The sequence below is a fragment of the Esox lucius genome, chromosome 4 (assembly GCF_011004845.1).
Source record: "Esox lucius isolate fEsoLuc1 chromosome 4, fEsoLuc1.pri, whole genome shotgun sequence".
Classification (NCBI taxonomy): Eukaryota; Metazoa; Chordata; class Actinopteri; order Esociformes; family Esocidae; genus Esox; species Esox lucius.
This window is the reverse complement of record NC_047572.1, coordinates 3,150,456-3,294,634: the sequence shown is the minus strand read 5'-3', so window position 1 is coordinate 3,294,634 and position 144,179 is coordinate 3,150,456. Positions and strand designations below refer to the sequence as shown.

Sequence of the window (144,179 nt, the reverse complement as noted above, 5' to 3'; positions counted from 1 at the left end):
CAACCTGAAGTTGGCAAGCCACCCTTTATTGACTGAGGACCATGGCCTCGGATTTGGAGGTACTGATTTTCATCCCCACAGCTTTACACTCGGCTGCAAACCGTCCAAGTGCATGCTGAAGGTCCTGGCTGGTGCCAACACGACAACCTCATCCGCAAAGAGCAGAGACTAAATCGTGTGGTCCCCAAACCTGACACCCGGCTGCCCCTGGCTGCGCCTAGAATTTCTGTCCATAAAAATTACGAACAGAACCGGCGACAAAAGGGCAGCCCTGCCGGAGTCCAACATGCACAGGGAACAAGTCTGACTTACTGCCGGCAATGCGGACCAAGCTCCTGCTTCGGTCATACAGGGACCTGACAGCCCTTAGCAAAGGACCCAGGACCCCATATTCCCGAAGCACTCTCCACAGGACGCTGCGAGGGACACAGTCGAATGCCTTCTCCAAATCCACAAAACACATGTGGATTGGTTGAGCAAACTCCCATGAACCCTCCAACACCCCGTAGAGGGTATAGAGCTGGTCCAGTGTTCCACGGCCCGGACTAAAACCACACTGTTCCTCCTGAATCCGAGGTTCTACTATCGGCCGTATTCTCCTCTCCAGAACCCTGGCATAGACTTTCCCGGGGAGGCTGAGAAGTGTGATCCCCCTATAGTTGGAACACACCTTCCGGTCCCCCTTCTTAAAAAGAGGGACCACCACCCCAGTCTGCCATCCCAGAGGCACTGTCTCCGACTGCCACGCGATGTTGCACAGGCGTGTCAGCCAAGACAGCCCCACAACATCCAGAGACTTGAGGTACTCAGGGCGGATCTCATCCACCCCCGGTGCCTTGCCACCGAGGAGTTTCTTGACCACCTCTGACTTCAGCCCGGGTGATGGACGAGTCCACCTCTGAGCCCTCGTCCTCTGCTTCCTCAATGGTAGATGTGACGGCGGGATTGAGGAGATCCTCGAAGTACTCCTTCCACCGCCCAACGACATCCCCAGTTGAGGTCAACAGCTGCCCACCTCTACTGTAAACAGCGTTGGTAGGGCACTGTTTCCCTCTCCTGAGGTGCTGAATGGTTTGCCAGAAACTCTTCGAGGCCAGCCGATAATCCTTCTCCATGGCCTCACCAAACTCCTCCCAGGCCCAAGTTTCTGCCTCCACAACCACCCGGGCTGCAGTCCGCTTGGCCTGTCGGTACCCGTCAGCTGCCTCAGGAGTCCCACAAGCCAACCAGACCTGATAGGACTCCTTCTTCAGCTTGACGGCATCCCTTACTTCCTGTGTCCACCACCGGGTTCAGGGATTGCCGCCTCGACAGGCACCGGAGACCTTACGGCCACAGCTCAGAGCGGCCGCTTCGACAATGGTGGTGGAGAACATGGTCCACTCGGACTCAATATCTCCAGCCTCCCTCGGGATCCAGTCGAAGCTCTGCCGGAGGTGGGAGTTAAAAATCTCACTGACAGGAGACTCGGCCAGACGTTCCCAGCAGACCCTTACAGTACGCTTGGGCCTGCCGAGTCTGTCCAGCTTCCTCCCCCGCCATCGGATCCAACTCACCACCAGGTGATCAGTTGACAGCTCCGCCCCTCTCTTCACCCAAGTGTCCAAGACATACGGCCGCAGGTCAGATGAAACAACAACAATGTCGATCATCGACCTGCGGCCTAGGGTGTCTTGGTGCCACGTGCACTGATGGACACCCTTATGCTTGAACATGGTGTTCGTTATGGACAAACTGTGACTAGCACAGAAGTCCAATAACTGAACACAGCTCGGGTTCAGATCAGGGGGGCCATTCCTCCCAATCACGCCCCTCCAGGTGTCACTGTCGTTGCCCACGTGGGCGTTGAAGTCCCCCAGTAGAACGATAGAGTCCCCAGTCGGAGCACTTTCCAGCACCCCTCCCAGAGACTCCACGAAGGTCGGGTACTCTGCACTGCTGTTCGGCCCGTAGGCACAAACAACAGTGAGAGACCTATCCCCTTTAGGCGCAGGGAAACGATCCTCTCGTTCACCGGAGTAAACTCCAACACATGGCGGCAGAGCTGGGGAGCTATAAGCAAACCCACACCAGCCCGCCGCCTCTCACCATGGGCAACTCCAGAGTGGTGAAGAGTCCATCCTCTCTCAAGGAGTGTGGTTCCAGAGCCCAAGCCGTGCGTAGAGGTGATCCTGACTATCTCTAGTCGGAGCCTCTCAACCTCACGCACAATCTCAGGCTCCTTCCCCGCCAGCGAGGTGATGTTCCACGTCCCTAGAGCTAGTTTCCCTGTCCAGGGATCGGGTTGTCTAGGCCCCTGCCTTCGACTTCCGCACGATCCTCTCCGCACCGGCCCCTTATGGTCCCTCCTGTGGGTGGTGAGCCCACGGGAAGGCGGCCCCATGTCGCACCTTTGGGCTTAGCCCAAGCAACTTGTCACTGTGACAACCAAAGAAAACAGCAACTGATTTTTAACCCAAAGACTAACATCCCTCTTGGATTTTCCTTTGATTTTCCTTTGATCTTCGTGCCCTGGATGTGCACAAATCCCACAAATCTCCATCAACTGCAAGATGCTATCCTATCAATATGGGCCAACATTTCTAAAGAATGCTTTCAGCACCTTGTTGAATCAATGCCACGTAAAATTAAGGCAGTTCTGAAGGCGAAAGGGGGTCAAACACAGTATTAGTATGGTGTTCCTAATAATCCTTAAGGTGAGTGTATATTGTGTTGTCATTTCTAGTGAAAAAAATAGGTAACACTTCCCATAAGGGTACATTAACTACCATTAACGAATGCCGTAGTTAACATGAACAAAGGGGACACAAAATAAATACAGTGGATATAAGTCTACAAACCACTGTTAAAATGCTATGTTTTTAATTAATGGTGAAGTATCAGTTTTTAAGGGTTTATAGCTACCCATGTGTCATTAGTTAGTGATTGTTAAGGTAGGATAATTCATCACTTTAACTATGGGGACACAAAATAATTACCTAATAGTGAAGTATCTCTTATTAAGGCTTTATTCCACCTCAGTGGTTACTCAGTGGTCCAAAAGAGTATGAACTAATGATTTGGTGTTAGAATACTAGTGATAGCACATAATCCTCCCTTCATGAATGACAGGATTAATTAAAAGTGTAGGTTATGAAGCAAATTGTAAAACAACAACTCTGGAAACATGGACATCATGAAGGAAGAGATGAGTAGTCTTTTCAGTAGAATTGTAAACAGGCAAGTCATGTGAAAAAAATAAACAGTCACATCAATCAGTCAATCAAATAAAATGTTGTCAATCCCTTTTTACATCAGACATTTCAGTCAATCAGATCTTTGTGGTAGAGCGACAAAGACAAAAACCACTCCTGAGTAAAAAGTGTAAGACCTGCTTTCTGAAGAATTCTGAGAACCAAGATAAATATTATCTAGTCTGGTGAGATCAAAATGTAACTGTCCTGCCAGAATACCACGTGCTGCATCAGGAAAAAAAAAGGTTCTCTTCATTACCTGGCTAAAACCATCCCTATGGTGAACCATGCTGATGGGAGCATCATGCTATGGGAGTTCTTCTCAGCAGCAGGGACTGGGAGACTTGTCTGGATTAAGGGAAAGATGAACAGGGTATAATACAGGTCCTTGATGAAAACCTGATCCAAAGCACACAGGAATAATCTTTCAGCCAGACAACAACTCATAGATTATAGCCAAGACAACCCTGGAGTGGCTTCAAGACAAGTCAGTCAATGTCCTTGAGTGGTCCAGCCAAAGGCTGAACTTGGTCTTCCTATGGGACTTCTAAGGTAGTTCTGACATAGCCTGGAAGTATGTTTTGTGCCATTATCTTACTGCTATAGGATGTAAGATAATAGAACCCCTGATCAACTAAGCATTCACCAGAAGTTATTGCATGGCGCTGAAAATGCTCTGGTAGCCGTTTTGGTTCCGGGGGCTACTCAAAGGTATGTCACCGACTCTGGATCCAGCAAAATAGCCTCAGACCATCATGATTCCTTCTCCGTCTTTGGCAGTAGGTGTCATACACTGATGAAGCATCCTTTTGCCTACTCGACAGTGTACAAAAGCATGATGTGATGAACCAAAGATTTCTCATTTTGTTTAATGTGTGGAAGTGTATGAATGTATGCTTATTATGTTTAGATTACAAAAGATCTGTTTATCCGTACACAGGAAGTCATGTTCAGTCAAAGCGTGACAGTAATCACCCAATGGGCTTACAGTACTGTGATGTGTATTCTAGGTTGCAATGTCTTTATATCCCTTAAAAGTCGAGGGTGTTTCTTTGAGGGAAATTGAAAAGAAAGCCAGTATGTCAGTGAGTAGGCTACACCATCAAAAGGAACTTGGAACCTGGAGGAAACCTAGAGATCTCCCACACCCAAAGCCACAGCATAAACAGAAGACATGTTTTTGAGAACCAACAGTTTGTGTGATAGGTGGCTCATAGCATAACAGTTTCAAGCAGAGCTTAACACTGGTCAACTGTGAAGAGAAGACTTTGAGCTGCAGGTTTACATGTCGAGTGGCAGTAAGAAAGCCATTGCTAATGTTAGAAATCAGCTGTTTCGTATAGTGGTTGAAATAATAATTGCATACCCGGTCATCAAGGGAGATAGTAATTCAATTATTTTTTGCAGCATTTGATAGTCTATTGTTCATGATGTTACAGACTCGATACTCTGTCTTATAAACTCTATCTCATCCCACTCAATCTCAAAGAAACCTCTGGTCGTACCTACTTAAAATGGTCTGTCTGTCTTCCTGTGTTAATAGATTTTTTCTTGCCATTATAAGAGCAATGTACTTCCTGCAGTACAATACTGTCCAAATCATGCTTAAGAGGGTGTAGTAACAGTCTGTTCCAAAATGTCTTTCAAGATAGGTCGGTCAATGTCATCAAACGGCCTAACTTTTGTTTATTTCTTACAAACCCTCTACAGAGGGTTTGTAAGTTATTAACAAAATTTGGGACAACTGAATGAATTGTTAGCCTCAAATTTCAAGGCTTAATTTACTTCCATTGCTGCAGAATTTTATAAATTTGTTTACCTCTGGCAGTTTAGCGCTTACGTTTGTATCATTTCAGGTTATTCACTGGGCTTGGAACTGCTATATTTCAATAAAAACTGGAAAAATGGGGGTGTTCTAAAACATTTGACTAGTAGTGTGTATTATGGACATATATTATATTGCAAAATGTCTGCATAATGCCCCTTCAATTATAGTGCATAGAAAGTATACAGGTATTAAATATTTTACAATTATGAGCACACAATACATACACAGTGACACCACTCTCTTTGAGCTGCAGGTTTACCTTTATCTATAGATGTTGGTTATGTATGTATTGTAAAGCGTCTTTAGATCTTTGAAAAGCGCTATAAAAATGTATTGTACTATTATTATTATTATTATTATTATTATTATTATTATTATTACTCTCATTGTATATTTTTTTGTCTCTCTCACTCACACACACACACACACACATCCTCTGCTGTCCTGAGGGAGAAGGAATGAGAACGTGGCCTGTCATTCCATCTCTCTCACACTGGTGGTCCTTGGCAGCCCACTGTCAGAAAGTCCCTAGTGTGTAGCTGACCTCTTTCCCCACACTGTTCCACTCATCTGCTAGGAGGGAAGTAAGCCATGCTACCTAAGTTGGTCTCTCCAGCTGATGGAGCCCAAGCGAGTAGCTTTCATCTGTGGGGAGGAAGGAAGAGTGACTTCGTACATATGGTGAATCATTTTCAGTGTAGAGAAGGCAGCTTGCGGTATTACTGTATGGAAGCCTGTCAATGAGGGTTGACATTGGCTCAGTCTTACATATTGTGTCACAGTAATCTATCTCTTGAGAACTTCCCTGCAGATTTAGAAAAAAATGCATGGCATGTTTCAATGGATCAGATCTTGAAATATTTTGCATGTGTAGGTTATGGGCCTTTCATGCAAGTGTACTGTACTTTTGAGGAGGAAATATTGGAGAGTCATATAATTAGGTATTCATATTTTCTGTAGTTATTTTCTGTGGTGCTGTGCCAACAAAGTGTCCATGATTTTAAATTGAGCTGGTCTGGATGGATGTTGAGGTCTTTGGAAGCATATAAAACAACAGTCTTGTTCAAACATGACAGTATATTTAATGTCATGCATCTCTTTATATTTCAATGTTGTAACTGTACGAACAGGAAAGCAACCACAAGGCCTGGTGGATCATAACTGTATAATGCGTTTTTTTATAAATCTCCTTATGCTCCTAAGCACTGCAAAAACCTTCAACATGCATATGTGTGTTTTGTGTGTGTACATTCAAATTTTAGTAATTTAACAGATGCTCTTCTCCAAAACAACTTAAGATTAGCAAGCGTCTTTGGGTCCCTGAAAAGCGCTATGTAAATATAATGAATTATTATTATTATTAAGTGCATACACAGTATGTGTTTATGTAATATTGTGTGCATTTTTCTGTGTGTGTTATTGTGTCCATGTTTGTGTGAGTGTGTCATTGTGTGTTTGTAGAGCTATTTATATATTTGCCGTGATTTATAATGTTTGTTCACTGTTCAAGTTTTTGTGGTTTTGGGTGCTGGGTTTTAAAGCTGCCTTTTTTATATGTTGAGGTTGAAATTCAATGGAAAGTTTAACAACACTGCTTTGGCCAAAGTGCACACAGTCTCTTTCATGCTGCACATCTCCTCTTCTCCTGTGGTCAAGTACCTTGCAGTTATTATAGCTTATTTGTTCAAGTGGTGAGGAAATATTAAATATCACAAGTTCTCTGCAGAGACTGGGCAGTAATTATAAACAGATGGTTGCCAGTTGGGCAACGTGTGTCTGTGTTTCTGTGTGCGTGCATCTCTGTGTGTGTGTGTGTGTGTGTGTGTTTGTGCGTGTTTGCGTGCGTGTCTGCACGTGTGCATGTTTGTGTGTGAATATGTTTGAGTGTTGAAGATAAGAGGTTGAAAGAATGAGGTAAAAAGTGCAAGCCAACAACTCTTGCCGGTATCTTAAGTTGTTCTGCCAATTCTCACATATAAACTTCATCAGGAGAAAGGATGTTCAGAATATATTTTTTTAATTTTAATTTTAAATAATAAAATTAATTTGGATGAAAATGTTTAGACCTGTACATGACCCTGTGATCTGTGAACCGCAAATGGTACATGCAACATCTTGGTATTATCATACTTCTTATAGTAAGCTTAAACATGTGTCTACATTCTAAAGGGAAGAAATGTTTCCTTGATTTTATATAGAAATATATAACAGGGACACCTCAAAAGTATCCTGTTTGAATGTATTTTTTTTACCAAATCCTGTACATGTATATCATATTTCCGAAGTGGGTGCTACAATTTTAAAAGCATATGAAAGCTAATCAAACCCTAGTGACATGTCTTTGCTTGCATGAACAATCTGAAATACCCAAAACTTTTCTGTGAGTCCCTGGCGTGCACATGCACTTAAAACTTAAGAGAGCAGGAGAGAAAAATTAAGAGAAATACGAATGAAAGGCAAGGAATTAGACCTTAATGTTGGTTATCGCCCCAAGTGACCAATAGTTCGTAGTCGTGGTTAGGATCAGTCTGAAGTTAAATGTCCAATTTTTTCCACTTTGGATGTTATCTTAACCTTTCTTATGTACCTAGAATGACTAATGCAAACCGTCTGTGGGGATGACACAGATTTACCCCCTAAGGAAACAAGAGCAGCAAATTTCTGGTCCCATACTGTGATCCCAGTGATGGAAATGATGGGGTTAAGGGAATGTGGGTGGGGAGTGGGTCAGTGAAGGTCAACAGGGTTCAGTCAAATGAGCCATGAATGACAGGAGGATCCCCCAAACCTTCACCACACGTTCCACCCCAAACACTGACCTCACTGTTGTCCCCCAGCCACGATCCCCCACACATTAGGCACTTAAACGTAACCCGAAACCCGAAGAAGCGCAGCCCCCTGTGCCAAATTACATCGAGATGTGACACCGTCCCAAACAAGTCCCTCTTCATTCATTCTCTTTGCTTTTATCTCTTTGAGTTCAAATCAGGAGTGCTACATGCGCTAATCCCAATAATTGAATTAGTGGGTTCAAAGCTTCTGCCACAAATTGAGACCAGACATGGAGAACCGTGCAGTACAGTGGATACTTCTCACAGACACGTGCGACCACAGGTGATTAGCCAAGTTTTATTAATCTGGCACACGCTGGCAACTGAAACAAGGACTTGCATACAATAGACTTATAGTGCTACATGTCGCACCCCTTCAATAGTTTTCACATATTCACATTATTGCTGGGTATCATGGTTCTAAACATGGAATAGATCCAAACAATCATGGTGGTGGTTTATTTATTCAAAGTATGAAATAGCTTTTTTATCGATGCATGGAGAAAAAGTAGTTACAGAACACTCTTAATTATTTGCTACCTGTAGCTTGAAAATAAAAAAACATTTGAAATAATGTTTCACCGCCAAGCTTATTTTTACATTCAAATTTGGAAACCATTAATGAAAACCAGCAATGAATTGTGTGGTAAAAATGACTGCAAAATTGACTTCCCATACATAAACTTGCTAACAGCGGGCAGAGTGTAATAAATGAATGTAAGTTGACATTCATTATTTGGATTGACAGGATACCCGACCATTGAGTCACAAAATGCAGATTAGCATTTGTTTGAGTTTACACTCATAAAGATGAATTTGACCATTTTGTCATTGTTACTATTTACACAATTTCTACCTTATATTCATAACTGAGAGTTCCAAGAGCTTTACTTCTCTTAATACAACAGAGAGGATACAAAGTTAAAGCCCTGCTGTCTACTGAGAGACAGGGCTTGCTTTCTTAGCTGGTGAACATAAGTGTTGACCCCAGGATAGAACCCCTTTCACCCCTATTGTGAATGACAGGCCTATTGGATATGTGGCCAAAGATCCTTACTGCCCCCATTGAGAGCTGGGGCACGTTCACCAAAAACAGAGCATCCTGGGTGGCCGCAGTCGCAGTGACATCCTTCACTGGTCTCAGAGCCAAACACCTCAGGTCCAAGCCAAAATATTATTTTACACCCGAATATTTATCTGCTGTACTATATAACTCTCTGTCTATTCTACAGTGCTTTCCATTTTGTCTGCACGTTGCGCCATATGGGATTTTTTTTCTCCCTCCGTTCACTTATTTAAAATTAGCTCTGCCGGTCAAATTACTTGTTTCTTTGCTCTGCAGATGAAGACGTGGTTTGTAAAACAAGTACAAATTAAATAATCAACCATGGCGCTTGGTCAATGAAGAAGAGCGCTGCGCATGACCACCCCAATCCATAACATTGTATGAAACTCAAACTCACTGCCCGAATCACTGCCCTTTAAAACAAGCCGAGCCTGGGCCAAAATCATTAGTAAAGCAATCCATCAGTCCAACCCCAACTCCTAACTCACCGACCCTAACCACTATGTTAACTATTAAAGACAGAACTGTTCACTGTACAATACTCAAGACAGCCATTATCTGTTCTCAGATCAGTGAAAGACAGATCGATATAGTTGTGACAAATATGCTGGCACCCGTGCACTTTTCTTAGATTCACTTCCCAATGTTTCTAGAAATCTATGAAATATGATTTATAATTACTTACGGTATGAGTAAATAAGCTCCACATGAAAAAAGAAGAAAATAAGCTTTTCTGTGTTGAATTTAGGTTCACATACCTCAAAAACATAATGGTGTGTGCATATACTGATTGATTAGCTCAAACTCATCAAAAGGATCTTGGCATATTCCTATAATATTTTTCAAACAGTCTGATTCTAAATGGTGATGGAATTTTCAATTAGCAGTCATGTATATTGCTCTATTTAAGCAATCAGTTATGGAATTGAATGGAATATCAATCACAATAAACCATCACAATTAACGCTGCATGTTATACTGTATCGAAAAAAACTGATATGGCTGGTTTAAAGAAAATATATCTAGATCAATAGCTAGAACAATAACTAGCCAACTATGGATTCTGATTCACATATCTTGTTTGGAGAAATAAGAGAGATAGGTGCCTCGTCTAACCAGAAGTAACCAAAAATATATAAATGTTAAAAAAAAATGTAAAGTCTAATCTAACAATCACTCGTTGCCAAGGTTTCTGCTTAAAACTCTGCTACATTTCAGCACAGCTAGAATCCATCACCATACACTGAAGCTTTGGCTAACAACATTGTATATCTTGTTCAATCTCTCTTTTTTTTATCTCTGCGGTTTTGCAATGATGACAATGACAGAGTGACTATATTGCTTTGGCGCCATCTAGGCAATACCTGATACAGACAGCAACCTTCATGAATACATGGAGACACAGTTGTTCATTTCAACACCCCAAAGTGGTCCATTAACACTGTGCTGTTAATGTCATATGATGAAATAGTAGCACATTGGTGCAGCCCTCCCCATAGCCAAGCAATTGATATGCAATACCATAGTGCATTCTGCCCAACACTCAAAGCAGTAGTAGGTAACCTAAAAACTTGTTTTTTACAATAGATTTTGTTCAACAGTAAAATGTAAACACATTTACCACACCTTTATCAGAATTTTTTTATCATAATCCATTAAATGAGAAAATATAATTAAACTACTCTTACAATGTCAATGACAGGCCTATTGTTCTACTGGGGGACTTCAACGCCCACGTGGGCAACGACAGTGACACCTGGAGGGGCGTGATTGGGAGGAACGGCCCCCCGGATCTGAACCCGAGTGGTGTTCAATTATTGGACTTCTGTGCTAGTCACAGTTTGTCCATAACGAACACCATGTTCAAGCATAAGGGTGTCCATCAGTGCACGTGGCACCAGGACACCCTAGGCCGCAGGTCGATGATCGACTTTGTTGTCGTCTCATCTGACCTGCGGCCGTATGCCTTGGACACTCGGGTGAAGAGAGGGGCGGAGCTGTCAACTGATCACCACCTGGTGGTGAGTTGGATCCGATGGCGGGGGAGGAAGCTGGACAGACTCGGCAGGCCCAAGCGTACTGTAAGGGTCTGCTGGGAACGTCTGGCCGAGTCTCCTGTCAGAGAGATCTTTAACTCCCACCTCCGGCAGAGTTTCGACTGGATCCCGAGGGAGGTTGGAGATATTGAGTCCGAGTGGACCATGTTCTCCACCGCCATTGTCGAAGCAGCCGCTCGGAGCTGTGGCCGTAAGGTCTCCGGTGCCTGTCGAGGCGGCAATCCCCGAACCCGGTGGTGGACACCGGAAGTAAGGGATGCCGTCAAGCTGAAGAAGGAGTCCTATCAGGCCTGGTTGGCTTGTGGGACTCCTGAGGCAGCTGACGGGTACCGACAGGCCAAGCGGGCTTCTGGCAAACCATCCGGCGCCTCAGGAGAGGGAAACAGTGCCCTACCAACGCTGTTTACAGTAGAGGTGGGCAGCTGTTGACCTCAACTGAGGATGTCGTCGGGCGGTGGAAGGAGTACTTCGAGGATCTCCTCAATCCCGCTGACACGTCTTCCATTGAGGAAGCAGAGGATGAGGGCTCAGAGGTGGACTCGTCCATCACCCGGGCTGAAGTCACTGAGGTGGTCAAGAAACTCCTCGGTGGCAAGGCACCGGGGGTGGATGAGATCCGCCCTGAGTACCTCAAGTCTCTGGATGTTGTGGGGCTGTCTTGGTTGACACGCCTGTGCAACATCGCGTGGCGGTCGGGGACAGTGCCTCTGGGATGGCAGACCGGGGTGGTGGTCCCTCTTTTTAAGAAGGGGGACCGGAGGGTGTGTTCCAACTATAGGGGGATCTCACTTCTCAGCCTCCCCGGGAAAGTCTATGCCAGGGTTCTGGAGAGGAGAATACGGCCGATAGTAGAACCTCGGATTCAGGAGGAACAGTGTGGTTTTCGTCCGGGCCGTGGAACACTGGACCAGCTCTATACCCTCTACGGGGTGTTGGAGGGTTCATGGGAGTTTGCCCAACCAATCCACATGTGTTTTGTGGATTTGGAGAAAGCATTCGACTGTGTCCCTCGCGGCATCTTGTGGAGGGTGCTTGGGGAATATGGGGTCCTGGGTCCTTTGCTAAGGGCTGTCAGGTCCCTGTACAACCGAAGCAGGAGCTTGGTCCGCATTGCCGGCAGTAAGTCAGACTTGTTCCCAGTGCATGTTGGACTCCGGCAGGGCTGCCCTTTGTCACCGGTTCTGTTCGTAATTTTTATGGACAGAATTTCTAGGCGCAGCCAGGGGCCGGAGGGTGTCAGGTTTGGGGACCACACAATTTCGTCTCTGCTCTTTGCAGATGATGTTGTCGTGTTGGCCCCTTTTAACCAGGACCTTCAGCATGCACTGGGACGGTTTGCAGCCGAGTGTGAAGCGGTGGGGATGAAAATCAGTACCTCCAAATCTGAGGCCATGGTCCTCAGTCGGAAAAGGGTGGCTTGCCCACTTCAGGTTGGTGGAGAGTGCCTGCCTCAAGTGGAGGAGTTTAAGTATCTAGGGGTCTTGTTCACGAGTGAGGGAAGGATGGAACGGGAGATTGACAGACGGATCGGTGCAGCTTCTGCAGTAATGCAGTCGATGTATCGGTCTGTCGTGGTGAAGAAAGAGCTGAGCCGCAAGGCGAAGCTCTCGATTTACCAGTCAATCTACGTTCCTACTCTCACCTATGGTCATGAGCTTTGGGTCATGACCGAAAGGACAAGATCCCGGATACAGGCGGCCGAAATGAGCTTTCTCCGCAGGGTGGCCGGGCGATCCCTTAGAGATAGGGTGAGAAGCTCGGTCACCCGGGAGGAGCTCAGAGTAGAGCCGCTGCTCCTCCACATCGAGAGGGGTCAGCTGAGGTGGCTTGGGCATCTTTTTCGGATGCCTCCGGAACGCCTTCCTGGGAAGGTGTTCCGGTCCCGAACCACCGGGAAGAGACCCCGGGGAAGACCTAGGACACGCTGGAGGGACTATGTCTCCCGGCTGGCCTGGGAACGCCTCGGTGTCCCCCCGGAAGAGCTAGAGGAAGTGTCTGGGGAGAGGGAAGTCTGGGCATCCCTGCTTAGACTGCTGCCCCCGCGACCCGGCCCCGGATAAAGCGGTAGAAGATGGATGGATGGATTACAATGTCAACAAACACATCTAAATTTGCTAAAGTTAGCCTAACTGTTATCTGAAAGCTTAAGCTCAATAGCTCAATTGACTGCCATGTGTTAATATTGGGAAGTTCATAAAATGTAATGGAAGATCATCAATGTGTAACTGAATGTCTAAAAGAAGATGCATTGCTTTGAATAGTGATTTTGCTATAGTCTTTTTAATGTGTCCAACACTGCTTGTATCATAGAAAGAAACAGACAACACGCACATTTTCATGAGAGTCATACCATGTTGCTGAGTTATACTTTCGTTAAAGGTGTCCTAATAGCTAAGAGCTCAAACCGACTTGTGACTTTGGCCCTTATTTTCCCACGGTTTGAACTTTTAGGACTACTATCAGCTATTAGGACTACTTAAACAATGGCATCTCTCAGGAACATGTATGACACGTCTGGTCATACATGTCTGGTCAAAGTCGTAAGAGTGAAATAGAAAACATTGTATGTACCAACTGCTAATGGAAATAGGTTATATGAAAAAGTGTCAATGCAATCAGATTTTATTGAGGGATATGCCACAGATATACCAGTGCTGGTCTATAGACTTGGGTTTTAAAAAACATTGATTTATCGGATACTCTTATTGAGAGTAATTTCAAGTACTAAGCGCAGCTTTTTTTCACTTTTGGAAAAAACACTGGTATTGTAAGTGCCATGCACTAACAACTGAGTTACACAAGACAAAATATTACTTGTAGCCATCAATGAGTTTGCCAATCCTTTCTACTGGGAATCTGGGAACTCTTCAGCTGCAAGCTGCCCTAATTCTTCAATATTTGAGGTGTGCCCTAGCCTAACTTCTGTTTTCTCTGTATATGTACATTTAGGATGTGATTCGGATCTGAGTTCTTAACTGGCCACTCCAAAATATTCCAGTTGTTAAACTTAAAGGGTATTTTGTGCTGCTGGAACTCCCACATCCATGAATAGAGATTTTTTTTGGAAAGTGCACTCCTACACATCTAGATGATCTATACATTTCATATTGACTTGCACAAAACATAAAAAGAGCCCACTGCTAAATGAAACACAAGAAAGTCTGATAGGTCTTCTCAAAAACCCACCTGAACAGCCAAAATCTCAGGTGGATCGTCTGTGTACCAATGAAACGATATTAGAGCTCTTTGGCTTTACGGATTAGCGCTGTCCTTACCAATGTCCAAATAAAGCATTTCATAAAAAGAGCACTGAAGATATGGTGAATGTTATATAATGCTGTGGGGTTATTTGGCTGCCTCTGGTACTGGTTACCTTGAACATTTGCAAGGGATCATGAAATACACTGATACAATAGAAAGACAGTAGAAACACATAACCATCCCTGTGCTTTTAATGTGTATTATGTAGAGATGCTGGACTGTTCTGGAATGGCCAGGAAAGAATTCAGAAGGATATCTCTTCCAAAACCTGATAATGATTTTTCAATTTAGTAGAGAAGGACAACACTCAAACACTGAAGAATTAGAGCAGATTTCTATGAAAAAGTGGTAATTTGAATGGCGCACCAAACTCAATAGTGGCTACAGTACAAGACTTGTCAGCTGTTACCTTTGCCAAATACTTTTTAACCAACTACTAGGTCTGGGGTGTCTATGGTACTACTGAAGTCAATTGTTTGACTTCAAAATAAAAATGATGAAGTTAAGTTTACAAATATAAAATTGGTTCTGCAACAGAATCCACCTCTCCAACCCCTCAAATTCAAATGGGTAGTTATTTTTTTGCATACAGAATCTGACAACAAAATATTGAACAATTACCAAAATCTTAGTGCTGAACTTATAATTCAAAAGATACGAAATTGCTTTATGTAGATATAGTTACAAAATGTGTTTTTCTTCACTTAGGATGTTGTAAGGGCTTGCTAATGTTTTGTTTTGAATGTTTTGAAGCGTTACAATTATGGGTCAAACAATTTGGTCAAAATGTGAATGAGGAAAATGGCCCTTTGACTTTATGAATAAGAATCTTAGAGAGATTATGTAAAGAAAAAAGAAAGACATTTACATCTGAGAAATATAAGAAATTATAAAAAAAATGTGTGAGAGTGTCTATAAAGTGTGGACATCTTTGAGTGTGTTTAGGTTTTGGAGACAATATGAAGTAGAAGACATTGCAAAAGTAATCCCCTCACCATACACTCAAACCAATATCTGAAATGACCACATCTCCTTATTAAAGTTGTGCTTCCCATTCTCTGGATATCTTCTTTCTACTCTGTGTTTCTCTGGGAAACGGCGGTTACACTAAACTGGGTTTTCTTTGGCCCTTGGAGAACAGGCTCAGTGCACTCCAAGCACTTACAGCCCCAGGTGCCAGTCATGGCTGGCTGATGTTTTTGTAGAGAAGTTTGGTGAAATGTCTCTTCTCCCTGAACACAATATGACTCTCAAAATGGGCAACAGAAGGTGCCCTTTTCTCCTCACACATACTGTAAATTGAAATAACAACCGTAGCGATCAAATGCCCACATATTGTTAACACATCAACACATTGAAAAACTCAGATAGAGTAGCAGCTAGAGCTACGGTTGTAATCGTAGCTCTAATCCCCCAACCTGGCAAAGTGAAAAATATTCATTTTTATTAGTGAGCAATGAAGTTAACCCTAATTGCTCCGGTAAGCCACACTGAATGTAATGTTATGGTTTACTGCATGGCCACAATGGTGAATGGTCAAAGTGGATCACTAAGCCTAACATTTATAACGTGCCTTATAACTCAGGCATAACACTATGAATACTTACAGACATAGTAGACAATGTTAATAAATCATATGTAAGTATACATCATTTCTGTTTGGATTTATTAAATGTTAACCTAAAAACGGTCACTAGACTTCATACATTTCCCTCTGCATTCTGCATGCAAACTCAAAAAGAAAAAAAACAGAAATCTGCAAGTTGCCAAGTATGAAGTTGTGTGGTCAGCAAACAAATAAACGCAAACAAATCCAAATGAAGTTAAGTACTTTGGTTCCATTTATACAACTGGGGGCTCTTACAGTTGCATCAGCTTACTCCTTTGATGTGTCCACCTATGTAATGCCCTGAGCTCCATCAGACAGCCTTCCATAATGTAGATACAGTGCACCTGAGCTATAGGACATTACCACAGAAATGACTAGTGAGATGTTCTGGTATGCAGGAAAAACCAGCTCTATTTCAAGCACTTCAAAATCACTGACAGGGTCTCCTTGTGATCTTTATTCGTCCTATTTACTTCGGTTTGTAGAACGAACTTCCATGGACACCAAGCCCACCCCTTTTTCAAATAAAGTAGTGGCAGAGAAACAAACATTATCTCCATTAGGAAAAAAAGGAAAATGTTCAACCTCTGAGCAATATTCAGTTTTTTTCTCAAAAGTTCACCAGGGGGCAATTATACCCCAAACTAACCAATACAATCCTGGCATACGGCTCATCGAATATGGTGAATCACTTTGTTCAGAGCAGGAGGCTAGCCCCTGCCTCTACACCCATCTAGTCCAGCCTGCCAGCCTTGCAGCCTGTCAGCCAGTGAGACTCTTAAAGAGGTATTTAAATGTGCGCCTGCAGCAATATGCTCACTCAATGACCTCTTTATTTGTTAAAATAGATTATTTTAAATAAATTACAGAGCACTTTCACTGAATAAACAGAGACTTTGGGGCTGCGGCCTGCGTTACATACTTAGCATGGCCACAGAAATCCTAAATGAGTAGTGAGCTGTGTAATCGCCTTTGATTTCACTGATAGGACTCTGATTCTTTCTGGTAAAAAGACGGGGGCATTGAGGACTCTGAAACGCAACACCACCCTGAGGGGAACAAGAAAAAGTTTCATCTGGACTATGTACTGATGATGTTTCTTTCCTAAGCATGGCGATGGAGGACTCCATTAGCAGAACAGAGGGGAGCTTGAGGGAATCCTGTCATATTTTTTTCTCCTGCAGTCTGAGATGTTTAACACTCCTTTTCTGGGCTAATGCCACACTAGAAATGCCACCTTGACGGCGGCAGCAGAAGTAAAGGGGCTGGATTTCTTCTTTTCTTATTATAGCTAACCAATGAAACATAAATTATAGGAACAGCTGCTATACAATACTTTTTAAGATTATGGTAGTAGTGACACTAGTAGCAGTTGCACAATATCCCTTCATCAAATTCATAATCATTTGAAAGACGTTGCAGTGTATGTCAATATAGCCATTAATGTAGGCAGTATGGTCCATATACAGTACATAACAATGCATACTGGGTTAACTCTGGAAAATATTTATTTCCATTTAGAAAACCCATTTTGGTCCAAGAGCACCCCCAGAGGCAAAAGTTCTATGTAGATTCTGATGACTGTAATATTTCATTTTCATATCCCTTTCACCTCCATCAGCAATTAGTTAATTTCCCCTATACTGTTGTGGTGTAGACCAATCCTAAGAACCGCTTTGACATTATGTAAAAGGCGGGAATTAGACATACAGTCACACAATGCTACTTTGGTCCTAATTCAGTGTGGCAGGGCCTAGTTATGACTGGATTACCATTGCCCTGGAGAAAGCGAGTAGAATAATATGAAAGGAAAATTGCTGGCCAACCCTAGCACAAAGGCACAGTGAAATTAGGTTTGATTAACCTTACGGGTCCTTGTTTCAACTCTCGCGGGCCTCTTTACTTTTAAACATGTGTTTGACATTCTTTTAGCTATGCATTTCCCAGCATGTCTATTACATCCAATCTGTGGTTCAAAAATCTTAGCTCATATGTGTATTCATACGTCATGAAGGCATTTTTTCTATATATACACATCTGACATTTGAGTTCAAATGATGCCTGTTGATTCTATTACAACTGATGGCCATAACACTTCCACAATTCATTTTATCATATTTACTTATTTTCAACTAACAGGGATATCATTAGCATTGAATTTGTAACTATTAGAAGGACAATTTGAATAACATCATTCAATCCACAAATGTGTGAAATCAAGCTTTTATGATAGTATTTTACGATGCACACTACTATAAATTATAATGCTGGTGAGACCAGAAAGATGTTATGAATAATTTCCTTTAGGCAGCACTATGGTGTAAAGGTTTTGGATATTGAATTGAGAACAACTCACCATTTCTATTTTTCAGCAAGCGCGTGTCGTGTATGTGTGTGATTATGAATAATAAGAGGGAAAATGTAATTCATAAGCCATTAGGTGTTATGAACGGCAATTTCTGTGACTCTCTTAAACGGCCAATCTGAAAGGAGCTCACAGACCCGGCTCAGTTCTCCCTCTTTCTGGCAGCTATAATTGAGCCTAATAGCTCATGCACAGACATAGGGAACCTCTTTGACACCTAGACCAAATTTTCTAATGAAACGATCAAATAAGCATCATCCAGCCTTAGCATATCAAAGAGGGCGGCAGCTGGCAGCGTGTCATACTCTGACACTTGGGCTTTTAACCACTGCCAGGCCTGTTTCCCCGCATGTCCTGTGGCCTTGCACTCATGCTGAGAGAGGGGACAAGTATTTGGACCCGAGCGGATGGAGCTGTGAATAGAGGAGCATTCTGCCAGGTGCCGTGAAGACATTGGCTGACTGCTAACATGGGATATGACAAGTTGTAGGCCCGACAGCAGAGGTGCCCATGTCAGCTGAGGAACAATTCTGTGTTTGTGTATGTGCCGTGTCTGCTTTCTTACTCATTTATTGGATTAGTTATATGTTCTAGGAAAATAAATTGTTTATAATAATTTTTATATTCTTAGAAAAATTGCCTAAAATACTGCCCATTTTAAAGGTTTTCTGTTCTCCCGCCATCCAAATGTTTTGCATTAACAGTCATTCAGTAATGCCCAGTGGCGCTTGATGTCATCAGTATAGAGGTCGCTTATTTTTCAAGTCACTTTGGGGACTGAGCACGTGCAGACCCAGTGTTCACTTTTCCCTTGCACTTGTTTGATTACATTGACTTTACATGAGATAAGAACCAGGTTTAGCTTTCAGCTATGAGCAGCATTTGGACGACAGGACTCAGACAGAGAATGGCCAAAAAACAGCTTACGTATACGGGTAGTCTGCTGAATCTCTGCAAATGTGGCCTATTATGTTACCTTTCAAGTGCTTTGTCACTGGAGAGCATACTATTCTGGTTTTCTTCGCCTCTGGGTTCACTGAAACAGCGTCAGTGTTGTTATAAGAACCTAATTTAAAGGGTGTGTACACTGAATGTTTCGCTTTAGACATTCAGAGTTTATTTATGGAATATTCTTTGACACCTTAGACCATTATTGGCCCATTCTTGATAGACCCAAAGGTGCTGTCAAAGGTGTCTGAATAACCAAGAACATCCCACCTTTATATCATGCAAATATAGCATGGGCAATCAGCTAAACTGAACAATGGCAAAGCCCATAGAATTAATGATTCCAATTTATTTTTCATTCTCTTGGAAACATGCTTTGTATGATTAGAATTAACACCATTAATGCCATGCTAAATACAAAATCAGAGCCACTGTATTGTTTCTTTAAAATTAAATACCTTAAGACTTTAAGTGGTTCTGTTGTATTCTGTGAACAGTGCAACATAAATTAATTGATACTTAATTCACTTAAACTCTCATTGTCTTGCTTCAGATGCCCTTCTCCATTCAGAGCTGTGATGCAATAAATTTACTGGGAAAACTCAAGCCTATCCAGACAAGAATCAATTTCCTCTGGCAGTGGCCACAGTTGCCCTTAGAAAGGAATACAACACTAAGAGTGGTTGTGTTCCCCAGCTCAGATCCTGCATGCATTCACCAATGGTTGTGTGCCACCTAGGGTGGCCCAGTGTTCTAAGTTACTTCTTCTAGTGCACATTGGTCTGAATCTTGCCCAATGCTCTTTCAACAAGATACTCTCCTCTATCAAATAAAGCATTTAGGTTTTTCATGTAGTCAAGGGGGTGGAACTTCAAACACATTGCTTCAAACACTTCAAACACATTTGCTGATACGCCCTGATGACACGGTTGAACATTTAACCTTAACTGCTGTCAGGTTGGTATGACATTATTATTTTGTTTTAATTTTAATTAATTACATTTAGTGATGTTATTACTTTGTTTTGATGGCATAATTCTATCTATACTATGCCTTTTTGTTTTACCCAAAACTATTATAGTAAAAAAAGGTATCAATGAAAATTACCATTATATCAGGGAACTACTTTTTGAAATCCTGCTACGTTAGGTTAATGCTAGAACAGCCTTCTGTTCCGTTCACTAAAGGTCTCTATAATTCTTTAGGTTGTGGTTTTCAAGCCATATTACATGAAAGGTGATAGCCGATTAGAGACAATCACAGCTTTGTGATTTCATTGTGCTGTTCCCAGATAAATTAAAACTCTCAACAATATAAAAATATATAATTTGTCTTGGTTCTTGGTGCTTATAACTAATTTAGTCGAAATGAGTCTACAGACATTTGAAAATTGTATCTGCGTTATCTCAGAAGATGTTGGATAGAAGAATAATATGTGCCATTAGCTGTATGAAATGTTCAAATCTTTTACTCCCACAAAGTTCATGATAACAATGATCATATTTATTTTATGGTTATAATTATAGTGAAATCCTACAGTGGTAATTTGCAATCCTAGAGTAATTTATAATTTAATTCTTACTTTATTTTGAAAGCATTTCAATAATTTCAAGCCCATATTCCCCAACTGTTTTTAATAGGAAAAACTATACTGTAGATTTCATATTTAATTAATCTTTGTGTGTCCAATATTTTTAAATGTGTTGCTGTAAAACATTATGCCATACCTCATGAAATGCATCTAACAATAATAATAATAACAATAATAATAAAAATAATATAAGTTTTACAACAATTGGATTTTATTGAAGATCAATACCGGACCTGGAGGCAACACTGTTACCTGGCTAATCAAAGCAATCTAGACAGTTGTAGTTTGTAGGGGTAGAAACAGTTGAGCATTTCCTCAAGTACAACAGAAGCATTTATCTGTCAGATAGTCAAGTCAACCCAAATCATGTGGATGTTGAAAGTCAAGGCAGGGTGCAAACAACTGGCAATTCACTAAGTTTTGAATAGTCCTATGTCTTTCACAGGTCCCTTTGTCTGGCTTTCATCGTGTCTTTATCAACGTTTGCAGTCACCTCCTGTTCTTACCGAGCTGTCTGACAATAATTGTCTTTTTTCACCATGTTTGGATAATGTCTCATCCATAACACCCCCAGATTTAGCAAGGGCTGTCCTCAATTTGGAGTTCAAATACTTTGGAAACAGGTAGGGAGTTTTCTGCCTTTCTACTCAACCCCCTCTCCTTTCATTGCCTAAAGCTATTGGCTTGTCTGCAGTGTAGAGGACAGGTAGAGTTGAGGCAGCAAAATCACTCTAATTCTTAAATTGACCTTGAGAGAGTTCTTCTCTCTTTCCCCTCCCTCTGCTCTTTCTCTTTACCATCTGGATCAGCTGCCATGGCAGGGCTATGTCTGTTTGACCCTGTTGTCAAGGACACATGTGGGAATTAGGAAAAGTGGACTTGTTTCACACAATTATATAAATTACTTTAATATCTTAAAACAGAAAGGAGAAGAAATATATTTATTTGAAATGTTGACTGTCAGCTTAAATTTCCACTCAATAGTATGTGTGTGAGTTACAGACCAATGGGGGCGGGGGTTTGTAGATTGCGGCTGCCAGGTGTGTTTTGTATTGGAGGACTGAATCTTCATGTTTGGCTGTACTTTTTTAATCATGTCTAACAAGCAGCTGTCAGGGACCTACAGAAAAAGAGGTTATGACCCTTTGCTTCGAACCCTGAAATGAACACCCTCTAATAGAGCCCAGTCTGTTAAATTGTAATTGAATGTTACACAGAACTCTGAACTAAAATGGCCTCTTTTTTCCTTAAGTGTGTGGGATTTAGGCAGACGCTCCAATGACAGGTTAATTTCTTCACTGAGGAGTTGTACTATGAAGTGTTTTTGTTCTTAAGTCGGTCGCTCCAATAAAACGTCCTTATTAAGTATAATTGGGGAAATGGTGACACACGTCACACTCTCTGTTTATCCACAAGTTTTTAAGAACTCAAGAAACATACTTTTTTTTCAATAACAAATTGGTTATTATTTGCATTTATTTTTAATTCTAGTTAGCTTGATGTGTATAAATGTCAACTGAAAATATCTAGGGTCAGTTATTTTTATAGCTGTTTATTATAACAAAAGATGGGGATTGTCGGATGAGTTGATCATCTGTAAGGCTTAAACAGTTTTCAAAGTAATATAGCCCCCTATTAAAGAAGGTAAACTATTACAATAAAAGTCTGTAGTAGTGGTAGAGGACCCAGTGAAATTCAGAAGAAAATGTAATCAGGATACAAAATATACTTCTTCATCAAATATCTGTATAGCCAGAGGAAGAGCTATTAACATTCTCCTTCAAGTTCTAACTTCATAATACAACAATTCCAGTTTATGGTTCTCAAGCTCATTCATTAAACCACAAAGTAATAACGATGGAATGAACAAAACGACCACCAACCTATCATATGCTTTACAGTTTGAAATAACATCTTGTCCATCCAGAACTATGCTTTTCCAAAGGAGCCTGCAGCCCACCACCAACCTAATCATTCAGTGCCAAAATTGCTATTGCCAACAATGTTGTGAATTTTTTGTTTAAGAATCCCTTGGAGTAAATTGTGAGAGTGAAAACAATGGCAAGGGACATATACAGTAAATGCAATATCCAATTCCAGCTTCTGGGAAAATGCTGTATGGATGTCACAATGAATGGTTTGCAGATTCAAACTATGCAACACAATGAGATGGTAAGAAAATACTGCCCAGTGTTTCCAGATTACTATACATTATGACCCAGAATTACATACAATGCAAGAAAAGTAGTCTTCCATTTTTTTATTTCAATAGCTAAAAATAGGTGTTTCTGTGTGTGGGTGTATGCTAGCCACACAAAAAATAAGAGTGGACAGCTGATTGGCCAGCAAATCTTTCCTTAGATTGATGATTGGCCATGTTTACTCCTAAAGATGACAATGTTATCCTAAGTATTCTTGCGAATGGTCTTTTTGAGATCAAATACTGAGGTATTTTTAAAAAAGTTTTAAACGTTGGCCATAAATACTATTACTGGACAAGTCAACAACATCATTTGGGTTAGATTTTCACGGTGCAGTTATGTTAAGAGGCTTGTCAACAGTACTGACTTTTTGGACATGCAAGAATTGCTTTTAGAGGGCACAATGACAGTCAAAGGTCCATAACCAAGGGCCACAACAACAAGCTAGCAGTGATTATTGCATGTTAGGCAATGCTTTACTTTCACATGCTTCTTCTGTCTTCTCTGCAATGCGAAAACAATTCAGAAAGATGTGATACTGCAGCATTAAACTCATCATCTAATATGTATTAATTAGCCTTGCAAATGGATGAAGCCACAGACATGATCTGTCTTTATCAATTGTCAGGTATGTGGATGATCAAGGCATTATTCATCATAATTTCTTGGGCTACTTCGTGTAAAGTCGGCAACATGTCCTGTTTGCATTTGACTAGATGAATCTGGAGATGCCGGAATTTTACTTAATCGAATAAATGGAGGCTAATTTAAAGATGCAGAGTGTAACTTTTCTTATAATTATTCTAAATTAAAAACTTGCAATTGTAGTTAACACTAATGAAAAGAGTAACCTTGCTGCTGTCAGGGAGAGTGTAGGCTGTAAATTAGGCTACAAGTCATTTCCTGAGTAAATATAGAAAAATAAATTGGAGTCCGTTTAGAAGGGAATCTGTTGATAGCAGAGTGATAATAGCAACACAATGTTTTTGTTGCCTCACTGCTGGCCCAAGCTCGAGCTGGGTGTCTGCTGGGTGTCTGCTGTGTGTGCAGGGTACAGCTAAAGAACACATGATCTAACTTGATTATCAATTGTGCTATTGCTGGGCTGGAAGATAATCATATTAAAATAATTATAATATATGTAAAATATATGAAATAAAAATGTTGTGCTGCAAGGCCAGCCTTATATAAGGTTTTATAAACCATGAAGCTGTATGAACCATTTTTTATACACTGAAAAGTTTTCCCTAGTTGATTTTTAGTTCTTGCTCTGGGTACTGTAGTTCTTCTGTTGTTGATGTCCACAAGTGAAGGAGATCTGGATCTTACTTGTCATGGTTATTGGATAAGGACTGGTGCATCCCCAAATTTAGGAGCGCTTCTGTGGTATTAACATATTTGCAGTAGAATATATTTGTGGCTTTATTATTAATATAAGTTGCGCTTTTTGTTACTGCCTGAAAGCATTAGATTAGTTATTTGCAAATTTTCCTTCTATACCTCTGATTGGCTATGGTACACAGATCTGTGTAAGATAAAAAAATTGACATGTTTTTTCCTGTTTTAATTCATTAGTGTCCATAACTTCTCCAAACGCACTTCCATTTCCTGACTTGTTGCAATTGCCTTAATCTATGTTATTCCCCAACAATCTATAAAATTATAGAAATTGTAAAATTGCCACATCTATGTATTCTATATATGTCTTTAGGTAAAAAACATATTCAAGAAGGTCACTAGTCATCTTATGCTCTCAAGAAACAAAATGCTTAGAGAGAGTGCGATGTGTTTACAGCAGAGTAGCAGCAGAGGGAGTATTACCACTGTGTGTGGGGCTCAGAGGGAGGTCTGCTTTGCCATCCCTCCAACTGTCAGCCCCAAGTTTTTGTAATAACTTAACCCAGTCGACCTTTAAAACTAGTCATCAAATATCTATTTCTTTCGCATATTTAGAAATGTACAATGTTTCTCCCCGACATATCAACAACCTCAAAACCTCACTGCTAAACACACAAATGAGTTTTCTTCTATATTTATTGTTGATTCTATATTTTTTGTTTGTTCAGATTCTACATTCCTGCTTTATAGGGATTCGTTTTTTAAAAAGCAACATAGACTCAATCCTCGGTGTGAGCTAAAATCCTTCTGAAGGGAATGACAGTCCCATTGCCGAAAGTGAGGCTGCTCAAGATTTGAAAGAAAAGCTGGGATTGAGCATGGCTAATGTTTTCAAAATGGTTAACTGCAAACTGCTCCATAATTGATACATGGACCCCAGGGGGCATGACTCCTGTCAGATCAACCACAGAGAAGGACTGCCAGGGCTGTGCACTGCAGGGAATACTGGGTAATTAGCCATTTAACCATTTCCTGATTTGAAGAACTTAAGGAGTGCCTCCACAATCACATGAACAATAGACGCTCACTTAGCCCAAACCCCAGAGTAAGTATTCGACCGTTGGTAATATTTAAGTTAAAGTGCACAGGATCAAAACTGAACCATATGACTTGTGCCACACCTGCAGTCCAGTTCATGTGAACAGTGTCCTGTTCAGCTAGTTTCAACTGGTTAAAAAACAAGCTGCACTTCTGTGAAGAAAGATTTTTACACAGTGTGAGAAGTGTGATTTAGTTTTGTAAATGAAGCCCCTTTTCCCCACAAATGTAGTTGTATCCGAGTAATATCAAGGTTTAGTTATGTTTAGTGTATTAGGACCCCTTAAGTTATTGCATATGCAGCAGCTACTGTTCCTAGGGTCCAAAAACAACATTAATCACATGAAATAGTACAGAACAGTTCTAGACAACATATAATTGGTTATATTGCATTAAATATAACTACATTAAATAAAAAATATGACAAAAATATTTATAAATGGGCATTATAAAGTAACAGCAAAATTATTACCATACAATTCATATAAACATAGTCAAATTGTTCTATACAGTACAGCAACCTAAAAAATTTAATAAATGCAAAAAGAGAGGTGCTTTGACTATTTGACTTTCATTCTAAAAACAGTAACACTGCCTGGAGGATACACAAAAAAACATAGCCCCTTGGGACTCCCAGTCCCACAGAGGTATGTGGCACAACCAAGACGCGAACTCGGACTGTTGTGAACATTCATTAGACGCAGCGCCACTCAGGAGGTGTGTTCTTCTGGCACGATATACTGTATATCATGAAACAGTGACACAAAGTATTTGGACTAGGGATGTGCATTGGACCATATTTTACTATCCGAATAGCATGTGTTGTTACTCGAATAGTATTCGGTTAACCAAAATACATTTTATAATACTACCGATACCACATGAGCGCTACTACATAACAAGCAAAGGACAGGTTGTTCTCATTTAACATTGGCTCAATGACCGTTCGTGCGACAAAAAAGCGACTGTGTTTATGGAGGAAGCCGTGTGGTGGACACCCAAAACTACTGAACTAGAAGACAATATTAATCAACACACAACATTGAGATTATTGGATAGCTAACTAGTTTTCTAGAGAAACTAGTTAGCTAAGCTAGCCAGCCAGCTATATGCTTTGCTTTTCTGCACTCTCAACCGCCTTTCGATTCCACAGCTGAACTTTTCTTAGCGTTTTGTGGCCAAATATTAATTCAGTAAATATATTCCATATTCTTTTGAATTAGTTGACTTTCATCCACAATGGGACTTGTTCCCAGTGCATGTTGGACTCCAGCAGGGCTGCCCTTTGTCGCCGGTTCTGTTCGTAATTTTTATGGACAGAATTTCTAGGCGCAGCCAGGGGCCGGAGGGTGTCAGGTTTGGGGACCACACGATTTCGTCTCTGCTCTTTGCGGATGATGTTGTCGTGTTGGCCACTTCAAACCAGGACCTTCAGCATGCAATGGGACGGTTTGCAGCCGAGTGTGAAGCGGTTGAGATGAAAATCAGTACCTCCAAATCCAAGACCATGGTCCTCAGTCAATAAAGGGTGGCTTGCCAACTTCAGGTTGGTGGAGAGTTTCTGCCTCAATTGGAGGAGTTTAAGTATCTAGGGGTCTTGTTCACGAGTGAGGGAAGGATGGAACAGGAGATTGACAGACGGATCGGTGCAGCTTCTGCAGTAATGCAGTCGATGTATCGGTCTGTCGTGGTGAAGAAAGAGCTGAGCCGCAAGGTGAAGCTCTCTATTTACCGGTCAATCTACGTCCCTACTCTCACCTATGATCATGTGCTTTGGGTCATGACCGAAAGCACAAGATCCCGGATACAGGCGGCCGAAATGAGCTTTCTCCGCAGGGTGACTGGGCGATCCCTTAGAGATAGGGTGAGAAGCTTGGTCACCCGTGAGGAGCTCAGAGTAGTGCCGCTGCTCCTCCACATCGAGAGGGGTCAGCTGAGGTGGCTTGGGCATCTGTTCCGAAAGCCTCCGGAACGCCTTCCTGGGGAGGAGATCCCGGGGAAAACCTAGGACACGCTGGAGGGACTATGTCTCCCGGCTGGCCTGGGAACGCCTCGGTCCCCCCCCGGAAGAGCTGGAGGAAGTGTCCAGGGAGAGGGAAGTCTGGGCATCTCTGCTTAGACTGCTGCCCCCGCAACCTGGCCCTGGATAAGCGGAAGAAGATGGATGGATGGATGGATGGACTTTCATCCACTTGCAAACAGTTAGCTAAGAAGTATATATTGCTTCATTCTGAATGACTGGGCCCGACCACACTCTTACCACATTGATTGAAGAACGTAAATAACAAACACGTGTGAAGGAGCGCATGTTATAAAAACGAGTTAAAACGTTATGCTTTTTTTTAAATGTCATGGTATATCATAATATGTACACATTTTATATTGGAATTTTAAAAGTATTTAGAAAAATAACATTCAAGCCTATTTATTTAAACCAAAAAAATACATAGGGTTAATTGAATACACAAGTATTCGAATACTAAATAGATTTTGGGGTTTCGAATATTCGACTATCTGTGCCCATACCAAATTTGGACAGTGAAACCATTTTAAGTCTCTACACCAGCTGTTGAAATTATACTATAGACTGTCAGCTTGGTATGAGAGTATTTTTATCTGTATCAGATAGATATTTAGAAATTCCATCATGTTTTGTACATAGTCTCTCACTTTTGGGTGCCAACGGTATTTGGACAGTTGACTTCACAGAGATTTCTGGTTAGGCAGGTGTGTTTGTTTTCAGTGTTAGCACATTCACAAGAGAGTGTCAGCCACTACCATCTGTAGAAGACTTGACCAGCCAAAATATAAGCAGTGGACTAAAAGGCACAAAGAAATTGTTTGTGCCTTGGAGTCCAACAAGATGGCCTAAAAAGTACAAGAGCTTGTTAAATTAATATTCTGGACAAAGACTAACAAGGACCAGTTGATGGCAAGAAGAACATTGTGAGAATTTCTTTTGAGAAAAACCCCCAGCCATAACATCTTATGATGTGATGGTTGCTGTGAGAAACAGTGTTGCGATTTAAGCATGTATGGCAGCCACTGGAAATGTTTCATATGTCTTCACTGATGATGTAACTGCTGACTGCAATTCTGAAGTGTAAAGAAACGTTGTGTGCTCAGGTACAACCAAATGTCTCTTATTTGCTTTTGGCAGATGCTGTAGGACAATGACTCCAAACACAGCCATAGTTTTTCAAAGCGATATGTAAAAAGTTCTCCAGATTTGAATCCAATTGAAGATGCTTAATTTGCTGTAGCAAAAGGACTGAAAGCAAAAAAATTATGAAACTAGCAGAAACTGAAGATGACCGCAGTACAAGCATAGCCCAACACATTACACCCAGCGTCTTTGGATTGCAGACTTCAGTACAAACACACTAAAATGCACCCTAAAAGAAGGGGTGGGGGGTGGGTGGGGGTGTACAAAACAAAAATCGTACAACGTACTAAACGATTATTCCAAAATAGGTGAAAATGGCCTATAATTAAAGGTGACTGTCCAAAACCATTTGCAGTATCAAATATCTTACAATTTTGTAATGCTTTAGATTAAACCATAACATTTCACAGCGTTTTATGTCATATGGAGAATTGTCTTTCAGGTTCTTTCAGGTTTCGATCACATGATGAATCACCTACGCCAGTCCCTGAAATAAAAGCAAAGGAAAATGGCCAGATATCGAGAGTTGTTCGATGTAGGAGAGACATACATTATTAGAAAGATTCAGTTGATTTGGAGAAATGGAGGGAGCACAAAAAAGACCAAGATCCATTGTGTGGGAACATTTTCAAGTTGTTAAATGTAACCTTGTGAAATTAGAGCAATTACTGGGCAACTACAACTTGCATACACAACTTTCATACACAAATTAACATGTAAGCATATACATGTCCCCTTATATATGGAAGTCCACAAATACAACATCATTATTTTAAATGGCCTATACTATTGGGTACACATAATTTATACACAAATGACAATTATTAAAATATAACCATATAAATTTGTACTTATACTTTAATAGTCAAGCATCTGATGACATTATCCTTAACATCTTTGACAGTCATATTGTTGCATCATCAGTTTTCATTAACAGATAATTCCATACCTGTCCATGTAAACCCCACTCGCATGAAAGCGCTCAAAAGCTGTGCCCAAGTGATTCCGTTGCGTTAATTTTACCGTGGGAGTCCACCATGACAAAATCTTTCCCAGCATGTTAAGAAAAATCTATAATCAAAACGTTCTGTTTGACAAATCATTTGTCAGGGTACAACATTGTATGGGTATTTAGCTTGTTGTGCTATATTTTTGCATGTGATTTAAGGAACGCATAGTAATCGGAGTCACCAATATGCTCAATGCAGACGTGCTGTACGAGAAGAGTAGACGTCCTCACCACGTTCGTAAAGGGCACCGCTCGCAAAACAACTCTTGTTCTCCTGGTGCACAAAAACATTATTTTAGAGTATACGCCTCTGTAGAAGGAAGGAGATTACCATAGGAACGCATGTAGAAGGTACCAGCCATTTGTTTGCTTGACTACATTAATTAGCTAACTTTTCAATTAAAACACAAATTATTCTCACCTCATTTAGATGTAGCGATCAATATTGCTGCCACAAATGTATCCCAAGTTGCAGGGGCGAAAATCTGATATCAAGTTTGGAGGGTACAATTACATACAATTATCCCAAGAGCAATTTTTGAGGGGAAAACCAAAAATAGTGCTTTAATACTGTTTTAGTTTGCACCATCGGTTTGCTTGCTACTGTAGCTCTGCAAATTCAGCTATTGTGTGTGAACCCTACCAACATCAAACTAATTTACTGGATTAGCCTATGTTAGCTACGTGCATTGAGTGCCTTTCAGACGGTAGACACGAACACTGTCACCTTGCCAGCTAAGGAACAGTATATAAACTGCACTGCAAGATTCTCTCATTGACTCAAATTCAAACAGCTGCAAAAGCTAGTTGATGTTACTGTAGCTTGCTAGCAAACATCAGCTAACTGCTAGCTAACATAACGAGTGACCTGTAATTCAGTGCAGAGAAAATGAAGGCTGGTGACGGTTGGAAATGTTTTTTATTGTATTGAGTGATAAAAGTAAAAATGTTCTAACATATCCATTGTTTGAACTACTTAGTGAAAGTCAACCACCAACAACAGACTGTCAGATTCCCACACATGCACTGTACCTGCATGACATGCCTCTGCTGAGGGCTGGGGGGCAGTAGATCAAAACAATGTGAGGCAAAGGGCAGGGTTGTCACCGATTTTTAAAACTTAAACGCGCTATTAAGTGTCTATAATCAGCACAAGTCCTTTCATTGTGTCTCATTACCATTAATAAAATTACTTAGTTATGTTTACATTTATATATTGGGGGGACATTTTATTTTTCCCCAGGATGTGGGGGTATTGTGCCCCCTGTCCCCCCCACAGGATTTCCGCCTATGCCCAGTTATATTGAGAAACAATGATGTAAGGCAAAGCAAGTTTTGCTATATAACATTACTATTTTTCCATGCTAATTAGTTGTTCATCCAACATTATTTGTGATGTAAATAGATCCGTTTTTGATATGATGTTTCTTTCTTAGATTGTGTTTGTTGAGATATATTTTTTTTCATTGCAGTAAAAGAGAAAGGAGTGCAGGGACAATAGTGTTATGTAACTTCAGCTATTGTGATTAAAGTCTGATATTTTCTGAACCTAAAAAAACATATTAATTAGAGAAAAAAGATTAGTAGCCTACCAGGGCAGAGGAGAGGAAAAAATATATGAAGATAATGGAAGAGAAGTAAATGAGACAAAGAAAGTAAAGAAGAGATGGAGAGGAGGGAATAGGAAGAGTGAATAAATATAGAGGGTGGGACTGGAAGAGGAGAGAATAGATGGAAGAGGGAATAGAAAGAAATAATAGCTGGAGAGGTGGGAATAAGATGAAAAGTGAGAGGAAGAAAAATAAGAGACGAAGAAAACGGAGGAGGGCATCTAGTTACTTGTATCAGTGTGTGGTTGTCCAAAACTAGACATGGGGATATAGGATGAGTAACACCGAACTCCTATCCCACCACCACTGTCAAGTTCTAAAAAAAACATAGACTATTGGATTTTCAAAATATGATTAATTTGAAAATGGCCTGTCTGATATACAAGGTCCTTCACTCCCTCGCTCCGCCACCTCTGAAGGACTTTATTAAATCTAAAGAAAATTCTCTGAGGACCACGCAAGCCTCTACCAGAGGAGACTTGATAATATCTCACAGGTGTACCACCTTCGGTCAGACGGTCCTGTCTGTCCGGGGGGGGAACGTGTGGAATAGTCTTCCTCTAACACTAAGAGAATGTACTACAAATAGCTCGTTTAAAGTCCAGTTGAAGAAATGTCTATGGGCAAATCAAAGTTGCACACATTAGTAAGTATGTTTTATCCTTTTTTAAATTGTTTTACTTTGTAATGTGTATATGGATGAGTGTTTGTGAAGTTGAATGTAGTCTTGTGTGAATATTGTATATAGGATTTAGCTAATTAATGAATTGACTGTAGATGTACATTTTATTTTGCAATGTTTTTATGAGCTGTGTGATCCTAGCCCATGGGACTACAGATGGAAATTAGCCCATGGCTATAATCCGGCATGTTCACATGTATGTACTCCATGTCTTGTTCATTAACATGCATTGTCCCAATCAAATAAAACATTTTTAAAAATCACCCCCCTCCCACGTGGGCGTTGAAGTCCCCCAGTAGAACGATGGAGTCCCCAGTTGGAGCACTTTCCAGCACCCCTCCCAGAGACTCCACGAAGGTCGGGTACTCTGCACTGCCGTTCGGCCCGCCGTTTGGCCCGTAGGCACAAACAACAGTGAGAGACCTATCCCCGACCTGTAGGCGCAGGGAAACGACCCTCTCATTCCCTGGGGTAAACTCCAACACATGGCGGCAGAGCTGGGGAGCTATAAGCAAACCCACACCAGCCCTCCGCCTCTCACCATGGGCAACTCCAGAGTGGTGAAGAGTCCATCCTCTCTCAAGGAGTGTGGTTCCAGAGCCCAAGCCGTGCGTGGAAGTGATCCCGACTATCTCTAGTCGGAACCTCTCAACCTCACGCACAATCTCAGACTCCTTCCCCGCCAGCGAGGTGACGTTCCACGTCCCTAGAACTAGTTTCCGTGTCCAGGGATCGGGTTGTCGAGGCCCCCGCCTTCGACTGCCGCCCGATCCTCTGCGCACCGACCCCTTATGGTCCCTCCTGCAGGTGGTGAGGCCACGGGAAGGCAGCCCCACGTCGCTCCTTCGGGCTGAGCCCGGCTGGACCCCGTGGGGAAAGGCCCGGCCACCAGGCGCTCGCATACGAGCCCCAACCCCGGGCCTGGCTCCAGGGTGGGGCCCCGGCTGCGCCATACCGGGTGACGTCACAGTCCTCAAAATGTTTTCCGTCATTAAAGTGTTTTAAAACTTTGGAATTGTATCAAAATTAAATGTTGGATTGTTTTTGTTTGCCTCAATCAGGTTAGAAAATTGTCAGAAGTCTCTTTCCTGCCTAGTCTAAATATTCCCAACTTGGTGGAGCGCCATTTCCATTCCAATTTTCTGAAGGCTTGCTTCAGTGTTCTAGGTTTGTTTGTTTACCAGGGAGCAAGTTTATTGTTGTGTATTTCTTTCATTTTTAGTGGTGTGACCGTATCTAATGTATCACACAAGTTTAGAACCTCGATTAGATTGTTAACTGATTTATTTTCTCTGTCATCTTTAGGTTGGTGGTGGGAGTCTGAAAGAGCATCAAAAAATCTTTGAGTAAATTTATATTACGGCTAGAAAACATCCTTATTAGGGGTGAAGGTGGGTTAGTTGTTGTGACATTGAACTTGATTAGATGGTGGTCCTATATTCCATGATTATGATGAAAACATTATGAGATACACATTATCCATTCCATGGGACAAGACTGTGTCTAAGGTATGATTGTGGTAATGTTTAGGTTCCAAGACATGTTGGACAAAGTCCATTATGGCTTCAAAGGCCTTTTGGAGAGGGTCATTGGATTTTTCCATGTGAATATTTAAATCACCAAAAAAAAAGATGGTTGGATAGGAATTCTGGAAACTCATTGAGGAACACTGTAACAGTACAGCCCAAGGAGTCTATAAATAGTAGCTATGAAAAATGATTGAGCAGCCTGCATAGCGTTCATCACTAAAACCAAAAGATATAGAAACTGTCATGTAAATGAATAGTTGGTGTCATAAATATTAGCAACACCTCCCCCTTTGCTGTATACATGGGGGATAGGATCACTAGTGCATGTAGCCAAGGGAAGAGGCCTCAGATAGTGCAAGACAGCTTGGCACTATGAAAGAGTGTCTTAGACTGTTGCAACACCTTGGAGCCCCTGAAAGTGTTTGAAATTGAATTGAATCTTACCGATGAAAGTTAAATTATTCAAAAATGTTGATAATCCTGCTCTTCAGATTAAGTATCTCTGTTGAAACAAAACAACCTATTTAGTAGGCTAAAGAAAAATCATTTAGTATATCTATCTTGTCTCCTTCAATCCCTGTCTGTCTCTTATACTCAGACATAAACAGTCAGCATGTTCTAAGGGACTGATTGTTTTTTTATGAAATGGGCTATCTGGAGGACAAAGCCCCCCAAAACTTTCCCCAAGCAAAATCTATTTTCACATCACCCTCCCGAGCCTTCGGGTGGAAAAAAACCCATTCAAAATGCAGATTAAAAAGTAGATGGAGCGCATTTGGTCTCAAAGACTCTACTCGCCTCTCCTCGATTCTACTCGCTTTGGGAGCTTTTCCACCGCTATATACCAGCTCGACTCGGCTCTACTCGCCCTGACTTTTCTGCTTTTCCGTTGGCCAAAAGTTAGGATAGTACCTGGTATTAGGTACTTTTATAGTACCTGCTCGGTCGAGGTTCCAAGCGAGCTCAGGCGATACCAAAAGGTGACGTGAAAACAGAAGAAAATGGAAGACTTCTTATTGGACAAGAGCAGACAAAGGATCCAGCAAGAGCTGGATGGGGTAATTCGTAACAAGGTCTACCATGAAGTCTCCGAATTGTTGGCCGCACATGGCTACCATTCCTTGTAATCAAACGCTAGACTACAAATATTCATGAGTAGCAATTCTTACTACGATTTTAATACTTCCGAGTTACCCAGATGTTATCACAGTTGATACAATAGGTTTGATTGTTTACTTTCTACATCAGATTTTTTTTTCCAGTTTTGTCTTAAGAAGGGATGGTAGGAGTAAAATATAAATGGACACATTTGATGGATTTTGAATTATTAGCACTAATCCTGCCATTCGATTTAATTAATTTTCTATGGGCTCACGCTAGTGTCCCAGCATTCTTTAGGGATTTTACAGGTGTCGGTGAATTTTTAAGGGTTCCATTGTCCATCCCACCTATTGTTTACTTTCAATTTTTTAAAGTTGTTTTTGCTGTATTGTGTTGCATTAGTACGCATAATTAACCAGTCATTTGTATAATCTCTCTGTTCAAGATTTTATCAGCGAGGAGAGTTCGATGACCCAAGATGACGCCCTGTTGGTACCAGCAGCAGCGTCGGTGGCAGCACCAACAGGTCTACCTCCAACGCACCACAGAGTAAATATTACAAAGATCTTCTAGCCTGGGAATCTATTTACTTCAATAAAATGAAGATCCTGTGGTAATTTACTTGTATATGAAAGCTTTGGTAGAGAAGGGTATTGTCTCAAGCTCCAAACTGAGCTATTTACCAAATAATAATTGATAAACGTGCATTGGTTAACCAAGAGTTTTTTCTTCCCAGTCAGGGAATCAAGCCTTCTTTGGTGCACTGAGCCAGCCTGTACGGGAGTTGAGTGGCCGGCCTGACCGGACTCCTTCGTCGAGGGGTGAATATCTGATATCAAGTTTGGACGGGACAATTACATACAATTTTCTCAAGAGCAATTTTTGAGGGGGACACCAAAAATAGTGCTTTAATACTGTCTTAGTTTGCACCATCGGTTTGCTTGCTACTGTACCTCTGCAAATTCAGCTATTGTGTGTGAACCCTACCAACATCAAACTAATTTACTGGATTAGCCTATGTTAGCTACATGCATTGAGTGCCTTTCAGACGGTAGACACGAACACTGTCACCTTGCCAGCTAAGGAACAGTATATAAACTGCACTGCAAGCTTCTCTCATTGACTCAAATTCAAACAGCTGCAAAAGCTGGTTGATGTTACTGTAGCTTGCAAGCAAACACCAGCTAATATAACGAGTTACATGTAATTCAATGCAGATAAAATGAAGGCTGGCAATTTTTTTTAACTTAAATGCGCTATTAAGTGTCTATAATCAGCACAAGCGTTTTCATTGCGTCTTATTACTATTAATGAAATTACATTGTTATATTTACATTTATATATTCCCCAGGATGGGGGGGTTATGTCCCGCCCAAGATTTCCACGTATTCCTCCGCCCCGCGCCCCTGGACTAGACCCCTTGTGTCAAATATATAATAATTTGTATTTTGTACTAGTTTTTATTTCCACTACATTTTACCTATGTTTATAGTTTGCTGTGTTGCACTGATTTGTTTTCATCTTAACATTTATTTTTACATATCTAGTTTGCCATTTCATTGGCACATTTGTTTGTGAAATAAACTGTTTCCTACATCCAAAAGTATTTGACCATGTTTTCCGATTTCAAGGGCTTTAGCATTTAATTGAACAAAGAGTTAATCCAGAACCTTATAAAAAACAAAATCAGTTCTGACAAAAATGTGGAAAGGTGGTACAAAATATTTACATCAATACAATTCACAATGTGTTAAATTCATGTAATGTGACAACCGCGCTCTCTGCTGCCTCTCCTCCCCCTGCAGCAGACAGGCTCCAGCGTTCAACGTCACCGGCCTTCTGACACCACCGCCCATCTCATTATACATTTCACCTGTCTCTTGTTTAGCGCACCTGGTTCTCATCCTCATCATTCCCCCCAGTATATATGTTCCCTTTGCTTTCCCTGCCTTTGTGTGTTATTGTCTCTCTTTGTTAATAAGAGCGCTGTTAAGCTTCGCCGCTGTCTCTACAATATTAAACACAGCAAATACGCATCGCCTTGTTCTCCTGCTCCTCCTTCCTCGAAGCCATTACATGTAATGGGAAAGACAAAATTACTATTTAGCTATTCAAGTAGCGCATCAGCTCCTCTCATACACCCCTGCCCTCCTCCTCCACACCCTGTATCAGTGCCACCATATGCTCTGCTGGTACAACTGGATCCCACTCATTTTCATAGGCCTCTCCAGCGGCGATTAGGCAAGGAAAGAAAGGTCTGAAATACACATCATACACACTTAAGTAGAAGTAGCTAAAGTTAATCAAATACTTTGTACACTGGACATGACCGTAAACACATACGCTAACATTAGCTATCATGCTAGTTTAACCTCTTGCGTCGCATTTGAGCAACCATAGTTTTCTCACCGTTCTGGTTAATTATTTCCCAAACTATCATGTTTTTTTTCAGCAGAATCTTGTCTTGTATAGCTTCTTCTTAAAAAACATCTTGTCTCCTTGCTGTGACAGACAGCCACATACCAAGAATCAAGAACACCATCCGTTCAATATCCTCCATTGTTCCCGTGTGTGGCACATTGAAGGAGGCGTGACAGCAGTTTTCCTGTGGTGTGACTATGGGCGGGTACATGGTATTATCTGCAGTGGAAAACGACCCGAGGCGAGGCGTGTAGGGCAGAGTCGAGCTGGTACATAGCGGTGGTAAAGCTCCTTAGGTAGAATCAAGGCGTGTACAGTTGAGCCGGTACCATGCAGTGGAAAAGAGCCATTAGCGCCCCCGACTGCTAGGGAGCCCCTGACCAAAAGGGGATTGGAGGCCTCAAATCTAATTTTGCCAATATCATTGAGAATGTTGTCTTCAATCAAATCAGCAATATTGTGAACTCAAGCGGTCTCTTAGACAAATTTCAGTCAGGCTTCCGACCTCATTACCAGACCACAGTACTGAAACGGCCCTGATAAAAGTTTTAAATGATATACGGCTGAATACTGGTTCGATAAAATAATAATGCTGGTTCCATTAGATCTCAATGCAGCATTTGACACTGTAGATCATAGAACACTTCTAGAAAGGCTGGAAAAAGGGTTGGCACTCTCCGGGACAGTCCTTAATTGGTTCAGATCTTATCTAGATGGCCGGAGTTACTTTGTCACCATTGGTAATCATGATAGGGTGGCTATGACATGCGGAGTTCCACAGGGATCAGTACTCGGACCACTTCTGTTCAATCTTTATATGCTACCTCTGGGCCAAATTCTACAAAACAACAACATTAACTACCACAGCTATGTCGATGAAACTCAAATATATATGGCTCTCGAATCGTATGACAACAGCTCAATAAACTCTCTGTGTCACTGTATAGAGCACATAAATATCTTGATGAACCAAAATTGTCTACAATTAAGATAAAACTGAGATTATTGTGTTTGGCAACAGAAATAAAAGTATTAGTAAAGAACTGGATTCTCTGGCCTTTAAAACCAGGGTTCAAGTGCGTAATCTTGGTGTTTTGATAGACTCAGACCTCACATTTAACAGTCATATCAAAGCGGTCACCAAAACAGCATTCTATCATCTAAAACATATAGCCAGATTCAAAGGCTTGTGTCCCAAAAAGACCAAGAGAAGCTAATCCATGCTTTTATCTCTAGTAGGGTTGACTACTGTAATGGCCTCTTAACTGGACTCCCGAAAAACTGTAAAACAACTTCAGCTCATTCAGAATGCTGCTGCTAGAATGTAAACCAGGACCAAGAGAACAGAGCACATCACTCCAGTTCTTAAATCTTTGCATTGGGTTCCAGTCAGTTACAGAATAGATTTCAAAGTGGTGCTTTTAGTTTATAAATCTCTGAATGGTTTAGGACCCAAATATATTTCTGATATGTTTGAAGAATATAAACCGAACAGGGCTTTTAGATCCATGAACACAGGTCAGCTAGAAGAGCCCAGAGTCCAAACTAAACAAGGTAAAGCTGTGTTTAGCAGTTGTGCTGCACACAGCTGGAATAAACTACCAGAAGATCTTAGACGTGCCCCAAACGTATACATTTTTAAATCCAGGTTAAAAACTATTATTTTCACGCACCTATGACTGAGCGCTTAAACTTAACCACAATGTTTAGCCTTATAGCTTTTATAACTTCCTATGTTTTTATCCTGTTTCTATTCTATTTCTATTTTATTATTGTGTTTTATTATTATGATGTTGTTTTGATGTTTTCATTTGTGTATTTGTTTTTATACTAAAATAAACCACTACTTTCAAGCACTCTACACTTCTACACGATACTAACCGTATCTTAAAAGAAGCGAAATGTTGATTAAATGAACAAAGTTCATAATCCGAAGCTACAATGTGTTTAATAAGCCGTTTGTGTTCACATTACAGGACGTGTGTAACTCATCTTTCTTTATTATTAGCCCATTAATATAATTTAAAAAATATTATTATTCCACAAGTGTATGAGTCATTCATGCTTTTAAATATAATAAATGTTTATTTAAAAAAATAAACAGTTGGAGGCCTACATTATTAAATAATATATATAGCAATTGTATTGGTATTATTGTGCAATTATTAAATCCTAGTTAGACAAACTCTAACAATATATCAGAAGATATATTGTGGTGACCCCTCCCCAAGACTGAAATTAAAAAAGCATGACACTCCGCTTCACTTCTGCTGTAAAAGAACAAAAATCAGCCATACAGCAATAACAAAATGTAGTAGCAGTGTAAACCCTGGGTACTTTGTGTTTCCACCTGGCTGCGGGTTAGCGGATCGCCAGATAGGCATTTAACAAGCCCTCTACAAGGTTGTCTGCTCCACTTAACACCTGACATACCCCTCCATGCCGATCTTTGACCCTGACCCGTGAATGACAGCCAAGGAGATGTCTCTTGGATACTTCCCTCTTTCTGCACCCTCTTCTTTTCTTCTTCACCGCCCAGTGTGTGCTGAAGAGTGAGAAGAGGTGAAAGGTATCCTGGCGTTTTCAAGAGGGGGGGCGCACAGGTGTTCATGCCTCCACACCTCTCAAGTTCAAAAGCCATTGAATCCTTAGCAACAAGGGAAACAGTGAAACAATCCAACACCCCACCACCTTTCCCTCACTCCCTGAGGGGACAGTGTCCTAATTTTTACTGAAGCTCTACACATGCTTTAATCAGGCACACTTTTTACAGTATCTTAGCGTTCAGTGTTTCAGGATCCAGCTTTACAGCACACAGAACAAAAATAAATACATAGCTGAAAGATGAGGGCAGATAGTGTGGTGGGTTGAGTATAGCGCCACTAACTGAAAGGTTGCTGGTACAAACCTTGATCTGACAAGCTAAGAAATATTTTGAGGTGTTCTTGAGCAAGGCACTTTATCCTAATTGCTCATATAAGTCAATCAAGACAACAGAATCAGCTGACTGTAAAAAAACAATCATGCTTATCTAACGAAATACCCTCCGTCTGATTCTGCCCATTTTATATTTTTGAACATGTCCATGATTCTTGGCTCCTGTGGGATTAAGCGTTCCCCAAAAATAGGAGCCGGTCCAAGCATTACTAGTAACATTAGTGTCAGTAATTTAAAGCGCAGGTGTGAATGGATTCTCAAACAAGCTAGGGAGGCCCCCGGCGAGGCCTGCGTTGGACTGCCAGGGCCCACGGCAGGTTTAAATAAATACACTGCTGAGCAGACATGTCGGCAGCTGGGGCCCGATATGGTGGCCGTTGTTTGTGTTGTGGCTTCGCTTAGGCGCTGAGAAGAGGGCTGGAGAGCGCAACGGCCTATTCCTAGCAGGTTTCCTGGGCGAACGAGAAAAAAACTGACAAGGGAAATCAGTTGCAACTGAGAACTAGACCATTTGAAATGTACAGCTGTGTGTGTGAGCAGCTTATGAAATCTAATTGTTTCTTTGTCAGTATTATGATTAACTACAGCTCTCCTGAAGCCTCTCCCTCAAAGCCAACCCCTTATAATCTGTGATTTTGTTTTCAGTTTTCTACCTATTTTTCTTTGATCGGTCACAGACCTTATATGGCGTGTCATATTTATCTATTATTATCATCATCATCATCTATTATTATCTTCTTTAAATTCAGAAAAATAAACTATTATATTTAAGTTGACTTTATGGCTAAATCAATTTTGTACGACCATTTGTTTGCATTGAAAAAATATTGACATTAAAGTAATGCTGCTGTTTCATTCCATTTATGTTATCAGGGAATTGTAAGTGGGGAGACAGAGAACTAGAGAGATGAACAGAGAGAGAAAAGTAAGTACAACTTAGTCCATGCTTGTAAACCCTGAACCTATGAGGAGAATGTGACCAGATGGAGGTGGTACAGGATGGTTTACAGATTAAGAGCTGAAAGCAAAGGAAAAAGAGAGGACCTGTTTCAATGTTTCTTTCAAACCTAGGAGAAATTAATCACGAATGGTTGTACTGTCATTAAAAATACTGAAGTTATTGATTCCTTCATGTACTTGGCCAGAAAAAGGTCCTGTGTTGCATCCACTGAGTTCATGTAAAAACTGTATATTTCATCCAATTCATAAGGGTCAAGTGACTTATTGAAGCCATCGGTTGTTTTTATTATACTACTATTGCCATTCCATGGATACATCCAGTGTTGACAGTAAACATATCGTTATGGTATGCATATCCTTCCAAATACATACAATAAAATATATGAAATGCTTCCCTGTCTCAAAATGCAACTTTTGTACATGATAACACTAATTACAACTAATAGATTGTTAATTCAGCATAACGTGTGCATTGCATCTGGCCTCTTATATAGCTTGTCATCCTTTTTTTCCTTTCATGAAAGAGGGTGAGAGGTTGAGCTTTGTCTGCTAAGTAGATGCCGAGCATTCTGCTACCGCACACCTGAAAACATAACCCCCATCACAAAAGAAGCTAATTTTGTTGGCATAACTTGACCCGTTGAGCTGAAACCTGTTAAACTGATGTTTTTGTTGCTACTTGGCTCAGACTACACTGGAGGTGAGACAAGGAGGTGGCCCTTCAGTTGTCGATATCCTGTTCTTGCTTTTTACCTGGGTAACTGGATGGCCATGGGAGCATCTAGACCACTATATAATTTACATCTCCACATCCTGCCAGTTACCTTATAAACCAAATCATGGTTTGTGGTTGTCACAAATGTACACTGTTATTAGTCATTCCTAGGAAAAATAACAAGTTGCTAAAGAATGTAGATCAGAAGGCATTCATAATCATCTGCTAAAACAACTATATTTCTGTGTAACATACAAAACCTAGCATTGGTCCAGTATTGGAGCAGATTCATGGTAGTTTATTAAATTAAAAAAATCTAAAATGTCTCTGTATCCAATCATCATTTAGAAGACAATATCAGTTATCTAAAGAGCTTTCTACAAAACACACTCATAGATTACCACACATATTTGTTTCTCTCTTGTTATGGTGACTAGAAAACCATAAAATGTTCACTGTCCCCTAATCCTAACCTTTATCACAACCTTAACCTAACCCTACCTCAATTACATAACTGTCATGACCTAACTTTAACCAAACCTTAATTCCTAAACCATTAATTTAAACCTAAAAGTTACAAATTCTAACCCTAGCCCCAATTTAAGGTTTGAACTTAAAAACTTTAGGGATTTTCTGTATTTGTGGGAATTTCCAATCCCCACAGGTATTGTTAGATCTGGATTACACACTACTTTGTCTTTATATCCTTGTGGGGACAAGACAAATCTGAAGCCGGAAATAGCTATTTTCCTACTCGGCTCCTTTGAAAAAGCATTGCGGGCACCGGTTAGTCCAGTTTCATAATCCTCACGTGTACGCATAAACCTGGATCACACACCCAGACTCTGCAATAGCCTTCACATTTCAGGGGACTCATATCAGGTAATGTGAAGGTGAACACAATCTTTGTTAGCGAAACTTCATTGTGTTTCTCCCTTTGGTGAAACACTCAGAGTGGATACAGAACCCAATCCTTCGGTGTATGAATAGAAGAGTCAGAAAGGGAGAGAACAATGGCCGAGAGTTTGGGTGTTCCCTGTATCAGACACTCTTGAAAGGCCAACTGTTGGACCATCCTAAGTCCCTCATGAAATATTTAGCATCTTGTCACTCATCAACACCCCATCAGGACAGACCTGCACGAGACGGTTGCCTTTTAAAGCTAGTAAGATGACACTAGATAGGTTAATGTCTACTCACCTGCTGCATCAGAGTAACTGGGACCCTCTAGATTTCAGATGGCACAGTTACTCCTGTTTCAAACTTAAGGATGAATAAGGAGAAGATTCGTCCCAGATATGCGCTGTCATGCCAAAATAGTTAGCAATTAGGGGAATTTAGTTGCTGGAATTTAGGTAAATGCAAAAAATTATTGTTACTCGTTTGGAACCCAAATTTCTATAATCAATCTGAAAATTCTTACAGACTGTTGTATTAATTAATGCTTGCACTTTACCTTTTCCCCACTTCAGAACCGACTTTGCTGGCAGATACTTCATTAAGTAAAATCTCCTTAATATATTAATGGATGGTGCGATTTTACCACATAGCCTACTAATTTTAAGATGAATGCACCGAGCCAATCTGGAAAAGAGTGCCTGCTTAGGGACTACATAGGAAAATAAAATTGCTTTGACCAAGGGTTCATATTACTACCAATGAGGATATATACCTCAAGTTCTAGGGAATACGTTCTTAAGAGCAAACAATACATTTAGGTAAAGCCTAAACAGGTGAGACCCAACATTTTCCACTATTTTAGGTTACTTAATGTAGGGATTACTTATCAGATAATACATGTCAATTACTTGAATTTTATGGATATTGTGTGTCATCCCCATATAGCTTGATTGCATATCGAATTATCAAAACATAATGGAAGGAAAATGTACTCCTGGACCTGTCAAAATGAACTGAAAATGATGTTAAGTCCTGTCAGTGGAAACAAAAACAGAAAATATTTTTGTGGTCTATAACAAGGATAATGTTTCAGGTGACATTCTCCCGCAATACACCGGAGACAGGTGACTTTTGTGTCCAAAGGATTATCTGTTATGGAGTCCCCATTGTAGCCAGCCATAGATATGAATAACCAAAGAGGTGGCTGAGAAAAGAGGGGGAGGACTGGCACTGAAAAGACCCAGAAAGATAGGGAGAAAAATACTTCAGGGGTACTCAGACTACTCCCCAACGCCCTCTGGAAATTAAACACTAGCATCATGCTTCTGAAAAAATTATTGGGTTTCCAAATTTGACTAAATTATTCAGAAGATAATTGGCCCAGCTTAATTGATTGTGGAGCATAAAAGATTCACAGCACCTCTTAAGTGCCGCACATCAGACGCCACTTATAATGATGACAGATGGTTGTTTGTTTGGTAGGGTGTCATGTGGTAAGGTTTTATCATATTCACACTTCCCCTTGATAGAGTGCGAATAAGGTTATTTCTCCCAGAGCATGGCACAGTTTCTCTTTTTCTAGGGCCCAACTGTTGACGTGGGTGAGTTATTGAGTCAGTACTTACCTGTGAAATACCAACTACCGTGAGTCAATGGTTTTGTTTGGTTTTATTTCAGCTTTCCTTAAGCCAAATATTTGATTATGACACTTTTCATGTGACACTGAAGAAATTACAATTGACTACAATGTAAAGTAATGAGTGTACAGCTTGTATAACAGTGTAAATTTGCTGTCCCCTCAAAATAACTCAACACAGCCATTAATGTCTAAACTGCTGGCAACAAAGTGAGTACAATTAGCCATTCTCCCTCCCCGGTGTCATGTGACTCGTTATTGTTACAAGGTCTCAGGTGTGAATGGGGAGCAAGTGTGTTAAATTTGGTGTCATCGCTGTCACACTCCCTCATACTGGTCACTGGAAGTTAAAAATGGCACCTCATGGCAAAGAACTCTCTGAGGATCTGAAAAATAGAATTGTTGCTCTACATAAAGATGGCCTAGGCTACAAGAAGATTGCCAAGACCCTGAAACTGAGCTGCAGCACGGTGGCCAAGACCATACAGCAGTTTAACAGGTCAGGTTCCACTCAGAACAGGCTTCGCCATGGTCGACCAAAGAAGTTGAGTACACGTGCTCAGCGTCATATCCAGAGGTTGTCTTGGGGAAATAGATATGAGTGCTGCCAGCATTGCTACAAAGGTTGAAGGGGTTGGGGGGGTCAGCCTGTCAGTGCTCAGACCATACGCCGCCGCATACTGCATCAAATTGGTCTGCATGGCTGTCGTCTCAGAAGGAAGCCTCTTCTAAAGAAAGCCCACAAACAGTTTGCTGAAGACAAGCAGAATAAGGACATTGGTTCAGATGGTGTAAAGAGTGTGTGGCAGCAACCAGGTGAGGAGTACAAAGACAAGTGTGTCTTGCCTACAGTCAAGCAGGTGGTGGGAGTGTCATGGTCTGGGGCTGCATGAGTGGTGCTGGCACTGGGGAGCTACAGTTCATTGAGGGAACCATTAATCCCGACATGTACTGTGACATACTGAACAGAGCATGATCCCTTCCCTTCAGAGACTGGGCCGCAGGGCAGTATTACAACATAAAAACGACCCCAAACACTTCCAAGACGACCACTGCCTTGCTAAGGAAGCTGAGGGTAAAGGTGATGGACTGGCCAAGCATGTCTCCAGACCTAAACTCTATTGAGCATCTGTGGGGCATCCTCTAACATACACCAGCTCTGTGATGTCTTCATGGAGGAGTGGAAGAGGACTCCAGTTGGGACCTGTAAAGCTCTGGTGAACTCCATGCCCAGAGGGTTAAGGCAGTGCTGGAAAATAATGGGGGCCACACAAAATATTAACACTTTAGGCCCAATTTGAAAATTTTCACTTAGGGGTGTACTCACTTTTGTTGCCAGCAGTTCAGACATTAATGGCTGTGTGTTGAGGTATTTTGAGGGGACAGCATATTTACACTGTTATACAAGATGTACACTCACTAATTTACATTGTAGCAGAGTGCCATTTCTTCAGTGTTGTCACATAAGATATAATCAAATATTTGCAAAAATGTGAGGGGTGTACTCACTTTTGTGAGATACTGTAGATGTTGCTGTGCTTAAAAAATATAACAAGTCCTGCTTTCAAACTGAAATCAGTAAGATGTTTTCCTGCTGCAACAATTGAAACTGGAAAGGCCTTTTATCCAGTTTGTTCATGCAGTATACAGTCACATCCAACAGTACTCATATCACTTTCATTAGTGAACCTCCCATTTTAAGAACATGGTCACTTTTTCATGCCTTAGACACATAAGCTATTCCAGCTAAACATAGTTAGAACTCAGGAAACAATAACAATCTACAGCACTGACCTCGATGAATAGAATCAGTATTTTACCCAAGGACAAACATACAATTAAGTCAACCACAAATATTTTCCCCAAACTATTGCCCTCCAAATGACTAAAACTTTCATGAGGAACATCCATCAGCCGATATTTATTCATTAACACTACATTAATAAAAAGGTTAATTGCATCAATATGGCCAGGCGTATTTTAGCTGAAAAAACATCATTATTTTCCACTTTGTCGTTTCTCAGAAGCGTTTAATCACTAATGATATGATTAGTGTTCAAAAACACACCGTTAAGAACAAGCGGGCTGATTTTCTAAGGGTAGCTTGTGAAAACTCTGCATTGTTCAATTGACCAGTGCAATATATACACACTTAATTTCTTTGTGTGTTCAACGTTTTGTACATTTCCCGTACCTAATGGACTAATAATTTAAACACACTTAAGTCAGCTCATTAGCTGTATGTAGAGACTTAAGGGGAGGAAACACCTGTTCATTCAGTTAAACTCCAAAAACACCTCACTAAATTCAGAGGCATAAAAATAAACTGAGACATGACCCTGACAACATAGTGGTCTCCAGACACAAACCTTTAATGGCACTGCATGATACTGAAAAGTAAATATCAGTGATGAAAAAAAGGCACACAGACCTCTGGTTAGAGACGCATGAGGATTGTAAATCCACTCTCGCCATCGTTTTTTAACAAAAAATAATCACTTTGCTCTGTAGAACTATTGAGTTTGAAATAATGTAACAATGTTCCTAGTGGATCATTATAATGTTTCAAGAGGATCAATAGGCTACAATCTTGGTGCATGTGTTCTCGTGATTTGTGTATCTCTGAATCTCTGTGTGGCTGATTATGCATGGATGAGCAGGCATGAATGAATGAATGCATGTAAATAAACAAGTGTGTGTGTCAACTTCTACATTTACATGTATGTGCGTCAGCAGCACCTCAGCCCTGTCTACCGGACGGACTTTCCACTAAAACCATTGGAATTATCCTCACCACACCTCACACATCCCAGCGCTGGAAATTCAAGACCATAGTCCACCAACGACTGTGTAAGCCATCTCATCCTTTCCTCTCAGTATAGTAATTAACCGGTCTCTCGCCTCCTTGTCAATCAGCATCCACAGAACAGCCAGGCAGTCAGGAGACACCACATAGCAGCCTATGCATAGGGCCTTGACCTGTACGCTTTTTTTGCTGTGATTTATTCTATATACTCGTTCCAAATTAGGACAACCGTAGAAGCCCCACACTGGAAAAATAAAAATAATGTCTAAACAGTTCATTCAAAAGTGCATGTTTTATAATCCTGAATTTATATTATTGAATAATAATACAATTATGGAGAGGAGAACTTCATAAATCCTGGACTTCAACTTTACCCCAGGCACAGACTATTTTGAAAGTTAAAAAAAGAAACTCAAAAAACTTCATTTTAATGACCTAAACTTTTGATTCAGTTCTAGAAATATGACTATGCTAAACAGCCAATAAAAATCATAATTCCTCCCCTGGCTGGCCTCAGACAAAATGCAGGTCCTAAATCAATTAGAAACAAGTTTAAATTGTTCTTAGTACAATCGAGCTCTCCAGAAACCCTCCAAAACATCCATACCAGGAACAGGGGGAATATACCAGGCCAATTGTCCATTCCAGCACCTTTATTTCCACCAATAATTTAATTTACTCAACTGATGACCTCAGAGAATTCTGGTTTTGATTAACAGTGTGCGGTACTAGAAGTTAGACATGGGAGTTCTGTGAACCATGTATGGGCGCATTGGGAACAAAAATCGACCCAGGCATTTGTACACACTGGCCGGCCAGGGTCAACTGGGCCAATCCATTAAACTATTTCAGGGTGCTGTCACTGAAATAACAATCATACAGCACACAAATCACAACAACAGTCCTTAATGAAAAAAATTGGCCTGTTAATTCTTTCCCTACATATACACACACAACCCTCAACGGCACAAATCTTGAAACGTACATTTGTTTTGTAATTTGTCTATGCTTAAAACAAATAAAATTAGTGGACTAATTTATTTTGTATAAATTGTTGCCCTAACGGGCCAGAACATATTCCTTGTTTGTTGTGAAACTTATTTGGGGTTAGAAATTCAGCCGTTCGTATAGTGTTGAAATAATGATCTCGTACCCGGTCATCAAGGGAGAGAGTAATTCAATTGTTTATTGCAGAATTTCATAGTCTACCGTTCATGATGTTACAGACTCAATCTCACTAACTCGATCTTACAAACTCAATCTCAAAGAAACTTCTGGTCGTCCTCTACTTTATAGACATCGCAATCCAGCATACACAACACAGTACTGTAAGTCCATTGGTTAATTACATTCGCACTTTGACTGAACGTGGTTTCCTGTGTATGGATAAACGGATGTTCTGTTCTAATCTAAACATAACAAGCATACATCCACACAATTCTACATTGACAATAAAACTCTGATAAATTCTGATAAAGACCAGACAACTGAGTCAAATTAATACTGGCCCACTGAGAATTTGCCAAACTGCCCAGTCCTTATTCAGAACCTCGCCATGATTACTGTGAAAGAACAAAATACAATAATGTCAAAGGTTTCTTGGCAAAAAATGTGCCCAAAATGACAGGGGCAGTAAAATTTTTTAGCATACAATATACTTTCAATTGTGTTCCATTTCTATTTTAGTTAATGGTCCAAAGCACAGTAGGGTACAAGAACATATCCTAATAACCTTATGAGCTGCCACAAAATGTCTTTAAAAAAGTATTTATCGACCCATATCAGTCACATAATGAACTATTTCAAGTATTTTCATTCGCTATTTTTTAAATGTTTTATTTTTGTGCGGAAAAAGTATTGTATTCATGAAGCACTAGCTTTTGTTCATTTAATACAACTTTTTTTTAAGCAGGTACAGATGTTCTCAAAAATATCTTTACTGCCCTCCTGTGACTGCAGGATCCTAACATTTTAACATTATGAATCCTTCGTGTACCATAGTTAACTAAAGCATTTCCAAAAGCACCTGAAAGCAACCTGATACCCCTATGTCTTTTGTAATAGAGAGTAGGATGGTACACGCAGAGTACACATTTTAGTCGTTTAAGAGCATGTCCCATGAGGGAAACGGACACCCACGCACCGCCATTGATGTCAACACTGGAGACTTGGCTTTTGACAATGACTATTTTTTCCCCTGTGAGGAAGAGGAGCAGGCCACAGATCAGAATAGTTAGATACAGCGTTGTTGTGTCACAAATGGTTCCCCAATAGCTCCTGTCAAAACAAGCGCTGTATTTGGAATAGATTGTCATTTGGGCCACATCCACTGCATAAGGCTGGTCCTGGTAGACCAGTGTTTCTCAACCCTGCTCCTGGACTCCCCTCTGCCCTGTATGTTTTAGATCTCTCCCTGCCCTAACATACCTGATGTAGCTCATGAAGGACTTGATAATGAGCTGATCATTTGTATCCGGTGTGACAGATCAAGAAGAGATCTAAAACATGCAGGGCAGGGGAGTGCCCACGAGCAGGGTTGAGAAACAATGTGGTAGACTGAAAACACAATTATTTTTCCAGTTAGCGAACAATTTGGAGCTAATGTTACACCCTCTCACAAGAGAAATGGCACATATGAGGTGCAAATGCACACAGGAAACACACGAGAAGCACACAGGAAACACCCCACTATAGAGGCCCTAACTAAATAATATACAGTGTATATACAGTAGGTAAAGAAAGTCACCACCCCATTCAAAATGTTCACCTTTTGTTGCATTACAGCCTGAAATTAAAACACAAAAAATTACTTTTTTCTGGCTTTATCAAGCTAATTGGCTTCCATCTGTGATCAATTGTAATGACTTTAGTTCAGAAACAAAACAGTTGGTAATGAAAGATGTAAAAGGCTTTGTCTATCACTAGGAAAACACTTAGTGCAGGGCCATTATTAATAAGTGGAAGGCATAAGGCACCACCTAGACCTTGTATGAATTAGGCCTTCTCTCCAAAACTCGACAACTAGGCAAGCAGTAAACTTATCAGAGAGGCTACCAAGGAGCCCATGGCAACTGTAAAGGAACTTTAGGTCTTTATGGCAACAAGAAACCAGACACACCTAGTTCAGCCGGCCCGCAATAAAAGTGTTGCCGTCTCGAGATTCAAACCCGGGTTGCCCACGTGAAAAGCAGTGTTGTTAACCAAAACAACACGGAGCTATACATTTGGTGGCTGTCAGTATAGCCTTGTGTTTATCTTCTAACAGTTAATTGGCCATTCATGAATGACATTGACACAGTTAAACTGACTAACGTTTCTTACTAAGTTAACTTCTGCCGTTTTAACAGCATATTAGCCAGTATTTACCGGTATCTACTAACTTACTGGAATAGTCATAAGAATTGAGCAATTGCTAGAGAGTCTGCCAAAGCTATTTCATTGCATGGCATAAGAACATGCTTTTTTCTTTCATTCGTGAATTACATTAATACAATAACCATTTATAAAGGTGAAAATAACTTTTTCATCAAGTGAAAAGACAAGAGATTCCCAGAATCCACGAAAAATAATAAATAAATGACTTTGCTCTCAATAGATTCTTCCACATGAGAGGCAGGTATTGTTTTTGCCATTTTAACAGCTTATTAGCCAATAATAGGCTTACTAGTATCTACTAACGTCCTAGGAATAATCATAAGAATTGAGCAATTGCTAGTAAGACTGAAAATTAACTTTTCCATGCCAGAAAGTCGCAATATAACCGTATACAGTTTCAGGTAAGGGTAACTTTACTACTATATGTTGTAGGCAGCAAATATGTTTGTCTATCCTGACCCAAAACGCATGCATGGAAGCATGAAATCCACCAGAAACAGTCGTAATATAACCGTAAACTGCCATTATTGCCATTTATATATGTTTTTGTCTATATGAAAAAATTCATAAACTTGGCTTAAGAGACATTTGCGCTTCTTGGCCGGCCCCACTAACACGTTCCGGCTAAAACTGATCAATGTGTGCATTTGATCACAACATCACAAGCCCTCCACAAATCTGGCCTCTATGGGAGGGTGGCAAGAAAAATAAAAAAAGGCTCTTGTTTGAGCTTTGCATAAAAAACATAAAAAGCATAGATTCCAATGCTAAGTGGAAATTGTGGGCTTGGACACCAAATAATATTTCTGGCGAAAACAATACATTTTCCACCCAATGAACACCATGCCAAAAGTAAAACATGGAGGAGGCAGCATCTTGTTGCGGGGGTGTTAATCTTGAGTGTGAGCTAAAGCATTTGTCAGAAAAGTTACAGAAAAAGATTCTTGAAGAGAAAAAAAACTTGAAAATGGGAAGAGGGTTTCAAATTGACAATGACCCAAAGCCCACTGCAAAAGCAACTGTACAGTGGTTAGAGGACAAGGTCATTCACTGTCAATGTATGATGAATATACACTCACCTAAAGGTTTATTAGGAACACAATACTAATACTGTGTTTGACCCCCTTTCAACTTCAGAACTGCCTTAATTCTATGTGGCATTGATTCAACAAGGTGCTGAAAGCTTTCTTTAGAAATGTTGGCCCATATTGATAGGATAGCATCTTGCAGTTGATGGAGATTTGTGGGATGCACATCCAGGGCACGAAGTTCCCGTTCCACCACATCCCAAAGATGCTCTATTGGGTTCAGATCTGGTGACTGTGGGGGCCATTTCAGTACAGTGAACTCATTGTCATGTTCAAGAAACCAATTTGAAATGATTCAAGCTTTGTGACATGGTGCATTATCCTGCTGGAAGAAGCCATCAGAGGATGGGTACATGGTGGTCATAAAGGGATGGACATGGTCAGAAACAATGCTCTGGTAGGCTGTGGCATTTAAACGATGCCCAATTGGCACTAAGGGGCCTAAAGTGTGCCAAGAAAACATCCCCCACACCATTACACCACCAGCACCGGCCTGCACAGTGGTAACAAGGCATGATTGATCCATGTTCTCATTCTGTTTACGCCAAATTCTGAATCTACCATCTGAATGTCTCAACTAAAATCGAGACTCATCAGACCAGGCAACATTCTTCCAGTCTTCAACTGTCCAATTTTGGTGAGCTTGTGCAAATTGTAGCCTCTTTTTCCTATTTGTGGTGGAGATGAGTGGTACCCGGTGGGGTCTTCTGCTGTTGTAGCCCATCCACCTCAAGGTTGTGCGTGTTGTGGCTTCACAAATGCTTTGCTGCATACCTCGGTTGTAACAAGTGGTTATTTCAGTCAAAGTTGCTCTTCTATCAGCTTGAATCAGTCGGCCCATTCTCCTCTGACCTCTAGCATCAACAAGGCATTTTCGCCCACAGGACTGCCGCATACTGGATGTTTTTCCCTTTTCACACCATTCTTTGTAAACCCTAGAAATGGTTGTGCGTGAAAATCCCAGTAACTGAGCAGATTGTGAAATACTCAGACCGGCCCGTCTGTCACCAACAACCATGCCACGCTCAAAATTGCTAAAATCTCCTTCCTTTCCCATTCTGACATTCAGTTTGGAGTTCAGGAGATTGTCTTGACCAGGACCACACCCTTAAATGCATTGAAGCAGCTGCCATGTGATTGGTTGATTAGATAATTGCATTAATGAGAAATTGAACAGGTGTTCCTAATAATCCTTTAGGTGAGTGTATGTCAAATACATTTCATTTTGTTCAAAATACATTTCAGGTATTCAGCTAGGCAGAGACCCAAAAAAAACAGTAAAATCATTTTCTGGTCTGCTGGGAAGTGAAATTAATTTTGAAAATAATTTGTGAAGTGTAATTTAGAAAATTATTTTAGAAATACATTTGGACAGAATTCCCCTCCATGAACTGCCACCTTAACGTGGCGGAGGGGTTTGAGTGCCCGAGTGACCCTAGAAGCTATGTTGTCTGGGGCTATATGCCCCTGGTAGGGTCTCCCAAGGCAAACAGGTCCTAGGCGACGGGTCAGACTAAGAACGGTTCAAAACCCTTTAATGATGAGAAATATCTTGAGGTCCGTGACGTCGCCCGGTATGGCGCAGCCGGGGCCCCACCCTGGAGCCAGGCCCGGGGTTGGGGCTCGTACGGGAGCGCCTGGTGGCCGGGCCTTTCCCCATGGGGCCCGGCCGGGCTCAGCCCAAAGGAGCGACGTGGGGCCGCCTTCCCGTGGGCTCACCACCTGCAGGGGAGACCATAAGGGGCCGGTGCGGAGAGGATTGGGTGGCAGTTGAAGGCGGGGGCCTAGACAACCCGATCCCTGGACATGGAAACTAGCTCTAGGGACGTGGAACGTCACCTCGTTGGCGGGGAAGGAGCCTGAGATCGTGCGTGAGGTTGGGAGGTTCCGACTAGAGGTAGTCGGGATCACCTCTACGCACAGCTTGGGCTCTGGAACCACACTCCTTGAGAGAGGATGGACTCTTCACCACTCTGGAGTTGCCCATGGTGAGAGGCGGAGGGCTGGTGTGGGTTTGCTTATAGCTCCCCAGCTCTGCCGCCATGTGTTGGAGTTTACCCCGGTGAACGAGAGGGTCGTTTCCCTGCATCTAAGGGTCGGGAATAGGTCTCTCACTGTTGTTTGTGCCTACGGGCCGAACGGCAGAGCAGAGTACCCGACCTTCTTGGAGTCTCTGGGAGGGGTGCTGGAAAGTGCTCCGACTGGGGACTCTATCGTTCTACTGGGGGACTTCAACGCCCACGTGGGCAACGACAGTGACACCTGGAGGGGCGCAATTTGGAGGAACGGCCCCTCTGATCTGGGCATCGTAGCTGATGGGTACAGGCAGGCCAAGCGGACAGCAGCCCGGGTGGTTGTGGAGGCAAAAACCCTCCAGGGAGGAGTTCGGTGTGGCCATGGAGAAGGACTATCGGCTGGCCTTGAAGAGATTCTGGCAAACCGTCCAGCGCCTCAGGAGAGGGAAACAGTGCCCTACCAAAGCTGTTTACAGTAGAGGTGGGCAGCTGTTGACCTCAACTGGGGATTTCGTCGGGCGGTGGAAAGAGTACTTCGAGGATCTCCTCAATCCCGCCGTCACATCTTCCATTGAGGAAGCAGAGGATGAGGGCTCAGAGGTGGACTCGTCCATCACCCGGGCTGAAGTCACAGAGGTAGTCAAGAAACTCCTCGGTGGCAAGGCCCCGGGGGTGGATGAGATCCGCCCTGAGTACCTCAAGTCTCTGGACGTTGTGGGGCTGTCTTGGTTGACACGCCTTTGCAACATCGCATGGCGGTCGGGGACAGTGCCTCTGGGATGGCAGACTGGGGTGGTGGTCCCTCTTTTTAAGAAGGGGGACCGGAGGGTGTGTTCCAACTATAGGGGGATCACACTTCTCAGCATCCACGGGAAAGTCTATGCCAGGGTTCTGGAGAGGAGAATACGGCCGATAGTAGAATCTCGGATTCAGGAGGAACAGTGTGGTTTTCGTCCGGGCCGTGGAACACTGGACCAGCTCTATACCCTCTACGGGGTGCTGGAGAGTTCATGGGAGTTTGCCCAACCAATCCACGTGTTTTGTGGATTTGGAGAAGGCATTCGACTGTGTCCCTCGCGGCATCCTGTGGAGAGTGCTTCGGGAATATGGGGTCCTGGGTCCTTTACTAAGGGCTGTCAGGTCCCTGTACGACCGAAGCAGGAGCTTGGTCCGCATTGCCGGCAGTAAGTCAGACTTGTTCCCAGTGCATGTTGGACTCCGGCAGGGCTGCCCTTTGTCGCCGGTTCTGTTCGTAATTTTTATGGAAAGAATTTCTAGGTGCAGCCAAGAGGGTGTCAGGTTTGGGGACCACACGATTTCGTCTCTGCTCTTTGCGGATGATGTTGTCATGTTGGCCCCTTCAAACCAGGACCTTCAGCATGCACTGGGATGGTTTGCAGCCGAGTGTGAAGCGGTGGGGATGAGAATCAGTACCTCCAAATCCGAGGCCATGGTCCTCAGTCGGAAAAGGGTGGCTTGCCCACTTCAGGTTGGTGGAGAGTGCCTGCCTCAAGTGGAGGAGTTTAAGTATCTAGGGGTCTTGTTCACGAGTGAGGGAAGGATGGAACGGGAGATTGACAGACGGATTGGTGCAGCTTCTGCAGTAATGCGGTCGATGTATCCACGACATTCCACTGACCAAGACGACCGTCACCTCATTCGAATGTCACAATCCATCAAACAAAGCCGAGCTACTTGAATTTTTGTGCCAGGAGGGGCATAAAGTCATCCAACAGCAATGTGACGCATGAAAGCTGTGATCATAAATCAGGGATATTCCACCAAATATCGATTTCTGATCTCGTCCTAAGTTAAAACATTAGTATTTTGTTGTGGAAAAATGAATATGAATATATTTCTTTACCTTATTTGAGGTCTGAAAACAATGCATCTTTTTTTTTGTTATTTTGACCAGTTATTTTCTACAAATGCTCTAAATTACAATATTTTTATTTGGAATTTGGAGTAATGTTGTCAGTTGTTTATAGAACTTAATTTTACTCAAACATACCTATGAATAGTAAAACTAGAGAAACTGATAATTTGGTAACACTTTACTTGAAGTGTAGTGTCATAACATGGTCATAACTCATAACGAAGTCATAAGGGGTAATGTCAACTGACATATACCCGGTCATAACATGGTCACTGTAATGAAATATATTTTGAAATATTAAGACATGTACTACATTTTCTTTGGACTGGTTATTACACCTACATTTCATTATAAATGCTATATAGCAATATAATTATGCATGAAGTGATATCAGATATTTCTTCACTCCCCAATGCAATTTTTCTGATGACTAGGATGCCAGCAGTAGATTTCAGGAGCAGGACTTGACATTCTCTTTGTGACTAATGACCAACATAATGGCATGTACAGCTAGGTGATCTGTTTCCAATTACTATGGTCATAATGCTTCTTTTGTATTGTCATATACTGTATTGTGTACGTTCAAGTAGTGACACAGGATGGTCATAATGCTACAGTATCATTACATTTTCATAAACTATATTTTGTCAGTTCAAGTAAACTGACGATGTTTAGTTATTTATTAAAAATAAAATGGGTCATGGCACATTACTTTCCATACTGTATAAAATCTACACTAACATCAATTCCATGACTAGCATGGACTTTTTTTGTCTAAAGTTAAGGTATCACACACACACACACACACACACACACACACACCAGGAAAAATTAAGAGACCACTTCAACTTTTTCTTTCCTTTCCAAAATTGTTGAAAAGGAAAGTTTTGACTGAGGAACAGAAGCATTCAACTTGCAGTGGTCTCTTAATTTTAACCCGTCTGTTCCTCACTCAAAACCTTCCTTTTCGTATTTTTTGTAAAAGAAAGAAAAAGGTGCAGTGGTTTCTTAATTTTTTCCAGAGCTGTATATATATACACACACACTACCGTCCAATAGTTAGGGGTCACTTAGAAATGTCACTGTGGCTAGAAACAAAGAACTTTCTTCAGAAACTCGTCAGTCTATTCTTGTTCTGAGAAATTAAAAATACAATGTGTACTACTCCCTTCACAGAACAGGGCAAACTTACTCTAACCAGAATAGAAAGAGTGTGAAGCCCAAGTGCACAACTGAGCAAGTTGACAAATACATTGGAGCCAGGTTTGAGAAAGAGACACCTCACAGGTCCTCAGCTGGCAGCTTTATTAATTAGAACATCAGAATGATTAATTGAAGAGGTCACCCCAGAATGATGGCCTTCTACGCAGAGTTGCAGAGAAAAAGACATCTCAGACTGGCCAATAAAAATAAACGATTAAGATGGGCAAAAGAACACAGACACTAAACAGTAAGATTTGAAAATTGTTATGGACAGACTCATCTAAATTTCAAGTACATTCATGAGATGCAAATCGAATGAAAAGATGCTGGAGGAATGCTTTAAGATATAGTTGTGCTCATAAGTTTGCATACCCTTGCAGAAATTGTGAAATTTTGGCATTTATTTTGAAAATATGATCATATGATCCAAAAGAAATATTTAAGGATAGTGATCATACGATCACATTTGTTTGGCTCCTTTTTAAACCATAATAATAACAGAAATCACCCAAATGGCCTTGATCAAAAGTTTACATACCTTTGTGTATGTATGAATGTTTGGCCTTGTTACAGACACACAAGGTGACACACAGGTGAAAATTGCGATTAAAGGTGATTTGCCAACACCTGTAGCTTTTCAAATTGCAATGAATGTCTGTGTATAAATAGTCAATGAGCTTGTTAGCTCTCACGTGGATGCACTGAGCAGGCTAGATACTGAGCCATTGGGAGCAGAAAAGAACAATCAAAAGACCTGCATAACATAAGGTAATGGAACTTTATAAAGATGGAAAAGGATATAAAAATATATTCAAAGCCTTGCAAATGCCAGTCAGTACTGTTTTATCATTTATTAAGAAGTGGAATATTCAGGGATCTCTTGATACCAAGCCAAGGTCAGGTAGATCAAGAAAGATTTCAGCTAAAACTGCCAGAATAATTGTTCGGGATACAAAGAAAAACCCACAGGTAACCTCAGGAGAAATACAGGCTGCTCTGGAACAACACAGTGTGGTTGTTTCAAGGAGCACTATACGACGATACCTGAACAAATATGAGCTGTATGGTCGAGTTGCCAGAAAGAAGCCTGGTTACAATATGCCCGACAACATCTTGACACACATCACAGCTTCTGGCACACTGTAATTTGGAGTGACGAGACCATAATAGAGCTTTATGGTCACAACCATAAGCGCTGTTTGGAGAGGTGTTAACAAGGCCTATAGTGAACCAAATACCATCCCCACTGTGAAGCATGGTGGTGGCTGAATGATGTTTTAGGGGTGTGTTAGCTCTAAATGCATGGGGAATCTTTTGTAAATTGATGGCAAGATGAATGCAGCATGTTATCAAAAAATACTGGCAGACAATTTGTATTCTACTGCATGAAAGTTGCGCATGGGATGCTCTTGGACTTTCCAGCACGACAATGACCCTAAGCCCAAGTTGACCCTCCAATGGTTACAGCAGAAAAAGGTGAAGGTTCTGGAGTGTCCATCACAGTCTCCTGACCTTAAAATAATTGAGCCACTCTGGGGAGATCTCAAATGAGAGGTTCATGCAAGACGACCAAAAACTTTGCAGGACCTGGATGCATTTTGCTAAGACAAATGGGTAGTTATACAACCTGCAAGAATTATGGGCCTCATAGACAATTATTACAAAAGACCGGGGCAATACACAGTATAAAGGGGGCAATACACAGTATTAAGAATTAAGGGTTTGCAGACTTTTGAACAGGGGTCAGATAATGTTTTTCTTTCTTGCCATGTATTGTTTTATGATTGTGCCATTCTGTTATGACCTACAGTTGAATGTGAATCCCATAAGAAATAAAATACATGTTTTGCCAGCTCACTCATATTTTCTTTACAAATGGTACATTTATTACCAATTCTCCAAGGGTATGCAAACTTTTGACAGTATCTGTTGGAGGCAATGTGATGTGGGGGTGAAGTGGGAGATTTGTACAGGGTAAAAGAGATCTTGAAGGAGGAAAACTATCACTCAATTATGCAATGCCATACCCTGTGGATGGCACTTGATTGGAGACAATTTCCTCCTACAATAAGACAATGACCCGAAGCACAGCTCGGAACTGTTTAGGGAAGAAGTCAGCTGGCTTACTGTCTATAATGGACTGGCCAGCACAGTCACCAGATCTCAGCGCTGTTGTGGGAGCAGAATGATCTGAAGGTACATGACAAGCACCCATCAAGGCAATCCAACTTGTAGGAAGTGCTTCAGGAAGCATGTGGTGATCTCTTCAGATTACCTCAACAAATTGACAACTTGATAGCCAAAAGTCAGCAAGGCTGAAACTGCTGCAAATGGAGGATTCCTTGATGAAAACAACATTTAAAGGACAATTATTATTTCTAACCTTGTCTAAGACTATTTACAATTCATTTTGCTATATTTCCTATTCCAATTAATTTCATGTACGTTTTAATGGAAAAAGGACAATTATAAATTACTAAATTTTTGTTTAATGCTAGTTAATAGACACACACAGACATAAAACTATAAAAACCTAAATTTTACAAGTATCAATCTAACCTTTACAGTGGCTGACTTCTTGCTAAACTTCTTACCATTAACTGGTGACGCTACATAGAGGCTGGAGTGTTAAACAAACAAATAATTCACATAAATTACACAACGACAGCCGTTTCCTCAACCTGTGAACTGTCTAAGGACAATGCTATGGATAGCATTCAATACTTCTGCGGCCTCTGGTGCAGTTATTTCCTCACGCTGTTTTTCTTAGATCCATTCTGAAAAGGTCGAATAATGGTTGCCATGTTATCTTTAAATGTACTTATAAAGTTAATAGTAGAAATTAAATACAGTTTAATTGCAGCCATTCTTACATTTGCATGGTCTATGTACTAACGCCATATGCAATTTCCTTGCACGAGCTAACAAAATAATCAAATGTTTGCTGCAAGCATACATCCTAGTTAACATAATTAGCTACACCTGGTAATAAAAAGGCTACGGTTTGCTGTTAATGTACAGCCTATAGCTTTAATAACAAATATAATAAGTTTGATATTTCAATGCAATTCAATTTTTCCGGATACCAAAGAAGTCAGCAATTTATCTATTCGTAGCCCGCCTACGAAAACACACTTCGAAGGCGCACTCCATTATGCTGACAGACTTTTCGCCAACCATCATTACAACTTAATCGATACGTTTACATATGGACATCAAACTAACAAACTAAGCCCATATTTGTCGCTCGGCCAGGATGGCTATAGCTATCAAGAATGTAAACTGTTCGATACATTATTTTTTTATCTGCTGGCTGGCTAACTACTTTAAGTATTAACTACTTACAGTATTAGGCTGCATAAACCTAGGCTTGCAAATAGCTATGTTAGCCAGCACTGTACATTTGTTACGTTATTAGCTGGCGTCTATAGCCAGAATATCACAAAAGGGCTATACTGCTAGCTACAGGTAAGCTAGATAATCATGTTGGGGAGGAAAATACCACAAGCTTATTTGCTTACTTTCAATTACTTACTGCCAGCCAGGAGCAAAACGAGCGAACTGAAAAAAATATTAATTGACTGGACGAGCCATTTACGGTCAACACAAATTAACATAGCTAAATTGACATACGCAAACTCAGAGCTTTTGATTGGTCAATAAACCCGTCCTTCGATTGCCAGTTGAAATAAATTGAGTTAACCCTAAAATACCTGGAAAAGTTTACTTTGTTTAGGACTGGTCAATAAAACAGCTTTGAAAAGAACACAACGGCATTTATTCCCACAAATGCTTGTCAGACTTTTCTGTTTCCATAAAGGGGTGCACTTTTTTATTTTTGCCTTAGAACTCTAAAACCTTGATTAAGATAAAAAACTGATAATCAGAAACAAAAAACAGGCAACCCTTGGGGTCAGCAGGACCAGGATTGGGAAACACTGTGCTAGGCTTAGCGCATTCTTACTAAAAAGAAAGTTATTAAAACCATATAGGGTTCCATGATATGTTATCTGAATGCAACTTTGTTTATATAACTCTTTGCAGAGATTTCAATATAGACTTCTTTAAAAAAAATCCCTGTACATGATTCTAACTATAAAACAATATAAAAGGTTCTACCAAGAACCATTTTATAATCTAAAGGTGCATCAATCTGCATTAACCTTTAGATCAGGAGCATGGTCATTGCACTGTACCCACTTGAACCAAATCACCCAGTGTTCCTTACCAAGTAAGCCAAGGTCCCTGTTTCACATAAAAAAGGAAAGCCTACATTATATAAAAAGTATACAATTATATAAAAATAGGAATTATATTATATTAATGAGATTATATACTATAATTTAATTTTTTAAATGATATATTCATTTTTATTTAAGAAATGACATCAACTTTCATATCCGGAAGTCTAGAACCATGAAGGGTGTTCACTGTTTTGTTGACTGATCCCGGTTATTGATGGGTACAGACCAGATTTAGCAAACGAAGCAGTCTGAATTTTGCGGGTGTAGGGTTTATGTTAGGTATTTGTCACAGGAGAAGCATCATTACTATAATCATACAAACCAGATAGGCCTTTCACCTAGCTCTACATGGCCTTATTTTGGTCGTTAGTCACAAAGAGGACATCTGATGTAGATCATTGTTCACAAGGAGGATATCATGTCCGGCTCCTAAAATCTACTAATGCTGGCATCCTATTCCTAAGAAACAAAGCATTGGGGAAGGTGACAAACTACACTTTATGAAAATGTCATGACAGCATTATGCCCATCCTGTGTCACTTTACTTGAACTGACAAAATAGAGTTTATGACAATACAAAAGATGCCTTATGACCATAATCATTGGAACCAGATAGGCCTATCACCTAGCTGTACATGCCATTATGTTGGTCAGTAGTCACAAAGAGGATGTTATGTCCTGCTCCTGAAATCTACTGCTGGCATCCTAGTCAAGAGAAACGTTACATTGGGGAAGGTAAAAATCTGACATCACTTCATGCTTAATTATATTGATATTTGGCATTTATAAAGAAATGTAATATAAAAATACTGTCTATAAGAAGACTGGAGTTACAGAATGGTTTGTTATGTTTTGATAGACTAGCATAGATGTTATAACCAGTCATAAAAAAAACACAATACATGTCATAATATTTCAAAATGTAGGTGTCATTACAGTGTCGTGACCATGTTATGACAGACTTATGACCATGTTATAACACTTTTGATTATAAATCATATTACAGAGAGGGAATCGTTGAGTTTCAACAATTGGGATAATTTTGCAGTTGTCACTTAATTTCTTCCAGAGCTGTATATTGATAGTTATTGTATCAATGTCATTCACGAATACAAGAAAAACTAAAATTTTTGTGCTATGAAATAGCTTTGACTGTGTTAAATTCATATTCAGTTTGCTAGCATTTGCTCAAATCTTATTACTATTCCAAGTAGTAAATTAGATACTAGTAAGCCTATTACTGGCTAATAAGTTGTTAAAACGGCCAGTGGCAAAAGCCATACATTTCATAGATCCTATTTGTGGTGGAGGTAAACTTAATAAGAAACGCTAGTCAGTTTAACACAATGCTTAGTGGTGTCTAGCAAAATATTCAAGCTTGGCGTGATGTTAATGCATGACAAAATGATTTAATGTCGAGATGCTATACCGACACTGGGCAGACGTATGGGAGACAAAGCCACTCACATGGGAGACCCTGGTTCGAATCCACTGAGGGCAACAACATTTATCACTTTTAATTGCGGACCGGCAAAACTAGGCTTCCCTGGTTCCTTTTCTGGTTTACTTAAGCAAAGGCAGCAGCTCTGTTCAGTTTTTTTTCATGACATCATTAATCAATTAACTATATTAATTATTGTAGTCTGTGTTCAATTATCAGTTACAAACATGTTGTTATGATGTTCCTGCCTTGATATATTTTTCTCTGCGAATGTACATATATGTTGATAGGAGAACTGAGCTGGAGCACCGGGTATGAAGCAAGTGATTATGTTGTAGATATCTGCTGCCAAATAATTTGCGAACTGAACATAAGTTCGCAAATGAATAGGGTTTTATTTTAAAAAGAAAATTTGAGGGATCACTATTATGATTTTAAACATTGTGTTTTTCTCTGCAAAGAAAACACTTTAACATCCCTCATGCTCTTGAAAAACTACAAAGCTCTTTCAACAGATAAGTATTACTTTCAATGCGGTATAATGAATAGCACTTAAAACACTGAATGGCTCTTGTAGCATGTTTGGTCTCTGTAGTATTATGGGGAACAACACAATGAATCACAAATAAAAATAAAAAAGGACAGGCAGATTTCAGTAATGACCTTGAAATCTGCCTATAGCACCTGACATCAAAATCCACATGCAGGCCATATTTAAACAGAAAGCCATGTTAAGATCATTTGCCAGTAATTTAACAAAAGATCTAAACATTTTATCATTATAAATGTAAAGATCAAAATCCAAAGACTTTTTCCCCCCATTTGTACTGTGTTCTAATGTGTCCTTTACCATGATCCTGTCCGCATTCTGACTGTGCTCACATTTTGTGACAGGTGAAGACTATTTAAAAGACACTGTGATCTGATTCTAATAAGGGCTTCCAGACCACCTCTGGAGATAGTCAGACATGAGTTATGAAACCCCATATCAAATGCACAACACACACAGGCCTCTTCAGTAATTAGAGGTTAACCAAATATTTGATTAATTGTTTTGTACATTCTTCCAATCTTAAAAATCTGAAAAAAGTTTTTTTTTAAAAAGTGATTTTGAAGTACAGTAGGTGTGAGTAAAAGAGTGTGTGGTATCGAGAGTGAGCCTGTCAGTCTTCTATTGCTGTATGGGCCTGCTTCAGAATATGTGCTTTTCCTGGCTGGTGCTTTCGCCAGACTGTCTGACTATAAATAAGACCGTTCTGATTGCCCACATCCTTGCCCCTAAAATAAATCCTCCACTAAATGGCCAGAGCAGAAACCCGGCACCTATGGAAGACTGTACAGTCTGACAGAATGAGCCAAATATCTCCACTCTTTAAATGAGGGTAGCAGAATCCTCAGCACAGTTCCTGCATGCACATGCACACACGCAGGTAACCTAGTCAAAGCATCAAGCCAATAACTGAAAGGTTGGTGGTTTGAATCCCGGAGCCGACAAGGTGAGATGTCCATCTACTCTTTAGCAAGACCCTTAAACTGAATTGCTTCAGGGTTGCTATCAATATTGTCTGATCCTTGGCTGTCAACTTAGTCTCACCTTTCCAGTTAATATATGTGTGGAACAGGCCAGACACACCTCATATTCTACATTTTGAACACACATGCATTTCAACACACACACAGACACACCTGAACAGCTTTGCAACAAAACCCATTATAAAGCCTCCAAACTTGCATGGGAACTAAGTTTGGGTTCAGCTCAACGTGCTGGTTGCCAGTAAATGTCCTCTCTCCCTGTTATGCTTAGCCTGTCACACTGCACTTCCTGCTGGCCCAGCGTTTGGTAAAAGAGCAACAGAGGGTTATAACAAGTGAGGGGATCCGAGCAGTACCTCCCAAATGATAGCCTTCACTCTAGTGCACTACATTTGACCAGGGTCTACTGGGCTATGAACCATTGCAGTGTACAATGTAGGGAATCAGGACCTTTTGGTCCATATCCTGGAGCTCATCAGAGTGGTTTGACTCAAGCCTCTCTTGTCGTTTAGAGTTGTGGGTCTGGCACACTGTACAGGTGGAAAACGGAAGACAGTGAGTGGGTAGTCAGTAGGGTGTTGGCCCCTCTCTGCCCACTAACTTTATCCACAACCATAACCTCTTACTTACTTGTCAAGTGCGGTTTAAAATCTGTCATCTCTGAGTATTGCCAACGAGAAACACAGCCAGTGAAAAAGGAAAGGGGCGAAAGAGGGGGAGAGACTAGAAGTATTAAAAACAGTAACACTGCCTTTATGTTACCCACTAGTTTGGAGAGAACACACAGGTTCTAAACACTCTGTACCATGGAAATGGAGCTTGAACTCGGGTTAGAGAATTTGTAGGGGAGACCGGGGATGGTTGTAACACTTATAATTCCTCCAATCAGGAGTCCAGTAAAATCATGTGGTTCACAGCGCATATGCTCAATTTAGTCCTGAACCTTCATGTGGAAAAGCAAGTCCCTGTGACAAACTGCAGATTCTATTGACAGAAATCTGATTTCCAATGTTTTTTTGTAATGACATCAATTACTTTGTAGTTCCATTCATTAAACGTATATCTCTGTATTTGATTGAAGTTGGCAATGCTAAAGTTTTAACATCTAGCTAAAATGTAAAAACTTTAGCTAATGGCTGCAAGGGTAAGGGTTAGGGACTGATCGCTTTTTATGCCATCGGGTATAAAGAGGATGAAGCCCCCCAGAAAATATGAAAATGGTTGACCCTACCCCAAGCAAAAATTAAAGCCCATATGAAAGTTTTTTTTTACTTTTCCAAACATCTATAAAAATATGAATATTTTAACAACTACGACACAAGCTGATATACATAACCCAATATGCACAATGCTGCACTAACTACAAGCCCTCCTTGCAGCTAATGGAGAGAGCGCTAGTTTCTATTATTATTCATTGATGCATTTATTTATTAAAAAACAGAAAAGGAACCAGGCAAGCCTAGTTCAGCCAGCCCGCAACTAAAAGTGATAAATGTTGTTCCCTCACTAGACTCGAACTCACGTCTCCGATGTGAGAAGCTGTGTCTTTAACCACTTCACCACAAAGCTGTACGTTTGCCAAGTGTCGGTATAGCATCTAAACATTAGATCATTTTGTCACGCATTACCATCATTCTAGGTTTGAATATTTAGCTATAGACACCATTAAGCATTGTTTTAAACTGACTAACGTTTCTTATTAAGTTTACCTCCACCACAAATAGCATCTATGAACTGTATAGCTTTTGCCACTGGCCGTTTTAACATCTTATTAGCGAGTAATAGGCATATTAGTATCTACTAACTTACTACTTGGAAAAGTCATAAGAATTGAGCAATTGCTAGCAAGACTGAAGATAACACTGCCAATTACATTGATACAATAACTATCAATTTAGGTGACGATAACTGACGTCGAGTGAAAAGACGAGAGAATCATGGAAACCCCTACTCTTTTACTGCCCAAGGGGTTTTGATAAAGCCTATATTACCCCAAAAAGCATGCACGGATGCATACTTCGAAAATCCACCAGAAATATTTGCAATATTGTATAACTGTGAACAGTTTAAGTTTAGGCTCACTATAACGCAGCTTCTGAATGCAGCTACGGTCGGTCAGTCGGTCACTCAGCCTGACTACATTATCCGAAAAATAGGCCCAGCCTGGTTGTGATCGGGTTCGGGCTAAGAATGAACTCCTTACCTCTGGGTCACGATGTCTTCAGTTGCAGTTTTGCTGGCCTTCATGCTACTAGCATTCCCTACAGATCACTCAACCCATTTTAGCATGTGTAGGATTTAGGCCTGGCTCGCAGAACCAGTTCAGAGCGTGACTTGTCTGCGCCAGGCAAGGCTGTGGCAACCTTCCTATAGTATTAATTTACAAGAAGTCAGTGACATGATTTACAAATGCTGCACAGATTTGTGACTCTTCTTCCGTTTCCTTGTCCTGTTCTTTGTTGTCCTTTTCCACAATGCGAAGCAATATGTTTTTTATTGACATGGTGTAGTTGTTGAGAACAAGTAATCTCCCTGATAATTGTCTGTACATTAAAACAAGAATGCCATAATTTGCATTCAGCATGCAATCCTGAGCCCATTCCCTTTCTACATGACATTGCAAAAAGGAGCAAAACAAATATTAGGCATACTAACCATCCACATGGACTGTTCTCTACATTCATACTGATATACTAACCATCCACATGGACTGTTCTCTACATTCATACTGATATACTAACCATCCACATGGACTGTTCTCTACATTCATACTGATATATTAACCATCCACATGGACTGTTCTCTACATTCTTAATGATATACTAACCATCCACATGGACTGTTCTCTACATTCATAATGATATACTAACCATCCACATGGACTGTTCTCTACATTCATACTGATATACTAACCATCCACATGGACTGTTCTCTACATTCATACTGATATACTAACCATCCACATGGACTGTTCTCTACATTCATACTGATATACTAACCATCCACATGGACTGTTCTCTACATTCATACTGATATACTAACCATCCACATGGACTGTTCTCTACATTCATACTGATATATTAACCATCCACATGGACTGTTCTCTACATTCTTAATGATATACTAACCATCCACATGGACTGTTCTCTACATTCATAATGATATACTAACCATCCACATGGACTGTTCTCTACATTCATACTGATATACTAACCATCCACATACTGTTCTCTACATTCATAATGATATACTAACCATCCACATACTGTTCACTACATTCATACTGATATACTACCCATCCACATGGACTGTTCTCTACATTCGGCAGCAGCAAATCTTCCAACAAATGATTTGTTTCACTCACTTTATCCCCCAACGGAATAACTCCCTTCTATAGCAGGCATGGGCAACTGGGGGCCCATGGGGCGCACGCGGCCCCCACCCCCTCTTTATGTGGCCCTCAGATTAATTTAGAAAATAGTAAAAGGATATATACATGAAAAATATATATCATGTTTGATCTTAAATTTGTTATACAGTTAGTATTGGAACCAAAAAAAACCTGTTGTGATGTCGTTCTAATTGTAGCTGAGAGTGTGCTGATGATTGAGCCATTAAACACTTGATACCTATTACAAAAGTCTGTGTACAAGCCAAAATATCAAAGTAGTGAAAACAGCCAATAAAACCTATAGTGTTCAAATCGTAATGCATTTAATAACACGGCAGCAAACACGCTGATTCCCGGGAGAGATGAGCAGAGCGGGAAAACGGCACGTTGATCAATAATTTAAATTTGCCCAGATATAAATTAACTAGCATCAGACCTAGTGTACTTTCAATGCATTTATTAATAATTACATACAATAAATGAACGTGTGTGTGTTTGTTCCAAGTTAATCTGCAGCCCCCTGATGAACAGTACATAAATTCCCCCACCACCATCTAAGTTGCCCATCCCACCTACAGTGAACAGAGACTGCACAGAAACTCTAAGTTCTTGAGTAGAGAACTTTTCAAGCCTTTCCACCTAAGATTTTGGATACGCCAAGCACAAAGAGGGACTGATCAAATAGCTAATAGCAAATAATAGCAAATAGCTCTCCCCTATGTACAAAAGATGATTTTTGCCATTGTAAAACTCGCTATTTAAAATCACTCAGCAATGAACTACTTGTTTAGTGAAAATCCCCTTTTACAATTTCAGAGATGTCCATGTATTTTACTCCTTAATAATTTCCCATCAATTCCCTTTTCCCTATTTCATGTAGACGGTTCATATGAAACTCTTAGGAGAGATACAGGTGGACACTTTTATTTTTACTCAATCATTTGGACAATCATTCTGCTTTACCATTTTTCTCGAATCCATGGTTTAATTATTTTCTTGCCTCTTTTTGGAAGAGGTTTATGTTGTAAGTATTTAAGCTGGAAACTGGCTGGAGTTGTTTTCTTTACTAAAACACCTTCCAAAGCCAAGGGCGAGTCCCAGCTTTCAGTGTTGGCGACAGCTCTTGACAAAAATTCAGCAGAGATCATAGTAAAGACCGCCACTCAAGTGAAACAATGTGCTTATGGTGGAATGACTCCAGCTATGTCTGTTGCAATGTTTTGTAGATGGTAAATGCAATAGGCAGGCTAAACAGCCCCCCAAAAATGTCACATTTGTAAAGGTTTGTTCTTCAAATTTGTTCACATTATTACTTGGCCTAAATATGCAAACAAAAAAGTTGTCACCATCCTTCACTTGGCAAAGACATGATCATCTGAAACCAACATTTTTATAGTTTTGCAGAGATAACAAAATGACAATTTTTTAAATTGATTCATTAACCGTATGACTTAGGCTATACTGGCATTTGGATCATGTCCTGAATGGATATAGTACACTTTTCAATGGAGAAGCATGTAACAAAAGCCAGGAACCTCTTTAGCTTTTGGAGTATTAACTCTGTCAGTGTAGGGAAGAACCTCAGGTTGAGTTATACCTGACCTTTCTTCCCTCCAATCTCCTTCAGGTCCCTAGGGGCCATTGTGTTAGCAATGTCTCACCTGGGGTGAAAAATTTAATTGTGGTCTTGGTCCATAACTAATCCTTATACTTTTCCCATAACAATGTTTCCTTTTTTCTAACAGAGAGGTATTAATCATTATGTCAAATCTCTTTACTCATGCATCAGTTGCTTGAGGTGCACCTTTGGAATGGGAATAGCATATTGCATAAACTATAAATGTTAACCCTGTTCCTCACTCAAAACCTTCCTTTTGCTCGTCACACAGTCTCATATAGTCAAAGGTTTGGACACGCCTACTCACTGAAGGGTATTTCTTTAGTTTTTCTATTTTCAGATCAGACTATATTTTCTACTGTAGATTCTTCAAGGGTGCCACCCTTTACCTTGATAAAAGCTCTGCACACTCTTTGCATTCTCTCAGGCAACTTCAAGATAGTCACCTTAATATACACTAATTAACCGTGTTGTGGTTTGAGGTAAATGTCCAAGAACACAAATAAGATATATCCAGATAGGATGCATGGGGACATGTTCTCTGAATTCTAATTCTATGCATTTTCCCCCTGCTTTTAGTATGCATATTTTCTATGAATAAGAAAAATTAATTAAACAAGCCCTTGGTGACCAGTCATCTAGAACTAACGCAAGTCAATCAACTATAACCGTGTAACCAGGCATACGCACAAGCAAACAGAAAAAATATTATCTGGTGGGCACAATGTCAGAAACACCACCAGAAATGACAATATATATAAAAGAATGCATGTTATTGAATAGAAATTATATTTTTCGTATACAAACACACATATCGTTGTTAATCTTCACTAAACAACCACTTTATAAGTGTACAGATTAAAACAATTTTTTCATAGTTAGGGGAAAGATATCGTTTTTATGACCAGAAGTCCATCGGTGTACACAGAATTCCATCCAATAAGTTCTTGACATCTCACCTAAATGAGCAGCATTGAAAATTAGATCTTCCACAGAACAATGCAGATATAATTTACAAAGACATCATTTACAAACACACATTAAGGCGAAAACCAACGGTTTACATGGTAAAATCCAATCATGTCACCAGGTTTTGTACTAGCTTTTGATACAATTTTGCCATTCTCTGTGTGCAAGTACACTATATTGGTTGAAGAAAACACTACTGGACAAATAGACTTACCGTATTTTGAAGGATACATTTCCTTACAAAAAAACACATGCCTCTAGTTAATGTATACTTAGAAAAAAGGACTCCAAAGTGTATATTTTGGCTGTCCATATGGGAAAAGGGGTTTGACCCAGTATGAATCAAACCCACAGCCCTTGTGTTGTAATCCTCTACCTACCAAAGGAAAATAGGATCTTCAGTTTTCTCCCATTGAGACAGCCAAAATGTATTTTCTCTATATCCCATTTTTTCTAGGAGTGTACATTAGGTACTACTTAGCTTGTTTTGTCAAGACAAAGATACTACACAGCACTTCATGTGTCTAAATTGCTAAATTACTGATTGATCAGGTTACATGAAAGAAAGTTTATTTTTGTAATAAAAATCTTTCATTAACGTTGATATAGTCTTTCAAATGATGGAAAATCAAGAATGTATCTGAAAATTAACACTACTTCCTATAAATCACATCAGCTTGACAAGCAGCTTATTGGCAAATGAAACAGAGAACGCTCAATTCCATAAGCTACAGCGGTTCAAAAACTAAAACTGTTATTTAACCAGGTCAGTCAGTTGAGAACCAATGCACCATGCAAGGCCCCACCATTCCAGCAGAAGCCTTACTTTCTGGTGACATCCTGTAAGCAGACTCATAATTAAGCCAGCAGTTGATTTTACATTCAGCACAATTTGTCCATGGACCCTTCCCCACTCTTACCTACTTGCCCTGCCTACCTACCCAATGCCAATCCCATCACTTACCTTTCACCACTGGGAGCTTTAGGACAGGGATGGGTGTAGAATATGAACAGTTTCACTTAGAACACTAAAACAAATCCAGATTTCTTAACATATACATAATTATAGGGGAAATGTGTTTAAGCATTCAAAATACTTGACTTGTTGATATATGTTCCATGTTACAGAAACTAACTATAGATTTACTGTATATACAATCAAATGGTCCTCTGAAGAATGCATTACAATTAAGACCACAGGAAAATAAAAAATGACAATTGATTTTGTCACCAGAATTAAGAAAATAAACTACAATTAAAATTAGTAATAAACACACTGGCCCCATTTTTCTTACAGCAGAACTTCATGTTTAAACTACCTAAGAAATCACTCATGAAAAAATTAAATGTATTGAAGCAAGGATTATCCCTGTAAATATGCACATTGAACATGCACAAAAAGAGATATTTTCACATACAAAGCTTTAAATATACACTATTTGGTTTGATGACCCTGAAAATCCTTAACAAATGGAAATACTGACGCACAGCCTTTTCTGGAGAGTTGTGCGTTGGGAGATGAGTGTGTGTTTGTGTGAAGAAACAAGTAGGCTCAATTCCCATTAACGGGCCACTGCATCGGGGCACCCTGGGGCTCTGAGGCTCTAACTGATGTAGTCAATTTGTTGAGGAGCAAGAGATTTGTGGGGGAGGGTCGGGCATCACTGCACCAAACACATGGAGCTGCGCTGGGGGTTGACTGTCCTTGCAACAGGCTCCTGACTGTAGTTTACGATATCTGCCTTCACCACATGCTATAGAGACACACAGACAAAGGAAAGATTTTAGAGAGTTGAAACCCAACTAGCATACCCATTTCTGATTTCATTACTTCAGATTAAATTACCTAATTGACACCACTAACCATGCTTTCTAGTCCAGAAATCTTTATACAGAAATCAACATATATTTAATACAAAAAGCAGGCTCAAGATCTTGCATGATTTCAATAAATGTCATTCAACACTGTTACACTGAGGAATACAAGTTAATGGTTGAATGTTGTTGTTGAAAATAAAGATGGGAAATCCACTGCTCTGAGAGCTCTGCTCTACACTGTTTTCACAGATGCATCCAGCTCTGAGTCAATCATGAGCTTAGAAACAGGTCAAACAAAGGTCAATCTAAAACACAAACTCTGGAATGTCATGCCCACTTCTTTGGAACATACTGGATGTATGAAATTTTGGCAACATATTGTAATCAATGATGTGACTTTAAGTAACTTTTTTAACCAACTTAGCCATCTGAAATAACACAAAACACAAAGACAACTAATGTTACGACTACTACAACAAAAACAAATGTTAACCAAATTAACCAATAAGGCACAAGGGGGTGCTGTATATGGCCAATATCCCACCACCCCCCAAGGTGACTTATTGCTATTATAAACCGGTAACCCATGCAATTAAAAAAGCATAATCTACGCTTTTGTCCTACCCATGGTATGTGTGGGGTTATATACTACAGCTTTTAATCAATCAGCGTTCGAACCAACCGGTTTATAACTGTGTTTTTACACATGACATATACTGAGAGCTTAATAAATCTCTGTGACTGTGTCTAGACATACTTCCAACTATTGAACTGAACAGATTTTGCTCTGATTGGTCTCTTGTCTAATGGGGCCTTCGTCCTGAGGGTAATCCACCAGCTCTGCTTTCACGATCCTCTGAGCAGCATGACACACCAAACCAGCGGATGGAGGGAGAAATGGAAAAATGAAAACACACAGGAGGGAGATATGGGGAGGGAATTTGAGGGTATGGAAAGGGAAAAGGAGAGACATGTGGGTAGAGGTGGTGAAAAAAGATGGAGAGGGAAACAGAGAAAAGAGAGAAAGAGTCAGAGACAGAGAAAAGGAGACCGACAGGCGGAGACAGACAGCCAGGACGGCAGGGAAAACAAAGACAAGAGGTACAGTCATTTGGGACGGAGGACAGGGAGAGGTGAAGGCAGGGTCGTAGAGGTGACAGTGAGAGAAATGAGAAACATGTGAGAAATGGATTTAACAGGAGAATAAACACACTAGAAAAGCTCCTGGGTTTACTCCAACCAAACGTCCATGATCTAAACACATTTCTGTAACAAATATATATAATAATACTCCCAAGCAATATATTGTGTGTGGATCTTTGGCACCTACAAACCTGTCATAATGTCCAGTTTCAATCAACCTTTTAAAGTTAATCGAGGACTGGTTTAGCTACATAATGTACTAATGCCTTTGCCTATTTTTGACATGGTCTTGCAGAGAGACAGTGACCTTATAGCCCACACTGTCAGGAAATCAAACCAAACTAATTTGGGATCCGAGATTAAGTCCCCATTTCCATGTTATTAATTTGTCCCCATTTCCATGTTATTAAAAAGCTAAACCAATTCTAGATCAGTACTTCTGAACTTTATGAGTTGCAGGCCCTGTACGTTTACCATTAGAAACTAGACAGGGTCTGAACTTATAGTCAGTCTTCAGGCATGGATTGTGGAGTCAGTAAAGAGCACACATTGCAGTAGAAATCCCAGGCCCTGGTTGGCAATCTGATTAATGAGCTGCCGATGCCTGATGTTGGACCCCGTGAGTGATCAGTGGTCCCAGTATCTGATCTATAAGACAGGGGACCATGATGGAGTGGGCTCCCAGCATGATAAGATCATTTGGGGGGCTGCGACCCCATGTACAGCTCTCTAAACCTGATGGCGCATAATGACTCTTTGCTGGCCCACCAACAAGCCTGCAGAGGTGTCCCTGACCTCCACTCCCAAATCTGTTTGCCTACAAATCAAAACATCATTCCACCCATTGTTAGTGCTGCCCAGCAACGAGTTAGAAAAATAAAACATTTCGGGACAGTTGCTCCAAAACCATTGTTCTATTTCTTTCCAATTTTTGTCTGTGTCCATCTCCCGTGAATGTTGAGATGCCCTCAATTACTGTAGTCTGAACAATCCCTTTTCTTTTCAGTATAAAGACAATCTTTGAAGTGGGATAATCTTCACACCGCTAAAACAAATGTTTGCCTGAGAACTTGCATACCTGGAATGACATTGCAGTTTCTGTGAAAGGCATCAGTGAGAGGCATCTTGACAGGCAGATCAAATTGGGCCCACTCATCCAGCTTGTTTAACTTGGATTAAAGCACTTCGGTTTATTGAGGCGACTATCACAGGAGGTGATGGTGGGGGAGCAGAGACGGACACCTTCATTAGCCTCTGCCTGTTGACATCTCCTGGCCTTTTGCTTCCTGACCCCCTCATAGCACCCTGCCTCATCAGCCGCTTTCTAGCCAGTATGGCACCGGCCAGTCATATCACAGCCAGGATTTATGTCTCTGGGGGAGGTGGCTTGCCCCTAGTCACCAGTGACAGGGCCACCTGGTCTGGCCCATTTCTGCCCGCATTTGCGTGAGATAAACCCAATAAATCAGACGACTCATCCTAACCTTCCCAACCTCCTGAACTCTCACTTTGCAAGCCATTCGGGCTCTAACAGCATTAACGTGGCTATATTTACAGATGTTGCCATGACTGTTTAATTTTAGGGGCTGAAACTCCATTCACGTTGGGCAGAGCGCCACTCCCCTTTACAGATGGACAGTGTCAGTCGCAGGTACGGCCTTCACAGACATACTCCTATGTTAACACAACAGCTACAGTGTGCAGTGAACTCCCGTGACCTGGCACACTCTGTTTGACCTCACGCACTTGGGTGGCGTTATAAGAAACCTTTCAAAACCAAGGCTTAATGACTTTTGAAATGATGAGACCTAACTCTCTGAAATGTTGTGGGAAGGGTCTTGCAAAGACCAGGCTCACCTGGGACTGTTCAATCTCCGCTTTATTGAGCTTCACACCGAGGATCTCCGCAGCCACCCTCTGGAAAGCCAGGAACACCTGGAGGGAATACGAGACGGAAAAATGAAAGGACAGTCGAAATGAGCAGGAACACAGAATGTGCCTTCAATATCTGCACACAAAAAAACACACCAGGCAAAACAAAGTATTGAAGTAAACAAATGAACATTTGTGAAATTTTTGGGGATGTGTGCGTCATTTTGATGTGATTTACAGGGTAAACAAACTCACTGAATCTCCAGACTTGGCTGATACGAACTGACTGATGAGGTTGTTTTCTTGGGAGAAGCGCTGGTGTTTGTCAGCCTTCACGGTACGCATATGCTCCAGGTCAACTTTGGAGAAAATGCAACATAAAATGTCAGAAAACTACACAGATAGTGAAGATAGCCAGATTAACTTTGCACAAAGCCATACAGCACACAGATAGGACAGACCCCATACTTGACACGCACATAGCGATAACATGTACATTGGTTCAAGATAAAAATCATGGTCTGCCCATTACAGATAATTAGTTGCATCCATGGATATTTGTCTGACGTTCGGTTAAGGTTGCCTATATTTCTGAAATATCATTTGCACGTCATCTTTCTTTTCTTTTGATAAGATCCTGTCAGATGGAAATCTTCGAGTCAGAGACCCCAGGCCTTCAATTCCAGGTGTGACTACATCTCAGTGTCACACATTCCGTAATGGAGGCTGTACAGTTGAACCCCCTGAAGCCATTCACCATTACCTCCACATGACCTGAGTAAAAAGAGCCCCAGATGTGCCTCTACACAATACACATGGATGAATAAAGACTTCAGGCTTCCCTGAGATGTAGGTATCTGCCGGGAGGGGCTCTGACATACTGTATCATGTAATGGCATACTGAATCAGTCTTTTAAGGTGAACACGGGCCTTCAAAAACTCAGTGACTACAGCGCTGATTTAGTGCATGCCCACAATGAGCATACCTTACTAGACATTGTGCCCACATCTCCTATGTGCATAAGACCATTTCACTTATCCCCTTCCCCAACATGAGGTCATGCCAGGGTCATGAGGGAAGGTGAACCAGCTTCTTCATTTCTGGCTTTGTGCGCCAAGGCGACCACACCCAGTATCTGGTGCATGTGTCTATTGGTGTGAGAGAAGGTAGAGGGTCAATGTACGGTGTTGCATTACTGTCGTCCCGCCACAAGTTTAGCTCTTTGTCTGAAGCTTCATTGAGCTGTCAGTGCCCTCTTCCATTCTCATGCCCTTCGGATGAGGTGTGTTTTCTTGAGTGCAATATAAACAGTGTTCTACAGTTTTATTAAAAACATAGTGAGAATAGCCCAAATATAAAAGGCCAGTGTCACCATACATAGTCATATCTAAGAGAAATTTTTATCTTTGGACAGTATTTTGTCATGTGAAGTATTCCAAGACTGTTGACATCACAATGGAATTTATAGAAACCTTTCTAATCCCCTGGATGGATGGGACAGAAGAATGGGCACACCACTTACACTACGGACCAAGATCCGGTTGTTGCGTCTATCCGCATGCATAAACACTGCTGTCACATAGGCGTCAGGACATTATTAATTTCTGTGACAAAGAGCTGAGGTACCCCGCATGCTACCAGAAGTAAACAGGGCTAATCCTAAAGATCCTGCACACTTGGGAGGGGTTATCGATCATCTGTCAGAGTCAGATTAGCCCAACATTAACACACTGGGGCCAGGGTACAGAAGGGAGAGTGGCAGGACACTAAGTAAACCTGACAACGGGGAGTAGGGAAGATAAAAGCAATTAAACTTAATTTACCAAGGCTTCTCTGTACTGTCATGAGTAACCTGGGAATACAAAAAAAAATAAAAAAATAAAAAGAACTTGTCTATCCATGTGAAATCATAGTTTTATTATTCAAAAATGTAGAGTAGGCAAGGATAAGGCCCAATTCTGTCAGTCAATATGTCCTAGCTCCTTGAGGTTTCCTGATAGAATCCAGGTTTCAGCAGACCTACAGTGCCCGGGTTCTCGCATAGGGTGGCGTAAAAATGGCTTCTTGGCCGGTGAACGAAACGTGTTTGGCAGCAGCAACAACCTCCAGATTGAGAAAAGTATGCTAATAAGCTTAGCAAAATGTGCATCGGAGGACACGCATCTGTAACTCTCCCACACCTGATCTGGGGATATTGCACAAAGAGGCCATAGCACACAGCCGCTTGATCCCGCAAGCTTACATTTAAACTCTACACGGATATCAGCCTGGTTAGGATTCTAACCTTTGGGAGTTTACAAGGGGTTTTGGCTCGACCTTCAACTAATGAAACCAACAATGTACATGGCATAGTATCAAAGCGCCATAATTCACAACAACAAATGATATTCTACATCGAGCAACAACAAACACAAGCGGTGCCCTTTTCCCCCAAAGCACTAAGATGATAGTAAGTACCTCGTTATTTTATGAGCGCATTTCCTGAAAGCAAGTGGCACGTAACATCGCTTGTTAATTAATAGTCGTTAGTCCAACGTAACAGGCACTTTACTGTTTTTGTGGACCCGGGCACTGTGGGCCTTATCCTAGCGCCTCCCTCAACATAGGAGGATTGATTACAAACAGTTAATATTATGGCAATAGAAAAATTAAACAAATTATATAATAAGTGCTTGGGTGGGTATGAATGTAAATGAATGCAACTGCCAACCCAGTATAAAGAAAGACGAACGTAAAACAATAATTAAGAAAAAGTGAGTCTGAAACCCTGCATCGTACAGCAGGCTACTGTCTTTGATGGATAGGCAGTTGATGCCTCTTCATCAAGAAGAACCTTGATTTCTTTAGCTCTGAATGCTTGTTTTCTCTTGCGTAATTTATTTTTTCTCAAACAATTGTAATTGATTCCTCCAATATGCTTTATTTTAACAGTTAAACAATCATGTGTTAATTGCTATGAGTATATTCTAAATAGCTAGGAACTGATAATTTGATGTCACGTCATCGATTTCAGGAGATATGATTTTGATTGGCTGGACATAATGTTTCGTGAATAAATACATTGTTGCACCTGCTATTGACTGCGCTGCACAAAAGTAAACATTTCCTCCGACCGATTGCTTTATGTTCCGTCTTAAAACCTACTAGGGAAGAGATGCTCTTATAGGACTGTGCGTGGAGTTTTTCAAATTCGGAGCATGCAAATGGAAAAAGTTGCGGATTCGTTTCTTTTCCTGTGTTTAATTCTAATGACAAATTGTCTGTATCGGTTGCTACACTGTCAAATTATTTTGATGGCTTTATTTGTGATGGAACTTGAATTGAGTCGATAGGGTACTGTTTTAGTAGTAGTTGAGACATCCATAGGCGAACGATGATTAATTAACACAACAATGCTTTCTGCTGTTGAGCGCAGATATTAGAGACCTATTCGCCAATATCGAATCAAACTTAGGGTTGCGGTGTCACAGGTAGATCACCGAATGTTTGTCGAGGGTTATGATGGTGTTAAAGTCTTCCTTGGGTTATCCCACCTGTATTGAAATTGTTGCTATTACTACAATATATTCACGTATGTATCAAATACTTTGGGATTGCAATAGTTGACTTAAGGTCCATAGACACTGCATGAAATATATAGAACCCAGACATTCAGACTTATATACGTACTTATAGGCATTCAGACATATTAAACTATGTAAAAAGTTCACATTACTAGCAGTATCATACAAGCAAAAAGGATGCACAATATGCTCTTTAAACAGCAAAGCTCATAATAAAGACATTTCCATCCTTAGTAATGCCAAGATGTGAAGTCTTCCATGCCAGGTTTAATCTCTTTTTCTTTACTTGTGGTCATCAGCTGTCAGATGTAAAACAATGTCAACAATATGTAGCCCTGGGACCTCAAACTTACTGTGCAGGTTATTTCCTGCCCAGTAGGAACACATTACTCAACTAATATAGTCCAGACTAGTAATAAATAGAATGATTTATTCAATATGTATTACTCAAAGGCATTGGTTTGTACTGTATATTGGTGGCGGCAGGGTGAATAGATCCCAGGATTTTCACTCTTTTCCCGGGTCGTCACATTGACCTTCCTGTAATATTGGGTGGGTCATGACCCCCCCTAATTCTACAATATTGGTATTACTGGATATAAAGCCTGCACCCAAGGTTGAAAGGACCAAAGTGTGAGAACCTTGGTTTAGTATATAAACTAGTCATATTTTAATGCAATGTATTAAGGGATAGGCATCACAACAATATTAGAGCTTTTATCATTCAAAATTTCAGACAGTAGTATTAAACAAAAATGTACAGACTTTAAGCAAGCAAAATTATATCCCCTCATGATGTACTGACATTGGTAGAGCACCCGATGTGGCACAAGTCTATGTCAAGACAACACAAGTGAAAGATCTAATGAAGATCTTATGTATTGAAAGACATACCTTATAGGGGTCTCAACCCTGCTCCAGAAATACAGTCCTGGACATTTACATTCCAACCCCATGTATTTGCAGCCTCATTCAGTTACTGACTGTCTAATTATTAGAATCAGGTGTGCTAAATTAGGGTTAGAGTAAAAACAACCAGGACAGAGGCTCTCCAAGAGCAAGGTTCGAGACTACTGCTCTACAGTGTCAATATTAAGCTATAAATCAACAGCAATTGTCTAATACCTATCAAGGCCATACATTCTAAAAATAATCTAATCACAATACTACTAAAAAAAAGGGGGTGAAAAAGCAGAATAACATACTGATTAGTATTATAGTAAATTGACCATGACTGTGACGACTGTTATAGACATTTACTCATTTACTTTATAGCCATATTTTCCTATAGGAGATGGGATGTAGAACTACAAAACGTATTCATATCAGACGGGGATCGTTCTTCCAGTGTGCTGCACTTACTGATGAAATAGGCTTTCCTGTTGATATAGACAGGTGTTGTGACAGTTAATTACTCTGTTTCTGTACAGAGATATGGCACATAGTTTTCTTCTAACTGAATGGCACCATTACATTAAGCTATAGCTATACGTTACTACAGTTGTGCTCAAATACCCTCGGAGAATTGGTAATATATGTACCATTTGTAAAGAAAACATTAGTGAGCAGGCAAAACGTCTCATTTCTTATGAGATTCACATTAAACAGTAGGTCATAACAGAATGGCATAATCATAAAACAAAACATGGCAACAAAGAAAAAAATCAACTGACCACTGTTCAGAATTCTGCATACCATTAGTTCTTAATACAGTGCATTGCCCCCTTTAGCATCAATGACAGCGTACATTGTTTTTTGCAATAGTTGTCTAAAAGGCCCCAAATTCTTGCAGATGGTATAGCTGCCCCGTCTTGGCATTATGCCTCCAGGTCAAGCAAAGTCTTTGGTCGTCTTGCATGAACCGCACGTTTCAAATCATAAGGTCAGGAGACTGTGATTGCCACTCCAGAACCTTCACCTTTTTCTGCTGTAACCACTGGAGGGGCAACTTGGACTTGTGCTTAGGGTCAAGTCCAAGAGCGTCCCATGCGCAGCTTTCATGGAGAAGAATGCAAATTGTCTGCCAGGATTTTCTGATAACATGCTGCGTTCATCTTGCCATCAATTTTCACAAGATTCCCCATGCCTTTAGAGCGCACACACCCAAAACATCAGTGAGCCACCACTATGCCTTACAGTGGGGATGGTATTCTGTTCACTACAGGCCTTGTTGACCCCTCTCCAAACATAGTGTTTATCGTTGTGACCATAAAGCTGGTAGTGTGCCACAAGCTGTGAGGTGTGTCAAGGTTTTGTTGGGCATATTGTAACCAGGCTTTTTTTGTGGCATTAAAGGCTTCTTTTTTATATCGTCGTATTGTGCTCCTTGAAACAACCACACAGTCTTTTTCCAAAGCAGCTTGTATGCCCCCTGAGGTTACCTGTGGGTTTTTCTTTTTATCCTGAACAATTCTTCTGGCAATTTTGGCTGAAATAGTTCTTGGTATCAAGAGATCCCTGAATGTTCCACTTCTTAATAATGATTGAACAGTATCTGGCAAATGCCAGTCAGGCATTTTTTGATTGAACAGTATCAAAAAATGCCTGACTGGCATTTGCAAGGCTTTGGATATCATTTTATATCCTTTTCCATTCTTATAAATTTCCATTTCCTTGTTATGCAGGTCTTTTGACAGTTCTTTTCTGATCCCCATGGGTCAGTATCTAGCCTTCTCAGTGCAACCACATGAGAGCTAACAAACTCAATGACTATTTATACACAGACACTAATTGCAATTTAAAAAGCCACAGGTGTGGGAAATTCACCTTTAATTCCCATTTTCACCTGTGTGTCCCCTTGTGTGTCTGTAACAAGGCCAAACAAGGGTGTGTGAACTTTTAATCAGGGCCATTTGGTTGATTTCTGTTCTCATTATGATTGAAAAAGGAGCCAAAGAACTATGTGATAATAAATGGCTTCATATGATCACTATCCTTAAAAAAGACATATTTTTTGCAAGATCAGTCATATTTTCAAAATCAGTGCCAAAATGTCACGATTTCTGCCAGGGTATGCAAACCTATGAGGACAAATATATATTGTTGTGCGGCGGCTGAAAAGTAACAAGTGGATAAATATTTCTGAGAGACAAAAATTGAAATGTCTGAGAGGGGAATTGAACCGGGGTCAAAATGGTGAAGGTTGGGGATAATCCCACAAGACCACAGGGCTTGCTGGAAGTCACTCTAACGCTATATAGTCTCCAAATGCTACTTCTATCCCAGCCATTATATTTTTGCTGAAATTATGTTGGCAAAATAACATTTATTAAAAGAACTAAAGTGTACTCTTGTACAAAGATTACTGCAGATGGTCATCCATGCAATAACAGTTGAATAGCTAACCACAACGCTAAGTGAACTACAAAGAAATCAAAAGCATTGTCTGAATCTCAAATCGCATACTACAAGTACGTACTTCACAGATGATGGCGAAGTACGTACTGTTTTGTAAGCTAGTATTCCATTATTGGGAACAATTGCAACATACTACCTCTCGAAAATTGTGTCTCGAAAATTGTGGCACACATTAACATCATGCCAACTTTCAATATTTAGCAGAACATTTGTAAAGTTAGCACACTCAATTTACTTTAAGTATAAGACGTTGTGGAATATAATAAATGTTGTGTTGGTGCCACTTCACCTTTCCATCCAATAAAACCCATGTCATATAAACATTTACTGTGTATTATAACTTACATGGTGTTATGGTGCAAACGTAATGTTTGGAGACACCGGTCACTCCTCTCATTCAACCCTTGTCATTTTGTTTTAGTCTCATGTCGCACCTTGGCTAAACTGCCCCCCCCCCCCCTTCCCATGTTCCAGGAATATTTGTTTCATGTTACCAAATATGTCCAGAGTTTTTTCAGATTTAGTTATTAACTAATGCTTCAAAACTATAATATCAACTAATGTTTGGTATTAATAATTTTCCATAAATCTAAAGACTGTTCATTTTCAGTTACTACCATTGTATGCATATGCTTTTCCTATTCCTGAATTTAGCCCTATCCAAATATCAAGATGTCATTCAATGCATAAAGTGATAGACCATAAAAACTGCTCTACAGTTAATGAAGGCTAACTTGGAGAATGTTAATCAGTCTGAAGACATTGGAGGGTAAGCTGCACCATGTGTTACTTTGCTCTTGCTCAGACAGCCGCTGGGAAAGTTATGTTCCCTCACACAGGAATACCAGAGAAATACTGTCTGAGAGGCTCAAAGTAGCCCGCTAATGAAAATTAAACATGGGGTATGAATACATTTTGGATGAAAAAGGGAAAATTAATAATATTTTCATATGGGCAGAAATAGAAGACTTAATTAGGTGCATGAGAAATACAATTATAATACAATAGTGTCTATTAATACAGGAGTGAAAATATTAATCTTCTGGAGATATATAAGAGAAAGAATGAGAGGAATAAGTGAGTTGGTGTTGTCAGTAGTGTTAAAATTGCCCAAAATCACAAGCAGATTGTACCTAGAGTAAAATCGTTCTGCGTTGTAAGAAACCAGTCGTTCGTACATAGTGGTGAAATAATAATCGCGTACCCGGTCGTCAAGGGAGAGAGTAATTCAATTATTTAAACAGAAATCTGACTTATTTAGTGTATTTCTTTAAATCTATGTTAATGTAGCCATTACCACTTATCAGGATGAAATGATCTTCCTCCGATGACCTGTTTTCGCTCCATTCCTGACAAACTGTATGTCAGGTTAACCACCCTCAGGAAGTGACTGCAAACATGAAATAAACTGTTTAAGCCTCCTAGTATAGAGATAACAGAATGGGTCATCACTCGTCAAGACCGATGATTCTACCTCACCCCAATGACTGCCAGTGTTTACATTAAGACATGTCCATGTTATTGAGGTGAATCTCAGAACAGTGATGTTTATAAAATAGAAACATGAAAAACATAGGAAATTTACCCAAATCGATTTTGATCTCTGGAGTCAGCTTTATGACAATAATACAATGAGGGAAATTTAGAAAGTTAGTTAAGGCAAAAAAACTGACAAATGGGATTTGCTTCTCTCAATAATTGATTTGCCTCCTTGTAAGACAAGTAGGCATCCCAACACAATTTTCATTTGAAAATCAATACAATTTGTTCAGTCAAGAAATGAAGACATCACAATTTGTATTATATAATTTTTTATATCTACACTGTTAAGCTTAAAACTCCCGGTCACAGAGCAAAATATTTTGGTTGCATAAGCAAGTAAAATGGGTGCACTGTAGAGCCCTAATTAGGTGCTGTGTGGTCGTGGCTTTAAAAAATACACATTGATAACACGGAGTCACTGCACTGTTTTGTGCCTCAACTGGACCAAGTGGAACAATTAATCAAGTGTGTAACAGCCTTACCAAACAGTTTGACAATTGGGGAGTGACTTTTACAATTAAGCAGTGCATGCCTCTGTCATTGCATAATGTAATGGCATAGAGCAGCTTCCTCTAGGATATTAGCATATTATAGAAAATGACAAAACAGGGAAACATTTGCCTTTTAGAAATGCATTTTCTAAAACACTGTATCATGTAAAGCCACATCATCAGGGTGAATTATTTCTAACAACACTCAAGTTACTGAAATGACAGGTTACTCTGGGTGCAACACCTAATTCTTATCTTTTGCTAAAATATTGGCAAAATCGCCGACCTGATTGGTCAGAATTAGTAGATCAGAATTTGGCTGCATGTGTTAATATAGACTTTTGAAAAAGATTATTATCAATAAAAAAGACCACTCTTCAATGCAACCAGTAGCCTAGGTCCTAGTGCATAGGTCAAAGAGGAAATATGTAATCTAGTAAGCATTAAAATGTTCCAGTGGAATCCACATGCCCAATGATAATTCATAGAGGTTTCACAGAAACCATGAGCTTGTGTCAAAAGCTTTCTCTCTCAAGAAACATAATTGAAACAGTGCACCCAACACAATTAAGATATTTAGGCAGTCATATCAAACATTTTCATATTGTTGGTAAAAAAAAAGATTTTTGGTGTAATTCTCATATTTTTCCAAGTGATTGTGTATTGTAGCAGACTATTCCAGCTCTTTGGCCCTTAATATAACAGCAAATGTTACATTTACCTTATTTTATTATTACAACATGTTAGACAAAACAACTAATTTTGTGAATGCTTCATAGTCTATCAACTACACAAGACAGCAAATGATTTATTAGGTCTACCCTTCATCCGTATAAAGAATGATGGAATTAAATCTAGACATACAGTGCCTCGAGAAAGTCCACACCAGATTGAACTTTTTGTTGTCTCAGTGATTTAGAGTTTCACGTAAATACATTTTTAAGTTTTACTTCATCTACACACACTACCCAACATTTGTAAGTAAAAAAAAAGTGATATGAAATTATAAATAAAATAAAAAAACTGAAATATCATAACTGGATTAGTCTCCACCACCCTGAGGTAATGCCTGGGGTAACCACCTTTGGCAGTCATTTCAGCTGTGAATATATTAGTATAGACCACAGCTTTTCAACGTAGCGATATTTAACCATTCTACACAAGACTGTTGAAGGTCAAGTTCCTGGGGGTGCAACATTGGACCGCAATCTTCAAGTCAAACACATTTTCGATTGGATTTAGGTAAGTGCTCTTACTGGAGGTCTCTACCAGGTTTATCAAAAGGACTTTTCTGCAAATCGGTCCAATAAGTTCCCCTTCTATACAAACAACTGCCCAAGTTCCTGACAATAAGAAACATTCCCATACAATGATTCTGCCATCACCATATTTGAAGGGTATGGCGTTCTTTTGGTGCTGTGTTGGGTTTGCCCGAAATATAGCTCATTTTGGATTGTTTTTAGAAAGTAGGTGGAGACTCTCCCTACTGAACACAACCCAGGATTATGAATGTGTAGTGGACTTCATGGTATTGGTCCAGTATAATTAAAAAGGTAAAACATTTTTTTTTAACTTTTTTTTTTTTTTTTTTTTAAAGATCACCAAAAGTGATATGGAACCCAGGTTAACAGCAAGTGACATTTTATTCAGTATGAAACTATTACCAGACGCGCAAAACCTCTACAATCTGACAAAGCCCATAAACGTATAACAGAAAGACTTACTACTTTCGGCATTGATTGAGCTTCTTGTGCATGAAATGTCCTGTAAAAGAAAACTGTAACTCGAAATCATGCAACATACAGTGGGGAGAGTATTTGATACACTGTCGATTTTGCAGGTTTTCCCACTTACAAAGCATGTAGAAGTCTGTAATTTTTATCATAGGTACTCTTCAAATGTCAGTGACGGAATCTAAAATAAAAATCCAGAAAATCACATTGTAAGATTTTTAAGTAATTAATTAGCATTTTATTGCATAACATAAGTATTTCATACATCAGAAAAGCAGAACTTAACATTTGGTACAGAAACCTTTGTTTGCAATTACAGAGATCATACGTTTCCTGTAGTTCTTCACCAGGTTTGCACACACTGCAGCAGGGTTTTGGCCCACTCTTCCATACAGACCTTCTCCAGATCCTTCAGGTTTCGGGGCTGTCGCTGGGCAATACAGGCTTTCAGCTCCCTCCAAAGATTTTCTATTGGGTTCAGGTCTGGAGACTGGCTAGGCCACTCCAGGACCTTGAGATGCTTCTTACGGAGCCACTCCTTAGTTGCCCTGGCTGTGTGTTTCGGGCCGTTGTCATGCTGGAAGACCCAGCCACGACCCATCTTCAATGCTCTTACTGAGGGAAGGAGGTTGTTGGCCAAGATCTCACGATACATGGCCCCATCCATCCTCCCCTCAATACGGTGCAGTCGTCCTGTCCCCTTTTGCAGAAAAGCATCCCCAAAGAATGATATTTCCACCTCCGTGCTTCACGGCTGGGATGGTGTTCTTGGGGTTGTACTCATCCTTCTAATTCCTCCAAACACGGCGAGTGGAGTTTAGACCAAAAAGCTCTATTTTTGTCTCATCAGACCACATGACCTTCTCCCATTCCTCCTCTGGATCATCCAGATGGTCATTGGCAAACTTCAGATGGGCATGGATATGCGCTGGCTTGAGCAGGGGGACCTTGCGTGCGCTGCAGGATTTTAATCCATGACGGCGTAGGTGTTTCTAATGGTTTTCTTTGAGACTGTGGTCCCAGCTCTCTTCAGGTCATTCACCAGGTCCTGCCATGTAGTTCTGGGCTGATCCCTCACCTTCCTCATGATCATTGATGCCCCACGAGGTGAGATCTTGCATGGAGCCCCAGACCGAGGGAGATTGACCGTCATCTTGAACCTCTTCCATTTTCTAATAATTGCGCCAACAGTTGTTGCCTTCTCACCAAGCTGCTTGCCTATTGTCCTGTAGCCCACCCCAGCCTTGTGCAGGTCTACAATTTTATCCCTGATGTCCTTACACCGCTCTCTGGTCTTGGCCATTGTGGAGAGGATGGAGTCTGTTTGATTGAGTGTATGTACAGGTGCAGTTAATACAGGTAATGAGTGGAGAACAGGAGGGCTTCTTAAAGAAAAACTAACAGGTCTGTGAGAGCCGGAATTCTGACTGGTTGGTAGGTGATCAAATACTTATGTCATGCAATAAAATGTAAATTAATTATTTAAAAATCATACTATGTGATTTTCTGGATTTTTGTTTTAGATTCCGTCTCTCACAGTTGAAGTGTACCTATGATAAAAAATGACAGACCTCTAAATGCTTTGTAAGTAGGAAAACCTGCAAAATCAGCAGTGTATCAAATACTTGTTTTCCCCACTGTAGTTAACCGATAACCTATTGATTTACCGAACATGAACACAGCTCGTAAAACGTGCAGAGTTACAAAATGTAAAGAACGTTGGAGCTTTCACATTTGCAAAAAGCACAATGTGACCATATCATAAGTAATGCCATAATTCACAATCAAAATACGACAACACAGCTGCTGTTTGGATCTAGTAATAAATAGCAATGGCTTCATCCTTTGTGACAAACATCCCCTATTCATTCTATTGTTCTCATCTTTGAAGCAGAGTGAAGTGTTAAGACCTGTGGTCTGCTTTAAGTCAGTCTTGTCTCTGGAATGCCATTAATTTAGTCCCAATAAACCCTGCAGCAACCAAGAATTGTGAGACTTCCAAACTTTACTCTAGTTCTAGTTATTGGAGCTTTACTGTATTGTCTCATTACTGTATTGTCTCAATACAGTCTGATTACTGTATTGTTTACAGTGAAGGAATACCGAAAAATGTGTGTTAGTATATTAGAGAAACACTGTTTATGTAAAAGGATTTTTTCTTTCCTGAAAGGATAAGCTTTAACTCTGGTTTTATAAGTGTATACATTTTAGCACACCTTCTTACCATTCTTTTAAACCAAATGTATTTGCGGTCTATTTTGGGAGCTCATCAAATGAGGTAAGTAACAATCAATCTCATATTTGCAATATTACATCTATTTACAATACACTAACAGGCCAAGACTGAGTCAAGAAAAAAAAAGTTTAATATCCAAGTTAATAAAACCAAAAATGTTACAAACACACTTTTCTGCATAACCTCAAAATGGCAGCAATTCATTTCATGTACATGAAATACAGTAAGCTGTGTGTTTCAGCTCTGCTATTATTATATTTTTATTAGCTTTATTTGTATTCTACTTTTTGGGAGGGTATCAAGAGCTTGTTAGACCATGAGATGTTGCAGCCTAATGTCGTCAGGGTGAGCGAGGCCTGTAGTGGGACCTTTGGGAAGGGAGAGTCCTGACAGAGACAGAGCCCTCTTTGTGCTCTGGCGCCCCTGCCCTGGTGGCCTGAAACGGGCCAGGACCGCCGAGGGACCGGCTTTCCTCCAGGTCAGAAGTGTTCTGTCGACAGCTCATTGATCACAGCTCATCTTGTCACCCGACCGTTCCTCCCAAACACACGCGTGGACACGCACGCGTCCACATGAGCACACGTGCAAACCCTCATCTCAGACTTTCAAACAAAATCAAATACTCCACAGTGCCCTGTAAAACAACACTGAGCATGGTCTTACTCCCCTGTGAGCGGGTGTGAAATGGTAAAGCCGTACAGTGGTAACAGGGATGTTGGAGGCGGGGGTTGGACTGAGGAGTATGAGGCCGTCAGTGCCACAGTAAAACACAGGGGCGTAGGGCCTCGCGGAGTCGGTTACCGGGCTCCAAGGACTCGTGAATGTGAACAAAAGGCCCAGTACAGAGCCGACCGCACAAGACGCTTCACCGGGGGTTTCACTGGCCATGTCCTCAGAGCTATCCTGTCGCAGTTAAACTAAGTGGGCTTTTATGGGCGAGTTGTAATACCCAGAGGTACTATGAGCCATACTAATCATACAGCCCAGTAGAAGCCTTCATAATTACACACATCACATCCTAAGACACAATCATGCAGTTCCCTGTAAGGCAATATTAATTACAGCGGTCATCCACTCCAAGTAAAGCCACAATACAAAGTGCAACTGTTTTCTCAATAACAACAAAATGAACGGCCCCCAACATTGGTCGCTGGTTAAGATTTAAATGCAACATTGCTATAAAAGACCAGGAGGAGATGCATCTTGTCCCAATCCCAAATAACAGGAGAAAACACAAGATCAAGGTGACTCTAGCAAATTCAAAGCAGCGTCGACCAATTATACAGCACTCTGTAGGCTTAGTATAGGCATTCCTCCATATCAATGTTGTGGAGAAACCAAAGGGATAAAACACAGTTTGACCGTGATGATGGCTCCAGGCTGCCGTTGGGTCAGGTGCCTAAGCTGGGCTTCGCTGTGCAACTTAAATGGGCCGTGACTTACCACACAAGAAGGTACCCGAAGACTGATCATCTACTGCATGTGCAAAAATATTTGCTTTATGGATGGCTAAAATGAATGAGGACTTGTTACTGACATGTTCACAATGGCCAACGTTTTTCCATTGGTTGCCTGGCTGGCTTATCTGCAACAAAGTGCTAAACCTTAGCATTCATCGTCATCCTCCCACATCTTTATTGAAACCTGAATCTTTAATTATCACACAGAGACTTCTTTAGAGCCAAAGGGGCCTGCTCCGTTAGCTAATGTGGTCGTTCTTCGAATCCAATACAATAAACATTCAATCCAACCCGTGTTTCCCTTTAATAAAACATAAGGAAGAAGAAAAAACAGGAAACGCTGGACTTGCTGTATACTGTAAACATTCCAAATCTTTAGCTGACCGTGTGCCATCCTTTACCAGCATATATGGTATATATACCGTATAATGTTTTACAGTGACGAACCTGCGGTCACCCACCCCACTGCGCAGCATAGACATTGCTGACGTGTGCTGGGGTGGGATGCAGTGAGGGGGAGGTGGAGGGTTGGGTGGAGGGTTGGTGGGCAGGGGTCTGAAGGACTGGGCTTTTGTCCCACCACATGTCTATTGTGGATAAACCATCCCCTTGGGGGCAATTAGGACCTTTTAGTTTGTTGTAAGAGGACCTAAGTACGGGCGGGTCGAGCCAGGAAAAACATTTCTGAGCTAAACCAAAAACAGAAGCACATTGAGCTTTTTTCGGGGCTCCTGGACTTCTGAGCATCTCTCTATAAAGCAATGTGCAGGTCTACACTGAACAGACAGGATCTGTGTGGCCGCATTACTGGGGCAGGGGGTTGAGGAAAGCGAGGGGAGAGGAGGGGTGGGGGCCCTCAAACTCCACCCTGGGCATTGCTTAGAGGGCAAACATCTCTGCCTGAACAATGTTCGTGGCAGAGAGATGTTATATGAGAACCAAGTTTTGAGAAGTGGGCCTTTCGGATTCTCCCATTGCGGCTGAAATGGCAGCTGTAAAGAAGTGTACGTTAGGTAACCGTACGCGGAAAGGTCTGCTGTGCCGTGCCAAAGGTAAACACAAATATTATACACTAGAGTGATAAAGAGCCAATAAAAAGACACAAATGTAAATGGCAGGGAAAGTAAACGTGTTTGTTCAAACCTTTGAAAACAGAAGCAGGAGACTCTTCAAGTCTCCCACTCAGCGTGCAGGCTGAGTGGGAGACTTGAAGAAAGAGGGAGTGTGCTTGGGTCAGTGTAAAAGCAAAGGAGAGAGAAAGAGAGAGAGAACATGAGAGGGAAAAAAATAGTGTAAACTCACGGTGCAGGAGCCCTTATCTCGCAGCCAGAGGAGGGGAACATTTCCCATGGCCAGCCAGGGTGGATCTGCCGTGGTAAAAAGCGTCAGAACCTCTGTGCTAAAAGGCATGAGCGATGAGAAGGGGTTAAGAGAAATGAACCCATTTAAGTCACCCATATAAGGGTTGTGGGAGCTCATGATGGATGTCCCCAAAGTTCCTAAGGGATAGCAAGCAAGAAAGGTGGGAGGGGTGGATGGGTGTCTAGTGGGTTCTGTTAAAGAAAAGTTGGCTTGATAAACTGCAGAATAAAACAAGGGTTCCAGTGTCAGCATAAACATGCCACTTACTAAATACATTCAATAAATTGAAAGAAGGTAATTACACATTTCTGCGATTTTACATGTTTGCATGTGTTTCCTCAGCTTGAAAACAGTCATGGACGAGGAGAGACTCCAATGCACACTGTTTTTTTAAACTGGCCACTGCAAACAATTAGCAACATTACAATTTAAGTATACATTTCTTATGTACATAAATCTTCATGTGTTCCAGTAATACATTGTGTTTGCTAATCCAAGTTAATAATTTTAACTTGAAATTGTGCTGATTAAAGAAGCAAAATAAAACTGGCCTTCTTTAGACTAGTTGAGTATCTGAAGCAACACACTTGTTTTTGCCCCCATTTATCATGAGCTGAACTCAAAGATCTCTATGTACACAAAAGGCCTATTTCTCTCAAATATTGTTCACAAATCTGTCTAAATCTGTGTTAGTGAGCACCTCTCCTTTGCCGAGATAATCCATCCACCTCACAGGTGGGGCATATCAAAATGCTGATTAGACAGCATGATTATTGCACAGGTGTGCCTTAGGTTAGCCACAATAAAAGGCCACTCTAAAATGTGCAGTTCCATCACACAACACCTATTCATTCTATTGTTCTCATCTTTGAAACAGAGTGAAGTGTTAAGACCTGTTTAAGTGGTTTGCTTTAAGTCACTCTTGTCTCTGGAATGCCATTATTTTAGTCCCAATAAACCCTGCAGCAACCAAGAATTGTGAGACAACCAAACTTTACTCTAGTTCTAGTTATTGGAGCTTTACTGTATTGTCTCATTACTGTATTGTCTCAATACAGTCTCAATACTATATTGTTTACAGTGAAAGAATACGAGAGGAATACCGAAAAATGTGTGTTAGTATATTAGAGAAACATTGTTTATGTAAAAGGAGATTTTTTTTTCCTGAAGGGATAAGCTGTAACTCTTGGGAAAATAAAAAGGGTATATATTTTAGCACACCTTCTTACCATTCTTTTAAACCAAATGGTGTGCCTTAGGCTGGCCACAATAAAAGGCCACTCTAAAATGTGCAGTTACATCACACAGCACAATGCCACAGATGTCACAAGTTTTGAGGGAACAGGCAATTAGCATGCTGACTGCAGGAATGTCCACCAGAGCTGTTGCCCGTGAATTGAATGTTCATTTCTCTACCATAAGCCGTCTCCAAAGGTGTTTCAGAGAATTTGGCAGTACATCCAACCAGCCTCACAAACGCAGACCATGTGTAACCACACCAGCACTGGACCTCCACATCCAGCATCTTCACCTCCAAGATCGTCTGAGACCAGCCACCCGGACAGCTGCTACAACAATCGGTTTGCATAACCAAAGAATTTCTGCACAAACTGTCAGAAACCGTCTCAGGGAAGCTCATCTGCATGCTCGTTGTCCTCATCGGTGTCTCGACCTGACTGCAGTTCGTCGTCGTAACCGACTTGAGTGGGCAAATGCTCACATTCAATGGCGTCTGGCACTTTGGAGAGGTGTTCTCTTCATGGATGAATCCCGGTTTTCACTGTACAGGGCAGATGGCAGACAGTGTGTATGGGGTCGTGTGGGTGAGCGGTTTGCTGATGTCAACAATGTAGATTGAGTGGCCCATGGTGGCAGTGGGGTTATGGTATGGGCAGTGTGTTATGGAAAACGAACACAGGTGCATTTTATTGATGGCATTTTGAATGCACAGAGGTACCGTGACGAGATCCTGAGGCCCATTGTTGTGCCATCCATCCATGACCATCACCTCATGTTGCAGCATGATAATGCACGGCCCCATGTTGCAAGGATCTGTACACAATTCCTGTCAATATCCCAGGAGAAGGGACCCACAATGCAGGAGGGGCATGTCCTTAGGCAGTTCTAGGCAGTTCTATGCACAGGGGTGGAGTCTGGGATGAGTCCCGTGCTGCTGGTAGAGGACCGCCCCCACCCCGATCTCGGATGCATCCACCTCGACTGTGAAGAGCTTGAGCAGGTCCGGGTGACGTAGTAGGGGAGCGTTGTGAATCTGCCCTTCAGGTCGAGGAAGGCGTTCTCTGCCTCTGGGGTCCGGTGGAGGCGCTGTGGTTGGCCTTTCAGCAACAACGTGAGTGGCGTGGCGATGGTGCTGAATCCCCAGATGAACCAGCGGTAGAAGTTGGCAAATCAGCTGAAGGCCTGTAGTTCCTTGATGGTCTTCTGGACTGGCCATGACCTCACCGCCTCCACCTTCAGCTCCTCCATCTGGACGCCCTCCCGAGTGATGCGGTACCCAAGGAAGGAGACGGTGGGCTGGTTGAATGAGCACTTTTTCGCCTTTCATGTACAGCTGGTCGAGTAGACGTTGTAAGACAGCATGGACATGGGCCACCAACACAGTATCAAAGGATTGCTTGACATCTACACAAATTACGTATTACAAAATCATGACATGCACACATGAAGGGCATTTTTTTTCGTGTACAGGACACGATTTTCTTAATGATTCATGTCATATACAAATCTAGTTTTAATGTATATTACACAACTTTCTTTATAATTCCTTTCAACAACAGCTTCAGTTTTTCATGTGTATTACACGATCGTCTTGCATTTAATACAATACACTGGCTATTGATCCCACACTTACTGTAGCCAGTTTGCTCAAAAACTGCAAGATATTTATTTGGAACACATTTGATCTGGGAATGGATGGGAATACATTTCAGGCTGCATAACGATGGTCCCAGTACAGGCTGTGTGTGCGGTAACAGAAGAATTAACAAACAATTAATTATTTCAATTAATTATTTCATGAAAAATTGTGTCATGTACATAAAAAGTGGTTGCCATAGGAAGAAAATTGGGTCCTACACATGAAGAAAATCCCTTTTACGAGTACATGTCACAACTTTCTAATAAGAAATTTGTGTTATACTGTGTTGGGGCCACATGCTCCAGGTATGTTGGTCAGTACACCAGGATGTCGTTGATGTACACTACCACATACCTCCCAAACATATCCCAGAACACCTTGTTCAAGAAGGACTGGAACACTGCAGGGGGTTGTCTAGCCCATATGGCATGACTAAATACCCATAGTTGCCCCACCCCGTGCTGAAGGCTGTCTTACACTCGTCTCCCTCCTGGATCTGCACCAGGTTGTAGGCACTCCGGAGGTCAAGTTTAGTGAAGAAGTGCATGTTGTTCTGCCCCTGGTAGTCAATGCAGGGCCAAAGCCCCCCGTCTTCCTTCTTGACGAAGGAGAAGCTCATTGAAACAGTGGAGGTGGAGTGGCGTATATGTCCCTGCCGCAGCATTTCCTTGATGTACGTCTCCATGCCATCATTTTTGGCAACCGAGAGGGGGTAGATCCGGGTTCGGGGGGCACGGCCTCCCGAACCCGGATCAACTGAGGGCGCAGTCTCAGGAATGGTGAGGAGGGAGACACTTGGCCTTTTCGCTGGAAAACACCCCGCTTAATTCTGCGTACTCCAGCGGGATGTTGGCTGCGAGGGCACCCTCCGGGCTTTCCACCGAAGTAGCCCCACACGTGATGGTCAAGCAGGTCCTCCGACACTCCGGGGACCATACCAGGATCTTCCGCTTGCTCCAGGCGATGTTGGGGTTGTGTTTCTGGAGCCACGGAAGACCCAGGATGATGGGGTGTATGGACGACGTCATCACCATTTATTCCAGTCTCTCTCGATGGCAGCCATTGATTGTCCGTGTGAGCGGTCAGGCGGGTCTCGTGGGTAATGGAACCGGACCCCACGGGACGGCCATCTAAAGCCTGGATGTGCATCGAGGACCTCAAACGGTGCAACAGCAGCCTGAGATCAGATACCAGGGAACGGTCGATGAAGCTCCCAGCAGCTCCGGAGTCAATCAGGGCTGTGGATGTATGAGAGGGAAAGCCACCAGACAACACCACCGAGCAACAGAAAGGGCCTGCTATATTATGTAAGTGCAAGGCACCTACTGTGCCAGCCAGCACAGCCTGGCTACTCACCTCCTTCCTGCTCTGTGCCTGGGCTGAGGCACTCCCCTTCTGGAAGTGCCCCTTCTCACCTCAGAACAGGCACAGACCACACTGACTCTGTTGCTCTCTCTCCTCTGTGGTGAACTTCATAATCCCCAGTTCCATGGACTCCGAGTCATCCCAAGAGGGAGAGGGATGGGGGCGGCGTGCAAAACGGTAACGGTCGCGAAGCTGCCTGTCAATGGCAATGGCCCAGGCGATGTAGGTGTCCAGCGGCATGGAAGCACTACCACACGCCAGCTCCATCTGGACCTCAGTCCACAGTCATCTGCGGAAAAATTGGCAGTAGAGCCAGCTCATTCCAGCCAATGGATGCCGCCACCATCCGGAACAACAACGCATACTCCGAGGCTGTGCCGTTCCCTGCCTAAGGCACCTATGCCGCCACATGGTCGATAACGGGAGGAGGAGCAACACCGGTTGGCTTAATAGGGCTCTCCCCTCCCGACCGTGCTGCCATGTGCGACATCACCTCGCCAAACGCTGTTACCAATCCAGCGATCTGTCCCTCCATGGCGCTGAGTCTATCCTTTAGATCTGATGAACAACCCGAGGCTCCAACCCGATCTCCGTGCCCACCCTGACTCATCTCGAACTAGGCAGTGCAGGGAAAACGAATAGAAAACCTGAAAGCAAACAAACTGATTGAAAAAAAAGGGGGGGGGGTTGCCTCTATGGTGGCAGGTTATTCTGTGAGGTGCGAGGGTAGTGAATGCGTAAAATGGAGAGGCAAAAACTAAACTAACACGGAGAACAAACGGCTAGTCTCTCCTTTTAATGGCAAAAAACACAACCACACAGTCTCCAACAGGACAAACACAATAACCTGTGAGGTGCGAATGAAAATGAGCAACCTAAATAGACAACATGATGACTAACTCAAGACAGCTGTGAGGGTGTGTTGGGTGCGCTGCTGCCATCTGCAGCCGGCGGTTAGTACACCGGCAAAGGTGGAGCGCCGGGGGCGAGAGAGCGTGCAGCGCCACGCAGAGCAGCCATCACACATTAGTGTCTAGTTTGAGAAGTAGACGCCTCAACTGGCAGAGGTAAAATGGTGTCGAGGCCTACAGCCACAATGCTAAAGCATTAAAAGAACCCAGGAGCACAGTGGGCTCCAACGTGAAATGAAAGAAGTATGGAACCACCAAGACTCTTGCTAGAGTTGGCCGTCCAGTCAAACTAAATAATCAGGCAGGGAGAAGACTGATGCTCTGTTAGTGTGGCTATTGGGTTCTTAGAGTTTCTCTGCAGAAATGGGAAAATCTGCCAGAAGGACAACCTGTATTACTACATCAATCAGGGCTTACTGGTAGCGTGAATAGACCAAAGCCACTCCTGAGTAAAAGGAAGGACTCTGAAAGCAAGAGCAAAAAGATTGTCTAATGAAATGAAAATCAAACTACACTGCTCTAAAGAATTTGGGGAACACTTAAATCAAACATCAGGTCTCAATGAACGAAAAATATTAAAGACCAAAATCTTGACTATATTGTGTAATTCACTGAGAACAAAAATTACGTAACAACGGTCAATGGAAACCAAAATCACCAACAAACTAAGGGCTGGATTCAAATCCACACCGCAAATCTAAGTAAACAATTGAAATCACAGGATGTTCCAACTGAATTCCATCATGGTAACTCATAATGTGACTCCGTAGTGTGTATGCCCCCCATGTACCTGTATGCACAAGGTCTGTGCATGCTCCTGATGAGACGGCAGATTACTTGATCTCCTCCCAGAGCTGGAACAGGGCATAATGACCTCCTGGAAAGTCTGTGGTGCTACTTGGCGGCGTTGGATGCACCGATACATAACGTCCTAGAGGTTCTCAATTGGATTCAGGTCTGGGGAACATGAGGGCCAGTCATTGGCATCAATGCCTTCGTCATCCAGGAACTGCTCACACTGTGCTGCACCAGGAGGAACACAGGGTCCACTACACCAGCATAAGGTCTGATGATGAGTCTGAGGATTTCGTCCTGGTACCTAACAGCATACAGGGTACCGTTGGCTAACACGTGGAGGTTTGTGTGACCCTCAAAGGATATGCCTCGCCAGACTATCACTGACCCACCGCCAAACTGGTCATGTTGGGTGATGTTGCAGGCAGCATAACGTTCACCACAGTGTCTCCAGACTCTTTCATTCTGTCACATGCGCCTCAGTATGAACCTGCTCTCATCTGTGAAGAGAACGGGGAGCCAATGGCAAACCTGCCAATTCTGGTGTTCTCTGGCGAATGCCAATCGAGCTGTTGGGTGCTGGGCTGTGAGCACAGGTCCCACTAGAGGATGTCGGGCCCTTTTACCACCCTCATCGAGTCTGTTTCTGACAGTTTGGTCAGAAACATACACACCATTAGCACGCTGGAGGTCATTTGGTAGGGCTCTGGCAGTGCTCCTCTTTTGGGCCGTGGTCTTTTTTTCTTTTTTTTCTTTTTTTATTATATTTGTTGGTGCAAATCAGTCATCAATGTCAACCAAGTCAATTGTGAATACTGCCATTAATAGCATCATTTCTGCACCGCCTCTTTTCCCACTGTTTTTTCTCCTAATGCATAATTTCACACTCATTCAGACAAATAAAAGACACAAAATACAGACAAACACAATAATATGTAAATGGTGCATCATTCCTTGCTTTAACATCCAGGAGATGTGAGGGCCCAAGCTCCAGGAAAAACACAAAACAATGCAAACAGTGCATTTGTCTGACTGACACACGACAACCTCCCCAGACCTGAAAAGCATCATGTTCTTTGTCTAGTCATTGTGCTCTTTGTTCAGCACAGATCCTGTTTCTGGGTTACATACACATGTACCTCAGGTATGTATATTGGGGATTGTGGCCAGATGCACGACTGTGCCTGGTTTAAGTTGTCCCAACATCACAGTTGGGATCTTACCTGTCACTGGCTAACCAGCCCTCTTCACTGGCCACACTTCAGGTCACATATCGGAGAGGATGTAATATATGTCGCAAGAGTACTTCTCGAGCAGCCCGTAGCTCACAGCAGTTTTATTATGTGTTACAATAAAACAAGAAACCATGCAAGTCTAGTTCAGCCAGCCCACAATAAAAAGTCTTGCCCCCAAGATTCGAACCAGGGTCACCCACGTGAAAGGCAGTGTTTTAACAGTTAATTGCCATTTCTGAATGATACTGATACAGTTAAACTGACTAACGTTTCTTACTAACATTCACCGTTTTAACAGCGTATTAGCCAGTAATAGGCTTTACCGGTATCTACTAACTTACTGGAATAGTCATAAGAATTGAGCAATTGCTAGTGAGTCTGCCAAAGATATTTCATTTAATGGAATAGGAACGTCTTTTTTCTTTCATGACATAACAACATACTTTTTTCTTTTATTCGTGAATGACATTAACACAATAACCATCAATAAAGGTGACAATAACAAACATTTTCATCAAGTGAAAATACAAGAGGATCGTGGAATCTACCAGAAACAATAAATAAATGACGTTGCTCTCAATAGATTCGAACTTAGGTCTTCCACATAAGAGGGATTGTCTTTAACCACTACGCCACGGCATTACACGTTTCAGCAGTCGCTAGACTCCTTTGAGGATTGTGTTAAACTGACTAACGTTTCTTATTACGTTTACCTTCACCACAGCGTCTATGAACTGTATTGCTTTTGCCACTGGCCGTTTTAACAGCTTATTAGCCAGTAATAGGCTTACTAGTATCTACTTACTTCCTAGGAATAATCATAATAATTAAGCAATTGCTGAATATGACTAGGATAGGACTGAATATGAACTTTTCCATGCCAGAAAAGTCGCAATATAACCATATACAGTTTCCGTTAAGGCTAACATAACTACTGTATGTTGTAGGCAGCAAATATGTTTGTCTATCCTGACCCAAAACGCATGCACGGATGCGTACTTAAAAAATCCACCAGAAACAGTCTTAATATAACCGTAAACTACCAGCAAAGTTTTCGTCTATACGGAAGAATTCATTATGCATACTCGGCTTTGCCTACGAGGAGATACGAACTTGGGACCTATAGTTCGCAGGTCCACTTCTCTAACCACTACGCTATTTAACAATTTATACTCCCTCAGTAAGAGCCATTAAAAAAATAATAAAATCAATATAATTTTTTTTTTACAAACCATTCCATTTTTCCAAAGAACTGTAGACAAACAAAGTGTGCTTACACAAGGAGACTGGACCTATGCACTAGCATTGAAATCAACTCGCTAACTCCACTAAAACCCCAGGGAGGGATCCGCAAAGACGCGCCATTTTTTGCTGTTGATGTTTGTTGAACTACGTAACTTTTCTTATTAAGTTTTGCTCCACCACAAATAGCGTCTATGAACTGAATGGCTTTTGCCACTGGCCATTTCAACAGCTTATTAGCCATTCTTGAATTACATTGATACAATAACTACTATATCAATATAGGTGACCACAACAGACTTTTTTCGTCAACTGAAAATACGACAGAATCGTGTAGCCAGCAAAGTATTTGTCTATCCTGAACAAATCCTAATCTCCACCAGAACTGTTATATTTTTATATATATTTTGTGTATTCCCCAGAGAAAGCTCAAAACTCACTTTTCCTTTGTTAAGCATTCAGGTTTGAGGTTCAAATATATTTTGGATTGCCTGAGTGCATTGTGTTTGTTCAACAATAAAATAAATCTTGAAGAATACGATTTGCCTAATAATTGTACACGCAGTGTAATCTAAGCATTTTTTTGTTGGCCAGAATTCTGTAAAACAATTAAAACTGAAAGGCTCTCAGTGACACATCAACAGTTGTTTTATATACTAGTCGATACACTTGGTGCCATATCAAAAAGATTTTCCCAAATGTTTTGAATTCTGTAGGGTGCTGCAGTCTGGTTTTTTGTAGCAAGATGGAAGAGATACATTTTACGGTTTATGTTAGTCAGGTTTAACCATGCTTGATTTTTAATAGGTGGGCGACCAGGAGATACATTTCTTTCAAGTTTTAATTTTCTTTCTCCATTTATCTGGTATGGCTGCAATGAGTTGGTTATACCTCTGAAGTGAGCATGTTTCACCATATGCTTGTTTGAGTTGCTCATGAGTGATACGTTTCCCATCTTTGTTTGTGATGTCTTTAAGAAACAAGACACCCTTCTTGTACATTTTTTCAATGAAAATTGGTCTATCAGTTCAAAATGGCACACTTTAATATGTAGCATGGCAAAGATCCCATCTTTAAACATGGGATGGGGCTGTCTTATTAGTCTACTGGAGAAACACAGTGTAAAAAACAAAAAGTGTAAATAAACTGTAATTTCCTGGCAGCTAAGGTGCCGGAAAAATAACGTTAAAAAAAGATTTATGTTGTAAAACTACATAGTGTAAAATTACATTATTAATCTGTAGAAATACAGAAATTTACTTTACTTCAAATAAATTTCACAGCAAGAATACATTTTCTCCACCAAAATGTCTACCTTTTGTTGCTGTCATCAAGAGCTTTTATGCATTTATACATCAGCTATTTGTATTTTGATGACTCACGCCTTACCAACTTCTACCAGACACAATCTTGGCAGAAATATTATTATTTTCTATGGCACACAAACATGACCGTAATCCCCAAAAAATATTCCAAAGGGTAACACTGTACATAAAGAACTAGATGGCAAAAAAAAAAACAAAGCTCTGTCACCTTCATATAAATTACAACAAACACAAACATTAACAAAATTAACTGCCACACAGCATGCTGGGATATCAATAATGAAACAGAAATACTCTGGATTTATAAAGTTTCTTTTTGTAAACTGCAAATCAAAGTCTGTGGAAAAACAGATCATTCTTGTGTTTCCTGATAACAGACATTTCCAGTTATTTTACAGGACAAATGTTAAATGAAGGTTTTAATGCGTAATTTAAAACACTGTCATTCATTACTGTCATTCTGAAATAGAAAATGATATGTCAAATTTAAAGTAAATTACTTTTTACACTGCAGTTTGAATTCAGATTCTGATTCAAAGCTCTGAAACTTATTAGCTTTACCTCACCCGTTTCATATTCATTATAAAAAAAAAAGGTTTTATTTTAACTGGCTTCCCATTCCAGAAAAAAATCTAATGGCCACTCCAGAACCTTTAGCTTTTTCTGCTGAAACCACTGGAGTGTCAACATGGCTTTGTGCTTAGGGTCATTGTTGTGCTGGAAAGTCCAAGAGCGTCCCATGTGCAGCTTTCATGCAGAAGAATGCAAATTGTCTGCCAGTGTTTTCTCATAACATGCTACATTCAGCTTGCCATGAATTTTCACAAGATTCTCTGTGCCTTTTGTGCTCAAATACCCCAAAAAAACAGTTAGCAACCACCATGCTTCACAGTGGGGATGGTCTTCTGTTCACTACAGGCCTTGTTGACCCCTCTCCAAACATAGCGCTTATGGTTGTGACGACTATTCTGGTCTCATCACTCCAAATTACAGTCTGCCAGAAGCCTTGAGGGGTGTCAAGGTGATATCGGGCATATTGTAACCAGGCTTTTTTGTGGCATTGGCGCAGAGAAAGCTTCTTTCTGGCAACCTCGACCATTCAGCTAATTTTTCTTCAAGTATCGTCGTATTGTTCTCCTTGAAACAACCACACCGTCTTTTTCCAGAGCACCCTGTATGTCTCCTGAGGTCACCTGTGGGGTTTTCTTTGTATTCTGAACAATTCTTCTGGCAGTTTTGGCTGAAATCTTTCTTGGTCTACCTGACCTTGACTTGGTATTAAGAGATCCCAGAATTTTCCACTTCTTAATAAGTGATTGAACAGAACTGACTGGCATTTGCAAGGCTTTGGATATCTTTTTATATATTATTCCATCTTTATAAAGTTCCATTACCTTGTTTTGCAGGTCTTTTGACAGTTATTTTCTGCTCCCCATGGCTCAACATCTAGCCTGCCCAGTGCATCCAAGTGAGAGCTAACAAACTCATTGACTATTTATACACAGACACTAATTGCAATTTAAAAAGCCACATGTGTGGGAAATTCACCATTAATTCCCATTTTCACCTGTGTGTGTCACCTCGTGCGTCTGTAACAAGGCCAAACATTCAAGGGTGTGTAAACTTTTGATCAGGGCTATTTGGGTGATTTCTGTTATCATTGTGATTTAAAAAGGAGCCAAACAACTAACTGATAATAAATTGCTTCATCTGATCACTATCCATAAATAAAAAAGGAAAAAAAATTGCATGATCAAGCATATTTTTAAAATCATTGCCAAAATTTCACAATTTCTGCCAGCGTATGCAAACTTTTGAGCACAACTGCAGCTAGATGCATTCCTGTCCAAGGTTTTCATATGCGAACGACCTTGGTAATTTTCCTGTCAAAGTTACTAGAAACAAGATTTTCAATATTTTTGGGAAGATGTATACCAAGGACATCCACTTCCCCATCAGCCCATTTGATTGGAAGTTTAAATGGAACATCCTTTAATGATCCAATGCGTAAGTTGGGGGTTTCTTTGAGATAATTTTGGAGTTCCTGTATTGAAGATGTAAAAATGTTTTAAAATATTTTTCACAATTTTCCATCCAGTTGGCTTTGTTTTTATAATAGGCGAGGTTTGATCGTTCCTGAATTATAGACTCCATTTCTTTTTGTTTCAATTTTTATTTGTTTTGTATATTGCTTTGATTGTTTCAACTACTATCTAACTAAACTATAAGATTATCTTTCCTTTGCCAGGTATTTTTGAATGATTCATCCTTGACTGAACTTCCAGTATCCTTGTCTTCTTGGGAATTCAGTCAGAGTGAAGTTTATGCCAATCAAATGGTGATCTGAGCACATTATATCATCACTTATTAAATATTGGGAACAGCTGAGAATGCAAGGAGAAAATAGTTCAGATGGCTGGCCTGAGATAGGGTGAGATATACTTGGAGGAGGCTGTCTGGCTTTTTTGACGTCCATACATCAACTAGATCGTCTGTGTCCATCATTTCAGTAATTTAAGTACCTGTGGGTGAGATTTTGTTGAGTGATGGCCTTTGAGATCCTTTGACATATTAAGGACAGTGTTGTAATCCCCCACCACTATAACATTATTATTAATGTTTTTAAAATTTACAAGATATCTGTAAATGTCTGCTAAGAAGTGTGGCTCATCATTGTTAGGAGCATAGAAGTTATTAGCCATAACTGTTCATCATCTAGTTCCAAGTAAAGAATGATCTATCTTCCATGCGTGTCTTTAATGTTAAGTGTTATTTCTACACAGACATGTCTTTAAGTTACTTCAGGCTAGTCTAAGTAAAGTCTCAAGTCACTGCATGCAAGTCCAAGTCAAGTCTCAAGTTGCAATTTTTGGGGATTATTTATTTTATGGGCTTTTTAAATCAGCAGTTGATAATCTACTACACTAATACATTTAATTTATTATAGCAAACATGCATTTTATGTTTAATTGAAGTATGATCATGCTGAGGCTGGGGCCGGCCTATTCTATCTGCCATTAGCCAAATTGTCTGACTATTTTACATAGGTTAGCCATGAGCAAAAAAGCTATTTGTGTTCTGAATGGTTATATGTGTTAGCTAGTTATTAGCTACTGTAACTAACTTGCTGGCAAAGATTAGAAACAGGCCCAATTCTTGACAGCGAGCTAACATTATTTACCTTCCAAGGCATGAGTTCAATGACTACAAGTCCAAGTCAAGTCTCAAGTCTTTTGAAAAGATTGCAAGTATATTTATTGGTGACTTAAGTGCGACTTGATTCCAAGTCTGCGACTTGAGTCACCAACTCTGCCTTTAAGTCTGCTATATTGCATACTAAAATCACAACCCCCTTAGAATTTGAGAGACCATGATCATAGTATATATGCCCTTCCCATTTCTTTTGCCATACCTGTTCATCAGAAATTTTTGAACGAGTTTCCTGTAGGCAATATATGTTGTAGTCTTTCTCCTTTAACCATGTGAATATAAGTTCTTTTTTGTAATCAGCTATGTCATTGCAGTTATAACTTGATATACTAAGCTCACCAACCATTAAAATAACTAGGTGTAGATAATGTGTTTATATAATTCTATTAGCTAAAAGACAGGACTGGTTAGGGGTATGGTGTTTATGCAGGTTCGGTGTGGCATTTTGTTGTATAATATATGCTCTTTTTCCATCTGCTCGTTCACTTTTTTGCATGGGGTAAGGTATTCGTCTCTGGTCATTTATTTCTCGTGAGAACTGATCGTTCATGCCGAATTATGTCCCTTTGAGTTCTCTGCCTTTATTCTTAATAATTTCCTTTTGTTTGTAGTGTCTAAAATGTACAATGATTGTACAGTCATGGGCACTAGTTGACATTGTTCCGTGATCTTAGCCTATGCACCCGGTGAAATGGGGGTGGTTTTACTGTTGCCTCTCCAGTGCACCTGTTGTCACTTTCATTTTAACCAAAACAGGGGACATTGATTGATAATCACTTATGGGCAGATTAATATACCTGAAGTTTGATTGACTTGGTGTTATACGTGATGATTACATGTTCCCTTAATTTTTTTTGAGCAGTGTATTAGACATGAGTGCCAACAGCTACATCTGGCAAAAACAACACAGTGCTCATCACCTGGCATATTCAATCCCTACGGTGAAGCATGACATTGGGAGCATCATGCTACGGGTAGGTGTCTCAGCGACAGGGACTGGGAAATTAGTTGGGATTTGAGAAAAGGATAAATGGAGCAAAAAACCGAGAGGACATTGAAGAAAATCTGATCCAGAGCCCACAGGATCTAAGACAGGTGGAAAGATTCCCCTTTCAGCATAACAATGACTCAAAGCACATAGCAAAGAAAATGTTGTGAATGTTCTTGAGTGGACCAGCTAAATCAGTGGTTCCCAACCAGGGGAACTAGGACCCCTGGGGGTACTTGAAAACACTCATGACACCATAGACTTACTAGTGAAATTAACATGAGGGGGTATTTCAGAGGTACTGAAAGCAGTGCAAAAACATTTTGGAGGCACAGTAACTGAAAAAGGTTGGGAGACACTGAGCTAAATCACAGACTTCAACCCCATTGAAAATCTGTTTGGAGACCCAAAGATAGCAGTTCACAGACGCTCTCCATCTAATCTGACAGAAATTGAGAGGATCTACAAAGGAAATGTCAAGAAACTGCCCAAATCCAGGTGTGCAAAGCTGGTAGACATTTATCCAAGACTTGAAGCTGTGATCACTGCCAAAGGTGCTTATATGGAATAAAGTTTCTGAATACTTCTACACAAGACATATATTTTATTTTCAATTGGCACACATTTCTAAAAATGTAAATTCCCTTTGTCATTATGGTGTATTGTGTGTAGACTGATTTTTTATGATCAATCATACTGTAACTGTAGTGAAGGGGTCTGAATAGTTTAAAAAAGGAATACTCATCCAATCTTCATTGACAGACCATGGGGAAAAAAAATAATGCTATTAGACATTTCCGGGTTTATGGTCCTTGGGCATTACTGTGAATATTTTCATTGCTATTATCCCTAAAATATATAATCTACTCTTTTTTGGCTCTATATTCCAAATATGTGGCTTAAAATGAAACAATTATAAGAGGTTAAAAACTATAAACATTGATGTTATTTGTATATTGTTTTAAACATTGTGGAAATGATAAACAAATTATTTATAGTCCTCTTATTTAAGGGCACCTAACGTATTGGGACTGATTAATATAATGTCCAAATTTAGCACTTGTCTTTGGCATTTGGTCACATGACCTTTGCATACAACAACTGCCTGAAGTTTGCAACTCCCCCAGGTGCTCTCCAGTGATCCTCTGCCAGGCCTATATTGCAACCATTCTCAGCTGCTATTTGTTTGATAGGTCAACAATGTAATCAAATACTTATTCAGCAAAGGAATTTGCTTGTGAAAACAAACCCTTCCTAATAATCACAATTGTAAAGATTTCAACAACATTTTTTGCCATTGTGAAAAAGAAACTGGCATTACGTCAACTACTGTGGGTATCCATGTGCGTCCTCAGTAAGACTTAATTGGCTTCCTCCCTGAATTGTTACAAGTGGTCCCACTATTTAATACAACACTCTGAGCAGCATGTGGTGGGCAAACGGTTGCAACGGGTTGCATGACGGCAGGCTTACAAGCACACAAACCCTACCCTGCCATTCTAAGCAGACAAATGGATAGGCTTCCCTACAATCCAATTGGCAAAGGAGGCTGGTCAGTCGAGCCAGGGTAAGGAGAGGAGGTAAAAAAAAGGCAGTTAAATGTGAATATCAGTTAAAGGGACAGTCCAACCTAGATAAATTTTTGGGCAAGATTTCGCTTACCCTGAGTTGTTCTGGAGTTGCGGAAACTTACTTTAAAACACTTCAGAACTAAGACTAGTGGTGGTGTTGTTTATGCTGTCAAATGTTGTATTCCTTAAAACAATGTTTTCATTATAGCTACATAAATCTCATTTTCAACTGAGCTGGTACTTCCTACGTTTACCGGTAAGAATACACGTTTGTCAGTTTTCGTCAGTGTACTGTCAAAAAAGTCGCAACAGATTACTGAATTTAGCTTGAAGCATTTTTTGAGTTTGTTTCCACTTGCAATGCAGCTTGTGTGGCTCAGGAAGCACAGTTTCAATTCACAAATTTGGAAAATGCTAATAATGCTAATTCCAGGCTGGGACAGAGGTGAATAATGGCTTGTTGTGAATAATGACTCCATGGGCCTTTTAGAACAACTCAGGGTAAGCGTAATTTCACCCAAATATGAATCTTGGTCGAACCACCGCTTTAAGTTTCTGAGCTCAAATGTGGCTAAATAAACTAAACAAGGATGATGGGTGGTTCTTAATTTAGGATCAACAGCTTAGCATCGAATAACTGGTCTGGGTAATTTTGCAGAAGATTTACACTCTTAAGGCTATACTCAAGACATCCAAAACCACCTCTGATTCGATAACATGATGTAACACAAACAGTACATGATAAGTGAGAGGGAAACATGAAGGGGGAACAACACTAAAACACGCCGGAGCCTAAGAGAAGTGAAGGGAATCTCCCAGAAGACGTGCCCCCTCATAAGTATAAATCTGTATAGTGCAGATTGTGTGGTCACAAGCTCCTGGTTAGGTCTGTCCTTCTATTTTGGTTGTCATAAACAGGGTCTGAGAATTGCTTGATGCTTCACTCATTTAAGACTTCATGGGAACCTACAAAACAAACTTTCTCCCCTCCACCCACAAGAACACTGTATATTTTGCGTCCCATTCATTGTAATTGGGTGACGGCCGGGCACTCGTTAAAAGAAAAAGAGCACAATGATACTTGGAGGGGCTCTTCAACAAAAGAGCAAGAAAAAGCAGGGGGGACCCAGAAAGCAAAACAGAAATGTCTGTGTGGTCAATTCCCATAAGATAGCTAGACTAACTCGCTCTTCATACCCTCAGGAGGGGAAAAAAAGTCTGTGAGAGGTTTCAGGGATTCATAAAGTCTTGTTAGGTAATTGATTGCTCCTGGAAGGGCAATCTGTGCAGGATTTTGTTTTTCTTCTTTACGGACCATAGGAGCCAAAAACACATGAGGGCGATTCTCAGCAATACGACCATTAAGGGCGGACTGACTAAACGAGCGAGGGGGGGAACCTTGACAGTGGGGTATACACTGCTTAAACACATTACAGTACGCATGCTACGAAAACGCACTTACACACACGTATACACAGACAGACTCAACGGTGGTATACAACATCTAGCCTAAATACAGAGGCGCCTGCCCGCTAGGCCCCAGGGCATTAAGAGATGCGTTCTAATGCCACGACAGGGAAAACACGAGCTAGACAGGCAAATTAAGCCCTGACCCAAAAGCCCCCGTTGAGTAACGTTAGTGAAGGGGCTTCCTGTGTAGGAACCACTCTGTAAGTTGTTCATCATCGGGGTAGGAGTTTCTTTTTTCAAGACTGGACAGTCGACAACCATCATTACGTGCAGGGCTGTGTCTGCATGAGTGTAGTTTTACAATAACATGGCTGCAGCAATGTCTCCCCATCTGTCAGAGGGGATGTTTAAAGAAGAGAGTCATCATTATTAGTCTTTGTTTTCCAGGGGACACATTTTCTTTTTTTATGGTGGGGGCAGGTTGTCTGGTTATCATCTTAGATCCTCTCCTCATCCAAAGTCGGACAGGGCCTGCAAGATTGGGGGGGTGAGTACAGCAAGGGGGCACAGATAAGCAGTGCCCCACAGCCACCACATCAGGGCTTTAAATCACAGAGGGTCACTCTTAGGAGCACACAGATATTGCCGTTCCCATCGCCCAAGTTACCCTGCTCTTTGCTATCAAGCTGCTTATCGCAGCATATCAATATCCTTGAGGCCAAACATCCAGGCATATCTGGTATTATTATCAGCCGTACACTCCTACACAGACAGGCATGCCAGGCAGAGGATTGGAGACGGGACGAGAAATGAATAATCAAGAACCTTAGCAGACAAGTCAAAGTGCAGCATCTAGTAACACAGACACATTTTCAATGTTTGTTAATTTAGCACATGCCCTTTCCCAGACTTACACTCAGGACAAATTGGGGAAAAGTGCTTTGTACATATTGTTCACCTTGTCATGTTGGGGATTCAAACCAGAGACCTTCCAGTTACTAGACCATTGCAATAACCACTAGGCTTCAGCTAAACTGTAGAAAGAAAGAAAGAAAGCATGTGTTGTGTATGTGTCTTCCCGTGTGTACATACTGGTGTAAGTATTCTTGTGGGGACCAGAATGCCTAAAAGGTTAGAAAACCAAGTAAATTTGCAAAGAATCTTTTTTGGGTCCCACACAATTAGTAAAACAAATGTATGTTTTCCAGTTACTTATTTTCATCAAAATTAGCTCCTGCCAAAGCGGCAGGTACTCTTCCAGGCGACCAAAACAAAACATGACAAACAACAGAACACTGATATACTGATTGTGTACTATTATATACTATTCGATAATAATCCTAAACAATGGCATATTTTGCAATGTGAGGACATTTAACTAAAATGGAAAATGCTATTTTAAGATTGAGGTTAAGGTTAGAATTAGGATTAGGAAATAAATGTAAGTTTCAATTAAAGTTAGAATTTGGGTTTCAGGGTTGCGATTAGGACAAGGGTTTGTATTAGTTTTTAGTTAAAGATGAAGTCTGGGACTATTTCTTAAAACGTCCTTATTTTGGGCTGAATGTGTAATATGTTGTTTAAATGTGCATTTATACATGCATAATATATGGGCTATGATATCTCAGTCAGCAAGGAAATTTAAAGGTGGTTTTGATGACATTTGGAACATTTTAGCACATAAATTACAGTTTTGAGAGACCCATTTTAGCTCAATAGTGCCACTTACAACAAATGGCCAAATATCCCAGAATGCATCTTTGTTTAAAAAATAGATATATGTCAAATGTGAACACAGCTTTCAAAAAGTATAGTAAAACAAGAGTATATGTGTGTTTGTGTGTGCGTGTATATGTGTGTTGTGTGGGCATGAACACAGATGCATGTGCATATGGATGTCAGACTCTGCTTTAGACACTCACTTTTGTTGCCCACCAGCAAAACCACAGGCTGGACATCCGACTCTTCATTGGCCTTTTTGACCATGCTGTACCAGTCCTCCAGATTCTCAAAGCTCTGGTAGTTTGTAATGTCGTACACTAGAAGAACACCCTGAAAAGCAATACCACAAAGAATTTAAAATAGTGTGATCACCACTTTCCAAAACAACATTTGACAGGATGAGAACAAACATGCCAGAGATCAAATGTGGTCAACTAAGCAGTAGGGGGCACTAGTGTCTGAGTGAAGCCAGTTGAGACTCTCTAGTTACCACACACACACACAAACATGCACACGCACACCATAAGGAGTTTCCACCTATTAGGACTCTCTCTTAGCTTGCCTGGTGTTAGCGATTATCTATATTGTTGTTAACAGATAAGGAAAAACACGCTAAGAGCATACGAGCCACTCTGCCTACGATACAATGTCTCTGTCTGTGGGCATCAAGGCGAGGGAGACCACAGAGTTTTGTTAACCCTTTTGTCTGTGGCAAAAGGGTGGCTCTGCAGTCTGAGTGAAGATAAAAAGGGGTGCTTTAAATGCTATATCTCTTCCCTGCCCTCCCATGATCAAACCCATGCTAGAGCAGTGCGTGCATGTGCACACCGGAGGCACTGTCTTAGACCACTAGGATCAACCAAGGCCAATAAAGAAGGGATTTTCAAGTATGACGCTGCAAGCGGTTGTAGCGCAAAACAGCGTTGAAGCACCCATGCAGATCATCACTCTCCCTTGGTCTTAGCAAAAGCCATTATAGAGAGAAAAGTGGAAGCAGTTGCAAAGCAAAGCACGAAAGGTATGTGTCAGAATAACCACATAATTAAGGCTGGGGCTGCTTTACCGGTTTACGTGTAAACAGAAGTGAAAAAAGTCTCAAATAATTGTGTCATAGCTTTGCTCTTTAACAATCCAGAAATACATCAAAAGAATCCAAAACATAAAAGCTTCCTTTCCTTTGATTACATTATCATGAAACAGAATGGACCGTCACGTCTAAAAAGAGGGGAAGCCTTGATAACATTTTGGGGGGAAAAATACAAATTAGATCATACAAATATTGAGCAGTTTTGTATCCTCATGAAAAGTTATTTTACTTTAAACTAATAAAAAATCTAAGGGCCAAAAAAACCCCTGTCAAAGTAGTATTGTGTATTTGGTCCAATATTTGGTCCAATATCCCTAACATACAGTGACTAGGCTACTGTAAAAACCTGATGCAATTGCTGTTTGCTTTGGTTTGGTTCATAAAAATATGTGTACAGTAATAAACTATGTATTTTGTCATTCACTTAATTCAAATATTTTTCTAAAAACATCTAATCTACATTAATCCTAATCCTAACCCTGTTCTTGGTCATGGCTAGCATGTCTTGTGAGCATAAACTTGTTCAATTTCTGTCGTTTCCCACTTGTTTTTACTCCAGATTCATGTTAAATCATGGTGGCATCACAATATTGTAGAAGTGCAAAACATGGTATTTCTTATTTATAGCAAAAGTGGCTCCGTCAAGATTAATTAAATGTCAATATGTAAAGAAAAAAGAAATACATGTCACTCCGGCCTTGTACCTCGTTTTAGCTCAAAGGCACCTAAGTCCCTACAGGGAATCACAAGTAGATCTCGATGGACAAGACAACAATATTCCATTACTAACCCCCCAATAACCAGACAGTGCTGACCAATTGCTCTGCCCTACATGGGACCCCCTGGGATAACCTGCAAGCCTGACCCAAACCCTGGTCACAATGACACGGCTAACTGCGAGCCATTCAAGGGCCCTTGAAGATTTTGACTGCACATATGATCAAACTTAATGCAGGTTAGAGCGACTCATCCCGAATCTGGCAAGCTAGACCATAGTTTACCCACAGCCATAAGACTGTAAATCGAATTATCTGCCGAGCACTCTCATCTGCACTGAAGAGCCCTTTTGCATTTTCACACACTAAACACATTTCCCAGCGTATTCACCCACAATCATCCAGCACATACTCAATCTCAATCACACACACTCACCAGGGAAAACGTCTCTTATTCACATGGACTTTTACACTCACACATTCATACTCAAACGTGCACATATACAGCTGCCCTGTATGCATTGTGAACCCTGGTCACTTTATTTATAATCTTGTTTACCTGTTTTTCTATTCTTTTCCTCATCAATTGTACAACTATTGAGGACTATAGCTCTTTTATGTGTGTGTTTGTAGGAAAGGGGCTGTGATGATAGTTTGTTTTCCGCCAATGCGTTGCTGACAATTCCTTTGATTGATTACTTCCCGCTGCACCTCTATCGGTGGTCATGAAAGCCCAGAAAGAGCCGGAACTTAAGTATTCTAATGTGGCTGTGATGGATGACACCTTATTGTTGTGCATGAGGGAGGGTGTGAGGTTATCACAATACTAAGACAGTACACGTAATTGCAGCATCAGGTGTAATCTCTGTCTCATTCTGCTTGAGCAAATCTACCGCTATACCTCTTCAAACAAATAGTGTCAACTGTGGCTGTGGATGACAGGTAATGGTAGTTTGCAGCAGCAACCACTTATGGATGTTGCCTAACACAGTGTGGTAAACAAACAAAACAAGCCTGCCCGCGTGTTATTGCAGTGTCAGCACAGACCTAGCTCTATTCACATGAATTAGTGCACGCCTTAGTTGGTTCATTAATAATGAGGTCGGAGGGTGTGAACGAAAGGGGAGGAAGAAAGAGATAGAGAGAAAGGTATTTCTCACTCTCACTGACAGTGTATATACAGTGAAATCCGTGTGACCAACTGAGCAGCAAAACTTGACTGCAGTCGGCACGGAGGTCCTGCTGCACTAATATTATCATAAAAGTTTAATTATCCCAGCCTAATATGGAGACACTATTACATTGTAAATGAGTTACAGCAACAGAGTTTTAAGGTGAAGAACGACGGACCACCTTGATGTTTATTGAGTGTATTTTTTACAGTAGCCTACCTGAGCACCGTAGATATATTTATCCAGCATTTTCCCTCCGATTGTTTGACCACCAATGTCCCACACTTGCAAGGTAACGTTCAAATTGCCTGAGGGAAAGAACACTTCAATATTTCAATCACATTTTCCAGCAATGACAGCAAACATAATACAAAATCATCAATATTCTGTCTGACACATTTGGTACTTTTCAGATCACCACCTATTGACTAACAAATGGCTTGCAAGTCAATCAACTGAAGAACAACAAAAAAGTTACTCAGACATGTGAAGCCAACAGTCATTTGTGATTTTTCCACCTCAGAAGTTTTGGTTGTCTTTAAGCATTCAGGAGTTTCTTTTTAACAAATCTCAAAATCTCTGGGAAATCGCAAGTAAGCGGTAACAGGAGCCTATATTTTGGGAGAAAGTTGTCCATGTACATATTGGAAAAAATAAATCAGAGATTAATCAGTTAAACAATAATTTAGCTGAAACAATAAATCAGAGATTGAAACAGCAAGGCTCTGGCAGGTCACCCAATCTCTGCATCCAAGAATAGCTAACGGGGAAATTCAGGGAATGAATAGGTATGCTTACCCTGTAATTTAAACATTCTCAATACCGTGAACGGAAAAAAAATCAGGTAACTTATTAGCCTAGGAATAGCTGTTTATGTTGTTCCGTTCTATGGCAAGCTGAGGAGAGGCTAGAGAGATATATGTAGTGTTAAGAAAAATACTGATAATCAAACACAAAAAAGAAGGAAAAGAAGACTCCTGTCCCAAATTCTGTAGGAGGGAGCTGGGAAGTGGGAGAGAGAGAGGGAAAGAGAGGGACGGGGTACAAAACCAAATCCAAATAAATATTTTCTTCCTCTGGCAAATAAAAAGGTCTGGTTGAGGAAAGAAGAGGAGGGGAGGACCAGACAGTAAGGAGTTTATTTCTGTGATGAGGTCCCTTCACTGGCATAGAACACTGATGGCTACAGCGTACCCTGTGGACACGGCTGGGCGAGCTGACCGCCACTGCAGAGTCCCCATTTCACAGAGGAAGGAAACATAAGTGTTCACAGTTACTACATCTAGACTATACAGTGTCAATGTAAAGCTACATTAAAAAGAGAGCAACGAATAACTGCATTTAATGTGACAGACTCAGAATTTTTTCAGCTTACTTGGACAATTAAAACATCACCATCTTGAGTGAAGTACATTATTTGCTTCAAAAGCAAACATTGAGAAATTGCATCATCTTCACAAAAATGCGAACTGACAAGATTAACCCAAAATATCAAGATTATTTCTACCACAAGTCAATCGCTTTCCCTCATCGCACTCGTTTAGTGGACAAGAAATCTGGAAGAGGTATGCTATTGTTCTGAAAAGCACACAGAGGAGGCTGTTGTGTGCCAATCGACCTCGCCTCACCTCTCCCCGCGTTGGAAAATGTACATTAACTTTGACAAGCCAGGCCTTCATGGTGAGAGGGGCCAGTGCTTGCTATACTCCACCCCCGCACTCCCATCTTCGAAAGACCCTTACAGCTCCATAGAGCCCCAGAGACCCACACTACACATCCAATTGAAGGCAGGGCAGTGGTCCTAAAGAAGCTCAGGACCACCCAAACTGCAGACCTAGTCCTCCTCTTTTTCAGGTCATCAACACACAATCCCAGGGAAAATGTACCATTTCAGAATTACTCTTATTTTGATCATATTGTGCATTTACCAGAGGTAAATCCACCCTTGTTTGAATTATTTTATTAGTTATAAAAAGAAAGGACCTATTTTGCAACTTAATGCTTCGGCAGCGGTTTAAATATGAAATGCAGAATGCTGAAAATCCCCATTTCATATGGTAGGAAGTCAAAACGGAAGGCTATACTCTAAATATAGGCTAGAATTAGTCAATAAACATTTATTTTACAGATCTAAGGGGATACAGAGCAAGGCTTTATTTACCTGGGCTTGAAAATAAACAAATAAGAACATTAATGTTTTATGTGGTGCAGAACAAAGATGAGTTGAACCTTTGGATCAACGATATGAATATAAAATGCTAAATGTATTTACTCTGTACTGTGCCCACAGAATTATGTGTAAGGCTTGCTTCTCTGGACATAAGCTGTCCATTGGCTTCATGGAGGGAAAAAAGCCTGGTGTTTGCTCTAGAAAGAACAGCCTTCAGAATGAATAAAGCTGAGAAGTGGCAGACTCTCCACAATATGGTGCTACCAAGAAAGACACATTCAAAGTCCTGAGTTAACCTGATGAACAAAATCATTTGGTACGACTCTGAAAACTAAGGGAAGGAAATTCAAAATGTAAAGGCATATTTCAAAACAAATTGTAAAAACAAAACAAATGCACACAAACACACTTTGATAACTTCTGAGTACTTTTAGACATGCATGCTTCCATAAACAGCATTCAACAGAATGTGTGTGCCAAGAGTATGCACATGTGAGTCGGTGATGGGATACTGAGGAGGCCTGCACTCCCAAAGGATGAAGGTGTCTTACCTGGTAGAGCTATTCTCTTCAGAAAGAAATCCAGACCAATCGTTTGTTTGTATTGTTTCCCAAAGGCCTCCTGTGCAAACCTGGTGGCGAGTGATGTCTGAAACAGAGGGAGCGCGATCATGCTAATACCTTTGTCCTGCACCTGAAAGGACTCACAATACATTGGTGGTGTGATAGAGTTCCGCAAAACAACTATGTTAAGAAAAAATAACACACTGCTTGGGAAGACATTTATCCCAACTATCGTAATTAGCATGAGGTAAGCTAAAGCAATTAGCCTACAGCGGCTGTCTTGTGAAACTGTCATGTCCCGACTTAAAATCATAGTGAATTAAGAAAACAGGTGTCTGGGTAAAGAAGAAATGCCTCTGAACGACAGGCCCAGTAATTGCCACGAAATTACAAAACTCCATCACTCCATGTCAGTTTTGGGCTGGGGAGGGGGAAGAAATTGCATGTTATATAGGCTTTCTGAAACCCATGGGAATTCACATCACAGACTTGACATGCCAAGTTAAATTCATTTTGATGGATGATGGAAGAAAAAAAGTGCAGGCTGTCTATTAGCTATCTTTAGAGCAGTGTGCTTATATAAACATTGGAGGGATACTGAAACAGTGGGGCAGCCTAATTCTTCCTGTGGTGGATCCATTTAATGTTACGCTACAACTTGACTAAAAGTCACACATTTACTTAACAGCATTTAGTATCAGAGGTATTTTAGTTATGCTAGCAATACATTAAAAACAAAGGACAGAAAAGCCATTCTTAAATGAAACCTACAGGGAGCTAGTCAAAACAGGAAGGAATAGGATATTTAAACTCTCTGCACTAGTCACAGTGGATGTTCTCACTCCACTGTATGGTATTAAAGGTCCATCGCAACTAGAATCACTAAAGGGGATCTTGGCTGCTATTCCTCATGTGGCTGAACAGTACAGATCTTTATTGGAATGAAATACCACCAAAATGCCTTGAGGTCAAGGCTTTCTATAGGCTGCAGTGTCCTTATAATTTTCTTTTCACTTGCCTGTGACTGACAATCTTTCGTTGACCAAAAGGTCTGAAAAAGTCGACATGTTAAATGTGTCACAAGCTGAATGGTGACTGAAAAATTACTTGTGGTGACTGACGTAACAATGAGTAAATCGACCATTTAAGTAGCCTAAACAATCACTGACAACACAGGAATAACTAGCCTAGACAGCAAAAATCTATTCCACATGCTGGCGTTGGCTTAGGGAATCATTTGTCTTGGCATTCCAAAAGCTTGGCTATCCTTTCTCTTCGTAGGACCCTTTTTCTTCTCCACCATATAATTGGAACTAACCAGGGCATGTAAAAGCTGGCGTAATCCAGACTTTTCCCCAATAAGGAGACGGCACAGGGTCACCAATGATACCACTGCCGGGAAATAGGGGAAGTTCCATTAAGAGCATAGACGGAGTCAGATGAGATGGGAGAGAAAGGACAGAAATAGCAAGCACGGTATGAAAAGTCTACAGTGTGATGTCACTCATTTAATGCAAGCTAAGGCAGAGATACTTATAAATGAGGAGATCAGAATCTCACTAGTGAATTAAAAAAAATCACTGACTGTATAATGCTCCACCTGGCACAGTTTTCACCTATCACACTCACGTTGTTGTGCTGTGTCACTTGGTTGCTAAATTATTTATCACAAAATCTCTTATTACAAAATCTCTTGAAGTAGAAATTCAGGGGATAAGTTAGGAAACTGCTTATTTTCATCTACGTTTTGTAATGTCACAGTTCCAAAACAATATGATATTACAAAGAACAAGTTAAATGTCTCAGTTCTCTGAAAATATTTATAATATTGGGCTTCTTGTTCGCGTAAATGATCTAATGTTTTATTTGTTGAGCAGGTGGCTAATGGACTTCTAATAACCCCTTGAAAGCATCTTGTTCCACAATAACCATGGTATGGGTAAAATTACCATCAGGTGTTAATATGATAAAATCTCACCAAAAGTATTTCTGGGTTAGGTCGGGCAGACAAATGTCATTTATTTTCTACAGCAACCTGATATGCAAACCAACATAGCTATGACATAAGTTGATCAATTCTTACACATGCTGGCATTGACCAAAAGGTCTGAAAACCATGGTATTTCATCACATTTCAAACAAATATGAGTTTAAAAAGTATTTAGTTTCTTATATGCCAAGTGTGGCCTGATGAGACTGTGAGCATCCATATTTGACAGCCATACCACTGTACTCCTAAATAGACAACCACAAGTGAAACTACCCTACAAGATGGCCTCCAAGAAAAACTGATCCGATTGCAATTTGCTAAGCAAATTGACATTAATAAGGGGGGAAACGGCATTCAAGATGTCAGTCACTGGTGCCTATTCAAAATAGGGGGTAGGGGTCATGTTTTCTGCCCAAAACAGACAAGCAGGTAAGTCATGAAGACAGTGATAAACTGACACCTGGCAGACGTGCGAGAAGGGTTATTAATGTAGCGTATCTACTGCAAACTGAGATGTGTGTGTTCTCTGTAAGCCTGAAGAAAATGGGGACTTTTCAGAACGAGAACATTCATTTTTCTCATTGAGCCTACAGTCTAACTGCGCCATTTGTTGCTTCCATTTTTTCAGGGAAATGGGGAGGGGGTGCTTTTAACAGAAGCTGGTGAAGCCAAAAAGCACTTTAAAAAAACTGCAATACTTTACCACTCGACCATTTGAGGATTTAGAGATGCAATGAAGAAACATGGCAACATTGTCATGACAATCTCTTTGCTTTGCTTCGAACATGTATGTAATTTGATAAAAAAAATAAAAAAGGTTAAAACATTGGGGGTTAACTGAAACACTAAACTTCCTAACACAAAACATTTGTCAAAAACGTATCATCAAAGTAATTTGCATTTGGACAACACTAGGTTGGGGAATTTATAGCTAACAAAAAAGTGAATTACAAAAAAAAAAATGATATATATTTAAAAGTCTAAATCCTGCATAGAATCACTGTTGTACATGAGGTTTAAATGGTTAAAACAGTCAAATTATTGAAAACATTTATATGCACACCTGTAGGTTAACAAATACTTTAAAAACAATTATATTGGCCTTAATTGCAATTTACTACACAACCAGGGTTTGGAAAGACAAATGGATTGTAAAACCAAAATGTGACAAATTAACATGTTGGAGAGGTGCTTTCCTACATCTGAATGGTATTAAAAAAATTAATTAGTCCCATATTTGATCACTTTTCAGAATTATATCAGTATTTAGGCTCCCTTCAAAAACACATATACTGACATCACAAAAGACAATTTCTAACTTTCCTATCAATCAACTGACCCCTTAGTTTAACTTAACCATTTCGTTCTTAAGCAGACAGTTTGCTGACAAATTTGGGAGGACATTACTGTGATGAAATTTGATATTATAAAACAAATCTCCCTGCAATCATATGCTATGTCACAATTGTTTATATGGTTGCTCATACAGTCGGGGTTTAACAAACAATTCTGTTAGTCTTAGCAGAACTTCTCACTCTGATAACAATCCACTGTGCCCCTTTAATTCAATGCGCAATTGTCTTACATCAGTGGATTATTTAGACTGCAAACACAGCGGGGTTTATAACTAATGAGCAAAATATAAACACAACATGTTAATAGTTGGTGTCATGTTTCATTTCAAAACTAAACTTCTACCATACTTGGCCTTAAGCTTAAAACAAAGGCTTAACATTTACATAAAAGACAAATGCTTGTGGATGGTTACAACAGGAACAAGCATATACTTTATAATAAAAGCATTTAAAATGTGTGCAATCTGAAGTGTGGTCAATCCCATTTCTACAGACAAGAGACCTGGCTCTAGGTCTTTCAGTCCAGGTTTGAATTTGAATAGCCCATGGCTATTCTAGCAAATTCTCATCCCTCATCTCCTACCCCTTACCTCACTGTCTTATCTAATAAAAACACAAAAAGAAAAACAAGCGTGGGACTTGGCCCCTACTGGAATCTGACATTACTGCAAGACCAGAGCCATTGTGTTAAAGCGCTACTTATGCAGCAGACAGACTTAATAAAGCAACATTGATTACTGATAATAACCTATGAGGAGTGGAGATGGGTTCACTTGAAACCTCTAGGATACACTGTTTACCCAGGTCAACTATCAAAATATTCTTGAGATTCTAAGCCAGGGAATGGCAACCCTGGTCCAGCCACTTCATGCTTTTGATGTTTTTGGCAGGGCTCCCGGCTTGTGCATCAAACCCCTGCAGCTTATCGAGAGTGCCGCAGCCCGCCTAGTGTTCAGTTCTCCCATGTCAACTTATTTCTTTGCACATTCCACTGGCTTCCGGTTAAAACTAGAATCCACTACAAGATTATGGTGCTTGTAGTGATGTGAACCTTCAGAAACCCAACATAAAGACAATTTCAAATAACTTGACAACCCAACCCAAAGTCATTTTACAGGTTTGACAATTTTCTCCCCCTGGTCCTTATAGCCAAGATGTCATCACCAATATCTTGGCCATTCTAGTCGGGTAAAAACTGCAATAACATCTGAGTGGCTTATGACAGAGAGGTTAGGACCATTGGTTTTCTTAGAGGAGTATGTACGAAATTAATATTGTTTAACCCAAGTCAAAATATGCATTATTTTACTACAAATTCTATATTACGTTGTCCACACGAATGTAGCAAGTTACATTAGCTAGATAACCAGACTAAGTTCCAAAGCTCTGCAGAATATCTCTCCAACAGCACACACAACCTGGATTAAGGGTGAGGCACCATTAATAGGTTTACGACAGGATCTCGTGCCAGACTGAAATCCACTATGCTATCTTTGAAACTGTTTATAGATCCGTTACACAGTAGGCTGACATTAGGTTGATCAATCTCTAATGGGAGACACGTGAAAAAGGAAGCGTTTAATAAGTATTATAGCCAAACACTTTTTATGACTCAAATGCAAAGTCCACATCTATTTTTGATATCTTTTCTTTACTATATAACTTTGGTTCCTAATAATTGGGGGTCACCTAAATACACAAAGAAATTAATAAATAATCATAAATCTAATAATAGGCACAAAACATAATATACAGTAAAAAAAAAATTGGTCGATGAGTAAGAAAAACCCTGAAAAGTTGAAAACCTTCATACAGAGTATGAAAAACCATGAATAGGCTTAAAAGGAATTACCATATTTGATTGGCAAAAACATAAACATAAAAATCCGCTAATATGATTAAGACAACTGGAAGCAGAAGTCTGCAGATAGAACTCCCACAGTATCAGATATATGCACAGAATTCAACATAAATGAAGCTTTGAGGGATAACTTGGACAGGGAAAATAACAAAAAGCAGCTTAAGTTACACAACAGTCTACAGAAGGGAAATGTTTCATTTTTGCTGTGTAAGACCAGACAACATATTGCCACTAAAACCCACATTTTTTAATAATCTTTCTGTGCATTTACTTCAGTGTTTTGCTTTTTATATGACACTTACTATTCAGATGAATTGCTTTAAATAAAAAATCTCAGGTGGTGTAAAAGATTTGGCACAGCAGTATTGAACAGGCAGGACCCTATACAGCTTCTATCGCATGCATGAAGACTGTAAAACATGAGTATAAATGCATTACTCAATGGCTACCCGGACTATCGGCATGTTAATACCCATTTAAGCACACACACCTGACTCTACACACACATTAAACACTGCTCATTAAAATAAACACTTACGGATCTCATTTCATACCATCGCAACCTTTTATTTTCTATCCTGTAGCCTAGTCATCTTATCCCGTTCTATATGTAAATAAATCTCAACTACCTTTTATACCTCCACATCAACTCAGCGTTAGTACTCATTGGATCTAGCCAAGCTATTTTTATTCATCATTGTCACTTGCTACTGTTCTTCTATTTCTGATCTTTCAACAGTCTAAGACTATCTCTTTGTCTTACTTTTAACTCTGCATTGTTGGAAAAGGACACACTGTTGTGCCTACAGCAGATAACATCAGCTAGGGGAAAATGCATACTTCAGCAATTTGATGCAACGATTATACTGTATAAAATAGAGGTAACAAATGTTCCACCAAAATGTCTTTGTCAATACTCCACATATTCTGTACCACCAATGCATAATTACCTACGTATGACTGACTTTGAGTCCATCATTGTCATGGTTTGCATTTTGAATACTACAAATATGTACATCTCAACAAAAAGTATTAAAAAAAATAAATAATCGTCCTTAACCTGTACTTAGTAATCCAAGGTTAGGCTTGACAATCTCTGAATGTTGTTAGAACATTGGTCTTTTCTCAGAGAGAAATTAGCACCCAGTCACGACTAACGATTGTCACATTCACACTGACTAGTTCTCAGCAGAGAACACTGTGTAGAGTATCAGTTTTGTCATTTACTAGCAATTTCTTCTCCTATTTTCTGATAGGCTCAGACCTGGTCTAGCGACATTTGATTCAACAAGACGAGATGCTAAGCATTAAACACTAGCCATGGGTGGTCATCAAAACCACGAGGTGAGTTAGCAATTGGAGATAAGATCAGTGCCAATTGTTAGCAAGCTCTGCAATCGCCGCAGTGTGCCATCGCTTTAAAGGGGCAACCTCAGGCACATATAGAGTGGGTTCAAATCCTCCCTAATTGTCATTCAGCAAAACCTCTCTCTTTCTCTACTTTCCTCTCCAATGGAGCAAAAAAGTTATGGCCCTGTTTTGGCCGGTGCACAGTTTGGACAATGGAAACAGTTGTACAAACCTGATTCCAGTTAGTACAAAACATTGTGACTGGTTGTGTTCATACCACAAATATTTAGGATACACTGATGGTTTGAATCTTAGATTAAGGAACATAGTGGGCCTCCAGGGAGCATAGGCTTATGTGGCCACACTATATACATTTGAACGACTTGGCAATATAATGATCCAGTTTGTTGTGCAAACATTTTAATTGCAACTGCAATTTACACTTACAGCCTAGAGTAGAAATTATCTTGATGTGTGCAGGAAATAATAATTTTATTGTTGGCAGATTGTGTCTTGAAATGTCTAATGAAGCACCTACCTCTATGCTGCCTATCAACTATTCCACAGTTCTTGTATACAGATTTAAAGGATTTTGTGTTTTATGACTGTTAATAAACCTAGTGGAGACCTAGCAAAGGACCATCCTTCCACTGTTGTCACTTTGTGGATATAGGGCTGACATTATCATCCTTTCTAGTTATTGAGTCGGCCAAACGTATTTTCTAAAATGTCTGTGTCCAGTCAGGGGATGCCGACAGGAAGCCTAGGGCCAGGGACAGAATTTAGTGTTTAGGACCCAAACCACAGACATAAAATAAATGGTAATGTTTTAGCCAGATAGTTACTGCAGTTATGCTGATAAAATGTGAACAAATAAGTAGGATTATTTCATTAAAAAAAACCAATTACAGCATTTAGCCATTAATCAGTAGTCAGAAAGCGGTTCCACACCAATGCCCGACGGAGAATAACATTCTGATTTTTTTTTATTACCTGTTCCAAAAAAAACTCTAACACAGAGTTTGACGTTCTTCTTAGCCTTACTAATGTTAGCTTAGGGTTCCGGGTAGCTAGCTAAAGAGTAGGTCTAAGTCTTCTTACCCTTCTTCGCTATTTTCGTACTGTATGCTGTAGGGAGGAATTTACTATTTGTCATCCTGGCCTCCAGCTGCCATTATAGTTTCTTACAGTTAGTGAAATTCACTTCCTATGGCGTATTAGGCTATATACAGTGGGGCAAAAAGGTATTAGGCAGCCACCAATTGTGCAAGTTCTCCCACTTAAAAAGATGAGAGAGGCCTGTTATTTTCATCATAAGTATACTTCAACTAAAAAAAAATAAAAAAAAGATCCAGAAAATCACATTGTAGGATTTTTTATGATTTTATTGGTAAATTCCTGTTTGTAGGTGACCAAAAATAAGTATTTGGTCACCTACAAACAAGCAAGAGTTCTGGCTCTCACAGACCTGTAACAACTTATTTAAGAGGCTCCTCTGTCCTCCACTCGTTACCTGTATTAATGGCACCTGTTTGAACTTGTTATCAGTATAAAAGACACCTGTCCACAACCTCAATTATAAAAAAATGGAAGACATACAAGACCACTGATAATCTCCCTCGATCCGGGGCTCCACGCAAGGTCTCACCCCATGGGGTCAAAATGAACGGTGAGCAAAAATCCCAGAACCACACGGGGGGACCTATTGAATGACCTGCAGAGAGCTGGGACCAAAGTTACAAAGGCTACCATCAGCAACACACTACGCCGCCAGGGACTCAAATCCTGCAGTGCCAGACGTGTCCCCCTGCTTAAGCCAGTACATGTCCAGGCCCATCTGAGGTTTGCTAGAGAGCATTTGGATGGTCCAGAAAAGGATTGGGAGAATGTCATATGGTCAGATGAAACCAAAATATAACTTTTTGGTAAAAACTCAACTCGTCGTGTTTGGAGGAGAAAGAATGCAGAGTTGCATCCAAAGAACACCATACCTACTGTGAAGCATTGGAGTGGGAACATCATGCTTTGGGGCTGTTTTTCTGCAAAGGGACCAGGACGACTGATCCATGTAAAGGAAAGAATGAATGGGGCCATGTATCGTGAGATTTTGAGTGAAAACCTCCTTCCATCAGCAAGCGCATTGAAGATGAAACGTGTCTTTCAGCGTGACAATGATCCCAAACACACCACCCGGGCAACGAAGGAGTGGCTTCGTAAGAAGCATTTCAAGGTCCTGGAGTGGCATTGCCGGTCACCAGATCTCAACCCCATAGAAAATCTTTGGAGGGAGTTGAAAGTCCATGTTGCCCAGCGACAGCCCCAAAACATCACTGCTCTAGAGAATATCTGCATGGAGGAATGGGCCAAAATACCAGCAACAGTGTGTGAAAACCTTGTGAAGACTTATAGAAAACATTTGACCTCTGTCATTGCCAACAAAGGGTATATAACAAAGTATTGAGATGAACTTTTGTTATTGACCAAATACTGATTTTCCACCATAATTTACCAATAAATTCATAATAAATTTGATTTTCTGGATATTTTTTTCTCATTTTGTCTCTCATAGTTTAAGTGTACCTTTGACGAAAATAACAGGCCTCTCTCATCTTTTTAAGTGGGAGAACTTGCACAATTGGTGGCTGACTAAATACTTTTTTGCCCCACTGTATATATCATCTGGGTAAAATGGCATTCACAAAATAGTGCTCATAAGTTTGCGTACCCTAGCAGAAATTGCGAAATTTGGGAATTGATCTAGAAAATATGACTGATCATGCAAAAAAACTGTCCTTCATTTAAGGACAGTGATCATATGAAGCCATTTACTATCACATATTTGTTTGGCTCCTTTATAAATCATAATGACAACAGAAATCACCCAAATGGCCCAAAGTTTAAATAACCTTGAATGTTTGGCCTTGTTACAGACACACAAGGTGACACACACAGGTGAAAATGGCAAATGAAGGTGAATTTCCCACACCTATGGCTTTTTTAAATTGCAATTAGTGTCTGTGTATAAAAAGTCAATGAGTTTGTTAGGTCTCATGTGGATGCACTGAGTAGGCTAGATACTGAGCCATGGGGAGCAGAAGAGAACTGTCAAAAGACCCACGTAACAAGGTAATGGAACTTTATAAAGATGGAAAAGGATATACAAAGATATCCAAAGCCTTGCAAATGCCAGTCAGTACAGTTCAATCACTTATTAAGAAATAAAAAATATGGGGATCTCTTGATGCCAAGCAAGGTCAGGTAGACCAAGAAAGATTTCAGCCAAAACTGCAAGAAGAGTTGTTCGGGACACAAAGAAAAACCCACAGGTAACCTCAGGAGACATACAGGGTGCTCTGGAAAAAGACAGTGTGGTTGTTTCAAAGAGTACAACACGATGATAAATTAGTTGCATGGTCGAGTTGCCAGAAAGAAGCCTCTACTGCGCTAATGCCACAAAAAAGCCTGGTTACAACATGCCCGACAAAACCTTGACACGCCTCACAGCTTCTGGCATAATGGTATTTGGAGTGACAAAACCAATATGGAGCTTTATGGTCACAACCATAAGCGCTATGTTTGGAGAGGGGTCAACAAGGCCTATAGTGAACAGAAAACCATCCACACTGTGAAGCATGGTGTGGTGGCTCACTGATGTTTTGGGGGTGTGTGAGCTCTAAAGGTATGTGGAATCTTGTGAGAATTGATGGCAATATGAATGCAGCATGTTATCAGAAAATACTGGCAGCCAATTTGCATTCTTCTGCACGAAAGCTGCACATGGGACGCTCTTGGACTTTCCAGCATGACAATGACCCTAAGCACAAGGCCAAGTTGACCCTCCAGTGGTTACTGCAGAAAAAGGTGAAGGTTCTGGAGTGGCCATCAGTCTCCTGACCTTAATATCATCGAGCTACTCTGGGGAGATCTAAAACATGCGTTCATGCAAGACAACCAAAGACTTTGCAAGACCTGGAGGCATTTTCCCAAGACAAATGGGCAGCTATACCACCTGCAAGAATTTGGGGCCTCATAGACAACTATTACAAAAGACTGCATGCTGTCATTGATGCTAAATGGGCAAATACACAGTATTAAGAACTAAGGGTATGCAGATTTCTGAACAGGGATCAGTCCCATGAGAAATAAAAGACATGCCTGCTCACTCACGTTTTCTTTACAAATGGTACATATATTACCAATTCTCCAAGGGTATGCAAACTTTTGAGCACAACTGTAAATCCTCTCAAGTTCAAAATGTGTATGCACTGGAAAACAACTGTATGTTTTGCTATTAAATATACCCTTTCAGCTAGCCAACCACCATTTTTATAGAGATGTTTGCAGGTTATTACTTATTTTTTAGTTAAATAAAATGTTATGTATGGAAATTGTTTTAGACAAGTTGCAAATCATGAAATTCGACTTGTGCAACAGACCAGACATCATGCAATATCAAAGTGATCAGATGTAATGACAATTTCTCTTCACCAGAAGGCATGAAAGGTAGCTAAAACTTTCTAGTAAACACTTGAGAGAAGACTATGATATGTCATTTGTAACACAAATAAAAAGGAAATAAAACGTTATTGAACAAAATAGTTAGGTGGCTAATAATAGGGGGTGTATTTTTTAGCCATGTAGCTAACCAGCGAGCTGAAAATATTAATATTTCGACTGACGTTTTAGAAATGCTAATTACTAACATGCTAGTTAACATTTGTATGTCACTAATAATCAATAAACATTGACAACTGGGTCAAATGATTATTCAGTACAAGAAGATATATTTCAAAACTGCTGTCGGTTATACAGATAATAGGGGGTTCTACGCTATGTGTTAGGGTATCACTGATTGGCTGTTGGCACAACAAGCAATTTTTACAGAAACATTTTGAATCATAACGCTGTATAAAAAAACAGCAAAGAGAAAAAACATGAATCCCTTCATCAATGCAATTCTTCTGTTTAATAATTGCGTAACTTTCTCAATAGTACTGAATACTAACATTGACTGACTAATTGATAATTATATTTAAGCCAACCGAATGGGCCCCCAAGGCCTGGGCCCAGGACAACGTTCATATTTGTCCCATACTTCTGCATCACTGGTCCAGCAAAATGCTCACAACGTCAGGTGGTGGGTATCACCCGCTTGATTACACCTGTCTCAATAAATGAGAGAATTCCACTTGTAATGGACAAAATTGCATAGATTTTGTAGGTTTACTTAGTGTATTTATTTTAATAATGGAGGATTTTCGAAATTCAAACTACCTGTAACTGGACATATGTTTTAGAGGATAAAGTCAAGTTTGGGCGGAAGCCTAGTGGTAAAAAGTATCCCTGAGCCATCAAGGTAAAAAATAAAATAGTCTGAAGTTGTGCCCTTGGACAAGGCACTTAATCCTTATTGCTCCTATACATTCTTCTGGATAAGCATGTCTACCAAAATGACTACACTTAATGTTTTTATAGTTATTTGAGAACAATGACTAACAAAGTTTTATTATTCTCCTAATGCTTACCTAAATTATCCAACAATGGCTGTCTACTGGCTGAAACACCAGGGTGTATTAATTCAGTCAAACTGGTTTCAAAACAACATTTGACAACAGCACTCCAACTTCTGTCGTGTTAAGAACATCACATAGTCACTGAATATTGTGCATGTGCCACAGCCCCTCATGCAATATTTATAACACTGCAAAGGTGCATTCATTGAGTCAAATAAATGTTTTTGTTGTTAAACGTTTTTTCCAACAGAAGTAAACAACGAAGGAGTTCTACAGTACAGTAATATGAAATTGTTTTTACGAAACATCCCTCGACATTTTGTTCAATTTATTTAAGCTGATGAAGTGTAGCACAAATAAAACGTTTTGTTTGGGAAAGAATACAGTAGTGTACATCCCTAGTCTGATCGACCAGTTTCAACAGCCAGCTACACCCACAGGTCACTCCACGCAATGGATCAGCTAGATAGCTGGCTACATAACCATTAATATTACTTTGACCCAGTTATTCGAAATAAGGAAGTACTAGTTAGCTACTGTATTGTAGATAGTTAACTAATTAGTTAGCTAGATAACCAACTAATTAACTAGCAGCATTACATGACTATAGAAGCTGGGTCGGCTACCACTGTACAGCCAAAATTGACAAACCTCGGTGGTAAATTGTGAATAGCTAACTAGCCACAACACTAAACTACCATTAGCATTACTCATATCAAAACGCAAGTTAGTGCTGAGCTAAAGGTATCAACTACCTGCCATTTACATCATAAAGTTATCAAGTTTAAATAGAACCAGGCTATATTGTTACCTAGCAAGCTAGTGTTAACCTCGATGACAGTAACGTATAACGGTAGCTGCTAACGTTAGCTTGAAATCTGAAAATCCCTCACCTTCCCCGATGCGCCGTCTCCGATAACTACAATTTTAAGTTGCTTATCCTGACTGTCCTCTTCTGAGTCCGACATGTTGAAATATATTGCAATGAAGATATCTGTTGTATATATATGTACAGTAATGTAGTAAAAGCTTATTAAATACAGCTATTTTACCAGGAAAAACAGCTAGCTAAGGATTAAATAGACCCAGCACTAGGCAACCAGACGCCATGATGTTTCGCGAGCTGCACTGTTGCCAACACTTCCCAGGCATGTTCCATTAATCAATTGTACGCCGGTTGTTTAAAAATATTTTATTGACTGACTGTAAAACGAGTAATTTAGAACATATTTAGCGTTCAAACTTTTTTTTCAACATACAAGGTTTGCAAAAAAAGGTAGCCAAAGAAATAACTGGTTAAAATTGTGCTATACAATGGACCAGTCCCAATGACTATTAGATGACGCATCCCCGTTGCTATGGCAATCAAGGTAAAAGATTTAAAGGCATTCTTGCCTACAAAAAAGTATGTTAAGAACGTCTAAGTTCTCACTATTTAATATTCTTTCTTTATGTGTAACTATACACATTTAAAAGGCTCTATATGGAGCCCTGTATGATCCATAACTCATTTGTTTCCTTCAAATTCGAGCCCCTGATGGGTTTTTAAATAAACTAAAGGTTAATGCATATTCATTTAATTTGACCTAGTTACTCTTTACGGAAATGGGATTGCTGATGCACAATCCCAGTAATCCATTACGAATTTTTATAAAATAAGTGGTACCAATCCGTCAAAACAACAGTAATCAAAGGACAGCAATGCATACAGGTGTGACAATCTGCAAGTCTGTAACACACTATTCAAATTATTATGAAATTAAATTATTATGAAATGAAATAACTTAAATAGCTTATTGCAGGCCTTTGAATTAAGTGCCAAAGGTGATTTTAATTTTAGTGGTAGCAAACAGGAGAAAATGCACATAGCTTTTACATATCAAAAGAACAATTTATCCTATTGTATATGTGCAAATAGTAAGTCGAAGTTTATTCATTAATAATAATTGTTTGAAAATTGATTGCAACTTTTATACTTGAATCAATTAAAAACATACGTTATTTAAATAGATTTGTTTATTGACTGACCTTTTAAATGTTCCAGTTGGGAAAGGAACACCCATCTAGTCAACGGGCATGCCAACAGATTGTTATGAGGAATTTGCACCTGGAGCCGTTTGAGCCAGGTGGCAGTAACTGTCAGGTCAATATTGGCTCATCATGGTGTGTAGTGAGGGTCTATGAGCGAAAGACGTAATACTGGGCACGAAAAGGTACACAGGTACGCACACGAACGCCTACGCTCATAAACACCCACATCACACAGATGTACATATAAAGCATGTACAACACATAAGCTATTGTGCATTCATCTATGTTATTTTACAATGCCTTTGATATTCTTGTTATAGTTCAACTCTTAAAATTGGTTGCTTGAAATCAAAGGAAATGTTTGAGCTATATGATGGCAGCTATGAAATTACAAAGAAACATTCTTACAAATATATTGAATAGGCTACATGTATATATATATATACTAACTTAAAAGTAATAATGTAGTAATGCATAATAATAATTATACATACATCAATATGCCATGTGATGCCTTAAAGTTTAACCTTAAATATAAATCTATCGCCTAAAACACTGGCGTAGTGACAGAGATATTCCGACAAGACAGAGGACACAGATTCAATTAATAGCAAAGATTATTTTGAACACAACAATCAGGATTTATTTGAATCCCTATTCACTTCGGTTGTTTTAAAATTCATGGAGATTCCGTTGCAGATCCATACCCAAATAGCTGGTTATGTGGTATTACTATGATTTGCTTTAAAATTCAAATTCTAAATCCTTGTTATACTACATTTGAAGTTAAACGTAATTGTAGTATTATGTTCCAAAATGTTTCTTCTTAATAACCTTACAATGCATGTATTTGTGAAAATCACACAAATACCGTATGCTATCATGTATATTTATGTTATTATTTATGTTATTATCTAATTATTAGAGTGTGCTTCTCTAGGTGAGTAATTAAATATACAGATTTTCTATGTAATACAATTCATAACTGTTACAGAAATCAATAAGGATGTGATGTGGCAGTAGCTGGTTGAACGTCCAATGCCCTGGATTATTAAGATATTCCTTATCTGGGTTTATTAATGTGTGGAAACTGCAAACTTCAACAAATCAGACAATATTCGCGGCATTAGAGTCTTTAACTTAAACTTAAAGTTTCAGGAGTTATAGATAACTCCTGAAACTTTAAGTTAAATATGAGCAGGATGTAAAAAAAAAAAAAAAATTCATCATCATCATTTTGTCTAATTCAATTTCTATTCAAATTAGTCTAAGCAATTACATGTATTTATACATGTGAATGAATGTTTAAGCAATACTTGCGAAGTTAGGAAATATAGGATTTTTAATGCAGTATTTGTAAGTGTTAAGATTTTGTTTCATGGTGTAGCCCATAGCATTCCCATATAGAGTTTGGGTTATGGATTAATAACAAAAATAAGATGGGTTGATGGTTAGGATGCATTTATTCTCATACATCAGTCACATATTCTAAAAATATTTTAATTCAGTGGCCTTGATCTTTTGATAATTAATCAGCAAATAAGGCATCATGAAAGCAAATGTGCTCTCTTTACCAAATAAATGTATATTTTCACAAGAACATACTATTGGCTAGCCTGAGTTTTAGGTTTTAAACGATGAGGTATCTTGATTATTTTAGAAATAATATATAAAAATATCGTTAAACCATAAAATATATTGCTTATCTCCTTGAAATCGAATCACTGAAAATATCCGTCGCTGTCATTAGGCTATGCCGAACATTTAAAGACCGTTTGTCCGTATATTGCCATTTTATTCAGAGAGCATAACTGGATGCGCAGGAAAATAGTTCGAAATAGACAATTTTACTAAGAGCGCAAATCCTCAGTTGAACGAGAACAGCCTGCTAGACTGAGGTTTATCTCCCGACTAATATTCCATTCCAACATTCCAAGTCGTTTTGGGGGAATGGAAATATCTTATGCAGAAATGTTAGTGCCCCTCAGTTTATCGTTCATAACGTAGCCGATTGTTTCCCATTCGAGACTACTGATCTGACAATTGGATCAGATCAGTAGTTGTAGCCTGACAGTTTGGGAATTGTGTGAAAATCTGTACAATGTAGCCTAGTATAGCTTACCTGATATTTTATTTTTTTACGTTAATTCTTCGTAAGACTGACAATTGTTAGCCGAATTACACGGGGTCTCTTTAAACCATTTTTAAACGACAGATTAATTTATACACTTGGTCGTCTTTCAATGTGACTTAATAATAGACAAATTCGTTATATTACAAGCATGTAGGCACATAGGACATAGGATTATACATATATATATATATATATATATATAAATATATATACAGCTCCGGAAAATATTAAGAGACCCCTGCATCTTTTTCTTTCCTTTCCAAAAAAGTCGAAAATTAAGGTTTTGAGTGAGGAACAGAAGCGTTCAATTTGCAGTGGTCCCTTAATTTTAATATATAGCTATATATGTATATATTTTTTGATAAATGCCCGTCTTACCTAACTTAGTCTTACAATGCAGATCTGAAAATCAATTTAAATTACATTTCATTTGAATCATTTTATTTTTAATAACCCACTGGAGAACATCGGTGCTTTAATTGCTAGAGGTACATTTTCCAATTCATGAAATTAAGAACACCTGCTGGCATTTAAAATTGTGATTAGGCTATGATTTTAGTGAGCCTTCGCATCTGTGCTTCCACTGGTTTTGAAGCAAATACATAATACTTCATATAATCAAAATCCATAATTGCACATTGTCTACATTGTTCATTTTTGCTTTCTCCACAGTGCATTCAAGAAGGAGCTCAGTAGATGATGTTCGCTCAGTTATTTTCCTTTCAACAATGTTTAGACAAAAATAGTCTGGATGGTAGAAGACTCAAGCTTTGTGTAAACACTGAGCACAACCACGAAGCGAGAAAAAAAGAATACCCTCGGCGGAATTATGCAATGCACTAAAATGTCGCGGTTGTGTAATTGTGCTATTGTAACCTGAAATGTCCAGATATAACTTAATTAAGTCTATGCACCGATAAATGTATCCGTGCATACGGAAACATATGGCCAATGGATTTAAGTGTCAAAGAACGTCATATTAAAAGCCAATTTTCTATCATTAGATCTGCAACTTGATCTAGAACAACAACTGGAACTTGTCTCTTTGCAAGAGAAAATAATTTCGCTGATTAAACCTCATTATACGTGTCAAGCGAACTTGCATCGAATTGTCCTTGACATGCAATATCTTATATAGAAAATATAAATACAGGCATTCAGATGATACTAATACGTTTTTCAATATAAAAGTAAATTAGACATGTTGAACAGCCTAAATCGCACGAATTTTCTATATAAGATTATCATATATGTGTGTGTGTGTGTGTGTGTGTGTGTGGGGGGGGGGGGTTACCATATAAACACAGTGTTTATATGGTAAATATAGAAATCAATGATTCTAAGTGAAACCTGTCTACCTGCCTCCCAGAATATGCTATTGCTCTGACTGCTCTGAAAAAGCTGTCTCAAAGTAGGCCAACATTCCAAATTACGAGGGGCTTGGATGGTGGTATGTTGGATACAAAATGTAACTAATTAAGCAAAATGGACATCATATTATTTTTTTTAATTCACATAAAAAATATATATATTTTAATGCTAAATAATTTTGACCCATATTGACAATGTTGAGATTGGCTGTGCCCACTCAACGAAAATTCAGTTATACTCCTCGTTATTTAACCTAGACCTGCATCTTTATTTTTCTAGCGGTATTAGGTTTATTAATTGAAACATATTTATGTAAAAATGGGATAGCCTACTGAATTGTATAGAGTTTACTGCATGTCGCGTTACCAGCTTCCGTATTGCTTTGGAGCACAATTTCTCTTCCATTTGATCTTTTTAAATTCTGGTCACTATTTTGAGAGTAATTAAAGTGGCGTGTGTTCATGTCTTCAAGAAACAGTTGCAGGATTTGGGCCTCATGTATTCTTGCCATTTCAAAATGTAAGCTACTATTGGGTGACACTCACGAAGTTATGGATGTGTAGTCCAATAGCACTCAGTTCCGTTTTATTTCTGTTTTTAAAAACATTCAAGCGAAGAATCGTTTTCGGTTTCATAGTCCCTCTTAAAACTGTGAACCGGTATGTATCTACCTAGCATACAAAGGCAGTATTAAAAAAAAAGGCAGAATAAATTAAGATTTAATGTGTGAAAACAGACAGGTTAGAATTATTTCCTAGGACAGACAAAACATTAAAGCGTGTGTCCTCCAAGTCATTTCTAGCCAACTGTTGCGGCATGCATTCGATTTCGCCCCCTGCTCTTTCAGCCATATATCTTTGCCCACTGTCTCTGTCTATTAAGCAGAAACAGGCCTAAAACTACATCTTTAAAAAGATTAGGCTATGCAGAATAACAGCCCTCCCTTTAACGCCTATCTAACTTTATTTTAATTACCTTTTTGTAAGCTAAACTGCGTTAGATTTGAGGAAAACGAGCAATACCCGAATATATCCTCACACAATTGTGTCTAAAACAGTCCAAAGTAAGCTGTTAAGAGATTTTTGTGCAAAAAACAGGAAAAGCAAAATGCATTTTGTGCTTTGGTACCATTTCTGTTTGTTTTGGAGTTTGAGATGATTTGTGGATACTTTTGTCGATTAAACATAACAAATCCATGTTTGTTCATTATATCTTTGCCCACGAAAATATGTAATAGAAATAGTATCGAAGTTAGTGTTCTGTATATAAATATTCATAGACTAATTTCGTGTGCTTCAAAAGGGCACTGTCTTCCAGTAGATTTACGGACAATGCCTACATCTTTTAGTCAGAATTCCACCGTAAGATCGAATGTTCGGCCTGTGCCCAAAAATATCGGCCTTGTTCTCTATTTCTGATAAGTAGGATGTGACAGGCTTAAGTTTTCCCATTCTATCTCCTTAACCTCCTAATACTCCTGGGTATTCATGTTGACATACACAGCTAAGTTCCCTGTCAGTTTATACAGTTTAAGAATCAAGGAGACATAAATCATTGTCAGTCATGTATGTTAGGGAGGCAAATGAGGGTTAGTGCACTGCCAACCTGTCAAAGAGGTTGCGTAGTAAGGGTGGTGGCATTGCGGTGTCTGTGGTGCACGTAGGGCCACTACAAGTCTACCTTAGCTGAAACTCTGGAAACGAGGATAAGTAGAGTATATTATAATGTCACAACAGATCTCAACAAATATACAAAATCAAGCCAACCTTACTTCTATAAATAACATTATTATTATTATAATCATAACAATAATCCTAAAAATGTTATTCCTTTTTAATTTTTTTATTTGCATATCTATAACATTTTTCAGCCAAGTAAAGTAATATGAGTCATTATAGTTATATTTTCTGTCACTGAGTTAATAAAGTTCATTCAATCATTACATGTACGTTTCATAAGAGGAAGATCAAATGGTACCGCAAATAATGTGGGATTAAAACCGTCACATTTCGAGCAGGTGCTCCTGAACCCAACAGAATCTTTCTCTTCTAATGTAATGAGACCATTGTGAGACGATTTAGTTTTCCTTACAGGGCCTTCATGTTCAATTTTCTGGTGTTATTGTTGATGGGTTCAATCGGACGCAATATAATGGAAATGGTGGCTTAATTAAAATAATAAATATTTGCTAAACACTTAAATTATTTAAATACTGTGGGACATAAATATTAAACAGGTTTGTGGGTAATTAATAGGCTGTGGGTCTTTGGACCTGAATGGAATAGAAATATATTTTATAAACCTACATAGCTGCTGGATACGGTTGACCTGTGAGAAGGATGAAAGTAAACTGATCATATTATGTTATTGTAGCGAATTACTAGTTTAGTTATATACACACAAAGATAACGCAGGATATAGTTAAGCTTATACTATAGGCATTTGTGCATTTAAACGTAGGCCTATGTGATGTAATACACAGAAAGACCACCAACTTTGTAATGTAGGTCAAGAAAATTATAGGCTTTGCTATTATGATTTACATGCATAATTGATGACTATTTACATTATTACTATCAACCATATGTTATCATTATTGCAACAATAATGATTATCACACAATGAATCATTCATTTAGGGTCACTGGTCATGGTAAACAAAACCCCTTTAATATTAACATAAATTAAATGTCTAAAAAGAAAATATTGACATTCGCATAAAGATTATTAAGGTTCGAATCAAACACGACTAGCTTTAAAAGATAATATGTCTGATATGATTTTAATGTTTGATTTCCCTATGTATAAACAATCATTTTTGGGAAAAATAGAAAATACATTTTTAACAAGAGTTCAATTATTACTGTCTCTCCAAGGTTCAAGTTAAGGTCATATGTAAAACAAATCCTCAAATCGATATTTCAGTCGGATATATATGTCCACACTATCTCTATGTTTCGAAAAGTGCTGAAAGTCTTACCGTTAGGTCTACCCTACAACCGCAGCAAGAAAAGAAAAGCAGTAAGTTATTCGAAAAGTCACGCGGGGAGGGGGGGGGGGCTCTGCTATCTCCAACGCGTGAAAGCATCATAGGAACACATAGGCCAGTGTTGTAGGCCCCACCTGAAAGGATTACACTCCTCCATACATTCTGAAATGGCCTAGTGTCATCACCATAGCCTACCAGGATAACTGACATGTTCAGTCTAGACACCATGAGGCATTTTAAATGTGAAACATTTAGAATCAGTTTTGAGTTCATGTAATCTCTTCTGGTTTCCTTTCAAAAAGTCGATAAAGCCAATGCCTCGATTTCCTTGGGGAAAATAAATACAACATAGGCTGTTCAGTTTTCATTGATTCCCAGCACAAGTAGAGAGTGTCCATGCTGGGAGGCAATAGGCGTATGGATAGTAATACGACGGCTGCAGAGAGAGAAGCGGAGGCCGCAGTAGTTCACCAGGGTTGTATTGTCTCTGGTCGTCTCGAACTAACACTTTCACAGCCACTTTCTTAGCCGCCGGGGCCGAGGCCAACAAATCGGCAGCCATTTGACGACGTTTTGTTTTATATCTGCGATTCTGGAACCATATTTTGACCTGCGTCTCTGTCAGCTTCAATGAGGCAGCGAGGTCTGCTCTCTCCGGTCCGGAGAGGTATCTCTGGTGGTTAAACCTCCGCTCGAGCTCGAACACTTGCGCGTGGGAGAACGCAGCTCGCGAGCGTTTTTTCCTCTGTTTGGGCTGATCCGAACTTGTATCACAACTGACCTCGTCTACGTTGTTGGAATCTGAAAGAGATTACGCAGGTTATTAATTTAACTAGGTATTGTTTAACTTAGACCCAGGATGGAATAGTAGCTTATTAGGCCCTAGCTCTGTAAATATATCCAGAGCTATCTGAAAATTAACCCCAGACCATGATAAACCATTCTATAATAATAATAATATATATATATACATTTAATGGCATATAAAAATAAGGGCCAATAATTAGCGTATGCATGGCATAACATTCTGCTGCCTCTTGCATAAAGGCGGTGCAAAACTGCGAGTAAAACGTTTGTCACTATAAAGGCTACGCGATTTGGATTAGACATGAACGTTCCACCTGAAGTATTTTAGGATAATACAATTTATGGTTTACATTGATGGGTTCATCGCGTATTTTCCTATAGCAGCCATGTAAATGCATAAACTTACCAGAAACATTAGGTTCACAGTCACTAAGACCTTTTGTGTTGTCGACAGCGGTAGATTCATGGTCTGTTTCGTCCTGCAAACTTTCTTCCAAAACGTCTGAAGTAGGATCCCTGTTTTTCTCTGACTTACAAACCGCCAGCGTCTTGCTGTCATTGTCATCACTGAGACCTGAATCCGAGTCGTAACTTTTCTGGTCGCTGGCCATACAAGCCAATTTATCGCTTCTACACGCAGCGGGAAAGTCCTCCGAAGCAGTATCCATTTCCCCAAATATTTTCCAACAAGCAGTCTTCGAGAAGCAGATGTCCAAATCTGGCAAGTGTCGACTGTCCTCTTTTTTGTTCAAAATGGCTTGGATAGAGAAAGGCATTAAGGAGTTACTGCGAACGGCCATTTTCAAAAGCAAATTATTTAGTCTTCTAAAAAGTGTAGATATGAACAATGTCAATTCGTCCACATTATATCCCCTCTGAAGCGCTGTTACTGCTTTTTTGTTCCTCCCAGGTTTGGTATATCAATGCATTCCCGTTAAAAATGCGATGGAAAGACCGTGCGTAGCCTATATGCCTAGGCACGAAGCTACCCCTCTGCATAGCTCTCGCATCAACCTAGGCTTTCCTCGTTTCCTGCCTTTTTCAGACAGTTCCAATATCCAACCTCACCTGTCACTGACAGCGATCCCTCTTGATTCCCTATTGGACAAAATAATAGGAAAGTCGCATGGTGATTGGCCACCTTAAAAAGACACGCTCTCGACCGGGTCTCTCTTAAAACACGCCATTTCACCCTGCTTAACATCATAGTGGGCGTGGAGTGCTCAGAGACGCGAGCTTGTAGATCGACGCAAGTTCCTGTAAAAGCTTGTACCGAACGCAAACTCCGTAGACAAGGAGCGATGGAGACAGTTGAATATCAACATAGCGAATTTTGGTCAATCTGGCTAGAATTATAGACTAAATATACTTGCTAAATTATCTAGGAAAGGTTTTGAAGACGTTTAGGCAAGTGAAGTGCAACACAGACAGTTCTCAGGTTTTCATAGAAACAAATGTATTAGCAGGCCATTTAAGAGATGTTACAGTATGCATTACAATTTGCAGAATAGTAAAGTCAGATTTACTCAGTATACGTTTATTAGGCTATTTGCTAGTGTAATAGTTTCATCGTAAAAAGGGATATATATTATGTATTCTTGCCAAACTCCATTCTTAATTAATTGGTTTGACGGTGATTGGTTCTACCCCATTGTTAACTCAAACTTTTAATGTTGCAGGTTGCCTATAAGAGAACTGGTTACTTAACTGTCAAGCTAAACAGCACATCTCAATTTTTGAATCAAAACCAGGTACTCGGCCTGTCACTCATTTTAATGAAAATATTTGTGAATCGTTTAAAATACTACATATTTTGTATTAATAATAAAGTATTGGTTCTTAACTGCTGTTGGTGTTGGTGCCATCAAAAACGTCAGTGCAGCTATCGAGAACGCGCATGGAACACGGATCATGCAAACTGGTCCTTGATGGCTTCGACTCGGGTGAAATGCCGTGGTTTTAGGGAAACCCCTCACTGCTTGTTTGGCATTTTTTTGTGAAAGGTTAACCCCTCACCAGCCAAAAAGGCAGTAGGCTATATACTACCATGAAAATAAAAGAACCCCTTTGAAATTAGTAGCCTATCCTATTTTGGTCGCAGCCACCAATATAGGCATGTACACAACTTTAGCCAGTGTTACTCCTGACAACTTCGAAGCTGTTAGTAACACAACCACAACCAACCTGTGGCTGATGTGTGCCTTCACCAAGTAGGTAGCTGCATTCGGTGTCAAGTACATCACTCCTCATAGGCTGTCAAACAAAAAGAGGGGTAGGCAGTCTATATTGTACAGGATATTGTATGTACCCTACACTTCGGGCTTCTTTCTCCTGGGAATCATCCCATGAAAAAAAATATAATTATATAATTAATATAGGTATATTTATTTGATTATTAAATATAAATTACGGTATGTTACTATGTTATAAAGCAAGTACATCGGCCATTTAATATAAAGCGTTTACATTATGTTTTTCATTGCTTGCCACATGATGTAGGCTAAGAGCTACAGCACACAGATATCCGCGCGACATGGTCTGGAGACCTATATCGTTTATGAAGTTTCATTTTGCTATGTAGTTCAGAAGAGGGGTGCTTGCTATGTGTTTCCTCACATAGGCTTACTGATATGGATGTTTTTATGATGGTCTGCTCTCATAGCCTATTCACTCAGATGTATTAATATCCCCATGGTGCATTAAAATCGGATATAGCCCATTTAAATCCAACAAGTCCAACAATATCGACTTGTCTATTAGAGGTAGTACGTTCCTGATAAACAAGAACTGTTATATGGTTTATCATTCATGCCTTACCTTTCGTATTAATTGTGTTTGGTCAGATTATTGTTTTTATCTGAGTAGTAATAATAATAATACCAGTGCCAAATGTAGTTTATATTCAACACAAAGACCTATACCTTAATTAATACTGATAATCATATATATATATAATAATAATATATTTCATAAGGTTGTTTGTGTTATTGGTATTTGATCGTAAGTAGTGGACTCATAATCCATTAAAAACCAATGCATGAACTATATTATTCATTCTGCGAATGCAATTTTCACGAATTATTATTATTAGCAGAGCTGACCGCGTGAGTGCACGGCCTATAGTATTAGACATTTTACCGAACGCTCCAGGCGTCCTCTTACATTGGTAATAAACGTCTAGTCACGTCACTTAAGTTTGATCCACTATAAGGTTCTCCATTGCCTCATATTTGTATTTAGTAAAAGTTAGGAATGTAAGTAGAATAAGACTTACTACATGATTAACATACATTTATTTAAATAAAAATGAAAAGTGAACACGCTACAAATTAATACAAATTAAAATTGGTATTTGTAAACGTGTTCTTTCATAAAATAGGCTTTGGCCTGTGTATTTTATATAGGGCCTTAACACACTATGTGGTTGTTGATGTTTAATTTTGTTAAATCAAAAGTGTTGTTTCTAAAACGTAGGTCTACTGTACTGTGCGACAAAATCACAACAGAGACCTTGACCTTAACATTGATCCTATGTAAGATATTTGCAACTGTAGTATATTCTATGTAAATACCTTCCTTGTGTTAATTATATTTAGATATTTGCATCCGTTTTCAGTTATCAAAATATTAGCATGAATCCATTGAATAAGTCTAAAAATATGAACTAGATTGTTTTGTCGATAAACGAATGAAAGAATTTTGTATCACTAACATAACTAGGCCCATTTTCCAAATGGAGCGTTTTTCAATTGTCAGGTTGATCAATGATGTCATTGACAGACCTGTTCCATGTATATGTCCTACCACCTAGTGGTCATTAAGTGAATTACTTGGTAATTTGCATGTTGCATCCTTAACTTTCCACAGTCCAATGTGACGATTTACAGAACTAACAATTTACAAACTCGTCTGTTCATATTGTTGTTGGGTTCTAGCTATATGAATGGATCTAATCGCCTTTGTCTTGTCATACAATGTTCGGAGATAATTAAATTATAGTGAAGAATGAAAACGCCTGTTATGAAAGTCAATAAGTATTGTGCCCAAACAAATGGGGATAATGATTGTTATCATTTGGTTTGTGCTGATGCAATCCCAGATCTAAAGTTTGTTGTATTTGTGGAGATGCTCATCGGTCCACGAACATTAAATAGAATATCATCAATAATGCTGTTAGACAAAATGGTTAAGGAAGGAAAATACAAAAAACACTGACAACAGCTGGAGATTTTAAAACAGTCAGCTACTATGGTCAGGCAGTTAAAGACATAAACCAAGAAAACACTGGATGGCTGAACTAAAGTAGGCCCATATATAATATATTTCTGCTGGGAAACTGCATCGGTCCTGCACCTGGGTTTGACCTGGGGACCTAACATTTTATTTTTCCGCACTTGTGCACAGACAATTGATTGTTCATTGGGCTATGTTTGGCTGTTTATGACCATTACTGTAAAAAGCCTGTGGTCTTACATAAACTCCTACCTTAGAGAACTAAACTGAGTGGACTTTGACTGAGAGTTTAAATGTTTTGTTATGAATCTTGCCTGTGTTTGCTACCAAAGCAAGGTAAAGAGAATCCAATGTTGAATAAGATTTAAAAACTGAGAGTTTGTTCATGTGCTAAAAGTCTACAAAAGAGGGGACTCACCCTGACTATCAATGTGAGGTCAGCCAGAACTCGCTGGGCTCCAGCATGTTTGGATAATCAAATTGCAGTGACTAATAGGAAGTAAGTCGCTGTAAGTGGCATGAAATCTAAACAATGCAACAGCAGTTTGCTGTACAGTGAGACAATAAGTGATGAATAATTGATATGTAATCAAATCTTAAGCATGTATACTGTAAGTACAGAGCTAAGAAAGATTGATGTCACAGATGTATAAAAGCATGTATTTGTTAAGAAAGTGTTATGCTGCATTTGAGGAAAGAATCTACCTCAAATTAATGCATCCCAAGTTGGTGTACCAAGTTATGGTTATTATTTTACAGCATTTTTTAAATTGGTCAAATAAAATGTTAGAAATAAACCAATTGTTCGTCATCAATTCCATATATTATTCCAAACTGCAAACAGAAGCATACCTATCCCTTTTAAAATTTAGCTTCTCATACTCTTAATTTTTTTCTGGGAGTGGAACGTTTGTGCGATTAGGTACAACTACAGTTCTAATTATATATACAGCTCCAGAAGAAATTAAGAGACCACTGCACCTTTTTCCTTCCTTTCCAGAAAAGTTGAAAAGAAGGTTTTGAGTGAGGAACAGAAGGGTTAAAATTAAGAGACCACTGCAAATTGAACGCTTCTGTTCCTCACTCAAAACGTTCCTTTTCAACTTTTCTGAAAGGAAAGAAAAAGGTGCAGTGGTTTCTTTTTTTTTCCCCAGAGCTGTATATATATAATACAGCACCAGTCAAACTTTTGAACAAACCTACTCATTCATGGGCATTTCTTTATATTTACTATTTTCCACATTGTAGAATAATAGTGAAGTCATCAGAATTATGAAATAGCACATATGGAATCATGTAGTAACCAAGTGTTAAACAAATTAAAATACATGTCATATTGTAGATTCTTCAAATCAGCCATTTAGTCAACCCAGAAAGTTCAGTACCAAAAACCATCAAGCGCTATGATGAACCTGGCTCTTATGAGGACCGCCACAGGAAAGGAAGACCCAGAGTTACATCAGCTGCAGAGAATAAGTTAGAATTACCAGCCTTAAAAATTGACAATTAAGTCCAATTGTCCAAATAGTCCAAATATAGGATTCACAGGGTTCAAGTAACAGACTCATCTCAACATCAACTTTGTCCGAGGAGACTGGGTGAATCTGTGAATCTTTATGGTTGAATTGCTGCAAAGAAACCACTACTGAAAGACACCAATAAAAAAAAGAGACTTACTTGGGCCACGAAACACAATAAATGAAAATTGGACAAGTGGTTATCTGTCCTTTAGTCAGATGAGTCCAAATCTTAGAATGTTGGTCCCAACCGCTGTGTCCTTGTGAGAAGAAGAGTGGATGAACTGATGATCTCCGCATGTGTGGTTCCCACCATGAAGCATGTAGGGGGTGTGACGGTGTGAGGGTGCTTTGCTAGTAACACTGTCAGGAATTTATTTAGAATGGCATGGTTACCACAGCATTCTGCAGTGATACACCATCCCATCTAGTTTGGCCTTACTGTGACTATTTTGCAACAAGTAAATAACCCAAAACACACCTCCAGGCTGTGTAAGAGCTATTTGTACTAGAAGAAGAGTGATGGTTCATCAGATGACCTGGCCTTCAGAATAACCCAACCTCAGCCCAATTGATTGTTTGGAATGAGTTGGACTGCAGAGTGCAGGAAAAGCAACCAAAAAGTGCTCACCATATGGGGGAACTCCTTCACGACTGTTGGAAAAGCATTGCATGTGACTACCTCAAGAAGTTGGTTGAGAGAATGCCAAGAGTGTGCAAAGCTATCAGCAAGGCAAATGGCTGCTACTTCGAAAAATCTAAAATATCAAATTACTTTGATTTAACACTTTTTTGTTTCTACATGATGTCTATATGTGTTATTTCATAGTTTTGATGTCCTCACTATTATTTTACAATGTAGGAAATGTAAAAATAAAGAAATACAGTTGAATGATTAGGTGTGTCAAAAATGTTGACTGGTATTGTATATAAACAATATCAGTCAAAGGTTTTTGAACAACTCCAATTTTCCAGTTTTCATTGAAATTCACACAGTTTGTCTTCCTTTATTCTGAAATAATTAAAGCACAAAACAAATAAACAATTGGATACAATTGTTATTTTATTTTTGGCTAATCAGTGTAGATACCTTTTGCATATATAACAGCCGCTCATACCTGTGGCATTCTTTCTACAATGGAAATCAAATATTGTTCGGAAGGTTCCCAACACCGCTGCAGAAATTCTCAAAAATGTGCACTTTGCTTTCATCCATCTGCCCAGTTCATCCCAAACTCCCTTGAAGGGGGTTTAAATCTGGAGACTGTGCTGGCCATTCCATGATTTGAAGTATACCGTCTTGTTCTTTTCTTCAAAGGTAGGTCTGCCATAGCCCGGAGGTATGTTTTGGGTCATTATCTTGCTGTAGGGTGAACCACTGACCAACCAGAGGCTATTGCATGATGCTGCAAAATGTTTTGGTAGCTGTTTTGTTTCAGGGTGCTACTCTGTGCAAGTTGCTGACACTAGATACAGCAAAATAGCCCCAGACCAACAAACTTCCTCTTCCATGTTTGACAGTTGGTGTCACACACAGAGAAACCATCCTTTCGCCCTACTCAACATCATACAAAAACCCTGTGTGATGAAATAAATATAAAAACAAATTATTAATAGATTGATAAGACCTTCTTCCAGACTTCAGTAGTCCACCAGTGGTGCTTCATGGACCAGGTAAGCCTGTTTTTCTTATTTTGGCAACTTAGCGTTGGCTTTCTTAGTGCCATTGCTTGAAGTTGTTGTCCTGTGAGCTGCTTATCATGCAAGCTTTTGCCCCTCAAACTTGTCTCCTGATTCTGTTGTGGCTTTGAGTCTGCCAGACCTCTTCATGTCAGAGTTTCCTTCAGTTTCAAAGTGCCTTTTGAATGTGTAAGAAACTGTACGCACTAGCATCTTGGCTTCATTGAAACCTTGACCTTCTTTGAAATGTCTTTAAAGGAAAGACCTATGCTTTTAAGGCATATAATGGTCTGTCTGTCTTCCTTCGTTAATTGTCTTTTTCTCACCATTATGATAGCAATATACTACTTATTACAGTACAATACTGGACAAATAATGCTTATGAGGGTGTAGTAACACAGTCTGTTAGATACAGTATGTAATCAACAAAGGTTTGGACACCTGTAGGAATTATTAGCATCACTTTTCAAGGCTTACTTTACTTTAATTGCTGCAGAACAGCTGTAAGTTGTTAACCTATTACGTTTTGTCTTTGTATTCTGAGATAATGTACTCTCAAATGTACATTATCTTTAAATTTTTTGGAGCCTAAACTTTTTTTTTTTTACCTCTGGCAGTTTACAGCTTACATTTGTACCATTTCAGGTTATTCACTGGATTTGAACTGGTTACATTTAAAAACAAATTGAAAAATGTACTTATATACCCTGTTAGTGTATATATACAGAAAGGCCAATGTATTGGCTGTCTTAGTTGTGGT

At 40.1% G+C, this 144,179-nt stretch overlaps 2 protein-coding genes across 3 annotated transcripts; both read right to left on the bottom strand.

Annotated features, from left to right (window-relative positions):
* Positions 1–69,454: 69,454 nt before the first annotated feature.
* Positions 69,455–127,789, bottom strand: rab28 (RAB28, member RAS oncogene family). Of its 2 annotated transcripts, XM_010904263.3 has the most exons (8): positions 127,552–127,789; positions 114,578–114,674; positions 112,076–112,164; positions 109,082–109,211; positions 74,740–74,843; positions 74,470–74,547; positions 72,227–72,325; positions 69,455–71,405 (listed from the first exon to the last, which is right to left on the bottom strand). In XM_010904263.3, exons 1-7 carry the CDS (start codon positions 127,624–127,626, stop codon positions 72,233–72,235), a joined length of 666 nt encoding a protein of 221 aa, XP_010902565.1. In that variant the 5' UTR covers positions 127,627–127,789; the 3' UTR covers positions 69,455–71,405; positions 72,227–72,232. The 2 variants fall into 2 exon arrangements, with proteins under 2 accessions (XP_010902565.1, XP_010902564.1); XM_010904262.3 differs by lacking the exon at positions 72,227–72,325 and having other exon boundaries at positions 69,509–71,405.
* Positions 127,790–134,088: 6,299 nt separating this feature from the next.
* On the bottom strand, positions 134,089–137,030 carry nkx3-2 (NK3 homeobox 2). The gene is made up of 2 exons (XM_010904264.3): positions 136,396–137,030; positions 134,089–135,983 (listed from the first exon to the last, which is right to left on the bottom strand). The coding sequence occupies exons 1-2, from the start codon at positions 136,787–136,789 to the stop codon at positions 135,547–135,549; spliced, it is 831 nt and encodes a 276-aa protein (XP_010902566.1). The 5' UTR covers positions 136,790–137,030; the 3' UTR covers positions 134,089–135,546.
* Between the last annotated feature and the right edge of the window lie 7,149 nt (positions 137,031–144,179).

Excerpts from the sequence above, each read along its gene's own strand:
- rab28 (XM_010904263.3), bottom strand. The coding sequence starts at position 127,626 with ATGTCGGACTCAGAAGAGGACAGTCAGGATAAGCAACTTAAAATTGTA. Across the intron at positions 114,675-127,551 it reads GAGACGGCGCATCGGGGAAG|ACATCACTCGCCACCAGGTT; the intron begins GTGAGGGATTTT and ends CCTCTGTTTCAG. Across the intron at positions 72,326-74,469 it reads CGGAGATTGAACAGTCCCAG|AGGATCGTGAAAGCAGAGCT; the intron begins GTGAGCCTGGTC and ends CATGCTGCTCAG.
- nkx3-2 (XM_010904264.3), bottom strand. The coding sequence starts at position 136,789 with ATGGCCGTTCGCAGTAACTCCTTAATGCCTTTCTCTATCCAAGCCATT. Across the intron at positions 135,984-136,395 it reads CTGTGAACCTAATGTTTCTG|ATTCCAACAACGTAGACGAG; the intron begins GTAAGTTTATGC and ends AATCTCTTTCAG.